The 102,993-nt window shown below is 57.0% G+C and overlaps 7 protein-coding genes and 1 long non-coding RNA gene across 17 annotated transcripts; 4 read left to right on the forward strand and 4 right to left on the reverse strand.

Annotated features, from left to right (window-relative positions):
- Positions 1-25,430: 25,430 nt before the first annotated feature.
- Positions 25,431-26,686, reverse strand: CRYBA4 (crystallin beta A4). The gene is made up of 5 exons (XM_072880282.1): positions 26,648-26,686; positions 26,404-26,522; positions 26,037-26,178; positions 25,751-25,893; positions 25,431-25,578 (listed from the first exon to the last, which is right to left on the reverse strand). The coding sequence occupies exons 1-5, from the start codon at positions 26,684-26,686 to the stop codon at positions 25,431-25,433; spliced, it is 591 nt and encodes a 196-aa protein (XP_072736383.1).
- A 5,117-nt stretch (positions 26,687-31,803) lies between these two features.
- On the forward strand, positions 31,804-35,693 carry CRYBB1 (crystallin beta B1). The gene is made up of 5 exons (XM_072879924.1): positions 31,804-31,944; positions 32,860-32,978; positions 34,760-34,892; positions 35,024-35,166; positions 35,446-35,693. Exons 1-5 carry the CDS (start codon positions 31,804-31,806, stop codon positions 35,624-35,626), a joined length of 717 nt encoding a protein of 238 aa, XP_072736025.1. The 3' UTR covers positions 35,627-35,693.
- Positions 35,694-49,575: 13,882 nt separating this feature from the next.
- On the forward strand, positions 49,576-56,262 carry TPST2 (tyrosylprotein sulfotransferase 2). Its single transcript, XM_072879923.1, has 5 exons — positions 49,576-50,411; positions 52,045-52,243; positions 53,568-53,618; positions 54,731-54,779; positions 55,808-56,262. Exons 1-4 carry the CDS (start codon positions 49,576-49,578, stop codon positions 54,758-54,760), a joined length of 1,116 nt encoding a protein of 371 aa, XP_072736024.1. The 3' UTR covers positions 54,761-54,779; positions 55,808-56,262.
- Positions 52,239-56,415, reverse strand: LOC140659811 (uncharacterized). Its single transcript, XR_012045231.1, has 3 exons — positions 56,268-56,415; positions 55,427-55,626; positions 52,239-55,137 (listed from the first exon to the last, which is right to left on the reverse strand). It is a non-coding gene; the product is annotated as an uncharacterized lncRNA (long non-coding RNA).
- A 113-nt stretch (positions 56,416-56,528) lies between these two features.
- Positions 56,529-65,447, forward strand: TFIP11 (tuftelin interacting protein 11). Its single transcript, XM_072880490.1, has 12 exons — positions 56,529-56,801; positions 57,240-57,393; positions 58,077-58,233; positions 58,769-58,896; positions 59,399-59,551; positions 60,383-60,892; positions 61,602-61,708; positions 61,937-62,105; positions 62,316-62,559; positions 63,219-63,361; positions 63,643-63,808; positions 65,004-65,447. The coding sequence occupies exons 1-12, from the start codon at positions 56,605-56,607 to the stop codon at positions 65,357-65,359; spliced, it is 2,484 nt and encodes an 827-aa protein (XP_072736591.1). The 5' UTR covers positions 56,529-56,604; the 3' UTR covers positions 65,360-65,447.
- Positions 65,448-66,227: 780 nt separating this feature from the next.
- SRRD (SRR1 domain containing) lies at positions 66,228-68,201 on the reverse strand. Its single transcript, XM_072880419.1, has 7 exons — positions 68,083-68,201; positions 67,967-68,007; positions 67,751-67,887; positions 67,562-67,660; positions 67,264-67,418; positions 66,968-67,013; positions 66,228-66,674 (listed from the first exon to the last, which is right to left on the reverse strand). Exons 1-7 carry the CDS (start codon positions 68,199-68,201, stop codon positions 66,450-66,452), a joined length of 822 nt encoding a protein of 273 aa, XP_072736520.1. The 3' UTR covers positions 66,228-66,449.
- HPS4 (HPS4 biogenesis of lysosomal organelles complex 3 subunit 2) lies at positions 68,192-87,063 on the forward strand. 5 transcript variants are annotated; one of them, XM_072880485.1, is made up of 13 exons: positions 68,192-68,768; positions 69,445-69,535; positions 70,074-70,217; positions 71,246-71,353; positions 71,738-71,854; positions 71,983-72,077; positions 73,752-73,824; positions 74,544-74,577; positions 75,218-75,314; positions 75,809-76,739; positions 79,877-80,009; positions 80,970-81,078; positions 82,656-87,063. In XM_072880485.1, the coding sequence occupies exons 1-13, from the start codon at positions 68,200-68,202 to the stop codon at positions 82,825-82,827; spliced, it is 2,673 nt and encodes an 890-aa protein (XP_072736586.1). In that variant the 5' UTR covers positions 68,192-68,199; the 3' UTR covers positions 82,828-87,063. The 5 variants fall into 5 exon arrangements, with proteins under 5 accessions (XP_072736586.1, XP_072736587.1, XP_072736589.1 ...); XM_072880488.1 differs by having other exon boundaries at positions 68,291-68,428; positions 70,015-70,217; XM_072880487.1 differs by having other exon boundaries at positions 68,297-68,428.
- On the reverse strand, positions 86,753-97,177 carry ASPHD2 (aspartate beta-hydroxylase domain containing 2). 6 transcript variants are annotated; one of them, XM_072880495.1, is made up of 5 exons: positions 97,010-97,177; positions 94,851-94,983; positions 92,539-93,656; positions 89,749-89,862; positions 86,763-88,523 (listed from the first exon to the last, which is right to left on the reverse strand). In XM_072880495.1, the coding sequence occupies exons 3-5, from the start codon at positions 93,422-93,424 to the stop codon at positions 88,414-88,416; spliced, it is 1,110 nt and encodes a 369-aa protein (XP_072736596.1). In that variant the 5' UTR covers positions 93,425-93,656; positions 94,851-94,983; positions 97,010-97,177; the 3' UTR covers positions 86,763-88,413. The 6 variants fall into 6 exon arrangements, 5 of the variants coding, with proteins under 5 accessions (XP_072736597.1, XP_072736596.1, XP_072736594.1 ...); XM_072880493.1 differs by lacking the exon at positions 97,010-97,177 and adding an exon at positions 96,032-96,985; XR_012045312.1 differs by lacking the exon at positions 94,851-94,983 and having other exon boundaries at positions 86,781-86,898; positions 88,134-88,523.
- Between the last annotated feature and the right edge of the window lie 5,816 nt (positions 97,178-102,993).

Raw genomic sequence — 102,993 nt, forward strand, 5'->3', positions numbered from 1 at the left:
CCCTCTCCCACCCCCCTGGGTGTTCGGTTTGGCAGCCCCACTGCTGCGTGCCCCCGGGGAGGCTCGGCGGGGGGGTCCCGCAGCCTGGCTGCAGCAGCCTCTCCTCCTCCCTCTGTGTTACGCTCAGTCGTCCCACAGAGGCAGAGGTGTCTCCGGGCTGCAGCCACCATTGCATTAGTGAAATGAGGTTTGGCGGGGGGGTCAAACCCCGGGACTGGAGCTGGGTCAGTCCCCTGACAACAATCAACATTAAAAATCTCATTAGGCTTTTATTAGAGGAAGAGAAAAGAAGGAAAGCACTTATAGCATCTTAAACATTGAGTATTAAGCAAAGCTTTCAATTAACAAACCATTTATTTCCTTTCCCCTTGGCAAGAGCCAGGCTTTAAAAAGGGGAAAACCAAAACCTTTCAGCCAGCAGTGGAGATGGTGACACCGTGCTTGGGGCATTAGCTGAGACTGGCTGGTGGTGCTGCTGCTGCTGTCGTTGGAGCTGATCTCGCTTCTTTGGAGACAAAATAAGAAAAACACACACAAAGGGGAGAAAAACAGCAAGGAGAGAAACTTCTGCTTTGGTTTGTGGCACCCAGCCCTGCTCGCTGCCTCGGCGGGCGCGGAGGGAGCAGCACAGGGCCCCCAGCCCAGGTCTGCCCCAGGAGGCAGCAGGGAGAGGAGCACGGGCGCAGGGTGGCAGGGGACGAGCCATAGCCGGGGAGCCATTGGACTGGTCCCCCAAGAGCCAGCCGTGCCAGCGAGGCATCCCCGGGGCATCCCTGCTCACAGGCATCCCTGCTCACAGGCATCCCCCTGGACAGGCATCCCTGCCCAAACCCCCCCCCTGCAGGAGCTGAGGTCTCTCTGGGGTCTCAAGGCGATGTGATGGCCGTGCCAGAGACCTGACAAGGAGGCTTCCCCGTACCGAGCCGTCATCCCCCGGCACAGCCCTCAGAACCAGCACAAAGTGCTGGAGCACACCCAGCAGCTGAGCCATTGAAGGTCTTCTCCATCGGAGGAGTCCCTGCCTTACTCCAGCCTTAACACCAGCCACCAAAGTCGTTTCTTGCTCCTCAACTCCCCACCAGGAACATTATTCCTTAATTGCTGCATTTATTCAGACTTATTCTGTATATCTAACAATAATGAGTATATTAGATATGTAATTATTACTGTCATAAATGTAATAGTGACAAAACAATAATTGAAATAGTGTCTATGAGGATAATTCACCATTGCAATTAATACTGCCCTGCTTAGTTAATATGTCACAGTTTAAAATAAATGCTGTCATTACTCCATTACTAATACTGTGTTATAATAATTATTGCGGTAATAATTAAGTGTCTATAGTGATCATGGATTGCCATAGATCGGAATAAAAATCACCGTAAATAACACAGGAGAAATAGCCACCAGAGGAGTTTTAGCAGAGAGCTTGACGTGGGGATGCTCTTTGTCTGCACCGGCGCGATGAAATTCATGAGCAGCGGCTCTGCTCGCTGACCCCTGCCCGCCCCGGCATGTCAGCCACCTCGCCGTGCCGCTCCAGCAATCCAGGCGCAGCCCAGCGCCTACCAGCATCATCCCCCAAAGTGCTTGAGCATCCTTGCGCGGCACGGTGCTGGGGAGAGGGGGATTTGCTGGGTGGGATGTGCATCCCCATGGGGGTTGTGCTGGGTGGGAGGATGCACGGGGGCTGTAGCATCACGGGAAAGCATCAGCCATCCAAAGCTAACGCTAACCCTTGCTAACTCCCCCCAGTCTACGCTGGATGGGGGTCCCTCTCCTCAGAGGGGTCACCCACAGCCAGATCTCTGCCATCTCCCTGCTGTTGCCAAAGCATCCGAGATGGGCACATTTCTCCAAGGAAATGTCACCCAAGCAACAGCTCTTGTGCAAAGGAGGGTCCTGCACTGCGGCTGAGCGTGTGAATAAGCCCTGTTGCAAAAGATGGGAGGATAAAAGACCACCAGCAACAGCAATAAAAGGCAGATCGCCTAAGTGCTGGCTAGCAGGAGCGAGGAGCAGATTCCCATGAGCATCTCCCTGCTGCAGCACTTATCCCATCCACCTGAGATGCTGGCGGGCAGCAGCAAGCCTCCGCAGGGATGCCCTGTCCATTGGGAAGAGCCGGGTGAGACTAGATTAGCTGCCAGCTTGGCAGGTTGCTCCCAACACCTGCAAGGAGGCCTTAAAGCACCCAGTCCTGCCAGCATCATCGGTTGCTCCACTTTGACTTTTTTGGTATGGAAACATTCGCAGGGCAAACTCTCCTGGCCGGTTTGCAGCAGGGCAGAGTTGCTGGAGCCCCGGAGCAGGGTCCCCTTCGCTGCTTTAGACCCCTGCCCACGCTTTCCTCCTGCACCTTTGTCAAGTGCATTTTCTGCCCAGCGCAGGTACTTCACGATAACTCAACTTTACTGGAGTTCAACTCAATTTTCTCAGATTAAATAAAATTTCAAAGTGTCACTCACTAGCAAACTATCAGTTGGAAGGTGGTTGATTTTTCTAACCCTATCTCTGGTCCAATTACAATTTTTAATCTATATGTAGATAATGGTGAACAAAACCCCTGTAGAAATGTCAAGAGTGAGGAGGTTATTAGCTTAGTTTTAATTACTGTCTATCATTCTTAGAAAACCGCAGTAACCTGATAAATTAGGTGACAGCTCTGGTTGTAGGAGTTTAGGTGGGCTTTAAAGGCAGATGATGTTTTTAACCAGAGGTATTTGGGGGTGGGATGTCCTTCCAGGCGGGCAGCATTCATGTTAGCAGATTTTGCCGGGTCTCCTGCCGCCTCCCCATCCTTCTGTAGCACCCTCCCCGCATGCAGCACCCAGCCCCAATGCCTGGGAAATTCCCTGTGTCTTCCTCTGGGAAGAGGCCGGCAAGGCAGCTTATTTGTTCAAACCATCATTTGAGGTGAGTTTTGTTTCTAAATGAGCAGGGGACGGCACCCAGAGCTCGTCTCATTGACAAACAGTGTGTCCATCGCTTTTAAAGAGACAAGCTGCCATTTCGCTCCCCTGAAAAGCACATAATATGACAGGTGAAATGTCAGAAATGAGACTAAAGGCTTGGGGAAAACATTCTTCAGCTGTGAAGTATTCCCGCTAGGAATGTTAAACTGTAGATTAAACGTAAATGTCTCTAAAAGCCTGGAACGCAGCACACTTCATCAGCTGCAGCTCCCGACGCGTACACACACACATCGCCATGCGTGCGCACGCGGGGCCAGTCGGAGTTGGACTCGGCGCCCGCTCCCAGCGGCTCCGGAGCTGCCGAGACGAGCCCTGGCCGAGGGCAGGGCAGGGGATGGGGCAGCGGCAGCAGCATCTGCCTCCACGCTGAGGGCAGGGGCAGGTTTCGGGCAGGACAGGGTAGCGTTAGGTTTACGGTTGGACTCGATGATCTTAAAGGTCTTTTCCAACCTATACGATTCTGTGATTCTGTGATATCCCCCCTCCACGGCCAGCACGCTGCCCCAGGATCTGCTCTGGAGGGTTTCCCAAGCCCTCGCCTCTGAAGGTGCCGGCGGGCACACTGCACGGCTGGGAGAGAGACCGGGCTGCTGGTGCTGCCGCGGGACGTCGGGGGGACGTTCCAGCCTTGGCGAGGGCCCCCTGCGCTCCCCTCCCCAGGCAGGGGCTCTGCGGGCTCGCGGGTCTGCGGGGATCGCCCTGCGTGACAGGGCTGTATCCATCAGCCAATAAACAGTTCATTGCACTGAAAGAATTATCTTTGCTGGCATTAAGGTCGGCTGTAACACAGACATTATTACTAGCGGGAGGCATATAAGTAGAGCCTGTGGCAGATAGCAGCCTGTAACTCTTTATTATTTATACTGAAGCTCCTGGGAGGCGGAGGCTCCCCCCGGAACCTGCAGGGATGGCTGCCTTCGCCCGGCGCTTTGTGGGGACACCCTGGCACGGGGCACAGGCACCAGCGAGCTGCGATGCCGGGTCCAGCCACAGCTCCTCCTGCGTGCTCCTGGTGATGGGGTCCTGCCCCTGGCCAGGTCCGTGCACCGCCTGGAGCCCTGCTTTATCCGTGAATAACGCGGGAGCGAATAGAACCTGGAAGACATTTAGGGAGCTGGTGGGGTTTCGGCCGCGCGCTCGGCTGCGCTGGCCACGTGTCAGTTCTGCTCGCCGCAGCCTGCTGCTCGCGGTGCTGCCGGTGCTGCCGCGCAGTGAAAAGCATCCCGGTGGCAAAGCACCCCGCTGGCAGCTCGGGCAGCCGGCACGGGCGGCTCGGCTCGTGCTCAGTGAGCCGAGAGCCCTTCAGGAATTCACTAGCTGCATCCTTCATGGCATTAAGCTCAATTTTTCTCTAAATAAAACTCCAAGGAACACGTGCACGCCTACCTGCAGCATGCTGCCCAGGCTCCGGCAGCTTCTGCAGAGCCCCGGGGTGATGTTAAATGCCCACACGGGTCAGAAAACCTCCACCTGACATTGTCATGGAAATCCTGACGCCCTTCCGCACTTTCCGAAATTAAAATGTGCCTCCGCTATAAGTTGTTATCAAAAATAGAAGCATTTTATCTATCTTTAGTACAGAACACAGATTGCATGGAGACATTCAATTTGGAGTCAATTTAAATTTCAATTGTCTGTGAAATCTAAATCAATAGGCTATAGTTCAATGGCGCTTTAATAAAACAGGACATAACAGAGAAATCATTAGGGATTACATATGATAAGAGATTGAAAACAGTGTCTGTGTAATGGTGGAGGAGCCATTAGAGAATTACCTCAAGCATTTGCAAGTAAACCAACAACCTCCTTCTCCTCCTGAGACTAACGAGAAGACTTAATTGTGCTGCAGCAGCTAAAAATACATCTCTGTCAGCCCTTGGATTGGTAGACGATTTACAGGGACATAAAACCATCAGGGTGCTCCGCGGCTCCTTGGCACGGGTCGGCCGGCTCTGCTCCCCGGCCACCTCTCGTCCCCCGCTGCCGTCCCTCGTCCCCCTGCCCGCCGCACTCCGGGAGCTGCTGTGGACGAGGGTGCGGCAGAGCCGCAGCTCCCCTTCACGTCCCCAGCAGTGCAATCACCATCCCCAGTTAACGGGAAGGTAATTGAGGGTCTGGGCAGCTCTGGACACACAGCCAGGTATTTAGAGGTGGTAACTACCTGCAGTGATATATTACCCTGGGTTAAACCTCCCCCTGATTTATGCGGATGGCGCAACTTAGAGCAGCTCCCAAAGAGCATTATTTAACTTTTATTTGCATTTAATAATAATTCACTTTTCCTTAGCTCATTGCAAATTATCACAATCAGACTGAAGATGAGATTGGATTTCATCAGCCTTGGTTTCCCACTCCTAGACGAGAGAGTCATCTGCATAGAAATGGCGTTCTTGGGGTGAGAGGAGAGGACGGCGATCACTCATCTGCTATGCGAGCAGCACTAGCCCTGACCCGGCTGTGCCATGTCTCCCGGCGAGGTGCGAGAGCAGGGACAGCCATCCCGGTACCACATGGGTGGGTGACCCTCAGGGGCATTGGCCGAGGGGCTGGCCGGGGAGAAAGAGCTAATGCTGAGCGCCGAGGAAGGGGCATGCCACAGCTGTGCCCATCTCAGCTGCTGTAAGAGAGGTGGAGGCAGCGAGGGGGGAGGAAGAGCAGATTAGATTAATAGATTAGATTAGATTAGATTAGATTAGATTAGATTAGATTAGATTAGATTAGACTGCCCAGCATTGCATCACATTGCACAGCATTGCACATCACTGCGTTGCACAGCGCAGCACTGCACTGCATTGCACGGCACTGCGTTGCACTGCATCGTGCAGCATCAGATGAGGTTGCACGCACTGCACCGGCAGCTGGAGGCGAGAGCGGCCCTTCCCCAGGCCGGAGGATCGTGTCCCTGCTGCTGGCAGGGGAATGCTCCAGAGCCGGTCCCCGGGCCGCTGTCCTGCCCGCTCGCTAGGGCTGGCCCTGTGCGTGGCTTTGCCAGGCAATGTCCCCATCTGCAATTAAACTAAAAGTAGTTTTCATTCCTGCAAATCCCATTTGCACCGGTCTAGGGAGGAATCAAGGCAACAGAAGACATTGACGTAACCACAAGAGTTTTGCTAGGTTGTCAGAAAAGCCTCAACAGCCAAAGCCAAAGCGTCCCCGGCCACGGCAGGGGGACACAGCCAGGGCAGAGAGGTGTGTGTGTGCGTGGGTGGATGTGTGGATGCACGGAGGAGTTTGCTAGACAGAAATTTAACACGGAAGTGCACGGGCTGAACTGACATGGCAATCTCCATCCCTTCTGGGCAGTGTGGAGCGGCTGCATGGCCCTGGCGCTGCCCGGGAAGGCACCGAGCTGCTGCTCGAGCCACTGCCGGGGGGCAGAAAGCTCCGCAGGGCCAGAGAAGGGTTGGTTTTGCCTATTTTATACCAGCATGATAGGGGAAAAAATCTAAACCCAAGATTAACAATTTCAATAACAAACCAAGCGAAGTTAAGGGCATTTGAAAAATGTTTTTACAACCTTTGGTTAACCTGCAGTAACAGCTGTTTGAGTGCGTATAAATAAGACTATTCTGTGGAGGAGACAGGAAAAATTGGTTTTATTTTAAAGGACACTGTTTGGCTCCCGCGGTGCAGTGGCATCTGAGGAAATATTGTGTAGCGGCGACTGCGCGTCATGTTTAATACTCAGAAATGCAGCCATGGAGAGCAATACATTTGCTGGCTCCTGACAGCTGGAAAGCTGGGGTGTATTTTAAAAGCAGCTTCTCTCTCGGAAGGAAAATTTTGAGAGGGATGCAGATGAAAAAAAACCTTCAAAATAGCCAGGATGCTTTCCAGCTGTGAGCCACCCGGCCCAGGGAGGCGAGGGTCATGGCTTGGGAATGCCTGGGGGGCACGGAGGAGGCTCGGCGGGGGCTGCCCGGCTCTGCCTTGCCGGCAGCGCTGCAGCTGTGTCCCCAGCACCTCCCTCCCACCCACGCCTCGGCTCGGGACCGAGGTGCCCCAGCCCTGGGTGCTGCCACCCACCCTCCTGGCACTGCAGGGACAGGGGCTGCCACCCGCCACGGCCCCGGGAAATACATCCCCTGGAATAACAGCCATAAAATACAAATAATCCCCACTGCCCCTTTTGTTAGAAAAAATCATGGCCTGGCTTGGAACCAGAGACATTCTTTTCTCCACCTGAAAATAAAAGTGTCACGCTGCTTGCCACTTCAAACCCCGCCAGAAAGGACTCGGGAGTCCACTAAAGAGTGAGACTTTAAGCCTCGCCATTAAGAATTACAAGAGATCCGCTGGGCAGCGTGGAAATACAAGAAATACTACAATGCCAGTGCTAAAACCTAATGAGAAATGGAACAAGCTGAGACAGAAGCTTAACAAGAAATACTGGACAAGTCCCCCAAGAAAAACTACAGGCAGCAGTGGAGAGGAGCTGCCAGCCAGCTCTGCAGCCGTATTGATCAGGGCCAGAGAAATAAGAGGAGGCCTTTGGAAAGTAGATAAACAGCGAGATATACAGCGGGAGAGGTTCAGAACTGATGAAAACAGGAGAAAATGCAGCTTAAATCAAAGGGCAAATACACAGAAAGAGAAAAGGTAATAGGATTTGTGTTTATGGCTAAAGAGGAGAGTTGTGGGGAGGTGATCAGCCACAGCGGTAATTGAAAAGAAATGGAAAAGGGAGCTCAGTATAAATATTTTCTTGGGAGAAAGTGGGCTGAAAACTTGAAATAAGCCATTTTTAATATCAGTTCTAGCCTGAATCTGGGAAGAATATTCAGGGAGGTTGGGGTGGGGGGTGGGCAAGGGATGGGGAGCAAAAGTAAGCAGTTACGGTGCAGAACGTCTACCTGCCCGAGGTGGCCCACCTCTAAGCCGCGCCGGGGGTCAGGTGAGGAAGGTCTCCTCTGGCTGGGCAGAAGACTGAGGATCCCCCCTCCTCGCCTGCTCAAAAGTCAGGGGCAATGCCCCACTGCCCCAGCCTGTGGCATACCCGGCCCCTCCTGCCTGCCCTGCAGCGAAGCGAAGCTGCTGCGGCTCTCGGGGCTGCTCCGTGCGGGAGTGGGGCTGCGATGAGCTCCTGGGGCAGGCACGGCGTAGGGCTGGGATGGTGTGGGGCAGGGATGGTGTGGGGCAGGGCTGCAGGGTCCTCTGCCCACTCTGGGGCAGGAGATGGGCATGCAGCATGGTCCATGACCCCTCTGCCCCCGTAGGAGGATGCTGCTGGCTCCTGGGGAAGCACGGCGTTAACCTGAGGTCACGGGGGTCCAGGGCTCAGGACCGAGAGGAGAGTCCCTGTCCCCTGCAGCCTCAGAGCGAGTGGGCCAGGACCCACGGCATGGCTGTGCGGGGCTGGGGGACCGTGCGCTGCCAGCTGCTGCCTGCCTCCACCTCCCAGACTCCAGTGCCATAAAGCAGGGAGCCGATACACAAATTCTCCGCCTCCTGCCTACTAAATCTCGCCTGTCTCTGACTTGCTACAAGACGCACTCACCAGCATGCAGAAAATACGTGCTGGGTGCGGGAATTTGTAGCTGCCTTCCTCGCTCCGTCAGCAGCAGGCAGGGGTGGGAGGCTTCCACGCTGGGGGGCTGGGGGGGCACGCTGGGGCCTCAGCCTCTTGCGTGAGCACCTTGCACACCCGGTGCCTTTCCCCGGGCGAGGGCAGGAGCAGCCACCTCTGCCCGCTGTCCAGAGGGGATGAGCCCCACTGCATGGGGGGAGCTGGGGCCAGCTCTCTGCATCCCACCCAGCTGCAGGGGGTCTGGATGCGTGCAGGGGGCCCTGAGCCCCAGGAGCAGTGAGGTCTGGAAGGGCTCTGGGTGATGGGGGGCCCATGGCATCCCACCAGGTCCAGCCTATCCATCCCTCTCCCAGAGGGGGATTTTGGGGGAGGCTTCACAGCCGCCCCAGCCGGGGGCTATTTCCAGGGAGGGATGCATCCCCCCTCGCAGCTCTCCAGCCGCTCTGCCGCGGTTGCCATGGCAATGAGAGAGGAAGGTTCCCCTTCGCCTCCCGTGATGCTCGGCGCCAGCGTTCCTCCTCATGGCCGTGGCCACGCTGCCGGGCTGCCGCTGAAATATTAATCAGAGCTAATTGCCAGCAAGCCACCCCCATCCTCCGTGCCGAGCGCAGCAGCTGCTGGCACAGCGTCGTCCCCAGCCCACGGCTTGCCCTCCACGGCACCGTGCCGTCCCTGGTGCTGTAGGGAGTCCTGGTGTCCCCAAACCTGGCCCAGACCAGGGCCAGCCATCCTTGCAGCGACAGAGCGTCATGGGGCTGGTCCCCTGCTCCTCCTAAAAGCTGCCAAACCTCCTCACACCGCACTGCCAGAAAGCCAATATATTTCCCACATCTAAAAAAAAGTAATTAAATGGAAAGGTTGTTCTTATTTATTCTTTTGTAATGCAAGCCCCAAGCTATCAAATAGTCAAATTAAGTCTTGGAAGTGTTTAATGAAGGATGGGGGCTGGAGGCAGGGGCTGGCGAGGAGCGGCATGGGGCTGCTCTGGGGCTGGGCAGATGCTGCGGAGACACATCCCAAGGTGAGGGGAGGGTGGGAGGGTGGGAGCCGGCAGCCCCGCAGCTCTCCCTGGCCGGGGGTTTAGCGGCGGCTGCTGCTCAGAAAGAAACTTGTGTCTTATCAGGAGACAGATTTGGGAAAAGCGAAGCAGGGGCAGCGGGCAGCGGGTGGGCTCCCAGGAAAACAGCACATTAGTTCAAACAGCCACTTGTGTTGCAAAGACATCCACGTACAACGACGGGGCTGCCCCAGTGACGGCACTGCGGGGTGCACCCTCGGTGCTGCACCCGGCGGGCACCAGCGCTGCTGGGCAGGGATGGGGCGGCAGCGGTGCCGCAGCCGCAGCCTGATGCATTACCCGCGCAAGAGCGCAATATTCGCAGGGGAAGAATTTTTTTAATAGGGCCCCATGGAGACATCAGAGCAATTTTCAAGGAGGTTTGAAGCCACCGGGAAGCTTATTAGATCCGTTCTGCAGAGTTAATTTGATGTTGGTAATCAGTGAGCAAGTTAAGCAGTTAAGGAGATAGTGGCTGCTGAATGGTTTGGCTGTTTAGCCTGCTTGTAAGCAGTGGTTACTAATGAGTGGTTCATGAATATGAATGAGAGATGATTACAGTGTGGAAAGGGCAGTCAGCAAACCATAAACTTAATTTTAATCTTTTTATTATCAAAGTCATGTTATTAATAATAGACTTTACATTAAGACCAAGCTTCATCAGCCAATTACTGTGCTCCCTTGCATCCCCCGGCAGCGCTCAGCACCAGGCTCCTCAGGGGCCCGAGGATGAGACCTGTCGCGCTGTGACATGCCCACCACCGGGGCATCTGGTCTCCTCCATTAGCGTGGGCCGGACCACCGGCAACCCTCACCCACCCCCCTGCCCAAGGGCCAATGCTCGTAGAGTGGTAGAAGGAGCCAGGCGCTGAGACCACCCCATCCCTCGTCCCTCTCCTCCTCTGGGAGCAGGGTAGCCCTGTCCCGCCAGCCACGACCACCCCGGTCACCACCACCGCCACGGGGGTGGCACATCGCAACTGAACACCGTCCCTCGCTCCCCGTAAAAGGATGGCCCTATTGTCTCCGTGTCTAATTAATTGTAATTATTTTCTTATGGCACTAGCGATATGGGCTGCTCGTGTAATGGGGCAGCAGTTCCTGTGTGAAATGCTGAAGCAAGGAATGTAGAACATGTTAAAAAATATTAATCTGCAAATGAAAATGATTTTAATTGGATTCTGCCTTTGGGGTCGGGTCACTGTTACATTTTCAATCAGAGTTGTCCAGTCAGCAAAGCGGCTGCACAGCCCTTTCAAATGGAAACGGCGAGTGGCTTGCAGAGGTTAATAGGAATGTTGGAAAATAAATAGGTTATTGATTGATAATAACAATAAGCTGACTCCAGTCCTACCTTGGTGACCTTCCCTCACCCAACTTAGAGAAAACTCAGTTAGCATCTAACGATCGCCTTACAATCCCACGTATTAATGAGAGCGCACGGCAGCCCCGGCCAGGAGCCCGCTCTCGGCAGAGGGGAGAGCCTGAGCACGGCTGGCCAGAGCAGCCACAGCCGCTCCAGAAGGCACCGTGGCCCAGGGAGATGGCCCAGGGGACCCCATAGCAGGGTGGACCTCAAGCCTGCTCACTAGAAATCGCCTCAAGCCCTTCCCCAGCCCTCCCTGCTGTGCCACAGGCACCACTGCTGCCGGGGCCACCCGTATCTGCTGGGCTGGTGGGAACTGGGGTTTTGTCTAGTGGGCTTCTCACTCAGGAATATCACCAGCACTGATCACCCGGCTGGGTGACCAAGAGGCTTTTCCTTTATAAAGCATCCCTGCCTGCCAGGAAGGCGAGTCCCCATGAGGTGCCGGGGGGTGACGCCGCCGGCACAGCCAAGGTGCGCTTTGCTCCAGGCAGGACTTAAATATTTACCCTGGTGCCCAAGCAAGTCACAGCCACTGCCTTGTTCTGCAGAGGTGGAAGAAGAAAGGATGGTGGCTTTGCACGCACGGAAGTTTGTAACTGATATTTTAATTGCTTCAAGATGTGCCAGGATCTCCTGTCTTAAGCTTCGGCTTTACTCATTATTCCACACATGGCTTTCGGCTCTGTTTGCTGCAAGATATGAAATAGTCATAACCATCTGGGAGACAAGTGGACTCCAGCCGGTCGGCATGGCTCTCGTGGAAGGAGGCTCTTCCTCACCCGGAGGCGAGCAGCTACGCCAGCCACCCGGGCCAGCAAGGCACCCACTTAAACCCTCCCCACGGGGAGATGCCATCGCTGCCTGCACAGCGCTGCCTGCATGGTGCTGCCTGCACAGCGGTGTGCGGCAGCAGCGTGATGCCTGCGGCTAACAACAGTTTTCCCATTTAAGGTGCATTGGCCCTTCCCTGCTTTTCCCTTGTTTCCAGGGGTATTTCAGTGCAGACCCTCCCAGGACGGTGGGCAGGGCGACCCGGCAGTCCCAGGCACAGCGTGTGGTGCACGGCTCCTCGCAGTGCATGGGTCCCTGCAGGGTTCACTCCGAAATGGGGCTTGGCAACGCAGGAGGCAGAGCATTAGCTGCCGCAGATGTGTTTCCCCAGCTGGCACCACCACAGCCCTGTGTGTAAATGCCATTAAAAGGCACCCAGAGAGTTCCTGAAACATGTTTCAATTTGCACTGCCCATCTTTTTATCATTTTCAAAATATTAACTCGGTGGAGCATTAGTTGTGGGAATGAGAAGTGGCCAGAAATAAATTAAACCAGGAGAGAAGCGCAGTTTGGGACTTCATGATTTTAATTACTATTACTTCCACCTTCCTAATGAGGTTAGGTCAAGAGGCCACGTGTGCAGCTGCATTTCAATCCACACCGCGACACTTGGGCCAAACACAGTCCCCCTGCGGTGTCCCTGCGAGGTGCTGGGGCAGCAAACATGCGGTGCTGCCCAGGACCTGGGGAAAAACCTCGCCAAGGATCAGTGTGACGGGTGCATTGCATGGCTACAGCCCTGGCACTGCCAGCTGCCTCCAGTGCCTGTGGGGTGAGCATGGCTCTGTTTGCCTCCTGGAGTAAAGGTAGGGAGGGGAAAAATGGAAAATTAGTATTCTTTTTAATGTCATTTTTGCAGCTCTGGGAACAGAGACCGTAAACGTCCCCACACAGCGGGGTGCAGCTGGGACTCGGGCAGAGCTGTGGGCAGCAGGATGATTCACAGCTCCTGAGCTACATCCACCCGCAGTGAGCATCCCGTGACCCCCCGGGCTCTCTGTGCACCCACTCAAGAGATCAGTGCCAGCACAGGCGAAGCCGGGCAGTGTGAGAGCCAGGGGAAGGGGGAGAGACTCGGGAGCGGGGGCATCTGGCCGGGCTGAGCCTCTCCTCGCAGCAGCAGCAGCCTCCTGCACTCGAGACTCCGGACACGGGTGTTTTGCCGTGTGCTGCCCCAGGACCCGCTCACCGGCCTGGCACCCTGCCCGCCTCCCCATGTCCCTTGGCAGCTCCACGGCCAGCCCTGGGGCGTTTGGGAAAGCTGGTGGTGCTCAGGGTTTTCCCAATGCCGCTGGCAAAGCCCTTCCCGTGGGGACTCTCCGCGACTCCCTGCGGAGTGGCAGAGGCACCCGCGCCACTCGCAGCCACTCACAGAAATGCCACGTATCGGTTTCACAGAATCGCTTCGCAATTTGATGCAAATGAACAACATTTTCTCTTGCTTGTACACATTTTCCGTCAACGTGTGTTTGAGAGACTTGCTGTGACATGTCAAAATGCTGCTTGCGGGGGGGGGGGGGGGAGGAATAAACACGGCGGTTTGGCTGCTGCCTTCCCGCACCGCCGGGAACGGCCGGGCAGGGGCCGGAGCCGGGGCTCCCCTCCCCGCAGCCACCGCAGCCGCCGGCTCTCCGGCCTCCCTGCCAGGAGAGGGCCGGGCAAGCGCCGCGCCCCCGCTCGCCGTGACCGTCGTGCCCCGGGCTGGAGCTGCCGCCGTGCCCAAAGCGCTTCCTCCAGAGCTGCGGGGTCCCGGTGCCGTGCCCCGGGCGGTGCAGGCTGCGGGCTGGCTGCTCTGCCGGCTCCGGCAGGTCCCTCCTGTGCTCCCCCGCCCGCTCCGGGAGGGTTCTACGCCAGGTCCCGGCGCGGATGGTCACGCAGCCGTTGCCGCAGACGCGGGTTTGGGCTCCCCCCACCCCCGTGCCCCCCAGCTCCCCACGCCGGGCAGGAGCCGGGAGAAGCTGCGGGCCGTTGGGCCCTTCCCCGGGAGGGCTGGGGTGCTCTGCAGCGCTCAGGCATCAGTGGCATCACCAGGCAGAGGGACCGGGCCAGACCGCCTCCGCCCTGGTCTGGTCCCTCTGCCCTCGCTTCTGCCGCCGGCTGCCGGTGCAGGGCTGCGGGCAGGGCTCCGCCGAGTTGCGGGCAGGACTGCGGGCAGGGCTGCGGGCAGGGCTCCGCCGAGTTGCGGGCAGGGCTTTCCTGGAACACGAGCTCCACCTGCCGCCGCCCTCCCGGGCCGGGCCGGGCCGGTACCGGCGGGCGCCCAGCGCCCCACGGGCAGGGCCGGGCAGGCCCGGCAGCACCCTGCACCCCGGGCCGGACCCCCACGCCCCCCGCGGCCGGGACACGTGGCCCCGCACGGGGGAGGCGCCCCCGCAGCCCCCGGCCCCTGCCCGCCCCGGCCCCGCGCTGCCTGCGGCTCCGCTCCGCCGAACCCCCCCGGGACCCCGGGCACGTCCCCGCCGCCGTGGGTCCCGGGTGTCGGAGCGGTTTGGGGACTGTGCCCGCCGGCGGCTCCGGCACCGCACCCCGCGCTGCCCGGGTGTGCTGCCTGCGCTGCCTGCGCTGCCTGCGCCGGGTGATGTCACTTCCCTGCTCCAGGGCCATCCTCCGGCAGTGCCCGGAGAGGTGACACCCCCGCTGCGCCCTCCCTGCCCCGGCTGCCGCGGGACGAAGCCCCTTCCCCGCGCCGGGCACCCAGGGACCGTGGCATTTCTGTCCCCTCCGGCCCTGACACCCCATCGGGTGGCCCTGGCTGCTCAGCGGGATGCTGAGATGGCCGCGGTGAGAACCGCCTGTCCTGGCCCCCACACGCCCCACACTGTGCCCCATGGCATGGTGCGCATGGGAGCTGGGGCACCCCCAGACCATCCTGGCCCGGCTCCCCCAGTCCCCCGCGCCCCACAAAGACACCAGACTGCAGGCTGTTTGCACACTTGCCATGTTCACAGCAGACATTACAGGCAGTAGGACATCCTCGGGGCCGTGGGGACCTGCGGGACTCCCGCTTGCACCACTGAGACAGCCCCAGGACCCCCTTCCCCAGAGCATCCTCGCCCCACACCAGTGCTCAGCCCCGCTCCTGTGCCCAGCCCCACCGTGGCCATGCCCGCTCCCACCGCGCTGGGTGTGGGGCAGCAGCAGGGTCCCGGCAGAGCAGGGGCAGCCCCGGCCAGCTCGGGCCAGCGTGCCCTGGGCAGGATGGTGCACCCCAGGGCCGGGCGCCATCCCCGGACCTCTGCCCACATCGCTGCTGGGGTGACCCAGCCCCACGCCTGCCATCGCTGCAGCTGGTAAAGTGGGATCTGCACATCACGTCCCGCTTGCGCTGCCGCCTCCCCTCTTCAGACAGCTCTGGGGGCACCAGCAAAGGGGGACAGACGGACAGACAGACAGACTGGCTCCTCTCCCAACCAAGAGAAATGGGGAGCAGGGGCAGGGAGCCCCGAGGTGCAGGGGCAGAGAAAAGGAGCAGCCTGGCTGTTCTGTGAAGCCTCTCTCACCCCCCAGCCCCTCTCTGCTCAGGAGTGGTGGTTCTGCACGGGGGAGCAGGCACCCGGCAGGCACTGGTGGCCTGTCCCCACCAAGGGGTCTGTGGGCCGCACGTGCTGCCTGTGCGGGGTCACACTTGCCCAGTGCATCCTCGGGGCCATCTGGGTGACTCGCGGTCCCATTGCTTCCCTCGGTGACCAGCCTGGGGAGGCCCCCCCTGGGCGCAGGGCTGGCTGGAAGGCTGCTCTGGAGCTGAAAGGGGGGTCTGTGGGGGCAGGGTGGGCAGCACCTTGTGACGGGTGGGCTCCGACACCAGCCCGATGCTCGTGGTGCTCCTGACCTGTGCAGGAACCCTGAACCTGCCTGCCCCAATGGGCACCCGCCTGCCCTGCGTCCATCCCACGTTGTCCTCCCACCCCCAGCTCCTTCCCATCCCCATGCCTCTGCTTGACGCTCTGCCTGCAGCAGGGCCCTGCCTCCCCCTTCAATCAAAACACAGGAGCATCAGCCCAAAAATCCCCCCTGGTCCCAGCCGTGCAGAGGAAAGGACGGTGTGTGGTTAGTGGGTTAAGGTGGAGGTCGGGCAGCCATGGAGCTGGGTGGGGAGGGGAGTCCCATCAGCGTGAGAGCCCAGCAAGACCCCCCAGCTGAAGGACCAGGCTGTGGTCGGTGCAGAGCGGAGATGCCAAGGGGAGGCGGGCAGTGTCACGGGATGAACCCAGCTGCCCAAGGGACCCCGCTCTGGCTCTGCCTTCCACCAGCAGGCAGGAGAGCTGCTGTCGGGTGAGACTGAAGCCAACCAGCAACACTGGGTTATCTGGGGAGGTCCTCACCATGGGGTTAGTGAGCACAAGCCAAAGCCAAGAGAGAGCAGCCAGAGCTGGATGCTGTCTGGATCTGTATGCCCCCCGGACAGAGCTGCCCTGAGCCTTGGCTGAGGCAGTCCCCCGCAAGCCGCCGCACTGCTGTGTCCCCCCAGCAGCCACGGTCTGGGATATCCTCATGAGCCAGCCCCTGTCCTGGGCAGCAGCACGGGGCCACCATCCTCTTGTGGTGCACAGGGCTTGGTTCTGCCCCGCTGGTCGTCGCAGCACTGCTGCTGGTACAGCCAGCACTTAATGCTGCCGGTGTCTTACCACAGATTGCTAGCCTGCACGCCAAACCCATACAGATGGGCCAGATCCTGAAACCTTAACCCCGGCAGAATCCCTGTGGAGGCAGGGGATATTGATCCACCTGACAGACAGAAAGCAAAGCACAGGCTGCACTCCTGTCCCAGCCTTGCAGTGCCCTGGCTCTGCCAGGCAGCTGGCAGCAGTCACCCTCCACCGCCCACTGCCCGCTCCTGCCTGTTCGGCTCGTGGCTGGGGGGACCCTGCAAGTACCAACCCAGCGGTTAGAGTTAGACACAGCCCTCGGCGCCGTGCGGTTAGTCAGGACCACGCTGCCGGCAATGGCTTCCACATGCATCAGGGTCACAAGATAAACTGTGGAGAGACAAAGGGAGTGAAGAGAGGAGCCCGGGAGTGCCCTGCAGCCGCCCCGGCGCCCGCGTGCCGATGCAGGGAACAGCACGAGACCATTCCCCATGACAGGTGAACTGGGGCCCCAGGAGAGCCCCAAGCTCAGGCTCTGGTGGGGCTCATGGCAACAGCATCGCTCTTTGGCTGAATCTCTCTGCAAACTGGGTTTGCTGGACCTTTACGGCCATTACGCATTGTCCTATTTCCACTCAGCCTCTTTTCTTCATTTAGCCACATGAAATTTCTTGGAAAACAGAAGGCCAATAGGGAAATTTTCAAAGCCCCCCCCAGCCTGAGCATCTTCCTTTCCATCGCACCGAATGGGAAACAAAGATGCTCAGCAGCATTGAAAATCAGGCTGCTGCAGGTTAATAACCAAGAGTCCAGGAGGAGGCCACTGTTCATTTGTCATGGCGAATAGCATCCGAGAGTTAAAGTGCAAAGAGTATTTGTTAGTAGCAATAGAGAAACAAGTCAGGAACTGAACAGAGAAACAAGTACAGGCAGTTAGTAACAGAAGCATGGCACAATCAGTCTGACTTAGAGGACATACATACTGGAAGAGAAATGAAGAGAAAAGCAGCAACGGTTAGTTTGTTTAATTCAGTTCAGGAATGTGTTAGTAACAGAGATCTACTGGCTTAAAAAGGAACTGAAAAGCTTCTGCTGATAAAACCGTTTTAGGCTCCTAGTCAGCAGCAGGCTCCACAGGCAGACCCGGACACGGCGAGCTGGGGAGAAACCCCCTCCTTGTGCCGGCGATGGCTGCCTGCGTGGGGCAGGGGCTGCCAGCTGCCTCTCCGGCCCGCTGCAGGGGCTCGGGTTGCTCGGCCCTGCCTGTGCAGCCTGTCACTGACACAGCAACACCCGGCACTTACAAACGTACTTACCCAGCTTTTCCGTTCCCCTTTAAAGACAGCGCTGGCTGCCCATGGTTAGTGGGAGGCGAGACAAGGCCAGTTAGTAGGGCATGCACTGGAGCCGGTTAGTGGGTTAGTCCATTTGCCAGGGGCTTCGGCACCCCTCGCAGAGGGGGCGGCAGGGGTCCCGGTGGGTTAGTAGGTTAATATTGGAGCACAGCGGCAGCATGCAGAGCCGGTCCCGGTTAGCCCCCCCGCCGGTGGAGGAGCGCTTTCCCGGGGAAGGGTCTGCTTGGCTCTCGCGGAAGCAGCAGGGCTCCAGCTTGTGAGAGCAGGAGGCGTTTTTGGGCTTTGCCACTGGATTGAGATTTGGGAAGGTGTTAGCGGAGGGTTTAGCCTGCATAATATAACCTACTTTCTGAATTAAATGCTTTGCAGGGATCTGCCCCATCATCCATGCTGGTGAGGTACAAAATGCCCCAAGCAGCATGTACCCCCACACAACACGTTTCCCAGCCCTGGTACCGGTGAAGACAAGAGTCGGGCTGCACAGAGGAGACAATCCCAGCAGTGCCGGACTGTGACTTGGCATTGCAAAGCTCCGGGGTAAGGACTCTAAAGGAGCTGAAAGAAGCAGAGAGAGGTAAGGGGTGAAAGCATCACTGGCAGTGCCTGGGGCAAGGCTATGGGCAGCTCTGCAAGAGGAGGGCTTCTGCCGAGACAGCGAAGGGTGCTCTGGGTCTCCACTGAGGTTCCACTGCCCACGGAGGGACGAGGAGGTCCAGCAGGGAAAACCATGACATGGAGCAGAGGAAAGGTGCCCAATAGCTTATTCCCTCCCCATCAGAAGCTGCCTCTCTGCGGGGCTGCCTGCAGTAGCGGGGGGCTGAGCAGTGCTGCCTGCTGCGGGGAGGCAGGAGCAGCGGCTCTGCACCGTGCCCTGAGAAATAAGGCTGGGAAGGGACACCCAGGGCACCCTCTGCCCCATGTTCCTCTGAGTCACCTCCTCCTGCAGCACTAGCTCCCTCTGGTCCCCACGAGGATGCTTCTCCATTTTGGACTTCAAGGGGCTGTAACGCCTGCCACGAGCCTGCCATGAGCTATGCCTGCCCTCAGCCCCCAGCCCGCTGCACGCCCAGTCCTCCCGCCTGCTCGGGGGACGCTTGCTGGAGCAGGCAGTGGGGCAGCGGTCGCACCCGCTTATGGGACCACTGTCAGCCCCACACAGCCCCACAGGCGCCATGCCACAGGCTTCTCGGGAGGAGGATGCACTGCCCGTGTCCTTCCCCGTGCTCCAGGCTGCTCCACAAACCAGGTGTTTTCTCAAAGCAGAGTAGAGGCAGGGTCCCACTGGGACATGGCACCAGCAGTGCAAGGCACTTCCAGAGCAGAAAGCACCGGGACTTTGCTGACAGACAGAGGGATGCGCAGAATCAGTGGGGACAACCAGGGTCCCTTTGGGCTCTGGCCATCATGTCTCCTTGAGGAGCTGGCACAGCTCTGCTCCCATCCCCTTCCCCTTCTCCCTCCTCCTACATTGCATTCAGTGAAGGGGACGGGTCTCATCCTGCCCATGTCCTGCCCATTGCTGGGGAGGCCACATGGGGAGACCCATGCACTGGGTCTGGCTGGGATGGAGCAGCAGGAGGGAAGGGGACCCCAGCGCCTTGCAGGAAAACCACGCGCACACGCAGACCCTTGTCCTCAGGTGTCACCACCACCATCTCTTCGGCAGTGTCCCCCGCAGCGGCCAGGCTCGTGGCTCCGGCCCATGGCAGCCGGCACCGGGTCGCTCTGCTGGGGCTGGCCCAGCTCTGGCATCCGTGCGTGGGCGGCAATGGCGGCTCCCAAGCCCCGGCTCCCCTCTGGGCACAGCCGGTCTGGCTGGGCAGGAGCTGGGGCTGTGCCCCTGGGGCTGGTGGTGCTGGGGAGCAGAGATGCTGTGAGACCCCGGGCAGTACGGTGGCCATCCCCTCCCCACCACTGGGCATGTGCAGGGGACGTGTTCCCTCTTGCAGGTGGCCCTGGGGATCGTGTGACCCCATGGACCGAGCTGGGGCCTGGGGAAATCCCACAAGGGGATGAGAGCCTGGGCAGGAAGACTGGCTCCCGGCTGCCCAGAGCCCTCCCGGGTCGCAAGGGGGGAGGAGAGCATGGGGCTGGCACCATCCACATCCCCCTCCCCGGGGTCCTACCTGTGGTCACCAGCTACGCGAGTGCCATGCAATGTCCCCCCGTTCTGTCTGGCTGCTCCGCCGCCGCGGCCGCGCAGGGGACTGTGTGTGAACAGACCTCAGGTCAGTCATTAGCAGCTGCAAAAGAAAGCAACCAACGCAGCAAAGGAGAGCAACGCGGCGCCGTCATCCCCGGGCAGGGCCGAGCCGAGCTGCTGGGGGATGCATCGTCCTGCTGGGAGGAGGGCCGGGCAGGGCAGGGCAGGCAGGAACACAGGCAGAGCCTCCCTTGGCTCCCCCACCATCCCTGCGGCTCCCCATCCCTGCAGGATTAAACCCCTTAGGCAACACCCTCTGCTCAGAACCCCACCGCTGCTGGCACTGCTCCTGGTCCTCGCAGGGTGGCTGGGCGCTGCCCAAAGCTGAGGGCAAAGGAAGGGCCAGATCCTTCGGGACTGGGATATAAGACCTCTGCAGGGGAGGTGCCATGCCAGCGGCTGAGCCTGCCCTGCATGGCTTCTCCCTCCCGCGCGCTGGGCTGCCCCGGGGAGCGGGGACCGGCCCAGGCATCCTCCCAGCTCAGGCAAACTAACACCCCTGTCCTGGCGCTGCCTAAGGGCAGCACGGCAATGCCCAGCTGCCTCCTGCAGCGGGTGCTCCCCGCGCCCCATAGGTGCCCACCAAACCCAGCACTGCCCCTCGGTGCCCGGGTGCTCACAGCAGCTTGCGTGGCTGCAGGCAGCTGGTGCTGACTCTGCTGCGGGCAGCAGCGGGGCAGAGGCAGGCAGGGCGGACGTGGGGGAGCTCCAGCCCACAGTCCCCGTGGGGACCTGCACTTGACCCCTGTGTGGGTCTGCTCGGCTGCCCGCCGCTTGCTCAGGGGCACCCAGTGCCCAGGGAAATGCCACCTCTCCCTCCTGTGCCTGTCCCCTTGCAGAGCAGGGGGGAGCCAGACCTGCCACCAGGCACTGGGGGCACTGGGAAGGACCACACCAGAAATGGTGGCAATGCCCCAAACTGCCTGTCCCTGTCTGCTGCTGGAACTCCCTGCATTGGGGGCAGGGACTGCCTGCCACTGCCGCTGCCTCTCCACTGCCTCTGCCACTGCTGCCTCTGCCACTGCCACTGTCACTGCTGCCACTGTCACTGCCACTGTCACTGCCACTGTCTCTGCCGCTGCTGCCTCTGCCTCTGCCCACTGGTTAAACCGGGTCATTCAATCCTGTGCATGCCGCAGGCGCTGGCTATAGTGGAGCAGCCGGCGGTCACAGCCACGCTGCCGTGGGCGCTGCTCCACCTCTGCAGGGATGTGGGTGCACGCAGCTGGCACCAGTAGCCAGCCTGTGCCCACAGCCGGCCTGCACTGCTTGCCCTCCTCCTGCCCTGCCCGTGTGGAAAAGCCACAGTGGCAACAGGTCCCAGGGGAGCTGGGCCATGATGACTCTGCAGTTCAGCTGCAGGGCTGCTATTGCTTCCCGCAGTTCATTGTCACCGTACGTTGCAGGCGCTGCCTGCAGGACCGTCCCTCCCGCAGGGGCAGCACGTCCAGGCAGCGTCCAGGCAGCATTTGCAAACCAGCTGCTGTGGGGCCGGGCAGCGGGAACCAGGCTCAGGCTCAGGCTCAGCGGGGGGCTGGGCAGTGGCAGGCACCGGAGATGCCATCGAGCATTTGGCAAATGGATTCCCTGCCTGTATCCAAGCGGGAGGTGCCTGTGGTGGGGCAGGCGGGACGTGTCTGCATGGGGTGACCACTGAAGGATGGTCTCTCTCACCCAGCAATGAAGCACATCCCAGGAGACAAGGGAGTGAAAACCAATTTTGTGCGAGCAGCACTTAACCAAACACTCGTCTTGTGCACGGCGGCTGTGAGCTCGAGCTGCCTCTTGCCATATGGGGTTGGTGGCAGGTACGGTGCCCCGGGGCTGAGCACCCAGGTGGAGCATTTGGGTTAAACAGGGGCTAAAAACCCCCTCAAGCAAAGAGGAGGCCGGAGGGGAGCACAAGCTCTGCCTCAGGCAAGAGCAGGAAGGTGAGGGCAGCAAGTGAGCTGCCCGCGCACAGCGGCACGCCACCACTGCGAGCTGCCCATGTGCTCCTGCCACGCCACGGGCACAGTGCTGCCTGCTCTGCTGCCCATGCCCGGACCTCCGAGATGCGGTGCCTGGGTACGCCCGATCCCCCAGCTCCCAGCAGGGAGGCCAACGCACCCCTGCCCTCGGCCCTGCCAGCGCTCCCCATCCCTCGCTGCCACCCGGCAGAGCCCAGGCTCCAGCACAGCCCAGGCTCCAGCACAGCCCAGGCTCCAGCACAGCCCAGGCTCTGGTGCTGCTGCAGCGGCACCGGGCGCTGCCTCCCTTTGTCTGCAGCTCTCGGGGCTGGGCAGCCTGGGCAGCCCTGGCAGAAGCAGGGGGAGAGAAAGGCTCCCTGCAAGCTCAGAAGCCTGAAAACCTGATTATTTCTGGGCCCCTCCTGGCTCGCCAGGGCAGGATGTAATTGCACACACAAAAGACGGTGAGACAATGAGGGAGAGAAAATGGCTCCCCAAAAGGAGCCCGGGTAGCATCTGTCAGGTTAACTCTTTGCAGGGGGAAGGGCTGTGCTGAAGTGCCCTGGAGGGGTGCTGGCCCCAGCCTCTCCTCTAACCCCTACCTAAGATCACCAGGTTTAGGAGAAAATGGTGGTTTCAAGACAAAGAAGTAAACCAGCATTTTGGCTACATTTCCTTCCAGGAGCATTGCAAATCAGGCAAGAATCCATTTACCTGTCTCGAGCCCTATTCTGGATGAAGTTTCTGAAAAAAAAATACAAACAAGCGGTGCATCAGTTAATATTAATTTTGGTACGGGGGCTGCAGACGGTGCCCAGCGGGAGCCAGGCTGCCCGGGTCTGTGGCCGGGAACACCCGCTGCTGCTCCTGCCCCTAACAAAGGCAGCGGGGCCCAGGCTGCCCCCAGCCTGGAACCCCTTGGGAGAAGTTGGTGGCTCCTGCCATTGCCTGTGGGTCCGCCCGGGAATCATTTATAACCAGGGAATAAGAATATACTGGGGGGGGAGGAGGCATTATTTTTTGGAGACCGAGCGGACGGAGCAGCAGCGCCCGCCGGCCCCGCAGCCCCCCGGCAGCGATGCCCGCAGGACCAGCCGTGCCCGGGGCAGCCCCTCTCCCGGCCCCGGTCCGTGCATCACGGCCCGGGCTGGGGGGCGCCCCCCGGGGCTCCGCCTGACGCCCCCAGCCCCCTGCCGTGTCCCCCCCCCCCCGCCCAGCGCCTGGAGAGGAGCCACATTTCCATCCGGAAAAGAGCAGAGAGAAATGCAAGCGCGGCTTTACCTGACTTCCAGGGAAGGGCTGGGCTCGGGGACCGCCGGGCTCCGCACGCTCCTGCCCGCCGTGCAGCTTCTTTGTGCTGGAGCTTTCCAGAGAGCATCCCTGAGGAAGAGACTGCCACGCAAACTCCTCCTCCCCGCAGCCCCCGCCGGGCCCGCCCGGCCCTACCTACGGCGCAGGAGGATGCTGCAACTCCCATTAAATGTTAATGCTGGAACTGCGGGCGAGTCGCCGTCCCCCCTCCCGCAGCCCGCCTGCCCGCGGCCCCTCGCCGCTCCCTCCGCGCTGCGGCACAGCCCGGGGGCACCCACCCACCCCTCCGCGGCCACCGGCCGCGGCCCCCGCTGCGAAGGCCACCGGCCACCCCCTGCCAGGACAGCGGCCCGCCGTGGTGGCACGGGCTCCCCGCAGGCGTCTGGGGGGGCATGGGCTGCCCACACCGGTGGGGCTGACGCAGGGGACGTGGCGTGGGTGGGGGACACGGGGCAGGGGGTGCTGGGCAGGCAAGCTTTTGCGGGCAAACCCCCTGGGGACGCGGCGCGCAGGATGCGGCCGTGCTGGGTGGGGAGGAAGGGACGGCAGAGAGCCCAGCCCAGCCTGGGGACGCGTCCGTGGCCGCGGTGCCGGCACACGGGGGGGGGGCGGGAGCGCCGCAGCCCGGCCCGGCCGTGCCCAGCGGGGCAGAGCCCCATCCCGGGGGCCGGAGGGCTGGGGCGGCCCCGCCGCAGCGCTTTGCAGCTGCTGGGCTCTTGCATTGTTCTCCAGGTCCCGGCCCGGGGCCCCGGGGACCCGCCGGTCCCACCGCCAGCTGCCCGCAGTGCCTGGCTGCGCCCTGCCCCGCTCCCGGCCCCCCGCGTCCCCCCGGGGCTCGGGGGCTGGGCAGGGCGGGGTGGGCTGGCCGGGACCGGGCTCCCCACCCGATGTGGCCGCGGAGGGGCCGGGAAGCTCCGCTCCTCCAGGTCTCGCTGGCTGGCGGCCCCAGACGTGTTTGTCCTGGGGCGGCAGGATGGTTTCACTCAGCCCATCCCAAAACTTTTTGTTTCTTCTTCTATTCTGCGTTTTTAATTATGATTTCCCGCGGAGAGAATCCCTTCCTGGGCAGCATTGTCTCCGATGGTGGTCCTTCTGCTGCAAATGTCAGGAATGGGACATTGTCATCACGTCAAACCTTTTCTCCAGAGCTCTTCTGAAATGAGAAATTTTTCCAGAGCAGCCTTTCCCTGTCACATTTTCAGCTCCAGTTAACCGCCACTTTCTCACGAGCTGAAGAAGATGGTTTGTCAGCAGGCCCTGACGGCTCCTTGCTGCCCCAGGTCTCCTGCAGGAGCAGGAGGGAGCAGGCCCTGCCTGTGCCCGCTGCGCTGCCGGGACAAACGCAGAGCCGCGAGCCCGCGGTGTCACCTCACTGCTCCAGGGCCAGCACACAGCTTAGCCTGGTCCTCTGCACCGCTGCGGGCGGAGGGGCTCGCCTGCCTCTGCCCCGGGCTCCCCACTCTGCTCTGGGCATGGGAGGTGCTGTGAGGCCGGCGGGTGCTGCAAGCTGGTGTGGGTGCAGGGGTGTGTGCATGGGTGCAGGGGTGTGCACGGTGTGCAGCTGCAGCTTGCTGGGTCCTGCAACTCCTTCCAGCTCCTGAGCAAGGCTGAGGCTCAGCAGTGGCCGCACGGTGTCCTCCTCAGCCTTGCTGGAGCTGCAGCATGGCCCCGGGCTGGTGCTGGCAGAGCCGATGGGGTCTGCGGGGCAGCGGGGATGTGTGGGTCCTGCAGAGCCCCTGAGCCAGCCCCCTGGGCCGGTGCAGGGATGGGACAGACAGACAGTCCTCGCCGGTGGGATGTGCAGCCCTGTGCAAGGGCTGCACTGCTGCTCCCGCTGGCTCAGCACCCAGCTCCTCACCCCTGCACGGGGCCTGACCACCGTGCCCCAGCCCCCAAGCCCCGCAGCTCCTCAGGGCCTGGCAGCGGGACTGAGGGCAGGCCATTGTACCGCATTGCTGCTCCATACGTGAGCTGGGCAGGAGCTTTGCCTGCCTGCAACGACGACATGTGGATGCCTGTGCTGGCTGTAGGGGCAGAAAAGGACGGTCGTCGTCCCCATCCCATCCTTGCCCCTACAGAGCCCCTGCCCTGCCCTCGGGCACGGCATCGTTCCCAAACATACACCCCCGTGGTACCCCCTCCCCAACTGCCAGCGTGTCGCCTTGGACAACTGAGCCTTTATTGAGCTTTGCCCCTGCCGCCCCGTGGCAGAGACGGTGCCCAGGGCACGCAGCCGGCAGCACAGCAGCTCCAGCGCCGGCGGTCACTGTTGGACCCTGCGAATGGACTGGACCTGGCCCGTCTGCGCGTGGGAGCCCCACTCCCGCACGTGCTTGTACTCGCCCGCGCGGCTGTCGCTCTCCAGGAGGTACTGGAAGCCCCGATATCCCGGGTACTGCGAGCAGACCCACCTGCGACAGAGCAGAGAGCGGCGGCGGCTCAGGGCTGGCAGCACCATGAGGCACCCTGTGCTGCGGGCGCTGGGCGGTGGGCAGGGTGCTGGCAGCTGCCAGAGCATCCTCAGCTCTGGTGTGTGCCCCTGGTGCCAGGTCCCGGCAGGGTGCAAGCCCCCGGGATACTCACGCGCCGGAGCGGACAAGGAAGGAGCCCACAGCGCTGCTGCCCCAGCCCAGGGCGGGCAGCGAGGGGCAGTCGTCGCTCAGCTCCCCCCGCCTGCCCTGGAAGTTCTCCTGCTCAAAGAGCATCAGCCTGCTGCGCCCATGGTCCTGCCGCCGAGAAGGGCACGGCGTCGGCACGGCTGCCCTGCCCAGCCCCCGAGCCGGCAGCCGGCAGCGGGCTCGGGGGACCAGCCCGGCGGTGGGCTCTGGGGGACGGCCCCGCGGCAGGGAGCCGGGGCAGGGGCACTCACGGCGCAGGCGATGGGGCGGAAGGAGCACATCCTCTCCACGTGGTAGGCGTTGCTGCCGCTCCACGCCTCCCAGCACGGGTACTCGCCACGCTCCAGCACAAACTGCTGTCCCTGGAAGCCGCAGTGCTCGAAGCCTGCCCACCTGCCGGGGGTGGAAGGGGGGGTGAGACCCCCGCGGCACCCACCACCCCCCTCACACCCTGGGCAGAGCCTGCTGCACTCCATGGGGACGAGGCCCTTCCCCAGAGGAGGCAGTGCTGTGGCTCAGGTGGCAAAAGGCACTGAACACCTCCATCATCCAACCCCCCCTCCATCCATGGGGTCCCACAGCACCGTGGGGTGGCAGCCCCCTGTGACCCCCACTCACGCCCCGCTCTCAATCTTGCAGGAGCGGACGGTGCTGAAGCCATGCTCTGGGGTGCTGTAGCAGTCAGTGGTGAACTCGTGCTTCTTGCCCTGGAAGAAAGCCTCATCCCACACCACGATCTGGGGAGGATGGAGTGGGTCAGGGGGCTCCATGGGTGCAGAGGCCCCAAGCAGACACCGCACCCCCGTGCCCGGGCATTCATGGGACTCAGGCTGCATTGCCAGTCCTCCCGAGGCTCCCGTACCTTCCAGAGCCCGGAGGATCTCCTGCAGCGGTGGGTCATGGTGGCTCTGCCAGGGCACAGGGGAATGGGACGGTTAAAGCCTGCCCCGGGGCTGGCGCATCACTGGCCCCTGCGAGCCTGGCCTTGCCGCTGCAGCCTGGCCAGACCCACCAGCCCTGCACGGGGGGCTTGGCGCTTCCCCGGGACCCCCACATCCCGGGACCAGGCTTCAGGCCATGTGTTGCATGGACAGCGCAGGCAGATGGAGGCAGGAGCCTGCAGCCACCTGCTCTGCTCTGTGGGGCTCGCTCCAGCCTTTGCCCAGATGAAACTGCCCTCGGGAGCCTGTGCACGTCCCCTCACCAGCGGCGTGGGAGGCAGCGATGGGGCTGCTCCACTCCAGAGCAGGCACAGAGCACAGCCCAGGGCTCTCCCAGCCACCCAGGGCTGCCGTCCGGGCCGTGCGGAGCAGCAGGTGTCTGGCAGGGCAGCCGCGGCCCTGGCAGCCGTCCTGGCAGCATGGCACAGCACCGCAGCGGGCTGAGCACACTGCCTGCCCATGCATGGGGCTGCCCACAGCTGCCCGTGCCCAGGGAGACGACTCCTCCTGCAAGCAGATCCCCGAGCCAAAGCCCCTGTGCAGGCAGCCCTGGTGCAGACAGCCCTGCCACAGGCAGCCCCAGGCAGGTCCCCAGGCGTGCTCACCATGCGCAGGCAGGGCCAGTGCCCGGGGCTGCAGCCAGGGCAGGACTGAGCCGGGAGCGCTGCAGAGGTGGCCGCATGCCCACGCTGAGCAGCAGCACCCTGCTCTGCTGCCATGGCCAGCGATGCCCCCTGGTCCCCCCGCCACTGCTCCCCGCGCCGAGGCGTGTGACAGCAGAGCAGTGCCACAGCCTGTCCCCCGCGGCTGCCCTTGTCTCGTGCCTTGGCTGCAGGACCCCGCAGCCCCCGGCCGGGTCGTGCCTGCAGACCAAGGTCCAGCCCCGGCTCTCGGATCCTCCTCCACACGTCCCTGCAACTGCTCTGCTCCCAGGACCCAGCCATGCGGGTCAGGGGCTGCTGCCGCCAGGCTCCCGTGCTTACCTGGGGTGAGGCGCTGGTGCCCAGGGAGGTGACATGTCCAGCAGCCCTCCGGCTGGGTTTTTATAGCCTCCAGATAGAGACAGAGTCCAGGAGAGCATTACTGAAACCCCTAACTCAGCACATGGCAGGGAGGAGGGACTGGGCAGAACAAAGGCGATGCTGCAGAGAAGCTGATGAGCTGGGACACCACGGCTCCCGCTCCCCCAGCCCACTGGGCATGGGCTCCGACCCCCAGCCCTGCAGCTCCGGATGCAGGGCATCGCCCCCGAGGTCTGCCTGCGCTCTTGCCACATGCCCTGCCCCAGCCTGCGGCTGGGCTGGGACCATGCTCCCCAGCTCTGGCAGCGCTCATCCTGCCCGCGGGCAGCACTGCCTGCCCCGTGCCTCGGCTGGGGGTGCGGGGAGGTTTTCTCACTCACATTTCTGGGAAGTAGGAGTAAAGACGCGTCTCCACTTGCGGCAGTGCTTGCTCTCCCTGCTAGGGCAGAGCAGCTCTTCCCGAAAGCTGGGGCAGCTCTTTTGCAGGTTGAGCACACAGTGACCATGGAGCATCGTAACTAGCGGGGAAGCAAGGGGCAGGTTTGCAAAGGCATTGGAAGGAGTAAAGATGCAGATCAAGACTTAGGGAGCGCTGCAGCAGTCTCCTGCCTCTGTGTGCAGGGACCTGTACGGAGCCCGCTGCATCCACATTTTGGGTACCTAAATACCTTTAAGGTTTGCTCACGGTGACCCCCCTACCAAATCGTCCCGGGGTTGTGCTGGGAGCACGCAGGGCTCTGAGGGCTGGGCACCTTGCAGAGGCACCCACACAGCCTGCCCATCGGAGCAGGGGGCCAGCAGCGAAAGGAGGCTGTTGGGCCGGGTGGCAAAATCCGTGTTCTCAGGTAGTGCTGTGTTTTGGGACAGCATTTGCCAGGAAACTGCCGGGTGGCTGAGCTGGAGCATCCTGCTTCGTGCAGCTGCAGCCCTGGCAGTCCCGAGCACCACGGCGGAGGCAGAGCAGGTGAGCACGGCAGCCCCGGCTGGCTCACAGGCAACCGGCTGCTCCTGGCCGCAGTGGGGCTGCACTGGCTGTCCCTGACATCTGCAGAGGTGCGTTTGGCACAAGTTGCCCCTGAGCTAAAGTCAGCTTGCTGCCAGCCACCAGCGCGGTGACCACAGCTCTCTCGCTCTCCGTGACGTGCCCTGGCACCGGGATGTGGTTGTGCGGAGCCCGGGCTGTGGCTGGGTGCACCCACGGTGCCGCTCAGCACTGGGCAGGGGACGCGGCAGCGGGAGCTCTGCGTGCAGCAGGACTCACCAGAGCAGAACAAACCCCTCGTGCTGGGCATGTGCCCGTGCCTGTGCCTGCCGGGGCCAAGCTGGGTCAGCTCCAGCCATCGGCACCGGGGGTGAGGCTTGGGCAACTCTTTGCTGTGTTTGAGCTGTGCATCCCACGTGCCCCTCCGTCTCAGGGTGGGATGGTGCAGCAAGGGGCCGGAGCAGGATGGGACAGTGCAGCGAGGGGCTTTCCAAAGCGCCTGCAGCCAGCGGCAGGGATGCTCAGTGGGGAGGGCAGAGATTTTGCGTCCAGGGGGCTCAGGAACCGCAGAGGACAGATCCCTGCCATCAGCCCTTCCACAGCACCGTCTCAGGGAAAAATCACTGGGCTGCCGAGTCCTCAGAGTAATGGCCAAAGCAGCGTGGAGCAGAGCTCGGTCTCTCCGAGCACGGTTTTCCAATGCCCAAGTCCAAAGGTGGTGGGAGCTGGGAGGGAAAGCGGAGCCAGGAGCAGGGCAGCAGAAGCTGGGGGGTGGGCGAAACCTGCTGATTAACGCCCAGGAGCCACAGGTGAGGCAGCGCGGTTAAAAAACCCACCCCAGCTCCAGGAGGAAGAGAATGCAGCTTAAAATAGAAATCTGTCTAACAAACATGAAAATGAATGCAAATTGAAAGCCACAAATCATAAAAAGCTGCGCAGCGTCAAGGTGAGAGACCAGACTGGGGGGAGTGCCCGGGGAAATGAGGCAGCAGCACAAGCACCCAGCCATGCACCACAGCCCGCCATAAAACTGTGGGAAAAGAAGAAGGGATCGATAAATGCTTTTTGTTCAGGATTTTGGGCAATAGCCCAGAGGGTGCAGCTGCATCCCACCGCTGCTGGTTGACTCTTCACACTTGAGGGCAACGAAAGATGACGGCAAAACTGAGGGCTCTGAGCTTTCTGAACGCGCAGCCATGGGTGATTTACTGGTGCCAGTGATGAAGAGTCAGCCCAGGAGTGCTGGTGCTGGATGCTGCGGGAGGCTGGGGGTATTGGAAAGGACCGGGAGGAAACAAGTGTGCAGGTATTTACACGATGAACAGGATCACAGCAGGCAAACAGGGAGAGCAGCTGATCGGAGGCTCGGTGGGAGTCAGGGGAAGGTTCCCCCAAGGTGCCTCCCAGCGTGGAGAGCGGCCGTGGGGTGCAGGAGACTCGGCACCGTAGGCTGAGCCACGGCAGGGACCGGTGCCCAGCGTGTCCCCGGCTGGCCACCCTGCGGCCCCCTCCACCTGCCATCAGTCAGAGCAGCACTGATGCACCGAAACCCCACGTGGGATCTGGTACCATGCAGTGTGGCGATGGCAAAACTAGGGATAGTATAGAATGAGCACTGCACAGGTTAAATGGGCTAAAAACCAGCTAACGTCCATGCCAGCGGACGCAGTGAGCAGGAACATCCTCAAAGAAGAACACAATTTTCAGGGACTGAGATGGTTTGGAAAGTGTCAGCTTTGATTACATGTCATTTGGGAAAAAGACCCAACTCTTGAAGCATTTCAAAACACTTAAGTCTTGCATCCTGGCATCTTCAGGGCAGCGCACTCAGGCGCTTGCGGGTATGGAGCGATGCTTAAAGCAAGAGGTTTAGTGTTTAGAGGGGAGAAATGAGCACAGTGCAGCCATAGGGCTGGGCACCATGCAGCCACGGGGCACGGGGCTGGTGCACCCTCCCCGGCTGCAGCAGCACTGGAGCTGGGTGCCCGTGTGGGTCCAGTGCCAGGGGCAGTGGGCAGGGGAGGGCAGCGTACGGGCGCCGGCTGGGCCATGCGAGGGCTATATATGCCCTGTCGGGGCGGCCGCACACGGGACAGCGGGTGCCGCTGTGTGCTGCAAAGTGGCACGGTCAGGTCTTCTGTTGTGCCGCGGGCACAAAGGAAAGTGCTGGGTTCAGCAGCTGGGCACGGGGCCGTGGAGAGGCTTCCAGCTCGCCCAGCGCTTTGCAGGATGTGATGACTGGGCGGCCGTGCAGACACTGATGAGCTGGCAGTTCCTTTGTGTGCCCGCCCGGGGGTCTGCCCTTGCCAGGCTATAAAGTGGGGGCCTCGCTGCGCCCTGAAACACAAGCCCGCTCACTCCAACAAGAAGCAGCAGCTGCTCAGGTAAGAGGACAAAGTCCCCAGGCACCGGGCTGCAGCCGGACCTGAAGGGGGGAGAGGGAAACGCAGGGTCTCAGCCGTGACCACCGCTGTGGCCACCCTGGGAGCACCCTGGTGCTCAGTATCCCGCTGTCCTCTGCTCCCCTGGCAGCCACTGGTGACACTCACCTGTGGGGCCACAGGCAGGGTGCCCACCGGAGGGCTTCGTGCAAACTGGGCTGTCCCCTTCCCACCCTGTCACACGCTGCCCTGGTGCCCAGCTGGGCTCCCAGGCACACCCTATGCAGGATGGCCCCAGCACCCGGTGCAGCGTCAGACCCCAGCCTGGCTGGGGAGAGCGGGGGCTGTCTGGGCACCAGTGTTTGGGGCTGCTCTGGGCACCCCTGCAGTGGTGGGACCGTGCTCAGGGCTCTCCTGATCACAGAAGGAGAGTGTGGGCACCGGGACCTCCCGTGGTCCTCCTGGTGAAGGCAGAACGCCGCTGCCTGTGCCTGCCTGGAGAACCTCCCGGCAGCTCCTCTCCCAGCCCCAGCTGCCCGCCCCATTGCTGAGCCCCCCATCCCAATCTGACCATCCCCAGAGCAGGGCGAGGGCCGGGGTGGGTGGTGGGTGCCCACGGCCATGCATCCCCTCTAACCTGCTGCTGGCATCTCCGCCTGGTGCCCTGTCCCAGACTTGAGACCAACACCGTGATGTCTGAGACCACAAAACCCGCTGCTCCCAGCCAGGCTGCAGAGGAGAGGGAGAAGGCAGCCCCAGCACCAACTCCATCCCTCGACCCTGCTCCCGTCGCAAACAGCAAGGGCGAGGAGCCCTCCACAGAAGCCTTCAGGGTAAGCCCTGCTGCTCCCCACACACAGGGATGTGGTCTGGGGGTGAGGGATGGGGGTGAGCATCTCTGGGGCAGTCAGCAGGAGGAGAGCACAGGCGGCCCAGGGGGAAGGACCCTCCTCCGAGAGCAGGAGGAGAGCGCAGACGATGCCGTCCCTCCCCGCTGTGTCTCTCCTGGGCAGCAGCTCTCTAGGTGCAGGATTTGGGTAGCTCCCTGCACGGCTGCTGCAGGAGGGATGCTCCGGGTGCCGCTTGGCTGGGACAGCTCATTGGGGACCGCAGGCTTTGGGAATGCTCTCCCCCGGGTTGTGGTGTCGGGGCTGGGTGTTGCCACCTGCTCCCTGTGGTCACCCTCCGTGTGCGGGGGTCCTGCGGTGCTGCGGGGGGATGGAGGAGGAGGCTGTGGGTGGCAGGGCCAGCATCGAAATGCCGCGGTGATGCCAGGGCAGCGTGCCATCGAGGTGCTGCAGCGGGGCTGGGGACAAGGGGCGAGCAATGTGAGGGCTCTGGTGACACTTCTGCACGTACCAGGCAATGAAGGCCACAGCGTGGGTGCAGCTCCTGGAAAAGCAGCTCCATCCCAGCCTGGCTGGGCCTGATGTGGGCACCGGCACAGGGAGACATGGCTTTGCAGCAGCAAAACTGGGGGCAGGATGAGGCTGTCTCACAGCAGGAATAGCTGTCAGGAGAGGACCTTCCTGTGCTCAGCCCATGTTGGGACAGGGCTGCTCATGCACAGAGCCCAGCTTAGCTTGCCCAGGCATCAGACCTGAAAAGCTGCAGGAAGCCTTGGAGAGCCGAGGGGGACACGTGGGGCAGTGGGCTCACGTGTACAGGGTCCATGCAGGGACACGCAGCACTGCCCTGCCCTCCCTGAGCATGCCTGTCCCCATCTGACCCTTTCCCTCTGCCCCCAGATCATTGTCTTCGAGCAGGAGAACTTCCAGGGCAGGCAGATGGAGTTCACCACCGAGTGCCCGAACCTGGGCGACCGCGGCTTTGACCGGGTGCGCAGCGTCATCGTCACCTCTGGACCGTAAGTGACCCCAGCCACGGAGGGGATCATGTCCCTGGGGATGTCCCAGGGAGGTGGGGACGTGGTCCTGGGAGCAGCCCCCAGTGCAGCATGACGTGCAGGGGCATTCCCCTGCAGCCCAGACAGAGAGCGGAGCAGGGCCAGCGCAGGAGCAGAGCTGGGGAACCCGGGTCTCCTTTGAGGAGGGCAGGATGGCCTGGGCGGGTGGGAAGTATGCCAGGGCCATTTGTAAAGCAAAGGGCACTAGGGGCAAAGCCGAAGGCCAAGGAAAGGTGTCCATCAGATCTGCTACCTGAAGCTGTCCATGCAATGCAAGAGACCTGTAAGTTTTAGAGAAGCCAAGGTGAAACGAGGCAGGTGCCTTGGATCGGGCTGGTGGCCAAGGCCACTGCAGAGACAAGGCTGGAGCAGGCAGGGGAGGGCAGGCAGGCAGCCCCACACGCCTGCCTGCACCCAGGCAGCTGAGCAGCGATAAAGGGGCTGGGAAGGTCCGAAAGCCATGGGAACAGTCGACACAGGCAGGGACAAAAATGATCGCCAAACTAGATGACAACCGCACAGACAAATTATCTTTGTGTGGAAAGAGCATCTCACCGCAGCCATGGCTGGCTGGAAACACCGTGCCCAGGAAGGCAGCCTGGCAGTGGTGGGACAGCTGGGGGGGCTGGCAGTGCTGTGGGGAGGATGCATGGGACATGCTTGCCTTGATGGCAGCCTTGAGGGACTCAGCAAGGTGACCTGTGGTCACCTTGAATGATACCATCTAGCACCAACGACAATTTTTTATTAGGAACCCAGAATATCCAACTCTTCTTGAAACAAAAGGGGGATGGAGAGGCCCCAAAGGAGCTCAGGCGTGACACCTGGGAAGCTGCACTAGATATAGAAAGGGTGAATCTTGGAGAACAGAGTATTTAAGTGTCATTGGGGTCCTAAATCCTCAGAGTCTTCTTGAGAGTCACTGGTGAGACACTGTGCTCAAAAATTTACTTAGGGAAAGACAAAAGCAAAATCAACCAAGCTTGGCCTTAGAAGTCAGTGTAAGGTCACACTGCCTGTGGCACTCGAACACGTCTCCTGCCATTAGGAAAATACCTGTTGGCATCTGCAGAAATAGCCCCATTTTGCAGGGAAACGGGAAGCAGCAAACGCAGGGCTGTTCTGGTGTCCAGGGCTTTTGGAGCCCTGAGCCTGTGACATTCACAGCACAGCAGCACCTTGTGGCATTGCTAAAGAGGTGACATTGCAGCTGAATAAACCCCGAGCGCCCACAGCCTGGTAAGGGGACGAATGCCAGAGCTGGCTGAAGCTGGTGCAGTGAAGCATGCAAGCGTGCCAGGATTAGACAGCCTGGGCAGCCCTGGCCCGGGCTCGGTGATGCAAGAGGGAAAACAGTCAAAGTCCTGAGATAACGCAAGGACGAGTCTCCGGTGTGCAGCGTGCGGGGCTTGCCAGCTGCCTCAGGGTCCCGCTGCTCCCCGAGCTGAGGAAGGGGAGCACTGCGAGCACGCTGGCGTCTGCCGCTGGCCTTGGATGAGTGCGCCAGCGAGCACCCAGCTGAGAGCCTGCGGGCTCAGTGCTCCGTGGTAGCTGCCAGCTCTGTGCATGCCATAGTGCCTGTGCTCTGAGAAAGGTGGGAGCAGGATGGTGGGGCCAGTCCTGACACCTGCAGACTTATTGGGTGCTGGGAGCCCGGCTCCAGTGCCCCACAGGCTGGCAGAGCAGGAGAGGAGCTGCTGGGTGGCATCTGACCTGCTGTCTTGTCCTACCCCTGTCCCCAGCTGGGTGGCCTACGAGCAGGCCAACATGCGCGGGGAGATGTTCATCCTGGAGAAGGGCGAGTACCCTCGCTGGGACACCTGGTCTAGCAGCTACCGGAGCGACTGCTTCATGTCCATGCGTCCCATCAAAATGGTGAGTGGCCCAGGAGCAGAAAGCACCCAGGTCTGGCCAGGGCCAGATCCGTGCTGCTCGATGATGCCTCGCTACAGCAAGCTCCAGGGCTTTGGCTGCGCGACCCAGCACCTTCCCTCTGTCTTCCCCAGGAGGCTGAGGACCACAAAATCTCCCTGTACGAGTCGGCTGACTTCAAGGGCAACAAGATGGAAATCCAGGAGGACGACGTGCCCAGCCTCTGGGCTTACGGCTTCTGCGACCGTGTGGGCAGTGTGCAGGTGCCCAGTGGAACGTAAGCTGGGCCGCGGCGGCGGCTGCCTCCTGCCAGGCTCCCCGTCCTCCCCCGCGCCCCGGCTCGCTGCCCACTGATCTGAGCACCCGCACGGGGCTCTTGGGCAGCCAGAAAGCGCCGCACAGCTGCTTTTGGTGGTGTAGCCCACCACCCAGGGGGTTGCACCCAGCGCACGGGACGCAGGGGGCTCTGCTGGCTTCCCAAGAGCGTGCCGGCCATGTCACTGCTGCCTGTAGCGGCCGACTCCACTCAGGTGCCCTCTGTTTGCTTTCCCTGCAGCTGGGTCGGGTACCAGTACCCTGGCTACAGAGGCTACCAGTACCTCTTTGAGACTGGAGACTTCCGACACTGGAACGAGTGGTCTGCCTTCCAGCCCCAGATCCAGTCCATCCGCCGCATCCGGGACATGCAGTGGGACCAGAAGGGCACCTTCGTCACCCCCGACGCGCCCTCCGACTGAGCGTGCCGCCTGCTAGCTACGAGTCCCGGGCCCCGTGGGGCCTCCCTTCGCGCTCGCCTGCTCAGCACTTTCCTTGTACATTGCACATTCTCTGGATGTACTCTACCTTGTGAGGCAAATTAAAAAAACCAGAAGACTAGAGCTGCTCGGGAGTCGGTGGTGTGTGAGCGTGGCCGTGGGACGCTCTGCGTCAGCTCTGCTTTTCCATCCTGCTCAAGCCTTGTGCTGGAAGCCGGGTGGGACATGGCGGAAGGTGATGTTCCCCGGGGAATCGCTCTCAGGCAGGACCCCCCCACACACCCCCCCGCCGGGGCTGCAGCCGGGACAAGGGGGACCCCGGTGAAAGCAGGAGCATGCACGGGAAAGGGGGTGGCAGGAGGCTCCTCCAGCCTGGCCTCACCAGCCCCTGCGGGGCCTCTCACGGCCTGGGGGGCTCAGGGCACCCCAGGAGCGGTCGGACCATGGGGGGCTCCCAGCTCCCTCCGTGCCTGCGGGGCGGGGGACAGCAGGGGCTCACAGGGCCGTGCCGGTGGCTACGCGCCAAGAAGCAGGTCTGCGAGCGGCATGCCGCGGGATTCCCCTGAGCGGTAAATAATTACCAGCAGCAATTGCAGTCCATCAAAGAGCAATTCACTTCCAGGGAGCTGTTTTTCCCCTCGGACGCTGTCCCTCCTCCCCAGGCGCTTCCCCTCTTTCCTCGGGCCTGGTTCTCCCTTCCCCATCCCCTCTCCCTCCCGGCCAGGCTCCTTCGGTGGCATTTTCCTGCGCTCCCGCGTCGCTAATTCGGGATCGCAGTGACTGCAGTGCTGCCGGGCGCTGCGCAAGCGGCACCCCGGGGCTTGCTGGCGGCCGGGGGCGATGGCTGCTGGCGCGGGCAGCCCGCCCCGGAGCACCCCCGCCCTGGGACCCGCAGGCAGCGGGGCCGCGGGGCGCTGCGCGGCTGCGCGGCCGTGTCCCGGGCTATGCCGCCCGCGGAGCGCACGCGTGTTCCGGGCACACGGCAGACACACGCATGCCCCGTGCACACGCGCCCCGCGCCCGCCTCCCCCCCCCGGTGCGGGCACACGCGTGTCGCGTGACGCCGCCGCCCCCGCGCACCCGGTGCCGCCCGCCGGCCGGGGGGGGGCGCATGCGCAGTGCGGCGGCGCGCGGCGCGGGGATCCCGGCCCCTCGTGCGCGTGACGTCGCCGCGTCTCGCGCCGCTCCGGGCCGGCGGCGGCGGCGGCCCCGGTGAGCGGGGGGGGATCGGCACAGCACGGCACGGCACGGCACGGCACGGCACGGGCTGCGTGTGCCGCCAGCGCCGCCCGGCACCGGCTCCGGCTCCGGCACGGTGCTCCCCCGCCGCGGCGCCGGCCGGCAGGTGACAGCGGCGGGTCTGCGCGGCGGGCGGCGCTCGGTAGCAGCGGGCGGTGGGAGCACGGCGGGCAGCGCTCGGGACTCGGTGCAAGGTGCGCGGCGAGCGGTGCACGGTGCAGAGCGGACGGCGCGCAGAGCGGCGTGGGATGCTCGGTGCGTGGGGGATGCAGGGTGCTCGGTGCGCCATGCACGGAGCGATGCAGGGTACACGGTGCACAGAGCGATGCAGGCTGCGTGCTGTGCAGCGCACGGTGCGCGGAGGCTAGCGCTTGGTGCGCGGTGCAGGGTGCACGCCGTGTGGTGCAGGGTGCTCGGGGCAGGGTGCTCCACGTACCTTTCTTCCCCTCCTTCCTGCCTGCCGGCACGCTCCCCTCGCCCCCGGTCTCCTTGGCGTCCCGTTGGGAGCCCAGCACCAGGCTGTGCCCTCCATCACCCCTGCATCGCCGTACAGGACAGCAGCGCAGAGAGCAGGCTCGGGCACGCTGCCTGTCAGGAGGCACCCGCGGGCCGGGGCTGTCCGTCTGTCCGTCTAGGCACCCGGGGCTGAGCCCGGAGGTCAGGGCTGCCCTCCTCCGCTGGGGCGAGCATGGCTACCTGTGTTGTGGTGGCCTGGGCAAGCGAGCACTGGGTGAGAGGCTGCGCCCACGGGTCTCGCTCGGCACCTCTGGGACAAAAGGTTTTGGCAGCAGCTGAGCTCTGGGCAGCTGCAGCTTCTGCTGGGCGGCCGCGGGGTGCGGGTCCCGTGGCGGGGGGGTGCAGACAGGTTCCTGAGGTTCCTGTGCCTCACAGCCCACCCAAAACATCGATGCTGTCTCCCTGCTCTGCCCATCTGTCACCGGGCCGCTGCCCTGCGGTGCTGCATGGTAGGGATGTGAGATCCACGCTATTTCCATAGCAAGCTCAAGTTCCTTGGGACTCGTGGCCAGAGTCACAGTCCCTGGTGCTGCTGGCAGCGTGTTCCCACTGCCGGCAGCATGAGCTGGGCCGCAATCTTCCATAGGAAGGGTATGGTTTGCATTGCGCGGGCCTTTGTTCTGTCCCTCACTGTGTTTGTTTGCATGCTTGGTCTCTGTCCAAAAAACATCTCGCAGCTTGAAACCCCTTCACACGTCTTCCTCTGCGAGTCAGAGCCCAGCCCCACCAGCTGCTTGTACTTAATGGACGGGCGGTGAGTCTCCCCTTTGCACAGCTGTGCTCCTCTCTCATGCTTGGGTACTGAGCAAGGGTGAGTGGAGAGATTAAAATGATTCGTGCTAACAGGTTTCCAAATTTGACGTTGCTTTTCTGGGAATACTGCAGCGTGCTCGTGGGGAGCTTGTCAAGTGCCAACGCAGGTTCAAATGTTTCCTCCAAGCGGGGTTTTGTAATAGCGTGCCTGCCTGTGGCTTGTGCTTGGTGCCTGCCTGCATGTGGCACCTGGTAGGAGCAGACATGCTGTGCTGCCCGCAGAGAGAGCCAAGGGTCTGCAGGGTGCTCACACAGGGGAGGCAGCCCCTGAAATTGGGGGGTGATATCCAGCGCTGACCTTCGTAACCGCCCCACGGTCTGCGTGTGAACCCGTGAGGGTGGAGTTTGAGGTAGGGGCTGGTGGATCTTGGTGGTGCACCGATGAACGCCCTCCCAGCAGCTTGGTGTTTTGGTCCAGAGCGCTGAGCTTTCTCCATTCCTGCAAGTTGCTTCTGTGCCGGTGTGTGTGCTCGGGGGGCAGTGCTGCTCTCCGGGGAAGCGGCGGCTGGCTGCTGCCCGCAGCTCCGCGTTTCCCGGAAGATCGGAGCATCGCTGCTAGGACCTGGCCATGAGAGCCAGTTTCCATGCCTTGATGTTTGGTGGCACATCAGCTGAGATGGGGCAGCCAGCACTGTGCTCTGAGCTCCCCTCTGCCAAGCTGAAAGCCCCTCGCTTGGGGTGAGCAGCACCGTGTCCCGTGGCAGTTGAGCCATGCATGGTGCCTCACAGGTCCTTCCTGGCATTGCCCAGAGCCAGTGCTGCAGCCAGCGTTGGGGGGCATTGCTGCAAGGAGATACAGGCAGAATTATGCCCTCCACCCTGATGCTGGCGAGATGTCCCAGGTTGGGGACACGGAGGCGGGAGCTGCTGTGGGTCTCTTTGGGACGTGGTTTGCTGGCGGGCTCACCAGAAGGACGGGCAGGCTCATGCCGCTGCCATTCTCGGCCTGTAGGTTTTGAAAATTGTATTAGTAATTTCTGTCGCTATTTTAGGGAGATACTTCCAAAGGCAGTTTGCATTACAGATATGCTGAGCCTTCAGGATGTGCGGGATGGCAGGAGCGCTATAAAATGCAGTGACTGTCAAGAGCATTTTTGGAGAGAGAAAACAAACACCCAGCAGGTGGTTTTATTTGGCACTGTACAGATGCATCTTCTGACGAATTTGTGATGTGTTTAGGAAGCCTCAGCCTCGTGCATCAGCAGAGCGTGTTTCACTTTGGATTTCGCAGCCCTCCGAGCGCAGACAGCGAGCGTGCGGGTCGGCGGGAGAAGCTTGCCGTGTTGTCGTCTGCCTGCTTTGTTGCATACCATTTTGCAAGCCTTTAGTCTGCACAGTTCTCTTAAACGCCGGTCTGCCTCCAGTATCGCAGTGATTCTCCTCAAAGAAATCCTATCTAAAGGTGAACGATGCTTTTTTTTTTTCCCCCTTTTCATCACCAGTCCATCCTTTTGTGCTGGCCTTGCGGTGTGGGTGCGGGCAGGAACGCAGCCTGGGCAATGCTGCCTGGGGCTGGCCCTGCCCGCAGGAGCCGTGCAGCGTGCAGGAGGTCCCGCCAAGGAGCCGCCCCGAGCCCCTCTCCGCCTTGCAGGTCTGCAAACAAGAACCACTGATAGCAGCAGAGGGTTGCTCAACCTGCAGCGCTCGGAAGTTAAGCAAGCGGCTGGTTCCCGTCGCGCCTTCCCAGGCGAGTGAGCCCAAACTGAGACTGGGGAATCCACAAGTGGCTGCGGCATCGAGGTGCTTCTCCATGGCAGAAGTGACCACTGGCTTATCAGCTCCAGAGCTGCTGCAGTTGCAGACTGCTGTAGTGGGGCAGGGAGAAGCAGCTGGGGTTTTTCCGGTGCTCCTGTTCCTGCTTGGTGCTGGGGGTGGATCCTGTGGCATGAGTGACCGTTTCTGGCAGTGGCTGTGCCCGGACATGCTGTAAGGGGTGTGAGAGAGCACCCGGCCCCCCCCCGCTCCCCCAGGCAGCTGTGCTCACAGCTGGCTGCGGGCCAGCGAGGCCGAGTGGCATGCAGAGGAAGGACAGCATGCAGAGGAAGGACAGCATGCAGAGGAAGGACAGCATGCAGAGGCAGCCCTTGGTGGCCCAGCATTTGCAAATGTAAATGGCAGCAGAGGACCCAGGGCTCACAGCTGGGCTTCTGAAGACAGGAACAGAGCCGTGAAGCACTCGGATGTGCTGTTCAGGGGAATTTGTCTTACGGGTCAGCCACGCCGCGCACGGAGCAGCACGTCTCAGAAGGACTCGTTTCATTTTATTCTGTCCACAGTTTCACAAGAAGAGCTTCTCCCGCGCCAGGGCTTGGTGGGAGGTCTTGCATGTCCTTGCTGGGGGCTGTGCAGGCACACAGGCTTTGTGCCGTATCGAGTGGGAGGCCACGTATTCACACATTGCCGAAGTCGGTGCTGGGCAGCACTCTGTGCCCTTCCCAAAATTACTGGCTTTGTGAAAATGCCAAACGCTCGCCCTTGTGGCAGGCGACACGTCGAGCGCGGCTGGGCCCCGGTGGAGATCCTGGGGCCAGTCTGTGCGGGGAGATGGGGCACCGCTGCCAAAGCGTGTCTGGCTGTGGCGTTTCTTCCTTGCCTTGCTGCCCGAGGGGTGTGCAGCGTGCCCCTGTCCACGTTACCCTCTCTTCAGTCAGCGCCTTCAGCTCTGGGGACGCCTGGTGTTGCTGCATGGGGAAATAAAATATTTTGATTTTGTTTCTTAAGCAAATTTGAGGTTTTGGGGTTTCTCTTGCAGAAACAACCTTCTATTTGCAAATCCTGATCTTTGTGCATGCAAGGATGGAGCTTGTTGAGACTTACGGTTTGGCATGTGGATTTGGAAAATATTTTTTTGAAGATACTTAGTATTTTTTCTAGCAGTTCCTTTGACTTCTTTTTCTCCCTGTTGTATGGCGGGCTCTGACCACCCACATCCACGTGGGGAATCTTTGTTCAGTTTTGGGAGGGAAGAGTCGTGTTGGCACTGAGCATAGTGAGTTAACGCGGAGGCTGCAAACTCCGGCTCCCCTCGCCCTGCAGCACTCCCTGTGCCCCTCTCCAGCGGGGTTCCCCGGGACCTACCCTGGGCCAGGGGTGGGAGTTGGAGGGACCGCGGTTGGAGGAACGGGGCAACAGCTCTGTCCTTCCCGAGAGCCCCTCGTCCAGCTCTGGGGCGGGGATCGGGACGACGGGGCCACTGGTCAAGGTGCAAAGGGAGCAAGCGTGGGATTGTGTTTGTCTGTCTGTCACTGTTCGTGCAGGTCCTGCAGTGGCACCCGCGCTGGCTTTCCCTTTGTCCCCCTGAGGCAGCAGCTGCAGAGTAATTAAGAAAAGGTAAAGGCCTGTGGATTGGAGCTGCGGGTTGATTAAAAGTCAGAGGCGTCCCTCCGAAGCGCAGAGCTCCTGTCCCGTTTTGGCACAAGCGCTTCCGAAGCAGAGACGGAGCCGATCTGCTGGGTGGCTCCATCCGTCGCTGGGGGGTCCCAGAGACCCCTCCTGCTCCGGTGCCCATCCCTCGTAGCCGGCGGCACGGGGTGGTGGGTGGGTCTCCCTTCCCTGCCTGTACCCCCTCATTCGGCTCGGTCCTTCCAGCGGCACCTGTGCCTCCCGACCCTGCTGCTTGAGCCAAGAGGGGGACGTGGCGAGCCCCTTCCCTCCTGGCTTTGCCAGAGCTTTGCTGGGGTGCAGTGGGTACGGTGGCTTGTGCCAGGTCACTGGGGTGGGTGCCTCCATTGCCGCCTTCTGCCAGCAGCTTTCACTTTGGGCGTTTCATAATTAATAAGCCAGTTTGAGAGAAAGGCTGTTGCCTTACGGAGAGCTTGGCAGAAGTGGATACTGTGGTTTCCATTGCCGGACGATAAAATGCCATTGCTGTGCTTGGAATGAGAGGCAGGCAGAGTGAAGATGCTGTAAATTGGTGGGATTTTTATTATTTTGGGAACGTTGTAGCATTGAGCAGGATAATAAAATGTTTTTCTAATCATAACAGCCTCGAGGCAATAAACAAACAGTATATTTGTGCTGTGAAATGTCTGTCGATTCTTTGTTGATGTGATTTAGAGCCTGTTAAAGCAGGCTGGCATGCTGTGCATGCATCCCGGCCAGGCTCTCCTGGGATGGTGTGCTGGGGTGCTCGGCTGGGAACGCGCTGTGTGGCTCAGGGCTTCCACCTCGTAGGATTTCCTGAGCGAGAAAGCTGGTATTTGAAGCTGCTGCACGCTGCCTTAATCCTCAGGGCATCAGATTCTGCTAGATTATTTTTCTAGGTACTCAGCAGTGAGAATAAATTCCCCTGTGTCCCCCCTAGAGGAGAGCTTTGTGGTTTGGGAGAGAAATGGTCTTTTGTGAAACCCCCTTGCCCCTGCGGGTCCAAGCCAGTGACCTCCAGGCTGCAGGAATGGGGTAGCTGTGGTGGTGCCGGGAAGCGGGAGCTGCGCCACAGTGGTGGGCTGTGCTGCCGGACCCTCGTGCCCAGCTGCTGGGGTGGCCTCAGCATCTGAGCAGAGCTGCCAGAGCGACAGCGAGCACCTTTCGCAGTGGAAGGCAGAGGGGATGTTCAGGAGCCGGCGTCGTTGCAGGGACTCTGGCTGGTGCGTCGTGTTGAGTGCGCTCAACAGAGAGGAAACGGGGCAGGACCTGTAAGCGCGGCAGCGGCAGCGTGCCCTGTGGCTGTTGTGGAGGCGAGCTGAGCCGCCTGGGTGCTAAGATGCGAGGTTAAACACCCTCATTGTGGTTTGGGTGCTAAGACATACGCTTAAACACCTATTCTTGCAGTCTTTTGACTATTTCTTCCAGTTTTACTTGGGATGATGTCAGCAGTGCAAATGCAAACCACAGTGCTGTTTGTTCTATTTGGCTTCTCAAAGGGACACATAACCCTGAAGTGCTCTAAAATCCATGTATTTTTACTAGCATTGGCTTCTGATTCCTGTAGATACATCTGGGTTTGTGGCCTGCAGTGCATCTTTAGCTTTAATAAGCAAAAAACGTTCTGTTGTCGATGTTGCTGTTCTCGCCACTTGGTGGCCTGAAAGCAACTTCTTCTTTTTTTTTTTTTTTTTTTTTGAGTGCTGTAGGTGCCAGTTACAGCTTAATTTCATGCACATAGAAGTGGGCTCTTCTCTTACCGCCTGGAGCCTCAGGCCGTTGCTGACCTCCAGCAAAGGTTTGTACAAAGCTCCTGCTCTGCTGCAAGCGGCTGCAGTATCGATTGCGGTGGGCAGCAAACCACAGTGTAGGTTGGACCCTGCTCCCGCAGGCTGGCCACTCTGTGGGGATTGATCCTTGCTGTGCTGGGGGCGGACGAGCATGAGCCATGGGTTGTGCAACCGGGCTGACGCTGCATTTGGGTGAACCTCAGCCTCTGCCGTCCCCTCGGCTGCCTCCGAGGGCACGTAACAGCAAGCAGAGATCGGTGCTTGCTCCGTGCTTGCTGCTTTCCAGGGCTGCTCATTGACCTCTTGGTGAATGTTTTAAAATTTGTTGATCAGCTTTCATTTGGGCTGCTTTGAAACTGAGATGGAGAAACACCCTGCGCGTCTGCGTGCCAGCAGCCTGTCCCTTCCCGCTCCTCGCCCTCAGCCCCCGCCAGCTCTTCCTGGCTTTCCTCTCCTGGGGCTTGTTTGACCCCTCTCCTGTTTGCTGCTGCCTCCTCAGGACGTGAGCATCTCTGTCCTGCTAAGGCAGATGCCTTGGAGTCATCGGGTGTTTTGAAATGTGCGTTACGAGTTGTCACCAGGAGAGACCAGGAGAAGCACCCTGCCTTCGGTGGTGAGAGCTCTTCTGGGCGCGTCGTTTATCTGAGCTCAGGTTGGGACAGCAGCGTTCGCCCTCAGGCAAGCTGTGTTTATTTTTGTGTTGCATGCCGCGTGTGAATTAACTGGAGTCTATCAATTAAGTGATTAAATTTTGCTGATTTGTAAAGATGCGAGCTAGATATATTAGGATATTTCTTGCTGACCACAGCTTCTGCTGCTGTTTCGTCACAAAGACATCTGCAGTTCCTCATCCTTTTATTAAGCACCAACGATTTGAGCTAAAATTTTCCAGGCCACACCTATGTCTTTTGGGGAAGTTGCAGTGAATAGTAATAATTTCTGGGAATGGTTTAAAGAAAAATGCATTTTTTGATGATACTGAGCTTCTCATAGAAACTGGTTTTGTAATTTGTAACACTTTGCTGCTTTCAAAAATGGATTTGAGACATTGCTTCATCACTACAGATGGTGCACAGCTCCCTCGCTCTGGCGGCCCCGGCTGCACCGACACTGCGCTGTGCCGGCACGCAGGGCTGCTCTCTGGCAGTGGCGGTGGTTTGCCCGTTTCACAACAGCAGGTGAAGCAGGACGTGGAGGCTGCAGCCGGTTGGTGCTCGCTGTTGGTGCTCGCTCAGCCGTGGTGTCCGCCTGGCCGGCACAGCAGCCGCGCGGTGGCAGGCTGCATGGCCCCGCGCTGCGGTGGGAGACGTCAGGAAGGAAGTCTGCAAGCGTGTGTGTGTCTGTGTGTCTGTCTGTGTGTGCACGAGCAAGAGCTGGAGCCGTTTCTGGAGCAGGGTGTCTCGGGGCTGGGCTCTTAAACCACTGCCGCTCTGTGCACCAGATCATTCACGGCACTGCAGAAGCGCATCCAGGGATGCAGCTGCTGCTCCGTGGACCTGCAGCCTTGTCTGGGCCTGAAATTCCGTGGTCAATGGAGGCCAGGCCAGGGTGGAGCAGAAAGCCTTGCAGGGAAGGAGGGCATTGCGTGCACTGCGGATAAGCTCTTGCAAAGTTCGTGCTGGGTGGAGTTTCCCTCTGGTTTCTAATTAGTGCTGAAGTGGAGGGGCGGTGTGATGTTCAATGGCAGCTGGGCAGGAGAGGAGGAGACTCTTGGGTGGCTGGAATAACAATTAGTGTCTGTACTTGAAATGTTCTCAAAAACATCCTCCGAGGCTGGGATGCCATCATGCATCAAGGGGGAGCTGGCTGTGGGAAGGGCCCAGCTGCGGCGGCCCCACGACGAGAAATTTGTGGTCCTGTGCACACTCTGTGAGCCTTGGAGCGGAGTGCCATCCTGCCTGCCCACCGGGTCCTGGCCCCTCGGGGTGCTTCGCTACAGCACGGCCCCCTGGACGGCAGCTTAGCTTGGAATGCTACAGCCCTACGGGGATGGGTCCCCCCTGCTGCTGCCTTCACGTGCCTGGAGGAGGGTGTCCTGCAGGGACACGGCTGCCATACCGGCAGCAGAACGCAGGCAGGACCCCTGCACAGGCATGCTGTCACCGGGGTGCTCTGCGCTTGCAGGACAGCTTCAGCCAAGGCGGTGCGGGCAGCTGCCGGGCTCCCCGGGATGGGTGCAGTCCTTGTGCGCGCAGGTGTTGCGTCCTTGTGGGAAACCTGGCTTTTGGGCCGACGTGCAGGTTTTGGTTCCCTACCTGGTGGGGTGTGCGTGCTGCGAGGGGCTGGCGCTGCTGCCTCGGCGGGTGGTGAGGCTGGAGAGAGATTTGTTCCTTGGACTGGAGCTGGGGAGATCCTGGCAGCGTGGGCAGCTCCTAGTGCAGAGGTTGGCATCCCCATGATCCCACCTGGAGGCACAAGCGTGACCTGCCAGACGTGGGGAGTCCTCTGGGCCCCATCTCCTTTTGCTGCTACTGCTTTGGGGACTCTGACTGTAGTCTGACTTGTGCCTGATTACAGCATTTGTACCAAAGCCTGCAGCAGGCGAGTCTGGAGCTGCTTCCTCTGGGACGGGCTGTTGCATCGGTTGCTTGTGTGCAATGGAAGCATGCCATATTCGGACTCTCATCCCCTGGGTTTTAAACATCCCAGCTGCTCCTGTCCCCCAGAGGCTTCTCCCTTCCAGGAGGCTTCATTTCCTAAAAGAGCAGCCGCCTTCCCGCTTCCCTCGGTTTCTCCTTCTGGCTCAGCCCTGTGAATGCTGCCGTGGTGCCGGTGCCTCGGGTTGGATGGCCGAGTCACAGGTGTGCCACATCTGGCTGCCAGCGCTGACCGTGAGCTGGGACCACCTTTCCCCTGGGCTCGGAGGGAGGCTGTGGGCAGGAGGGGTGTGTGCGGCATGGGAAGTTGCCAAGGAGGAGAGCATTGCTCGTAACCGTGCATGCAAACGTCTGTGATAGATAAACAAATCGACATTGTGGCTTTTCTTTCCCATTAGGTATTTTTGCAGCCACCTGTGTTTCAGCATGAAGCTCGGCTAGCAGCAAAATGAACTTACCGGGGGAAGGTAAGTACATACAGATGGCAGTGCCAGAGCAGTTGATTCCCCTGTGACGCTGGGTGTGGGCTGGTGAATATTTCATATGTCTGTACGCACTGCCGCTGATGCCCTGTTAATATTGTATTGCCTTCACAAGCTGAGAAGAAACGGTTTAAGCTTTGTTTATACTAATGTCCAATCAGCATGCAAAATAAGGAAGACTCTCTGTCTGTAGGACATCTTGTGTCCTTGTTTGTCACTGCTCTGCTGTCACTTCCCCACCAGCTCCCATCCTCCCCCACGCTCTCTGCTCTTGGTACCAGCCTTGCCCTGATAGCAGTTGGGGACAGAGTCCCTGGCTGTGGGTCACAGCCTGTCCCTGTCCTGCAGTGTCCGAGCTGCACTCAGGGGCTTCATCCCGGGGTCGGCTGCTGGCACTTTGATTTCTGCTCCTCGTCACCAGCTGCAGTGGTTTTCAGTCCCTGCTGTGATGTGCCAGAGAAGCCCCAGAGAGCTCCCCAATTCCTGCTGGAGTGGAAAGCTCTCAGAGCCAGCTTGGGCATCTGAAGGACTAGAAGGTCATCTCTGATCAGACAGCCGTGCTGCCTAATTATGCCATGATGTTTTCCACCAGGTATCTGCTGTGGAGGAAATTATTCATCCCTGTTCTCTCACAGACTGATAAGCCCCATAAATTTTGGGGAATTCTTAGTGGAAGATTGCACAAAAGAGTTGAAAATAAGCTGGGATTGTTTGCGGTTGCTCAGCAGACCGCTGCCAAGCACGCTCGTGGATGCTTGTTCAGCCCGCCCGGGTACACTGGGGTAATCCCGCCAGAGAAGTTCGTTTTGCTTCAGCCCTCCCGGTGCCCGTGGCACCCGTGTAGGAGGCAGAGTCGGGCTGTTCTGCTGGCGGGAACAGCGGTGTGCTGCAGCAGCGGGGAGAGTCCAGAGCACAGCAGGAAGGGAGAAGCCGTGCTCCGCAACGGCAGCCTTCGGCACCTGCCTCTCTGCCTTTCCTGTTGCCCCGCAGCGGAGCGAGAGCTTCCCCATGCTGGTGGCATTGGATGGGCAGCAGTGGGGGCTGTGTGTCTGCCCTGGCCGGGGCAGTAGCATGATCCCCAGGGACGCGGCACTTTGTCCCACCGAGTGCTGCCGGAGCAGGGCCCGTACCACAGGCTCCCAGCCAGCCTCCTGCTTCGCACAGCAAAATGAGTGAGTCCCTTTGTTCCTCTCTGGCGGCGCTCGGACTGGAGCTGCTGGGAGCATCTCGGTGGGAAACTCTTACTGTAAGCTGTTTTTGCAAAGAACAGAGCACTTCTGTGCTCCCAGCCTCCTTTTTAAACTGCAGGTCTTTCCTGCTAATTAGCCTGTCTTGGTCTGCATAGCCATGATTATTCCAATTGGCCTTAAATCCTGACTGCTCCAGCTACAATGCATTGAAATGGGTCTTGCGGCATTTGCAATTATTTTTAGGGTGAACATTTGAATATATTTACATGACTGAAACAGATCAAGATAGCAGGATGGAGCAGATGAGCGCTTGTCTTTTTAATGGGTCTGACTCTGGCTTGGTGCTGCATAAATGCCAGAGCTGTTTGTTGTTCTGTCTGATTTACATCTAAACAAATGGACCAGCATTTGACTTTCTGACTTTCATATAGTATATGGGCATGCATTTGAAACTGTTTAACCTTGGTATGTTAACCAAGCAGTTGGCCAGAATATTAACCATGGTGCTAAAGAGCCACAGAAATAATTTTGGTGGTGATGTTACTTTGCTGCTGGGATGGGAAAACGCACGCCTGGGTGGGCAGAGAGGCACAGCCTCTTCGTGTCGTGGTAATCCGATGGTTTGAGCAGAAGTGGATAAAAGCAGAGCGGGTGGATGGTGAGCAGCTGACCGCTTCAGCAGTGCGGGTAGGTGGAGCGGGATGTCAGGGGTTGGAAAGGGAACGGAGCGAGTCCTCAAGCCGTTCTGGGGCCGCCTGTGCTGGCAGATAGGGCAGGGGCAGGGAGGCTGCCTGGCTCTGGGATGGCTTTCCTGCCCGCTCCCCGCTGCAAAGGGGCTTTGCACGGGCCACTGCTAAATGTGCTCTTTCATGGAGAGAGTCGAGAGGAGAAAACGTTTTTCTGAAGCAGTTCTTTGGATTGTCAGCAAAACAAAACACATGGCCGTCCTGTTCCTTCCACTCCATTCAGCTCCCGCCCCAGCCACATAATCGCGAAGAACTTGAAATCCCTGGGTGAGCCCAGGGGAGGATTGCAAAACCTGTGCTCACAAATGGAGCAGAAGAGGGGAGGGTGTGGGAAGCGGTGCCAGCGTTTCCAGGAGTCCCTCCCGGGTAGGCAGCAGAGCAGGGGACTTGCAGAAACTGCAGGCTTCCCACTGGATATCCTACCGAGACGCAGAAAACCCAAAAAGCCTTAATGCCAGATGAAGTCTTCAAGGATTTTTATGTAAGGTTAGTCTCTGGTGGAAGGGCACTTAACGCTGACTCTCTGTGTTGCTGTTAGCCTTCAGATGTTTTAATTTCTCAAAGTGTTTCATTCTAATGGGTAACTGCTTCTCCTGACTCAGACCCTTAAAATTTGCATGAGATGCTTTTGTTTTTCTCTTATTTCAGCTTTCCCCCTCCCCTGTGACAGCACATTGAAACTAAAGAAACTGTAGGAAGGAGACAGGTGGCTAAGAGAAGTGAGAAGATGGTGGTATGCTGAGCTCAGTTTTGGAAGGAAGGAGAACTGCAGGGAGAGTTTGGGCTTCACCTGGGATGGAACAGACACTCTGTAAAGATTTTTTTAAGGACTGACTGGGTACACGTGGCCCCTCCTCTCCGAAATGTTCCTGGAGCTTTGCTTCAGCTGTAAACCTGTGATTCTGGGTACACAAACAGTCCAGAAATAATCTCTTTGGGTGTGCTCTGAGGCAGATTTTAATTACCTCCTGGGTAGAAGGCACCTAGCCTGGAAGTTGCTGATAAGTGAAAGAGATGATGAAAGCCTGGGATGGTGTCAGTGTCCTGAAGGAGCTGGGCTGGACGCTGAGGTGCTGCCGGGCTGGATTGCGGCTCCTGCTCTGACCATGCTGTGTTTCTCTTGCAGATGCCTGTTGGGTTGAATACTTGCTAGCTGAAAGCTGAAGCGTGGTCACCAGCCTGTGCGGAGAACAGGATGCGGGTCACCATGAGGAGGGTGTTGCTGGTGGTGGGGTCGGTGGTCGCCCTGATGGTGACTCTGCACCTTGGCCAGCAGGTCCTGGAGTGCCAGCAGGTCCTGAGCGAGAGGAGGCACAGGCTGATGAGACCCGAGAATGAGGAGCTGGTCATGATGGACTCCAACCACGTTGAGTACCGTTACAGCAAGGAGATGCCCCTGATATTCATTGGTGGGGTCCCACGGAGCGGCACGACACTGATGAGGGCCATGCTCGATGCCCACCCTGAGGTGCGCTGTGGAGAGGAGACCCGCATCATCCCCCGCGTGCTGGCGATGCGGCAGGCCTGGTCCAAATCAGGGCGAGAGAAGATGCGCCTGGATGAAGCGGGGGTGACGGACCAAGTTTTGGACGCTGCTATGCAAGCCTTTATACTGGAAGTCATTGCCAAGCACGGTGAGCCAGCAAGGTATTTGTGTAACAAGGACCCCTTCACGCTGAAGTCCTCTGTCTACCTGTCCAGGCTGTTCCCCAATTCCAAATTCCTCCTGATGGTTCGAGATGGCCGGGCTTCGGTCCACTCCATGATCACGCGGAAAGTGACGATTGCGGGCTTCGACCTGAACAGCTACCGAGACTGCCTGACCAAGTGGAACAAAGCCATCGAGGTGATGTACTCCCAGTGCTTGGAGATCGGGCGGTCCCGGTGCCTGCCCGTCTACTACGAGCAGCTGGTGCTGCACCCCGAGCAGTCCATGCACACCATCATGAAGTTCCTGGACATCTCCTGGAGCGACACGGTGCTGCACCACGAGGAGCTGATAGGGAAGCCCGGTGGGGTGTCACTTTCCAAGTGAGTGTCTCGGTTCCTGCCTCGGCTTTTTGAGGAGCATTTTCATTACATGAAGCAGGTCAAGACTAAAACTGGGAGCAAAGACGTGTTGCTTGTGTTTATGCATGCTTTTTCAGGGGCAGAAGTTGCAGAACATCCAGTTTTGCTGCAATAGGTTTTGCGTTTCTAAGTAGAAGACAGCTTGAATACTAGCAATCTGTTGTACCCAACAGAGCAGCTTGTCAGGCGAGGATTTTAGGAGCAGGTGACTGCTTTATACATCTGTCTTGACAGTGCAGAAATTATTTTGGTCTCTAATTTGAAAAGAACTGCTTGCTCTGAAACGTGAGCTTTTTAATGCCTCTTTTCTCCACCTGTCCTCAAACACCTCCTTACCGCAATTAGTTTTGCTGCTAATGAATGGCTTTCAGCAGTGAGCAGCAATTCTTGCCAGGTTTGGTGCTGGTATTGCAGAATAAAAGAAATACCTGCTCTGTGGAGACACACCCCAGCACTCCCTCCTTGCTGGCTGGCTGTCTCTGGGTGCCAGGGGGGTGCTTGCCTTCTCCCACATTCTTCTCCTCTTTTAATGCTCTTTATTTCCTAAATGGAGGCTTAAGTCGAACTTAGCAAAATTTAATCAGTGGTGTAAGGGAACTATACAAGCAGTCTTTGTATAAATTGCTCATGCCCGAGTGGTGAGGGCAGCTGTGGACACGCAGCTGCTCTGTTTCTCAGGGACGGATGTGGGTGTGCGGCCGGGCTCCGCTTTCCTCCACCATGAGATGCTCTTCCAGACGAGGCTGTGCAGCATTGCCTGTGCCTTAGCAGTTGCTAACTGGGACGCTGTCATGAGGCTCTGGATCTGCAGCCTCTGTGCACATTCATCCCTTAGGACGCCGCATCGCCTGTGCCACATGGGATGTGGTTTCCTTTGGCTGGAGTCGAGCAGGCGGCTGCTCGCCCCAGGCCAGTGTCCCACCAAGCACAGGGTGCAGAAGGGGGGCTGTACCTGCGAGGGGCTCGCTCCTCGGGGTTTGGAGGGCAGGGAGCATGGCTGGTGGGGAGCACGTCCTGGTGCCCTTACCCCAGGTGGACCAGGAAGGCAGCTGTGGTGTGGGATAGAGAGATGCAGGCACCTTTGATGGCTGAAGCGATGATTTCTCCAGGGCTTTCGTCACTTTACGCTCAGAATAAATTTTGCTGAGGTTGGTTAAACAGATAAGTTTTTGGATTTTCAGTGGCATCGTGTGGCATATCTGTGCTACAGACCATACATCTTTCATTATTTTCCTGTAATAATGAGAGGTGTCCTGATAACACCCCAACCCCGGTGCAGGATGGATCCCCCCATACAGGGGGACCCAGCCTCTGGGGCTGTGGAAATCCCTGCCAGGATCCGCTCCCCGAGAGCAGGGCTGTGAGCGGGAAGCAGCTGCTCCAGGGCTGCCCCGCTGTGCCTAACGCCGGCTGTGCCACAGGCAGACCTGGCAGGCGATGAGCGTTTGTGCTGCACCGCGTGTCTTGGGCATTGGAAGCAAAATGTTGAAGTGGCAGTGAACCTAGCCGAAGGCTCTTCTGTCTGAGCCCAGTACGTGTGTGAAATCCAATTTTAGAGTCTTGTTTTGGTTTTTTTGTTATTATTTTTCCCCAGGATAGAAAGATCAACAGACCAGGTTATCAAGCCGGTGAACATGGAGGCGTTATCTAAGTGGATCGGGCACATCCCGGGGGATGTGCTGCAGGACATGGCCCACATCGCACCAATGCTTGCCAGGCTCGGCTATGACCCCTACGCCAACCCACCCAACTATGGCCACCCCGACCCCTTAGTTGTCAACAACACGCACAGAGTGAGTGTCGCTGCCATCTGCCTGCGGCGCTGCCGGGGGGTCACGGGGAGGGAGTGCTGATGTGGGGCCGTGGGTCTCTGCACCCACAGAGCCCTCTGGAGCAGAAGAGGCTGCTGAACCGAATCAGAAGAGCAGTGGAGAAACAAACGCTCTCTTCCTTTTGGGAGACTGGGAACGACAGACACACAGTTACACTGAGATGATTTCAAAACAGATGTGTGTGGTAGATTGAGTCTGGCGTGGCTCAAACTGATGATGTTCCCTATGATTTTGTGGTGGTGTTTGTTTCTTCTGTTGTGGGAGATGCTGACTTGTCCCTCCCTGACCCAGCCTGGCTCTCAAACCCAGGCGTGGGAGTTGCTGGTGTGTGCTGATGTTATCTAGGTGCACAGCTGTAGGCACTAGACACACCGGTCTGGCCCCAGGAGGATGCGCAGACTGCTGTGTCCGTGTGTAGCTCACCAGCCACTCCTGCGGTCCCGTGGGGAAAGCGAGTGGAGGCTTGTAATGCGTTTGGGCAAAACCAGATTTTTTTTTAGAATATTGACTCATGTCCCTGGAACAGAACTGGAAGGAAGAAGCTGCAGAGCCACAGACAGCAGTTACTAAACAGAGGGAGTTTCTCGTGCTTTGGGGTGGACCAGTTCTTCCCCAGCCTGAGGCTGGACTCTGCAGCCCCCCCAGCTTTGCACGTACTCCCTGTGACAGTGCCTTTGGACGAGGTGTCCTTTGTCACACTGGTGGGACCAGGGGAACGCCTGCGGGTGGGACCGGTCCCTGTGGTACTCTGTGCAGATTGTGGGCAGGCAGGCAAGTAGCATCACTGACCTGGAAGGCTGGAAGAGCTTCCCTGGAGCTGGTCCATGCTCTGAGTGCGCTGGTCTCTTACAGCTCCTCCTTGCTCTCTTTGCTTGCTGAGAGCTGTTCGAGGTGATTTGGGTGAACGTCTGCCCTGGGCAGGGTTAGGGACTCTGGGTCTCTGACGTGGACCTTTCTGTACTTCTTGGGATGAATTTGGAGAACTGGCATGATGGTAAAGACCGAAATACTCTCCCCTCCCAGGCTAAGGGGGGAATCAGAGAATTGCTTGTGTCAGTTCCCCGCCCCAGCAGGATGCCGTTCCCTGTCTTTGCTTACAGTCATGAAGGAGGAAACCTCCCACTATTGCCCCAATGTAGCACCTCGATGTAGAACAAATGCCCATCAGGGTATTTCTGCTGATTCAGGTATACTGGGACGTAGGATGCAGGTAATGAGGTGGACTTGCCGATGTTCACAGAGCCACTACCCCAGAAGGGTCACTCCAATTTTCTCTTTTCCATAGGTTTTAAAGGGGGATTATAAAACGCCAGCCAATTTGAAAGGTCATCTGCAGGTAAGAGTCTGATGTCCCTTCTGAGGGCTTTGCCCTGTTTGGTTGATCCTGGGTGCCTGGTCCCTTGCTCCCTCTTACGGGCATTTGCAGGCCAGGCAGCCAGCTGCGGGAAACATCCCTGCTCCGTTGCCTCGATCCATGGGGACCATGTGCCTGTCCTTCCTGCTGTGCGCCACTCCCACCCTCCACACTTTTTTGTGGTTGATGTCCTGTGTGTTCTGTGCTCCTCAGACCCTACTCATTCATCTCTGTCACCTCCTTCTGTGACAGAGATCTCTGTCACCTCTCTGTCACGTCTGCTTGTGCGTATGGGTTTGTGCTGTGGAGTTCTGTGTTCACTCATCAGAAACTTATGCTCTTCATTCTCTGACTTTAAGACACTTCCCACTTTGCTCTCTGTTCCAAAACTCTTAAAGTTTTTGTTGCCATGGGTCTTGCCTGCCTTAGGGAAGGGTGGCTTGTCTGATTTGCAGGTTACAGATAGGTCTTCTAGTTCTTGTACTTGGGTGATTGTGTTCAGGTGTCAAAAATACACTGTGGGGCTCCCTCCCTAAAGAGCAGTACTTGAAAACAATTGATAACCATCTTTTGTAATGCAGAGCAGTCCAACAGCCATTGCACATACAGACTTAAAAAAAAAAAAAAAGACTTCTTGACTCTCTGGAAAGTGCTACCTGCACAGGATGGAGGTGCAGTAGGTTGGTGTTGATGTTTTGATCCAAGGTGCCAGGTTTTACCTGCTCAACGTGTGGCCTCCTAAAGAAAGCAGGGGGATTGAGCTGCATCGCTGGTGTCAGGCGAGAAGATGCAGAGCCCGGTCCCGGACTGAGGAAGCAGGGCTGCTGGTGAAGCGAGTGTGTAGTGGCTTTCACTGCGAGAAGTGTCACTGGCGATTGCCGGATGGCCGCCCAGGGCGCTTCGTGTTGGGTGAATGGTAGCGAAGCGAGAGGCTGCAGTCTCGTGGCAGCGTCTCTTGGCTGCTGGTTCTCTGCCCTTGTGCTGCTTTCTGTGTCCTAAACATTTCCTTTTCTTGCTTCTGGGAACACAGCGGGAATGTTTTGAGTTGCAGATGGTGGCTTAAAGCTGACCCTTCTGTTTCCGGGTTATTCTAGGTGACTCAGAACACATCATCTTCTCACTAAGAAAATTAATGATTTCCAGGTAAGACCTTCTACTTCGTTTTGGGACTCGGGCAAATCTGCCTGCATTGCTCCAGGGTTAGCATTTTGCTTGTGTAATTTCTTGTGCCTGTGGATTAGCCGGGCTGCTCCAGGCACGCTCGTTACGTGAATGATCCCCTTCACAGTGGCTGTAGGTTTTCAGAACAATACTGTTATGTGAGACGATTTGTCAGAAATTATTTTTCTGAGCTCTGGAAACAGGCTTACTTCAGCAAAATCGAAATCAGCCACTTGAGAGTTATTACTGACTGTCCCCGCAGGGAGCATTGAAATGGGAAGTGGAAATGTGTAGATGAGCTGAGCTGCTCCCCAGCTGTCTTCTAGGACGTGCCGTGGACCTGTGGAAGGGAAGATAAAGCAGTCGCATCTTCTGTCAGTTTGGAAAAACAAAGCTGCTGCCCTTACCCTAGGTTTCTGCTCCAGATACAACTGTTGATATGTTGGATGTTTTTCCGTCTCTCTTTTCAGCTAGCCTCTACGCTAAAACATAAAATGTCGTTTTTCTTACTAAAAATGACCCTTTAAAAACTACTTTCTATGTAAAAGCAGTATATTGTAACCAAGCAGCAATGGTTTTAAATTAAGGGAGGGCAGATTTAGACTGGATTTAAGGAAGAAATTTTTTACCATGAGGGTGGTGAGGCACTGGAGCAGGTTTCCCGGAGAGGTAGTGGAGGCTGGAGGCCCCATCCCTGGAAACATCCAAGGTCAGGTTGGACGGGGCTCTGAGCAGCCTGATCCAGTTAAAGATGTCCCTGCTCTTGCAGGGGGGTTGGACGAGATGACCTGGACAGGTCCCTGCCAATCCAAAGCGTTCTATGATTGTGCTAAAAAAAAAATAATCAGAAGCATTGAGTGAAAATAGAAGCTGTGTGCCCCCAGTCCTGAGCTGGGACTTGGTTTCTTTCTAACCATTTTTTGTATTGCAGCTGCTTTAAAACCATTAGTCGGGCACCTGCTGTGCTGGCCTGACCAGATCCTGCTCCTGAGTCTGTGTTTCTCTTCCAGAATGCTGCAAATGGCCTTTTGTTGTCCAACAAAGAAGAGTTTGCAATGGCACCAGTTGGAAATCGGTTATCCAAGCATATTGCTTGCTAATAGTATTGCCAAAATGACTGCTATACGAGGAATGTATTTGCATTTATTTGCAAAGGCCAAACATTTTACCCGTCGTCTGCCTTTTCCGAACGCTCCGTGGTGACAGCATCTGTGGAAATTCATACTCAACGGGGATGTCAGCGTGCCATCGAGAAGAGATTTTGTATGCCGTGGCTGGAGGACTTGTTAAATCGCGTTTAAGTGTCTTGTAACGCTGTTCTCTAATTCACGGGTCAGAAATAGGTGTCCTGGCCTCGTAACGCCTTTGTCGTGCGAGTGACACCCCCCCCCCCCAGCCCTTCACCTTACAGAGGCTATTGCAGAGTTAATATATGAGCCCACCCCCCCGCCTCCTCCCTTTGTTACACACCATTAAAGTATTGTTTTAATACACAGGCTCTGCCCTCCCTCTCTGCTCCCGGGGGCCCAGCCTCGGCCCCGCCATCGCTGTGGCGGTGCAGGGCGCCTGGGGCCGGGCCGCCAAACCATAGAGGAGGCGGTGAGAGGCCCTAGCGTGGCCGCTCCATCCGGCTCTATGGTTGTGGGCGTGGCTCAAGCGGCGCTCGGAGTGCGTCACCGGAAGGAGACGGTTCAGTTCCGGGCGGCGGCGGCGCAGTCGGGAGCGGCGGGAGGAGCGGAGCGGGGCCGGGGCGGGGGCCGCGGCCGCGGGGTGTCCCGGTGTGGGCCGGGGCGTGTCGGCAGGCGCCATGTCGATGTCGCACCTGTACGGCACGGACGGGGAGGATGGCGTGGAGATGGAGAACTTCGAGGTGTCGGACTGGGACCTGCAGAACGAGTTCAACCCCCACCGGCAGCGCCACCGGCAGAGCAAGGAGGAGGCCACCTACGGCGTGTGGGCCGAGCGCGACTCGGACGAGGAGCGGCCCAGCTTCGGCGGCAAACGGTACGGGCCGGGGGCGGGGGGGAAGCCGGCCCCGCTCGCCCGGGGCCCCGCTCGCCCGGGGCCCCGCTCGGTGCGTGGGCAGGGCTCGGGTGGCTGCCCCCGCTCGGTGGGTCTGCAGGGCTCGGGGGCTGCCCCGTTTCGAGGCGGTTTTCAGGCCGTACACGTCCTCCTGAACAGCCCAGCCTGGGACAGGGGCAGCCCTCAGGGCAGCTGTGGGGCGCACAGAACAGCCTGTGGGGACTTTGCCTGTGCAAGCCTGTCCCTGCTGCCCGGGGGAAAGAACGGTTATTTCCTAGCACAACCGGCGTTAAACTGCTCGTCAGTTTTTAATATTTCATTTTAAAGGGGGGTCTAAGGCGTAGTAGTCCCTAGGCTTCTGTAGGAGTGCGCGCTGGTCCGCTGGAACAGCATTCGCTCACAGGTCTCGTTTTGGTGTAGCTCCAGGGATTACTCGGCCCCCGTGAACTTCATCAGCGCCGGGCTGAAAAAGTCAGCGGCTGAGGATATGTCAGAAGAAGACTCTGATGAAGATGAAAAGCCTGTTAAGCAGGAAGAAATTCCTAAAGAGTTTGTGCCGAAGAAGTTAAAAACAGTGAGTTATCCAGGAAGTTTTGAATTGTGTGTAATGTCTTTATGAAACTTAGCCTGTAGTCAAAGGCACTGAAATAATAATAGAGCACTAAAGAAAGAGAGAAATAATTAAAACCAGAGAACCACATGTGACAGTGTGCCATTAAGGGAGGTATTTTCTCTATCTTTGGTAGCTATTCTGATGTATGGCTGTGTGTCCTTGGGAACATCAGTCCTTTTAGGCCCTTTTATCTGCCTTAATGTTCCCTTTGGTCAACTGAGGTTAAAATCAAAGAATGCCCGTGATTTACTGCCTTTCAAAGACTTTTTTTTATCTTATAGAACAGTATGACAAATCTAGGCATGTTATAGATTAAAAATCAAACTCTTATTTTCAGTTACCAAACACAGAAAGAATCAGGAATCAGCTTCAGCTAAAGTCGGTGGTAGGGCCTAATAACTGGTAGCTTGTCAGTCTAAGCTTGTCGGGACTTTCCCTTTCCATCTAAGGAATTTCAGGAAACTCCTTAGATGGCAAGGAGCGTACATGGACGCACAAGTCATGACATAGTGAGCTGTGCAGTGTGGTGACAACTGAATCGCTTCTGGGAAGAACCTTCCTTTTGAGTGAAATTATACAGAGCTTGGTTATTACGGTGCTTTAAGGTTGTGTGGGTTTGTTTGTTTGTTTATTTGTTTTAACAGGGTGGTAATTTCAAGCCTAGTCAGAAAGGCTTTGTAGGGGGGACAAAATCTTTTGTGGATTTTGGCAGCTGGGAGAGACACACTAAGGGAATTGGGCAGAAGCTTCTCCAGAAGATGGGTTATGTCCCCGGAAGAGGTCTCGGGAAGAATGCTCAAGGTACTGTGATTGTGTGTTTGGTTGTTTATTGTTAACTAGTAATTTGGAGAAGAGATTCGATTCTTTAAAGATCTGCCATCTCCAGGTGGCTTACAACTTAATTCTTGTTTTCTTGCATCTCTTGCAAGTGGTCTGGGTCCTCATGATAAAATTCAATTGTGTTTAAATTACCATAGGCCAATTTTATGCCCTTGTTATTTTGCAAGAGAAGAAGAGAAATAAAAAAGGGAGATAAATTCCAAAGGTAGTCAGCTCACAGGAAAGGAGATGTTATTTTATGTGATAGAATAAAAAAGCAGTGAAATGCAGATGTGAATAATACTCTGCTTTGGTTTCTCTGGTGTGTGCTGGAATTAAGTGATTTTTATAGCCACTAGAAATTAGTGAAGTGGTAGAAGATACCATAGCGATAGAGGCAGAATATCAGGCTGGATGTTTGTGCTGATTTTGTAACTTAGGGTACTGTAGGAAGAACACTCGCTGTTCTCTCTCAGTAAATAAACTGTTCTTTCTGATCTAACTCTTGTCCTCTTAGGTATTATCAATCCAATTGAGGCCAAACAAAGAAAAGGCAAAGGAGCTGTGGGAGCATACGGCTCTGAAAGAACCAGCCAGTCTTTGCAAGACTTTCCTGTTGTGGACTCAGAAGAAGAAGCTGAGGAGGTATTTGTATGATTCTTGGTACATCTGTTTTCCCTGTTGTGTTGCATGTACAAAATTCAGTTCTGCTATCAGTTTCTGTGTCAGAGAAAACTGTTTGGGCTCATTTTAGATAAGATGCTAAAGGCATAGCACATGAATTTCATTTAGATATATTTTTCTTGTCACTGTAATGTTCTTCATTGTTTCTGGCTCACTTTATTCCAGTAGTCTTGCTAGAACCCCACCTTCAAAGGGTCCCCAGAGGTAAATAGTCTTTATCTTTTGTTTAAATTAAAAAAAAAAATTTAAAAAAATCAGAAACGTACTGCTAGCATTGTGAACAGGGTGGTTGACTGGACCACAGCATCTGAGCTGGTTTGTCACTGAGCTTTACTGCTTTCCCAAGTATTTTGCTGTACAGCATTCTTCTTCCTTGATCTGATGTTTATTTTCCTGTAGAAAGTAGAGGCAAATTTGAGGCATGAAAGAGAGCAGCAACCATAACTCCTTTGTTCTTGTTTAGGAATTTCAAAAAGAGCTCAGTCAGTGGCGGAAGGATCCTAATGGAGGCAAGAAAAAGCCCAAATACAGCTATAAGACAGTAGAAGAACTGAAAGCCAAGGGTAGGATCAACAAGCAGCTTTCAACCCCTCAGAAGGAGCTGTCTCAAGTCAAGGTAGGGTTGATAACACAAGAGGTGGCACCTCTGTGAAATGGTTTGTCCACTTTGGTATTGTGAGTGCTTTTTAGCCATCAGTAGCCTTAATAGAAGCCAGTTCTAAGAACTGGCTGTCTGCAGCCTCATGAAAATCAAGGCCCTGGACTCATCACTGAATCATGTAATAGACCACTGTGTCACCTAGGACATTGGATTTGTTTTTAAGCAAGTTCTTTGGCCTCAGAAAAATGCATATTAGCTTAAAGGTGGTTGTGTGTTTGTTTTTTTTTTTAATTGCAAGTTAAGTTTAATTGTTTCACATTTGTCGTAGATAAATGTTCGTCCACTTCTGAAAGCACAGTTGTCCTTATTGGGATTGTGCAACTAAACGCATAGTTTGAACCATCTTCTACCTAAAAGGGACAGTAAGGGATTTGTCTTATATGCGCTTAATAAAATTATTCATCTAAAATTAACATGTCTTTAAAAAAAAGTATAAAAGTACCTAAGACTTCTGTGCAATAATGAATAGTATACTACTTGCATCATCACTGCTTGTAGAATTACTCAGCGAAATGGTAAAACTGAGATCAGAAGAGGAGATTCTTCCAGCTCTGATTCCAAATTGTTTCCTTCTTCATTCTAACTCTTCATGTCTGGAGTAGGCCTTCTTGGAGACAATCCCCAGTTGCTTCATTCAGAATACCAGTGTGTATTAGTAGCCTGCCAGAGTAATTTAGGTGCTTGGAAATCTCCAGTTTTCAATTTGGAGTAAGGGATTTCCTCCTTTTTTAAATGCGATATACAATTTATTTTTTTTGAGACATGTTTGTTCTTGTTTGTTGGAAGGTTATAGACATGACGGGCCGGGAACAAAAGGTTTATTACAGCTACAGTCAAATTAGCCACAAGCACAATATCCCAGATGACAGTCCTCAGCAGCCACTGGGCAAAGACTCCAAACCCCAGGGATTTGCCTTGCCTGAGCTGGAGCACAACTTGCAACTTCTCATTGACATCACGGAGCAGGAGATCATCCAGAACGACCGGCAGTTGCAGTACGAGAGAGACATGGTTGTCAACCTGACCCATGAGATACAGAAGATGTCTGAAGTTCTCTCGCACGAGGAGACGGCAATTAGCAATCTCAGCAAGGTGCTGGAGATGGTGGAAGAGTGCGAGAGACGGATGCAGCCCAGTTGTGAAAATCCCTTAACCTTGGATGAGTGTGCAAAGATTTTTGAGACACTTCAAGACAAGTACTACGAAGAGTACAGAATGTCTGACCGGGTAGACCTGGCAGTAGCAATAGTCTATCCACTCATGAAAGATTACTTCAAGAACTGGGATCCCCTCAAGGTGTGTGTTAGTTTGATTTATCTGCAGTTCTTACTTGATGGCTTAAGTAGTCTTTATTATCTTGACTCCCCCCTACTCCTTGTCGCAAATTCCTATCAGTTTGGAGAGAAAGAGGATGAAAAAGTGCCTTCCTCTTGCCTCGCAAGGCAGAGGAAGGTTCCAGAGAAAACTCGCAGTGTTCATGGCAGAGTGAAATAAACGTGTGCAAAAAGATGGACCCACTCTGCACCCACTCTCAGACACTTGCTATGACTGAAGGCTACTGTTCTGTAAAGTGGCTAACAATTTAGGAGCTTGAAGGTTAAAATCAATCCTTTTCATGGGTGTTGGGAAGAAAAAGTAGACGAAAGCTAAGTCTCTAGTCCTTGTTTTTTAGCAAAAGCAGGAGAGGTCTGTCTTTCAAGTAGTCAGATATATGCTGTCTATTCTTAATGCCATTTCATCTGTGACAGGTAAGAGTCTGAATTCTCTCTGTACACCTGAAAAAGTTCAGACTATCTTCTTTCCCCCCCCCGGAGGCATGCTAAATCCATAAAGTGGGATTTTCCTCTTGTGGGGCTTCACTAATCACAGCTGTGAGCTCCAACCTTGGCTTTTGAGTGGGTGAGAAAGCTGTCTGTAGCTGAGCGTACCATCAGCCTGCTCTTTGTATATACCAGCTGAAATTAATGAAAAAGGATAAAGGCCGCTCATGCCTTATCATTTCCAGGACTGTACGTATGGCACAGAGATCATAGCCAAGTGGAAGAGTCTTTTGGAAAACGATCAGCTGTTATCACACAGTGGGCAGGACCTGTCAACAGATGCTTTTCACAGGTAAAGAGCAAATGAGTTGTACTTTGTCCAGCATCTTCAAGTGCTGCTTCCTCAGGGATGGAAAAAACAAGCATGCTTTCCAGATGATTCTCTTGATGTGTGTGTTAAAATCCAGCTGTCAGCTATATAAAAAGAAGTAGCTTTTAAATAACAGTTACCATTTAGTTTATTTAGGCCTGGGGCTATAGCTTTAAGCTTAGCTTTGATTTATTTATTATTTTTTTCCAGACTGATGTGGGAAATCTGGATGCCATATGTCAGAAACATAGTGGCACAGTGGCAACCGAGGAACTGTGGATCGATGGTGGATTTCTTGGATAGCTGGGTAAATGTTGTTCCTGTCTGGATACTGGATAACATTCTGGATCAGCTCATCTTCCCCAAGCTACAGAAGGAGGTAAGACGAGAGGGCTATGACGGGGTTAGAATGAAGCTGTGCTCTGAACCAGTATTTGAATTTCAGTCAACTGGAACTTCTAAAATACCAGTTTGCTCCCTCTGCCACTGCATTTAGGAGTTAGGGGTTTGCATTATGGCTCTCTTTGCATCTGGCAAGACTTACTGCTAATGGATGGACTTATTTTAATCTTTTCTGTTTTACCTCAAGGTCGAAAGCTGGAATCCGTTGACAGACACGGTCCCAATCCATTCGTGGATCCATCCCTGGCTTCCGCTGATGCAGGCACGATTAGAGCCGCTGTATTCTCCCATCCGAAACAAGCTGGCGAATGCACTGCAGAAGTGGCATCCCAGTGACTCCTCCGCCAAACTTATCCTTCAGCCCTGGAAAGATGTGTTCACACCTGGGTCATGGGAGGCTTTCATGGTCAAAAACATCGTGCCTAAACTAGGTGAGAAAAGCCAAACAGCGCTGAATTTCTGGAATCTGCTGGTTGCCACCTTCCCCCTTACCCCTAGAAAAGATACGTGGTTGCCAGTGTTGCTTCAAAGAATATTATTAGTAAGTTTAGGCCAAGCTTGCATACTCTTTTCTGCCACTAGTGCCGTGCATTTTTTTCAGAGGCAGACATTTTAGAAAATATGGGGAAGTGCTCTGATTATTCTCAATGTTTTCTGTCTTATTTTTTCTAAATCATCTGATTCCTCTGTTCTTCAGCTGACAGGAATATCTGATAGCTGTCAGATAGTACCAAGCTATAAAATGTCTCTCTGTTACTTCTGTATTCTTCGGTCTATGCTAATGCTTTCACCATGAGATTTTGTAATTCACCGTTCAGCTATGCAAACTGGCTAAAAGGCTCTGTAGTCTAAAAAGCAGTTGAACATTTTAAGTTGTTCAGTTCTGGCAGCAAATTGTAATCACTGAAAATGGAAGCGCACTGTTTTGGTGGCAGGGATCAGCCAAACAGCTTAAAGATTCCGAATGTCCCTTAGGGTAATATGCAGTACAGGTTCTCCTCAAATCATGTGTGTTGCTAGTGAAATAGGTCAGGGCACGGATAAACCTGTGAGTCAAGTTCTTTTCTAACTCTTCTCCCCCTTTTCCCAGGGATGTGTTTGAACGAACTCATCATAAACCCTCACCAGCAGCACATGGATGCCTTCTACTGGGTGATTGACTGGGAGGGGATGATTTCTGTCTCCAGTCTTGTTGGGCTGCTGGAGAAACACTTCTTCCCAAAGTGGCTGCAGGTGAGAAACTATCAAGGCTGAGTAAACAGGCTTGATTCACTGTGAAGTGTTCTAGTGACTCCTGCCTAGAAATTGCTGCCCCAGTGCTGAAATGGTTTAACTACCAAATGGGGTGATTTCCACTCATAGCTCCATACACATCAGAACAGACTGTTTCCTAATACTGTCACAGTCCTTTTTTTTACCGAAAGCTCAGTAATAAACAGGTTAAGTGATAATAAGGACTCTCTTCCATAAATGTACCTGTCCTGCTGCATTTGATCTGTCATGTTGTTTTGCAGGTGCTGTGCTCTTGGCTTAGTAACAGCCCCAATTATGAAGAGATTACAAAGTGGTACTTGGGTTGGAAGTCCATGTTCTCAGACCAAGTGTTAGCACATCCATCGATCAAAGACAAATTTAATGAAGCTCTTGACATCATGAACCGAGCTGTCTCTTCCAGTGTCGGTAGGTGGCTTATGGTGATGGTTCCGCTTACTGTGATGGCAGTACAGCAACGTTTGGTTCTTGTGAGTCTGTATTTAGGCATGGCCCTGCTAATCAGCATTGTAGTAGCTCCCACGAGCAGTGGAATTCAAAGTGTGTTTTACCTTGCTGTGTCCATAAATAACACCTGTAAGGTGCTTCTTAATAATTGTCCATGCTTCACTGAAGCAGAAACAGATTTTTGGTGACTGTCTGCCTGTGCCATTAAGCAACTGATACTCTTTCAGCCTTGCCTGATTGTAGTGTATTTTATGTCAGTCACTGAGAGACCATCACTTAAAGATGTTTCCTTCCAAAGCTATAATTTGTTGGCGTGTTTTTTCTTTACGGTGAGATACTGGTTCTCCTTAGCTTTAGAGCAGTGCCTCTGCCTTCCACATGACTCTCCCTGTGACCTAGAAGAGATTGTTAGGAATTTGATGGTAATTAAACTGTGTAAAAGAGAAGGCCGTGCTTGAGGGAGCAGCACCTGAGATTTGCCCTGTCCTCCAAGACTGAGAACTCCTTTCCTGCATTCCTCTTGCCTGCTTGCTGTACAGTGTGATGGAGAATCTGCATCAGAAACATGGAGGATTCCTTGAGGTCTATTTTAAGTGTTATGTTTATTTCTGTGGTAAAATGATAACAAGTACAGGTAAGCGTTGCACCACGAGGAATTCACCTGTTCTGGCATGGTACTCGTGGAGCCACAAAGTGAACTGGGGCTGATAGTGAAAGCACTCCTGATGCAATGCTGCTTCCTGCAACATGGTACTGCTCCATCCTTAACCTGATTTTGCAGTAGTCGGTGTTTGTAACCCAGCAGTGACACGTGGAGACCACAGGCCAGGTTTTGTCTTTGAGGAGTATTTTGTTGTTGTTGTTCACAGTTTCCCTTTGCCAGTAGCAGTGCAGCGTCCTCCTCTCCTGTGCATGCTCAGACACAGTGCGGGGTTGCATCAAATCCTGTTGCTTCTGCTGCAGTTCTCAAATTTACCTAGCTAGTCTACATTGTATTGGTGTTAACAGTATAAAACTTAATCAATTAGAATGTGTAAAGGAGGATTCAGAACATATGGATTGACTTTACTGTGTCCTGGACTGGAGTTTACCCATAGACCTTCCACCAGAAACGTACTGGGACCTTGTTTTCACATGTTTTGTCTCTCCCAAACAGGTGGCTACATGCAGCCGGGCGCTCGAGAGAACATCGCCTACCTTACTCACACCGAGCGGAGGAAAGACTTTCAGTACGAAGCCATGCAGGAGCGTCGGGAGGCTGAGAACATGGCCCAGCGTGGCATCGGCATGGCCGCCAGCTCCGTGCCAATGAACTTTAAGGACCTAATTCAGACAAAAGCAGAGGAGCACAACATTGTTTTCATGCCTGTGATTGGAAAGCGGCACGAAGGGAAACAGTTGTATACGTTTGGACGGATTGTCATTTACATTGACAGAGGTGTTGTGTTTGTACAAGGAGAAAAGACTTGGGTGCCAACCTCGCTCCAGAGTCTCATTGACATGGCTAAGTGAGGCCCCCGCTTTGAACTGTGAAGACCATCTTGCTGATATTTTTAGTCTAACTGTCTTAGAATAAAGAAACTGTGGATTTGTAAATAGAGTGAAACTGTATGCCAGGGATTTTTTTCTTAGAAGAGCTGTTCAGGCACCGTCAAGAGATGAAATTACATGTGGAAGTCAGTGCTAAGGGAGAACAAGCAGTTCCAATGCTTGTGTAATTGCCACCTGTGACAGAGGTTTATCAGCAGGGTAGAAGGGACCACAGGAGGTGATTCTCTGCTCCCACAGCAGATGAGCGAGGGCTGGTCTAGCAGAGTCCTGAAGGTCTCCAGTGACAGAGATGTCACAGCTTCTCCTTGCCTGCTGCGCTGCTCTGGCAGTGAGTTACTGTCCCCACAATGTCCCTCAGGCAGCGGGCTCCTCTCTACGGCGCACAGCCAGGACTCATCCCACCTCTGTCTGGGTGTGCTGGTGGCTCCTTCAGCCTGCTGCCTGCCTGCAGGCCATCAGCTGCTCCGGGTGCCCTCTGTCCTGTCAACGCAGAGCTGGAAGGAGGGGGATTTTTTCCAGCTAATTCACAGAACGTGTGCTGTGAGACCACAGCAGTTCAGGGCACAGAGGTGAGGGAGGGAAATAAGGCTTTTTTTCCCTAGAGGGAAATGACCTGATTCTTCACAGAACAGATGAAGTGCTGAAGGCCGCGGCCTGTGAGGAAGCTTTTCTAAGCCTGCATTTGGAACTAGACACCAATACCTTCAACTATAAACCCCTCTCAAATAACTTCCCCTCCTGATGCTTCAAAATGTGTGTAGTACATGCAAAAGCTTTGATTTGTTCATGGAAGGGGAGGGGATCAAAAGAGTAATCATTATGCAGTACAGATAGCTTAAAAAGCAGATTTTAGTTAAATTTGTTCACTGTAGTCAAAGCACAGCTTTATCTTTTATTAAATAATTAAGATACAAAAATGTCCCATCACGCTCAGTGTTTGAGTGCTGCCACTTTTGGCAGAGCACGACGACACTGTCGGTGCTTGAGCTTCATCGCGCAGCTGCCGTGGGAAGAGACGCAGCCCCAAGGCCCCCCACGCCGTAGAGAGGGGTCAGGACTCCGCAGCAGCGGGACTGTGCCGGCCAGCTCTGTCCTCCTTTCTGATGATCTCCAAGTCGTCACAGTCTTGGTATGTCGGCTCCTCCACGAAGTCCCAGACCTCAGGGGAGAGTTCCTTCAGTTTTTGCAAAGGAAACCAGTGGACGGAGGTGTCGTTAAAGGTGTCCAGGTACCGAGGATGAGCAGGGAGCGCCACTTCCTCTGTCCCTTTCAAGACCTAAAGAGCATTTGGGGAAAAAGTTATGTACGACACAGAACTTTTCTGCAAAGTTCAGTCAAGTATGGGTGAAGATGAGGATGGTGTTAGGTTAACCCAACCGCTGTGTGCAACGTGTTCTGCCGATAATGTAGAATGATCCTAAAGTGATTCATTTTTATATTGCAGCGGCCAGGAAAAAGTGTTTTAAAAATAACCACCCTCTTCTTTCCAACTGCAATTAATTTCCTTTCTCATTAAAAGGTGCTTTGTCAGTACAAAACAAAAATGTTTCAAAAACTAGCGAGTCATACCTTTGCTATGTACGAATAATCTCTCTCCAATATTCTTGACAACAATCTAGAATAACACAAGGTAACCAGCATTAGACATGCGACACTCCTGTGAAATTCAGACAACTTTTCTCAACACGTGAGTGGGGTGGAAAAGGTAAGAGATGGCTGATGACTGCACACAGGACAGCAAGTTGAAAATGAGCAAAATCTGGAAATTGTTGTCAGAAGCAATACAAAAGAAGGAATAAAGGAAGCAAGGAGAGGGAAAGGCTGCTGGAGGCACCAGACCCTCTCCCCGCGGGGGCTGCACGCACCTTTCCTCAATTCCTTTAAAGCTGTTCCCGATGATGACCATTTTGGACAGTGCCCCTGGGGACCAGTTCCTCCACAGGAGGTTGTTGTACAAGGCTTTCCCGCAGTGCACCATGTAGAACAGCGTGCCCGATCCCTCGACGCCGTGTTTCCCCTCCTGCACGTAAACGTTCCCCGTTACAGCCGCTCTCCGAGCCCCTGCAGCGGAGGCAGGACGGTGCCCCCCGGATCCCGGGGCGGTCTGGCTCCGGGAGCCCCGCAGCCCCGGGGATCGGGCTCCAGCCCTGCGGGCCGGCTCACCTCGTTGTCCGGGAGCAGCCGCAGCCCCAGCTGCCCCAGCGCGGCCGTCTCCTGGGCGGAGAACGCGGGGTCGAAGAGGGAGCACCGGCCGGGCGGCACCTGCGGGGAGAGGGGCGGCCATGGGCGGGGGCCGGGGCGGCGGCCCCCCCCGCCCCGGTTCCCTCCCCCCCGGTTCCTCCCCGTCCTCACCCCCAGCTCCTCCAGCAGCAGCAGCAGGAAGGCCAGCTGGTGCCGGGCGGCCGGGCAGCCGCCGAACCGGCCCAGGCCGTAGCAGACGCAGCGGGCGGGCGGCTCCGCGCTGCTGCCCAGCGGGGCCCGCACGGCTCCTGCGGGCACGGAGAGAGGCGTCAGGCCCGGCGGGGGCAGCCCGTTCTCCCCCCCCCGCTCCCCGCTCCCCGCACGCACCGGCGCTCGCCGCCCAGAAGCCGGAGCTCAGCAGATCGTCCCTGCGGGGAGAGCGCGGCGTCAGCGGGGCCCGGCAGCCGGGGCCGGGGGACACGGGCCGGGGCCGGGCCACTCACCGCGCCTCCCGCAGCCGCCGCAGCACCCCGTCGCCGTCCTCCGCCGCCTCCCCGCCCGCCCGGCCCTGCCGCCGCCGCCGCCCGCCCGCCGGCCGCCACCCGCCCGCCGCCGCCGCCATGCGCCGCCCGCCCGGCCGCCGTAGCGCGGGCGGTCACGTGCCGCTGTCATGGGACCGGCGGGCCGCCTCCCGGAAGCGGCGGCAAGAGGCCGGGCCGCTCAGCCCGGTGGCGGCGGGCCCCGCCGGAGGGACAGCCCCTCTCTCGGCCCGGCCCGGCCCGGCGCGGCCGCCGGGAGCCCGGCACCGATGGCCCGCCCCGCCGCGCCGGAGCCCGGCTCGGCGCCATGGTGAGCCCCTTCCCCCGGGCCTGCGGCCGCGGGGCTCTCCCGGTCCGTGCCCCCGCCGCTGGCTCGTCGGTATCGAGGTGACACCGGCGCTGCGCCTGCCCGGCCGGGGCTGCGGCGCGGGCGTGGGCCGGGCGGTCACGCGTGGCGGGTGTCCGGCCGCGCCGCTGCCCCGCGAACGGGCCGTGTCCCTTTTGGGGCCGGGCCGGGCCGCGCCGCCTCCCCCCGGTCGCAGCTGGAGCCCTGGGGCAGCGAGCGCCTGGCAGGGCTCTGGCAAAGGCGGGAGCAGGACCCGGATCTCCTGGAAGCCAACGCAGGGTCTCAACAGCTTCGTCTCTCTCCGGTGAATCGTTCCGGGAGCGCGGAGAGACGGTCTAAGGCCGAATCCAGCCTTTTCGTCTTGGCCAGACAGTAACTTGTGTTCTTGAGTTTCGCCTTTTGAGTTGCCTTTTGCTTTTGTTCCAGGCTTCATCAGTTTCTGCTGGAAAGCTCTTGTGTGCAGAGCTTGTAACTAGCTACTTAGTAGTAGGAGTGGACAAAAAGGGTTATTAAATACGTACATCCTTGAAATTATGAGCTGAATAATATTACGGTGTAGGCCATCTTCTGTAGGAAGCCTTCATCTTGCGCTCCTTGAGGCCTGTCATGTACAGTCGGCAATTAAATTAAAAGCAGCAGGTTGTGGGAACTGTTTGGACAGCACGTGGTTAATGCTTGATGATAATTATTCCATGTGCTCAGGGTAGGAGAATATCTCACAAGTCCACATCGCCTTCCTCATGTCTCAGCTGCAGAGTTACACAATCTATCTTAAATCCACAAAAGTGGTCAAGTGTAACAGCATGGAACCCTTTTAGTGCTGCTTTCACATCTAAACTTGGTGTCATTATGTAAGAACCACGTCTCTCTTCATTTGTAATAACCTTTTTGTTGCTTTACCTGAAATAATAGAAAGGAGTGGGAGAAGCGTAACGGTTTTCAAACATACAGTAATTTCTGTTAATGCTTTGCTTTTTTAGGTGGAATTACTTTTTCCTTTATGATGGTTCAAAGGTTAAGGAAGAAGGAGATCCTACAAGTGCTGGGATTTGTTATTTTTATCCTTCTCAGGTAATGTCTGTTTTTATTTCAGTGCCTGTGTTGTAAGTCAGTGCTGATAATTTGGGTTCAGGAACGGTCGGGCTTCCAGGTGGAGCTTTGGATTAATTCTTGTTTAGTATTCACAAAAGTCTTAAGAAAACTCATGCAACTAGAACCAGCTGGGGTGGTGCTCCACCGGACTCGGTGCACACAAGTCCTCGGGCTTCTGAGGCTGGGCACGGTGGTGTTGCACTCTGCTCCCTCGCTGTGGGTTCTGGTCAGTGGGGTCCTCCAGCAGAGTCCAGGTCTGTTCTGGTGATGTGAATAAATACACACGAGGGGTGTAAGTGCCCCTAAATAAGCTCTAGGCCCTTGCGCTGAAAAAAAAGCAGTCCAGTTATTTTTTTCCCCAGAAATTTGCCTGTGCTACTGCATTTGATTTATAATTGAATTGAACTTATAATTCATTTTTATTTATACCTGAATACAGTAGTGATTTGTTTTCCAAGTCTTTCTAAAAGGAAAAAAAAAAACCAAAAGAAGTCTTTCAACCTGCGTTCCTCGACAGACTCTCCCCGACCAGCAGGAACTGCTGTGTGGACAGATTGCTGGAGTGGTGCACTGCATGACTGAGATTTCTGGAGTTCCTCCAAGTCTCATTCGCCTGAGGAAGCTCAAGTTTGCAGTTGTAGTGGATGGAGACTATCTGTGGGTGAGTTCAAGAGATCTGGAGGCAGTTGCGGAGCTAAAACTGTGAGATGAACTACCTTATCAAACAAAGAGGGCTTAGGGCTTTTTTTTTTTTTTCCCCACTGTCTGGGCTGCACACAGATAGACCTGGGGACAGCTAGGGTGCGAACTTGTAATGCACAACTTTTAATTGCAAGGTAACTTAAATTTTGTTTACCACAGCCTACTAGCGTGTGTCGTGGCAGTCACTTCAGCTGTTCTGTAAAAATCTTCACGTACCTCATTTGTGTGTCCATACCCAATGTGTTTTCTTAAGACGTGCCTGGCAATGGCTGTAAAGCATTGAGCTCTGCATTGTTATGTGCATCCGTGGGTTACTGGCAATGACTGGAACCAGGATTCCGTGTGCTGCAGTTTATAATAAGGACTCAGTCTCCCTATTTGGTAGTCTGACCGCTCTTTGCTTCTAACCCTCAGCATTCCCTGCTGCAGAACTTTGTCAGTGACAACAGACATTTAGTATATAAAGAGCAGTGTGCGGCAGAGTTGTGACAGAAATGCCCTAAACCATCCCCTGGAAACTGGGCTTAGACCGGTCAGACCTATTTAATTGGCAGTGCTGTTCAGGCTCACTGGGCTCTCTCTGAGGCAGAAGGCCTGGCGCTTCTTTTTCTCTTGGTAACTCAAAAACTAAATGAAGCATCTTCATTGCTGTAAATAACAAGTTAATTTGAATATTTTAAAGTACTTAGTTTCAGGAAAATGTTCTCAACTATTAGAGCACTGAGCTAGGTCATCTAACATGGGAAGGGAGTGTGTCTAAAACGCTGATTTCTGATATAATTTATTTATCCTGTCTGTGCCAGGGCTCCTCTGTGGGTATTTTTGAATTTCCTTTTCATCTGACTTGTGAATCCAGGGGATGTTTGCCTGCCACAGAACTGCTTGTACACCTTTGATACTCATTTGAAAGCGATAAGAGTCGTTCTCATCTGCTGTGCCTGGGTTTTGTCAGTAAACATTCTTCATTCATGGCTTTCTGTATTAAAGGTTCTGGGCTGTGCTGTTGAGCTCCCTGATGTCAGCTGTAGACGGTTTCTGGAGCAGCTGATCACCCTCTTCACCTTCTACAATGGACCTGTGCACCGTGCGTACATGGTAATTAAAGATCAGCAGCCCTGATGCTTCTGCCTAGGAAGAGGTCTTAAACTCTACCTATATTGGCCGAGCTCTCCCCAGGCACTTACGTGCTGTCATGTTCTCTTATGTTGTCTTCTTGCTAGCAAGGGTCAGAGCAAGCTCACATATCAAAGAACTGGGACCTGGAAAAGTGTACAGGCCCATCTTCCTATTGCACTGAGGGCGTCTACTAAAAGTTTCCTAGATGTTCAGTCTAAAGCAGTTTCCTCTCGGTACCATCTTCCTCCTTATCCTCACAAGATTTGTCACTTACAGGTACTGTCCCAGATTGATTGTGTCTAACCATCCTGAATGCATTAAGGCCTGTGCAGTGACAGCCGTGTGGATTTTTGTTGTCCGCAGGCATTTTCTCAGGAGGAGCTGAGCAGGCAGTGGGACAGATATATTGAACATATCCAAAAAAACACCAGTGACCTCCACAAGATTTTCAATTCTCTCTGGAATCTGGACAAAACCAAGGTAAAAGCCTGTCCTCTGCAGTGTCTGGCTCTAGAGCTGCCTTAGTGCCAATGCTTTTGTGTTTATTTGCTGCTTTGAGCATTTCCCAGGATTCTCTGGCCTAACTTCTTGTGGTTCTTCTTGTCTAGGTGGACCCCCTGCTTTTACTGAAAGCAGCTCTCATCTTGCAAACTTGCCAGCGGTCTCCCCATGTCTTGGCAGGCTGCATTCTTTACAAAGGCTTGTAAGTAACCAGGCATTACCCAAAGGGTTAACCTGCACCTTAAATCTGCCCCTTCCCAGGGCTGTGATCCTGGAGTGCATCCAGGGAGCAGAGCAAGGGCACTAGGTGTACACACAGGGCTGCTGTTTGTTATTGACAGGAACATTAATGCTTCAGGCAAGGTAATGCCTGTCTGCTGGTGTATTTCAAAGAGGATAAATGGTTGTTTGTGTTTGTCAGTAGAAGAAATAGAAGCATGAAGAAATTCAAGGTTTGGGGTTTAGTAGTAATCTGCTGTCTTTGATAGTCAGCAGGATGTGAAGACTGAACTTCTTGGGCTTTTTAGGTGGAAGTGACCACGAAAAAGAAAGATGTGTGAATATTATTCTTTCCCCTTAGTGTTCTCTTTGCAGTCTTGCAAATGCAGTGCACGTGCACGTGCATGTCTGTATGTATGTATTTTTGACTAACTTGTTGGCCAGGACCACTGTCTATACTGGCAGAACGTGCGCAGAAGAATGAGCCAGAATTTCCCATGAGAAATGCTGGCTTCCTTCAACTGAGGATTAATCATAGTTGAAGATGTTGCAGGTGTGGCATGGAACAACATCAAGGAAAGCCTCAAAGGTGGCCTTGAAAGACAGGAGGTGGGGGATTCTGAGAATTTCTTGGCAATAACATTCAAGCACCTTTTTCCTTTGGCATAGACTGTTCCTGTAGCACCTTTTACAAGCACTGGAAATATGCCACAATGTGTGCATCTTTCCAGGTCTGACAGAGGCAGGCCAGGCATTTTTAAGGGAATGATCTCATACGTGCAAGCAGGACACTGAACGTGAGTCACTGCAGCACCTTAAAGCTGGCAGCATGTTGCAGTGGAAGCGGGCGTCTGACTTGAGAATGGAGTCCTGCCCTGTGTCTGCCCATCACCAGTGTGTGTGTCTTCTTGTATCGCTGGTCTGTCTGGTAGAGATTTTTTTTTCACCAAATGTCATCAGAGTTCTCTGAACTCTGAATCTTACTACAAAACACTGCAAAGGGCTTTGTACTTGCGTTAAACTTCCCCTTCTGTAGAGTCTTTTGGAGAATCTCTAGAATGTGGATCTCAACAAGATGTAAATGGAAGGACTGAGAATACCTTTGGAAGCCCTGTTCGAGGAACCTGTGTTGCAGTACTTTGAGTGCTAGTCTTTCTGAATCTTCTCCACTGCCTACAGCTCTTCATGGGGTGGAAGGAAGCCTGTATGGATCAGTCTGTCTTAGGTCTTGACTCAGCAAAACCAGATTTGTTGGCCCAAAGTAAATGCCAGCAGGCGGTTTTCCTGAGTTTAGAGTGGAACTGACCCAAAGAAAAGAAGGAAACAAGAGTCCTGATGGTCACCTAGCTTGTGTTCCTGTTGTGTGGCAATGTGTTAGCTCCAGCCCATGTCTGGGGCTGGCCCTTCAACCCTTGCAGAGTACCTGGCAGGACCGGGAGAGGTGGGTGCAGTGGAACCTTAGAGACTCCCCCAGAGATCACCCAGCTGTGAAATGGGGCCCTGCAGCACCGCCAGTTTTGCTCAGAGTACAAGTAAAAGTCTAGGGTGAGCATTACTGCTGCCTCTGCCTGTCCTGATGCACTGAGCGATGGGAGTCTATGGCTGAGCTTCAGGAAATGACACTCTGTTCATGGATGACTTTGTTTTGTCCTTTTAGGATTGTGAGCACCCAGCTGCCACCTCCTCTCACTGCCAAAGTTCTCCTCCAAGGCAATGAGTCTCCAGGCCAGGTATGTTGCTAAACACGTTCCCTGCATGCAGATACCCACTTTTGTAAGGATGCAGTGTGGGAGCTCTTGTCACATAGATCTTACATGTGCCATTACTGGGAAGGACAAATATTGATGCTGATGCTAAAAGCTTTTATTAGTTAAGGTCGAGTAAGGTTTCAAGACGTCTGCACTAGGAATTTGCTTTTTTTTTGGTCTTTAAGTTACTGAATTAATGAGTTCTCATCTATGTGATGTTTTAATTAGCTTTTTACCCAAGTTTAGGTATTTAGAGCTAAATATACACACAATGAATGTCTGAAAGTGACAAATAGATCAATTTTTGTTTGCATTAAAACTTGTCAAAAGTAATTATTTATGTGGTTCAAGATCTTCTACAAAAAAGCCATCAAGATCCAGATATGAAGAAGGACTCTGCTCTTACTCCGGTTGAGTGAACCAAGTTTTTGTGCCCTGATCAGGCAGTAATGGCAAATTGTGGTATTTGTCCTTGCTTTCAGGTGTATTTTGGTTCTTGGGAAGTCCCCTTGACTTTGAGGGCTACCTAAGGAACAAATCACTGCCCAGCATGGTAAATCAGTCACAGTATTTGCTGAAGGGGATGGTCTGGGGTCTGCTGTAGTCACAGGGAGGCTGAGGAGGCTGGAAGAGATGTCCTGGTGGCACTGATGGCAAGTGTTGAGTCATGCCACAGAGCTGATTCTTGGCTTTTCTTTCAGAGTGAGCCTGGAGGTGAGGAGCAGCGGGAGCCTGGTGAGCATCCAGCTGCAGAGTACTGGTTGCCAAGTGCACAGCAGCAGCATATGGGCAACCCTCTGGGGCTGCATTTTCTGCAGTGAGAGCATGAGCTGGTTCTCTGGGATTCATGTCAAAGCTCTTGCTGGATGCAGGAGTATATCCCTGAGGATGTTGCTGCCACTAGTCAGCATGTGCCAGTGGGTGTTGTGTAATCAGAACTAGCTCCTTCCTTTGGCTGAGCAAAGGAGTTTGCTCTTTTGGGTTTAATTGTCAGTTCTGCAGATTCCCAACATGCCTGCTTTAATTCTAGTTACCCATGTGCCTACTTGGCCACTGACGGAGCCCTGAAAACAGATGGCTGATGCTTTCAGTCCAAACCTTCAGTCATCGTTTTTGAGCATCAGTTTATAGATATTCTTCCAGGATGGTTAGGAAGAAAACACTAAGGGAAAATTTAACTGTGTCAGGCATTAAGTGTATGAGGAGGATGGGAAGATGCTGCCTAGTCAGATGTGGTCAGTTTGTTGTCACCCAGGATACGGGATGATAGCATGCCTTCTCCTCCTGCAAAAGCCTTTGGGCTGATGGAGTCTGGCTTCTGTTCTTTATGCTGGGGCATGTTAATTTAATCCTCAAACCTCCATTGCTCTTGCAGATTCTCCATTGCCGCAGGGCGTCCGTATCATCCCCGTGTTCCTAACAGAAGATGAAGTCTCAGTGCTCCGAGACTTTCCAGTGGAGTGGATGACTAGGTAGGAAATCAATCTGATGCATAGAGAGGCTTTTGCAGCAAGGGAGCTAACAAGTGGCGCTGCGTCCTCGCTAGCTATTGTTACCGTTTTCTCTGATACTAACTCAGACTCTGTCATCTGGCTGTTAAAGCTGTCTGAGGTCTTTCAGGGTGGACAGAATTTGCATTGTCCATATCTCTGTTGTGAAGCAGCCTAAAGCAGAACCATTTCCCAAGACCAACTGCAGTGTTCTGTTGTTTCTCAGCTCTGCTGAGCTCTGCTGCCTTTGTGCTTTGTAAGTAAGGGTGTGACATTCCCAGGAGTCTGCAGTGTAAGAGGCCTGTGCTTTTCACCTGTGTTAGAACTTAGCCCATCCTTTTCCGAGGTAGATGCTCTTTGTAGCAGAGAATAGATCAGCTATTGAACACTGCCAGGAGGTGATAGTGTTACTAGGTATGTTATAACTCCAAACAGATCCTACTCAGTAGTTTAATCAACTTGTCATCTCCCGCTAGGTCATCCGTGTCCCCAGCAAGCCCTAGAGGAGAGAAGAATGCTCTCTGCTCCCAGGCAGTTTCAGAATCAACAGGAGTTCATGAAAACCAAGACCTGAACAATATCTCTGTGCAGGAGTCCCCTGAGCAAGCTTCAAGCACAGCTGCACCAGAAGATGCTGTGCAATCAGGCAGGCTTGCAAACACGGGTCCTTTGAAGGGCTTCCCTGAAATGGAAGCCAGTACAAAGAATTCTCCAACTGCAAAACTGAGCAGCCCAGACAGCAAAAGTTCAGAGCTCAGTAGAAAAGCATCCTTCCCATTAGAGAGAGACACGAAGCAGCTGCCAAGCCCTTCCACACTCCGTACTGCTGAATGTGCTCAAACTACAGGTCCATATGTGGAAGGCTTTTCCTTTCCAAACCCTTATGCCCAGGAGCAGGAGAGTCAGAGCATGGGGAAATCCCTTGTGGACTCTCATGTTGAGCAGCGCAGTTTCCAAAGTTATCCTGCAACCAGTGGCAGTCCAGCTATTTCCTCTCCTGCCCAAGAGTTGAGCAGAAGGAACTCAAGTGAACAAGATGAGCAAGGGACCATGAGCCAAAACAGTGTCTCTGGAGAAAGCAGCGGTGCAGCTGGTGGCAATGTATGGGGTTTGGATTGTCCAGCCCCTGCTGTACAACCAGAGCTCCAAAGCAGGAGTCAGCTGCCAGCTGTAGAGGTTCAGGAGAGTCTGCCCAGTGACCCAGCTGAGAACACGCACTGTCCCAGGAGCGGGGAGAGTGGCTGGCCGCCTCAGGTGGACAGTCTGGGAGCCCAGGCTGGTGTGGAGTCAGGCAAACAGTGCAAACTGGTTAAAATGAGCTTGTATGTTCACTGTATTAAGGGGCTTGTGCTCTCCCTGCTGGCTGAAGATCACCTGCAAGAGGACCAGAGCTCCATTGAAGATGTGGTAAGTGGCAAAGCTCCTTCACACCTGCAGATACTCTCACTGCTGCTTGTCTGGTGATGGGGACAGGGGTTACAACTGAAAGAGCAAGCGTTGGATTGTGCTTCCTATCTTTTTTCCTCACCTGCTCTGTGTTGTGCAAGGCAAAGCCATTCGGCTTAGGGTTCGTCACCACAACCAAAGCTACGTGGGAGGTTGTTCACAAACGTCAGGCAGCGAGCCTGAGAGGTGAGAGTGTTGTCTCACAGGCGACTCCTGTTGCCTGTTGTTCTATGTCGGTGCTAGTGCCGGAGCAGAACGTGTAGGTGTGGCTGTCAGACAGCCCCGCGGGCTGCCAAAGGCCTGTGCTGGATTTGGGATTTGTTGGGAAACCCCGTCAGTTTTGTAGTGCTTTTTGGAAAGCAAGGTTTGTTCTTTGTTTAACCTCCACTTTGGATGTCACAGCTTCTCACTCTGGAAGCACCAGGGAGACACGTCTGGCAGCAAGTCCCCAAAGCGTTTCCTTTCTACGTGAAAGTCTGGCTGCCTGTGTCCCCAGCCTGCTTCTCCCTGGCACTGCTCTCTGGGTGCCAGAGCAAAGGATGCCATTTGGGTGCTGCACATAGGTGCTGTACCAGAGCAATCCCAATTTACTGTGCTGTGGGATTTGCTTTGGTGTGCAGGCTTCCCTGCCAAGCATTGCGGTGCAGCTAATGGGGCTGCGGGGGAAGGACGTGCTGGCCCCCGGCGTTTCCTGGTGAAGCATTAGTCTGCAGAGCTGCCGCCTGGCCTCTGCTTCCCTACCAGGGAGCTGAGTCAAAGCTGCAGAGGCCTGTTTGATATGCCAGTTGCCATAGGAACAACCTAATTTCTTTAACCGTCAGACTGGAAGGTGGAGGGAAGCTCAGACTAACGCTTGCTCCCAGCGTTAGCAGAGCCTCAAGGTTACTCCTTTTTCTTCCAAGCTCTGGGAATCAGAGGCTGTGGCTGTGACCCCCCTGTAAGCAGGGGGATGCCACCTCTGCACAGCATGTGAGGATTGGCGTGCCCAGGAAGGGATTGCTGCAAAATCAGCAGAGGCCAGGAGGTGCAGCCTTGGCCTTTTGCACTAGACATGGCACATTGCTCTGTCCCCTTTCTGCTCATTTCAAACAAGCAGCTGCACAACGGCTCCCACTCTGCCATGTCTTCTCTGGTTGTGGGGAGAGAGGAGGATGCAGGCAGGTAGGAACTGACGCTCTCGAGAGCTGAAGGTCGTCCTCATTGCACAGGTACCCTCAGCTTCTCTGGGTTTCCTCCGGTTGCAGCTCTGGTCTGGCTGGCTGGCAGTGTAGCTCTGCTGTGCTCGGAGGCGGTGCGGGTCCCAGCAGCCTGTGTGGGACCCCGTGGCTGGAAACCAGCCTCCGCTCTGCTTTATGTCTGACCTGCCATGAGAAGGAGTGTCTGACAGATGTAGCTAGCGTGTGAAATGCCTTGTTAGGAGGTTAGCTCTGCTAGTGACACATTGCACAGCCTCCTCCCATCAAATGCCTGGGCAAGGCCAGCAGTGGGCCCAGCCTGGCTCAATTTGTCATTCAGTTCATCAAGTCTCAAGATCAACTGCCTGACACTGGTGCACCTCATTTCAGTTGATCTTCCTTTATGTATTGCCCCAGGGTTGACAAAGCCCTGTTCCATTCAGGTTCCTCTCTTCCCAAACATGCTGCTTCCATCTCACATACTCTTGCTTTGGATCTCATCTTAGCAAAACTGTACTTCCGCACAGCTTGGATTTTGACTGTGATTGGGTTCTTCTGACTACGCCCTTCCTCTGGGTGCAGGTGTTTGTTATCTCTTAGGAGAGATGCACTGTATGTCCCATCATCCCAGGAGAAAGAGTATTGTTCAAGGAGGTAGAGCCGGGCTCTGCTGCTGGCATCATGGTGGATTTGAGGCGTTAACCTCAGCTTGTCTGTTCCTTTGTTTATCTGTAGATTAAAAATGACCCTCAGTTCTTGGGGATGTCAAAGCTTAGCTATAATTAATGTTTGTCGCATGCTTTGAGGCCCCTGAATGACACCAAAGAAGGGTAAAATATGCTACTTGTGCAGCTGAGAAGAGCAGGCAGGACTGATCATCCCTCTGGGAGGGCGGTTTCCAATACAGGCTTTCCCTCAGAGCAGGAGGCTTTGGAGGCTTTCAGGCTCGCTTCCTGCCTGTATTTAGGTCTTATCCCTTCATTTCACTTCACAGAAAAGAAAATCTGGTCCATGACCAGGGGGGTCAAGGGTAGGCCAGGCACTGCCGTCCTGCTGAATGGAGTCTCGATCCTCTCTGTGGCGGAGGAAAGCACATGGGCAGGCTGGAGGATTATGGAGTTAATCTTCCCATCACGGCTGGAGGGCCCCTCAGCCCTGCCTGAGCCCTGCCTGCTGCCTGGGAGCCTCAGCATGGCCAGGGCAGCTGGGCTGCTGGAAATCCAGTTGGGAAAAGCAGCTTGGCTTTCATGTTAGTACATTGTTATGCGAATCCATTGCTCCGTGCTGGGCCTGTCATTACCCCACAGGTGAGGCTGTTTCCTTGGCTTCCCCCCCCCCCTCCTTTTGGTGATAGCCCAGTGCCTGCAGTCTGCAGCTGGCCAGAAGCTCAGCATGGAGGCTGGGTGCCCATTAGAAGATTTACTCATGTGTTGAGAGGGTGCTGTGGGAAACACTGCAGGCAATTAAATCCAGCCCAAGCGTGTAAAGCTGCATCCTGTGTTGTACTGTCTGTCTGGTGTACTAAGGACTGGTAAACAAAGGAATGTTCCTTGCTGCGGCTGAAAGTCATGGCCAGGATGTGAAAATGAGCCCTGGAGAGTAATGTTTGATGGTAAATTAATGGAGTCTTGCATTTTGCTGTAATTAATAGCATCAGGTGGTTTAATGGCTTATTTTCAGGTTGGAGTGCCCTTTTCTGAGTCCCCATCTCACTGCCCTGTAAGCTGCGAGACTTGTCTGCTTTCCTCTGTGCCCAAGTTTCCCAGCTCTTCCTGGGAATTACCTGGGCAGCAGAGCATGGAGGGGTCCAGTCCCTTCGTCATCAACCTTGGTCGCCGAAGCTCCCTCTGGTACCTCCTTGGAAGTCTAGGCAAAGCTGAGTATCTACTCTTAACACTTGCCCTTTTTTTGCCCTGTCCGCAGTACCACAGCAGTCTGGCTTCTCTAAACGGTCTCGAGGTTCACCTGAGGGAGACACTGCCCAAAGACTCCTCTTCCTCAGTCAAGACAACCTACAGCTTCACTCATTATGATTGCATTCAGAACGTACTCACGGGTAAGCCTTCATCTTCTGGAACAGCAGCCGCTTCGGAGGAGGGAATAAGGAGGAGAACAAGGTTTATGGTAACCTTTTCTCATGCTTCAGACAATTTCTCAGAAACATTACTTGCTATAACTCTTACCAAATAGCCTGCATATAAGGCCTTATTGAGGAAGCTTTGTCCTTTGTGAGTTTATAATCTGCTGGAGGCTTGTTGATCGCTTTGTCTGGATGAGAGCCAGAGGCCACTGGGAGATGGAGAGGAGATGGAGATGGAGAGATGGAGATGGAGAGGCTGCCACTGGCAGTTCGCTCAGAAAGATGTTGCTTGGGGTTCTGCTAAGGGCTAGGTCCGAGGACAGGACTCAACATCCTCTTCAAACCTGCCCTCCCTCCGTCCCCCTGACTTCATTTGTCGCTGGTGTGATGCTTTTTGTCCTGCTGTACAACAGAGCGTTTGTCAGTCGTTTCTGGCTACGAGAAGCAGGAACTGGGAACAGGTAGTTCCCAGTACAGGTGGGAACAGGTAGTTCAGAGACTGCTGCCCTGGATCGATAGGTAGACCATCGACATGCAGAAAGCCCCATGCGCGTATTGCTCCAGTTCATTCCAATGTTTCCCTTTTTCTGGCAGCCTCACAGGCAGTGTCACACCTCTCTCCAGCTTGGAAGTGCTTTAGGGAAAGAGAGAAACTCCAGTGATTCTAGGTAACCTGCGTCTCAGGCCTTGTCACCCCTCTGATGTGTGAGGTGGAAAGGTGCACTGGGCTTTTTGTTTGTGCATGGCTGAGCACGGTGCAAGCCGCTGACTAATTTCATTGAGGTCACACTGGGGCTTAGGGTGTCACCCAGTCTCTGTTCTGTAGATATCCAGGGTCTGTGGGAGAGCTCCACAGCCTTTTCTTGCTCAGTAAATGGGGGCATGCTTCTCTACAGAGTGGGCTTTTAACACACACCCCTTACTCCTATTCTGCAGCCAACCTGCCCCATACACCTGGTCCTCTGGATCGGCACTTCCTGAGAGCTGCTACGCTGATCCACTCTGACTTCAATCAGCTTCCGACTGCTTCAGAAATTATAATTAGGTGAGGTGTGCTTATAACTCCCTCCTCTGCCAGGCACAGGAGTGCTGTGTGGCACACAGAATAGGCAGAAGGGGGGAAACCATTTTCTACGGCTGGCTGAGGTTTGGTGCATGTTGTAATCACGCCAGTGTCTCCTGCCAGGGGTCAGTCATGTCGCCATATTCCCTGAAGTTTGCTCTTTACGTGTGGGCTACTTAATATTCTGCCTGCAGTGTGATCTGGGTGTTGAGAGGCTAGGATGGCACCAAGGCTACTGAACTGAAGGCACAGCTGAGTTGTGCCACGGGTTTGGATTAAGATATAATGCTAGAATATTGCCAGTTCCTGGCACCATAAGGTTCTAAGACACAATTTTAAATATAGCTGTTCCTAATAAATTTCTGTCTCGGCTGGGAGCCAAAGGCACCCAGAATTGGCAACCTAGATTTTGTTTTCTTGCACGGCTTGTTGGGTTGGAAACACACTGTAATGTGCGTGGCAAACTCAATTGTAATGCGCCAGGCAAGATGGTCTTATCACAGCCAGAGCCCTTCCACACAGCCGTGGCTAAAGCTGATCTTGTGCTACAGCACTTCCCCTGTTCCTGTAGCTGATCGCAGGGAGGATGGTTATGTTGTGAGCGCAGAGAGATTCTGCTTGCCTGGCCGTGCTTGTTTGTGCAAAACATGATGAAATAAAGATGCTTCTGGGAATTACACTGTTTCACTTCTCTGACACAGCTTGCCAAGGGAATGTGAATCATACACTTCAGTGCTGGAGAACTCCTTGTTTAGCATTAGTTTGACTGGCTCCTTAAATCCTGTACTGGCTAAGCTGGCATATTCTGTGTTGCCCCAAAAAAAGCAACTCCATGTGTGAATCAGACTGAGTAACAACATGACTAAAACTGCTTTCTTTTATGGAGAGTTGTCACAGAAGGGTGTCAGCAAACATACCAGTTGCTGCTTTCCTCCGTCAAGGAGGATTGCGGAGTCCTTTGCTTTGCTCCCTGCCAGCCCTCTTGCAGGTAAATACTGAGTGGTGGTTTTTAATCAACGACTTGAGCTTTCGTGGTTACGGTATCTGACTATTGTCTGAGCTTCGTCACACGTGTGACTAAACACCTCGTATGGTTCCTGCTGCAAGGGTGCTGTGCTGGGATTTGCTTATGGACAGCAGCAGTGAGATAGGTTCCTCCAGGAAAGAAGGGGTGTTAGACACGAGGAGTATTTAACTACCAGCTCTTGATGTACTGGGCTGGTCTGCCAGCAAGGGAAATACGGAGAAGGTGGCTACGTCCCTGTGTGTTAATGCTGCTGAGTAGGTCCCAGAGGGTGTGACATACGATGCTTTCTCTTTTAGGATGCCAGGACCCTTGAGAAAGAGGGTCCGGTTCCCTGTGGCCTTCTGGTAATACACTGCAGGGTTTTGGTGCCCGTTTTAGCTCTGTGTTCCTTTGCTCTGCTGAGACCTAAAAGTCCCTCTCAGTAGCTGGGAGTCCAGTGCCACAAGCATCCCAATGCCCAGCCTGGTGAGTTGCAAGGGATCTTGCATAAAGCTGTAAACCCTGACCACTGCTTTCTCTCCTGCCCTGCTAGGAACGCCTCCACAGCCGTGTACGCCTGCCGGAATCCCGTCCAGGAAACCTACTTCCAGCAGCTGGGTGCTCCGCTCCGCAACTCGGGTGTTCCCAACCCTCACGACAGTGCATTCAGCTTGCCGAGCAAGGCCAAGCAAAAGCTGCTGAAGCATGGAGTGAACCTGCTTTGAACTGCTGCACTGAGGCAACGTGTCTCAGCCCGTGCTGAAAGTTAGTTCATCTCCAATAAGTAAAATCTCAAAGCCATTTATTCTGTAGGAGGCATGAGGCTCTGTGCTGCATCTGTGGGGTCTCCAGCCTGCCTTGCCCTGAGGAAGGGGCACTCTTACTGCCCTGTTCCTGCAGCACGTTTTGTGCTAGTGCAGACTATCGTTGACGTTAGCTCTTACCAAAGACTGCAGAGAGAAAATAGCTGTGTTGGGGTGCTTGGTTTACATTGACCCTAGGACTGTTCATGGTGCTCTGCTGCCACAGGCAGAGACTCCTGGAGTGCCTTGACCTAAAGTAAAACCTCTTCTTGCTCTAAGTTATACAGACGTCAGGCTTCTGGGCAGTACTGGCTTTCAGAGATGTCAGTCAGACACTGCATCTGCCTGGAGTTCTGTGCCTACGCTTGCCCTGGTCAGACTTGGGCTTTATTTATATGTCTTAATCTATAGAAATGATCCCCTGCCATGATGTAATGCCTTACCTTGATTAACAGAGCCTGCATGTCCTCAGACTAACTGGAATAGAACAAGTGCTGCAAAACTCCTAATCCTCCTATAGGTGCTGTCAGGAGGTTTTTATACTGTAGCTGAATCTGGGAGATCCTTGTCCCTCCACGTGTGCCTGATCGCTGATTGTGCAGCACAGCGCTGCCTTCCCCGCTGCCCACCAACGCAGCTGTAACCTGCCAGCCTCTCAAGGGGCTGTGGTGATGGTGGTGGTGTGAATGCACTACACCTCCTGCCAGCTCCTCAGCCTTCTGCTCCCTCCCCTCCCTCCTGTTGGAGGACCTTGTTTCACCTCCTTGCTCTTGCTGCTCAATTTGTCTATGCTCTGTTGACAGAAAAGGCAAGTGGGAGCCCCTTAAGCTAATGGGACCAAAGAGGTTTTGTAGCTCCTCGGCGGCTGTTCTTTTGCTGCTCAGGCAGACGGCGTGTACCCTGTGAGCAGCTGGGGGGGGGGGATTGGCGGTGACGGCTGCTTAGACCTGAGTGATGGATACCCGCGTCTGACTGGGCTGTATGTTTCAAAGCCTGCTGCTGTTACATACGCACACATCACTGTGACTGTGAAAATAAAAGAGAGTCTCCAAGACTCCTCCCAGCGCTATGTGTCAGTGGACAGAGTCCCACTTACTGCTTGGTCATCGTGTTTGTGATTCCTGGTGTGAGGGTTTGGGGTTGGCTGACCCGTTACCCCTAGTTAGCTCCCTGCCGAGGGCGAGTTCCTGCACTGGTGGGGTTGAACAGGCAGTGCCTGTTGCTTCGATCACTCCTGCAAAGTAGCTGCTTGTCAGGGCCTTAGAAGATTGCTAAAGGTAGATGTGTTACTGGCTTTACCGTGAAATGGTGAGCAGACTTGTGTCCACGTTAGCAGGGCACTCCCAGGAGCTGGACACGGTAAAGTCACAATTGTCACAGCTTCTCGTTCTGCTCTGATGGCAGACAGTTCCCGAGGTAGCTCTGCCATTGCAGGGCTCCTCTGCAGACCTTGGCTGGGAAATTCAGTGGACTCCAGAGGAAGAGCCAGCTGCTGGCCCAGGGGGTGGCTGGGCAGGGATTGCCATCTGGCTTCCAGCTCTGGCAGCTGAGGAGGGCTTTCAGCAGCAGGAGAGCTGTGTGGCACTGCTCCCTGCTCCTGCTGCCCTCCTCGTGGGGACTATAGGAGTGGAACTGCTCTGCACTATCGGTTGCCTGTTGGCTAATGGCAGTGTAGATGTGAAACCTCATTGGAAAGCCTGAGCTACAGCCATCCAGGAGAACTGCCTTGGTGGTACCCATGCAGAAGCGGGCACAGAGTAAGGCACTGCTTCCCTGAGTTATGGACAAGCTGCTTTGGTTCTGGAGTGCAGTGCGGAGAGGGACCATGCAGGTGAGGGATGAGGTGGTGGAGAAGGCAGGAGGAAAGACGGTTGTGTGCTCCAGCGCTCTTGCGATGCTCTGGGCTCTCTGACTTGCTGAGCCAAGAGGGTCCCTCTGTTAGATACTGCTCTGTCTGTCCCCTCTTTGCACGCTCAGCAGCCCTGGTCCAGGTTCTCTCTGCAATGCTCAGGAGGCAAGGAAGCCTCACACTGCCAGAAGCAGCAAGGAGACAGCAGGCAGGGCTGCGAGGCAGCTCCAGACTGCTCTGCTTCCCTGAGGGAGATCCTGCTGTCTCCTAGCTGGGTGTTTTGGGAAGTGGTTGTGTGCTCTATCAGGAAACACGAAAAAGTTGAAGGAAAAGCCTGAGAGGGACAGGAGGGAGTTTTGGCACAGCAGCAAAGCACAAAATAGATGCTTTTGCCTGCTGTCGTCAGGAATCTTCTGCTACAATCTGCTGTGCCGTCTGTCGGCAGTGGAACAGCTGGGGCGACTTCATTCCCTGTTGCTTCTTGGACTGCATCTGGCCACCAAGACCTCTTTCTGTCCTTTGATCGTTAAGAGGAAAGTTGTCTTGGGGTAGTGTTGTCTCACAAATGGTGTTTGTTACCCAGTGTGCGACACCCAATACGCACGCAGAGCAGAGATACCGATTTATTTCTGGTTTTGTGCAAAACCGGGTGCTAGGTGGTAATTCCACAAAGCTAGCACACCGCTTGTTCATGCAGGTACAATATTTATACAGTCTAGTTATATGCATAAGTATGCAAAGCAGTTTTCTATTGGTCTCTATTTTCTTGTCTTACTCTTAAAGCTACAGTACTACTTCAATATTCTGCGCATGCTCAAAGGTGAGGGGTCTCTGCTCGGGCCGGGTTCCCAGCTCAAGGGTTGTGATTTTTAGTATTATAATGAGGATAGTTCACGTGAGGGTGCTACACTTCTACTAGTAGTTTCAGATTGTTCCCAAAACATCTTAATTAGCTTACATATTTCTCCAGGATGTGTTTCACTCCTAAGGACAATAATTTTTGATTAGACGTTCCACATCCCAGTCTGAATCCCCCTTATCAACTTTATGTAAGTCCTGGCCTTCCACCAGCTCTAGTATACTTCTCACATCTAAAAATTTAGATCAGACCGACCTTCCACGTAAACCTGTATAACACTGAATCTGATTGACTACAGTAGTACAGCAAAGACCCCCAGGCCCTTGACTTAATGGTTGCATTGTAGAGAGGATATTTAAAAATTGGTCATTTCAAGTCTAACAAGATGAGGAGCAGCTGCTGCAGTGTCTGAGCGTGTGAGAGTGTTGCTAGGGAGGGCCAAGGGCCGCATGCTGAGTGATTTCTTGAGTTGCCAAACTGGCCCTGTGCTCAGGGCCATGTCAGGCACTGGCTTTCAGGCAGCTGGGCAGGAATCGAGTGGTAGCCCAGCACCCTCCAGCTGAGAGCTGCTCCCGATGAAGCTGCCTGCTGCCTTTGATGCGTCAGCGCAGGCAGCTGGAAGTATTTTCTTTGAAGACTCTCCAGCAGGCTCTGGCCCCGCTGCGGAGCCTGGAGAGCGTGCTGAGCTGGGGGGCCGGCGGGTCCGCGGCCATTTGCGTTGCCGACTGGTGACAGTCTCTGCCGCCTTGGGCACCGGCAGCGCCGCTGTAACCTGGGGGCTGCGCAGGCTGCCTGGCTCTGCAGTGCCTGGGCCGGAGGCGTATGGTAGATGCAGGGAGGTGCAAAGCAGCGGCTCCCTGTGCTCCTTGGCAGCGTGTGAAATCTGGGCCAGGGAGGCTGTAACTGGTCAGGACAGAAGCACCACGGGGCTGGGTATTTTAAAGCAATACCCTTGCTCGCCGTATCGCTTGCAAACTCAGCCTGGGCCCATCCCCTCCTCCCACCCTGCAGCTCCTGCTTTTCCAGTGTGTTTCTCCCCACCAGTAGCTGGCTGAGCTGCTGGGGTAAGCAGGACCCAACCCCCTCGGTGTTTTGCTTGACCCTGGAATAGCTACAGCAGCAGGCAGAGCCCGTTCTGTTTTTCAGCACAATTGTTTATTGATAATCTTTGCTTATCCACTGTATGAATGTTACCAAACTGTAAGACAGTTACCAAGCCAGCCTGCTTCCTCAGGGTCTGGTTCCAGGTAGTCAATGCGTGTAGAAATCATGCACTTCAGATATTCTGTAACAAGACAGGTGTAAAAAATATCTCGGATGTATTTGAAATCTCTGCCTTATCTTGCAATCTAATCACTGAAAAATCCATAAAGAAATCGTAGGGGAGCGGGGCTGCGTTCCCTCCCGGGCAGGGCGCAGAGGCGAGTGGTCCCCAGAGCCGTGCCGAGGCCACCGAGCCCGGCGCAGCCGCTTCCCAACCAGAGGCGCAAGGACAGCGGTGAGCATCCACGACATGCTGTGCTTCACGTGTAGCATGTTATAAACCGTACGGTAGCTCTGTACCCAAAACCCCCAAACCCCTGGATGCTGGGCGACTTCAGGAAAAGCGCATTGGTTGCTGGGCGGGCAGGACTCCCGGGGGGTGGAGGGCTCGTTCCTTGGGCTGCAGAATTAAACACCCCTTGCCTTTGGAAACCTTGCCTTTGCTGTCAGGTATGCATGAGCTGCCTCTGTACGCTCGCCCTGGCTCCAGGAAAGAAGATGGAGCAGCAGAAGGAAGCATGACCTCCTTTATTCCCTGGCCTTTGTCTACGGACAAACAAAAGCCCTGCGCTGCATTCCCAAACAGTGTCCCTGCCCCTGTGGGGGCTTCCCAGCTTGAGCTGTGAAAACCAAAGGTTGCAGATAAAGCAAGGAGGGGATTTAGGCAATTGATAACGCCCTTGGTCAGATTAGAGAGCAGGGCTTGATGTGTGCTGTCCCCTCGACAGGGTGTATGTCGGGGTGCTCCTGGGCTTGCTGCCTTGCTGGGGCTGGGGGCACCTGCAGCTGCGAGGGGAGCCGGTGTCGTGCTCTTCTCCCTGCCCGTGTGGCGAAAAGGTTTCTCAAGGCAGGAGGGCCGGGGAGCCGCGTGCTGGGGCACTGCTGGCATGCGAGGGAGGAAGCAGGAGCCCCTGGGCTTGTGGTGCAAGAGTTCTTGGCGGGCAGAACATTGCCCTGCCTGCGCTGCTCTGCCTGCCCCAGCCCGAGCACCCCTGCCCAGGGGGTGCGTTGTGCCCGCTGCAGCCCCCAGCATCCGTCTGTCCATCCAGGGACTGCAATGGGGACAGGGGCAGGCTGAGCTCAGCGCTGGGCTGTTTGGCTGGTTTGCTGGTTGGGGGGGGAGGGGGGAAGATGTGCGTGTGTGTTGTTCTTTTGATGACCACAAGAAGTTTTACATTATTACATTCAAACAAACACCCTTGGTTTTGTTACTCTACTTCTGAACACTGCAAAACACAGTAGCAACATAACACGTACGAGAGTGGTGCTGCAGCTAACCACGGAGGGAAGGCAATGCGCTGTCATGTTGGAAAATAATCCCTGAAGCCAACGATGGAAGGAAAGAGATGGGCGTTGATACACGTCGCAGTTTCCATTTACAAGAGCCCCCGGGAGGGAGGACCCCGAGGCCGTGTGCTGGGAGGAAGCTTCCAGTGTGGCAGGCGTCTGCGCGCGGCGCTGGACCCACGGCAGAGCCGAGCCGGCACGGCCCCCCACCCGCCGGCTGCCCTCGAACCCACAACACCGGGCAGCGCCGTCATCGTCCCGGGGCGAAGATAAAGTCGAGGGCTTGGCGCTCCGCGGCAGCGACATTGGGATGCCACAGGTCCACCATGAAGACCACGCGAGGACCCTCCTCTGGGGGACCTGGGTGGGATGCAAGCATGGGGTGAGGCTGCGCTCCTGCCCTGCTCGAGAGGCCAGTACTCGCCCCAGCACGTGGGTGACAGGCTCCAACCCAGGAGGCTGCCTGCGCCCCAGGCAGAGCGTGCGCCCAGCAGCAGGGCCAGCCTGCAGCTGCACCAGGCAGCGGGGAGGCATCGGCCCAGTGCGGCCCCAGTAAACAACACCTGCTTACTGGGAGCCCAGTGCCTCCAGCAGCCGGCATGGTCCTCCCTGCCAGGTCTCTGGTTTTGCTTTGGGCAATCAGACCCAAAGGTTTCCCGTTGCAGGGCAGCAGGCACGATGCTGAGCTTGCCCTCCTTGCAGCTGCGTCTCAGAGCTGTGCAGGGAGCTGCTGCTGCTGCGCTATTCCAGCCTTCCCGGCCCCGCAGCTCTGCGCTGAGCTGCGCTTCCCAGCTCCACAGCAGGGTTGATGTGGGAGCAACAGCTTTTGTTCTCCCACTCTCTTCACAAGCTCCCCTGTGTAAAACAGCTCATGCTTTTATGCTATCGGCGACTAATGCCAGTTAATCCGTGAGAGCTGAAGCGGAACAGCCTCCGTCAGCGGTCAAGAAAGGCAACAAAACAGGCCGGCATGAAGCTTTTCTCCCTGCACGGGACACAAAGGGGCTGCTGGCACGTCAGCGCTGAGCTGCTGCCTTGCAACAGGGCCGCTGCAGCCGGCAGCACTGCCGCGAGCAAGGGCAAGAGGATGCTGAGGCTGTCAGCATCGGAGCCTGCGCCGCCCTGCAAAGCTCTGGGGGACAAGGGAAGCCTTTCTGTGCCGGCTGCCGTGGCAGGGAGAGGATCACTGGGCCCCGTGCCGGGCTGGCAGTGCTGCAGCAGCACTGCAGGGCTGCAAGCAAGTCAGGATGGGAGTGAGCCCTGGGGCAGGCTGAGGAGGGGGCTCCAGGGGCTGCACTGGGCAAGGGGCACTGGGATGCTCCATCACCCTGCAGCAGCAGGGAGCATGCGTGATGAGCAAGCCCCCCCGTGCCAGGAACGGGGCTACTGCCCTCTCCGGTGCAAACCAAGGGCAGCAGCGGTGTAACCCCCACGGGATGCGGGTGCCTCCAGCCCCGCAGATGCCTTGGCAGGAGAAGGCACTGGGTGCAGTCGCCCTGCCTGCCGCTCCTTCCCAGGCCCCGGTGCTGGCGTCAGCGCAAGATGAGGCTGCGAGGCCCTGCAAGCTTACCCCCGTTGTGCTTACCTTCGTGAAACGCCGTGTGCAGGAAGGAGTCGTCGAAGAGCAGGCAGCGGCCCTCAGCCCAGCACTGAGGCTCGCCCCCCACCACCAGCTCGCAGTTGCTGGGCGTCTTCAGACCTTCGGGCACAAAGAGAGAGGACAGGGAGGGTCAGGCAGTCCTGCGCTCCCTGGGACAAGGGAGCAGCCCCGAAATGCGAACAGTGAGCTCCACGCAAGCTCCACGCTGCTGCCAAGGGGTTGCCTCCCTCCAGAGAGCAGCAGCAGCAGCACACGCTGCGCTGAATTCAGCGCATGGCAAAGTCCAGGGATGAAAACATGCACAAAGCTGACACTGCATTTGCAAGCTGAACTCCGAGCCTGATGCAGCTCAGCCCCTGCCTGCTCCCCTGCCCGCTCCCTTGGGCCCCTCTCGTCCCGGGCTGCTGCAGTCCCCCCTGCAGTTGCTCACTGTACCCCAACGAGCTCAGCGTCGCGGGCACTCTCTTTTGCACCTGGAACGGCCATCAGGTCCCCGGAGCCCACGAACACAGGGTGTACGTAGGAAGCCAGCTTCCTGGTGCATTTTCTAGCTTCAGGACCAAAGGCAGAGCCTGCCCTCTCCTTCCTCCAGCTCTGCTGCAATTACCCTCCCCACTGCAAGGCTGGGGTAGGAGGAAATGCTGCACTGGGACTCGAGAAATGGGCTCAATTCCTGGCTCCGCCACAAGCTCCCCATTTGACCTTTCATCACTCAGCATCTGCCTTGTCACTGAGTCCCCCACCCGAGATGCTGCCACTTGGTCCCCCACCAGGCAGCGGTAAAGACAGAAATTCAGGGGAGGGTCGCAAAACCCTCCTAAGGGATGAGGCTCTGTGAAGGCCACACGAAGAAGGACAATCCTAGAAATAAACCGTGTCTTTTCCTAAAATACCAGCGCAAGTCAGGCCAGTTTGATGAGGGTTGATCCCATCACCCCCTGCATCAGGAATGTCACCGCCCGCAGTGCCGGATCACTGGAGCTGGTGCAGAGTCAACCTGCCCCGAGGATGCAGCCACCGTGGAGAAAGGGGTCAGGGCTCACGTGGCTTGCAAACGGTAATGATGCAGCAAACGAGCAGGAATGGATTTCACATCGATGCCAAAACCAAGCGAGCACAGCAGGGACTCCCAGCTGCCCAGGAGAGCTGGGAGCGCAAAAAGCCGCTCTGCTTTTCTAACGGATGTTTCAAAGCCTACAAAACCCAAAGCCATTTCCCTGCACAACGGCCTCAGCTGGAGACGTTCCAGCTGGAAAGGGGGAGCTGAGCAGCCGGGGGAGGCAGGGAGGAGGCGGCCAGCAATGCGCAGCCTTTCCATCGCACCCGCACCCCGGGGAACCCTGCCTTGTCCCTCGGAGGGGCAGAGCTGGTGCCTGTGCTTGGCCCTGTGTGTTTGCCAGAGCAGGGTTGGTGTAAATCCTAGAGAGCGACTCAGCTACACTGACGGCGGTTCTGGCTTTTCAGAGCAAGCTGACCTGAAAGGGCTGGTTGTCTCTTACACGCATCCGTGCCCCGCGCACAGCGAGAACCGAGTCCCCAGCACCGAGGTGGGAATGTCGGTGCGTGCACGAGCAGCCCGTTGGCATGCCCCGGGCACGGTGCTGTGTCCTGGCTGGAGGGCCAGCAGCCACGGAGCAGATGGAGCTGGAAAATGTGGAAGGACAAGGGAACGACCCGCATGGCTCATCTCCCCGGGGCGTGCGTGCTCCAGCTGGATGGCTGGCCCCAGCTCCACACTGCCGGGGCACGGCGCGTTCGTCTGAGCCAGCCTGGACCTTGCCGCACTGGCCCCCTCCCAGGAACCGCTCTTGGCCCCTTGCAAGCAGAACGCATCTCCCCAGCGCCCCAGAGAGAGGGGAGAGCCGGCGGTCGGGCGGTGGGCTGCCTCCTGGCACCAGCAAGAGCAGGTCCCGGCTCCCCAGCAGCTCCCCAGGCCTGGAGAGCTCCTCAGATGAGCTCTGGAGACTGATTCCCATTCTAAATAAATGGCCAGTCACCGCCTGAGTGTGTTTACCCAAGAGAAGTTGGCTGAACAAGCGTGTTCGGTGTTTGCCAGCAGGGCCCGTGCAGTGCCTCCCCCGGCGCGATCTGCGCCGCTTCCAGCGCAGCAGAGTCCCGACCATCTGTGCCGCGTGGGCTCTCCCCATCCCGGGCACCCGCAGGGCGGGGAGCACTGTGCCACCAGCCCAGCGCTCTCCCTGCCGGAGGGGATACCCCAGGACCCCCCACCCCTGATTTGGGCCAAAGCAGCATCTTTGCTCACATCTGCCTGTGTCACGTGCAGAACACCCGAAATCCCAGGAGAGGGGGAGCTGCTGGAGAGGCAGCGCTGGGAGAGAGCTTGGTCCCCGGAGCAGCACCCCAGACTGCCCCGCAGCCCGCGATGGGAGGTGGGGGTGCCTGCAGAGCAGGGGTCGTTCAAAGACCCCTGCACAAAATCAGCCCTGTATCTCGCGCCGGCGGGAGCCCACACCTCCAGGTCTGTAGGATGAGGAGGTGAAACGCTCCTGCTGCTGAGCTGGGGACCTTGGGGAGATCGCACACCCGGGGGGGACTGAGGACCGTCCTCTCCTGGGGAGGCTGCTGCTGCCAAAGGCCCCAAACCTCCCTCACACCATGAGCCGGCCCCAGGGCTGCAATTAGCAGCTGAACTCGGAGAGCGCAGGGTGCAAGAAGCCTTTTCCGGGCTTCTGCACCCAGGTGTGGCTGCAGCCCGCCCGCACCGCCCATGGCAGGGATGCCCAGCCAGGATGAACCACCCCGCCGGGCACTTACCTAGATGGCAGCGGATGCGGATGTTGGTGGGTCCGTAGTGCTCGGCGATGACGGTGCCCGGGCTCAGCACGGAGATGCACGCGTTCCCAAAGACATTGTTGCCAATGCAGGTGCGAAGGCTCCCGAGCAAGCGGTACGTCCGTGGGCATCTCCTGCAGTTCCTGGGCACGCACATGCCCTGGTTCACCAGGTAGAAGGTGAACCACTCCCCGCTGGGCGTGCTGTTCATTTTCCATCCTTGTGGGAGGCTGCAGTTTGAGAAAGCTTTGTAGAGGGTCTCAAACTCGCACAGGATGGTCTGGAAGTTGCGTTCCAGCAACTCCACATCATGCTTTTGAGCGTCCCGGGAGAAATAGGGCATGGTCGGCAAGTCTGGCAAGAAGAAGACTTCTGGCTTCTGGATGGACGGCCGGCTGTTGAGGTAGCGGCCCTGCTCACGGATGCCCTTGTGGATCCTGCCCATGCCGGACCAGGAGTAGCGCTTGGCGTACTCCTGCAGGTTGTGGTAGAGTTTCTGATTGAGCCCGTCGTGGTGCGTGCAGCGCACGCACTCGGGCGAGTGGCAGTAGACGTACCCGTTCTGCACGCCGTTGGCCTCGGCGCTCTGCATCAGGGCGTTGACGGTGGCGTAGGCGCGGGGCTGCTCCCGCCCCACGTGGTAGCAGTACCACACGAAGAGGACCAGGAGGCAGGCGACGGCGGCGAGGGCGGTGGCGTCGCAGTCCCGGAAAGACTGGATGCCGGTGGCGATGAAATCCCGGAGTCCGTCCAGAGACCAGCTCCAGTCCATCAGCCACTCCAAAGACATGGTGGTGCAGCGGGTGGTGGGTGCACGCAGGGGGGCCCGGCGGTCAGTCCTCGTGGTCCTCAGAGGCACCCAAACCATGCAGCTCAGCCAGGGTGTGGGGGGAAGAGGCTGCCATGGGGAAGCAGAGCTGCAGCTCTCTCCAGCAAGCCCGGGGGCTCTGCATTGGCAGCAGCAGCCAGCAGCTCCCGGGAAGGCGGGCGGCCAAGCTGCCTGGGGGTCCCAGTGCCCAGGGAGTCAGCAGCAATGTGCCCGGAGGGTCCCGGTCGCCGCTCCTGGGCTGATCATCCTGAAAGGCAGCGCTGGAGGGAGGCTGTGGGGAAAGAAACCCGGAGGTGTTAGGGAGGCAGTTTCCCCTTGGGCACAGTGCACAGGGTGCAGCCGGGGCCGCATGCCGGGGCTGCGCAGGGCACCAGATCCTCATAGGGGGGGTGATGGATGAGGACCCCTCCTCTCTGCCCAGGAGCCCAACATCATCCCGTGCTGAGAAAAACCCCCACCCCTCCCAACAGCATCTTCCACAAATACCCAAATGGAAGGTAAGGGGGGAGAGCCAGGCCCCTCAGCTCCCACTGCCCCGGGGCGACCGTCTCCCCTCCTGCTCTTCCCCCCATTTCTCTCCTCCATAGCTGCCTTATCATGTCTGAAATCTGGCTGATAAGGCAGCAGGGAAAAGCTGGGAATAGACACTTAAGAGCCCTATCTTGCAGCACATCAGTTTGTCCCCTCTATCTAAATGCTCTGAAATGACTGTCCCTCCAGGGACTGAGCTGACAGCCCCGAGCCCGCCCTGTGGAGCTGACAGCCCCGAGCCCGCCCTGCGGCTCTGCCCTCCCGGGACACGGGAGCCCAGCGCTCGGCTTGGCCAGCCTGGCAAAGGCATGGCAGCGATGGTGGCACGTCGGGGTTGCCTTGCTTGATTTCACCAATTACAGGTTACCAGCTCGCAGGTCACAGGAGCTGAACGGCTCCCAGCACCGCCGCAACACCCTGCACGCCTGACCCGAAAATCAGAGCCTGTCCTCGCTCCCTGGGCAGGGGACAAGTCTGCTACACAACCAGTGGCCGCTGTCCGTCCCTTCTTCAATGACCTCGGGGCAGCTCTGTCCTGCCTCACCATCACAGCTCTTGGGAAAGCAGCTCGGAAAAAGAGAAGATGCTCCAGTTCCTCATAACCACGAGCAATGTTTGCTCACCCAAAACTCCATCCCTGGGCACCTCCGAGCAGCAGGCAGCGGGGGCAGAGGGGCAGGCACGGCAACGGGTGAGAAATGAAGGGGAAACACAAACCAGGTTGGGAAGCACGCTGAGAGCTACCCCTGCCCACGGCACGCTGCCAGCACCAAAGGAGAGCCTTGTAATTACTGACGTGTGGCATTTAAAGCACTGAACAGGAGTGTCCGCGGGTCAGGTCTCCACACCAAGCAGATGCTCAGGCTGGGCACGTGTGGAGGGTCACAGCCCGCCCCGGAGCACCGAAAGCAGAGTGAAGGATACTGGCTCTCACCCGGTTCATCTGTGCTAGCGCTGCGCCCAGACTGCACCTCCTGGACGTGTCAACTGCTGCACAGCCGCGGGCAGGGCAGGACAGGACAGGGGGATGCAGGCTGGCAGGAGCTGCAGGGCAAACAGCTCTCCATCTGGGAGGAGGGAAACAGGGATGATAGAGGTAAGGGGGGGGGGGGAAGATGCCCTGGGAGCTCATCAGTAAGAGCATTGACCTGAAGGAGCAGGATGAGTTTATTAGCTAGGGAAGCCTTCCAAGCCCTCCCAGCCAAGGTCCTGCAGCCTGTTAATGAATGTGCATTTCCTTATTGATTGCAATGGTGATGTGCTTCACCTGGTGGAGCTTTGGCTGGGACCTAACCCTGCAGCTGTGGACCTTGTGCAGGGCTGGGGACACAGGCTTCAGGCAGTTTTACACCCCAGGGAGGGACACTCGCACAGCTGACCTCCCTCCCTCCTACTTCCTTGTAGCACGCTGCCTGCGTGCCCCGTCCCGGGATCTGCAATCCACGTGGCATATCACAGCCTCCTGGGAATTTTAAGATAACTTCCCTCCATCCCCACCGGCTAGCTTTCCTCCAGACACACCAACTTCTCCAGCTCAGGCCTCAGCTCCCAGGGCGCAGCCACAGAGCCGGTCCCAGCGGTGTTCCCCAAGGCCGGCACAATCCCCCCATGCTCCTCTGCGGTGCTGGAGCGTGCCCGGGAAGGCAGGCAGAGCCCTGGCATGATCTGTATTCAGGGTGGCTCTCACCCTGACAGGCGAGCAGGGAGCCGCCTCAGCACAGCAGCCAGGCTCGTTCAGAAGCCGACTGACAAAGCGAGTGCACAGGGTGGGCAGAGCTGGGGGGTCTGACAGCCTCGGGGTCCCTGAGCCGGAGTCGCTCACACCCCTGAGGGGGCGGCACAGGTCAAACACAGCTCCACTGCTGCCCCGGGGCTGCTGTCAACACCTCAAAGGGGGAAAATCATGGGGGAACCGTCAGAGCAGTAAGAGATCAAAGCCCCCACGCCCACGTGCAGCCTGCCGGGCCCCAGAGCCTCGCAGCCAGGGAGCCATCGGGCTGCTGAGCCCTGGGCTGCGCAGGGGGGCTTCGGGCAGAGCCTCCCGCGGGGATCCAGCCCAGCAGCTGCCTCCTGTGCCGGTACAGGCAGCCCCGATGCAAACCTGCCCAAACCCACCTTCTGCAGGGGTTGTGCCGGCGGCAGTGGAGCAAGGCCCCAAACGCCAGCACCGCTCCCGGCGGACGCTGCGTGGCCGGGACCTGCTGCTGGGCCGGTTGGTGCCGTCACCCTTCCAGCCTGGCTGTACGCAGCACCGCGGCCCTGCACCGAGATGGGTAGTCACATAAAGCACCCCTGGCCTGAGATCCAAGAACAGGCTCGTCAGCTAATAATAAAGGGCAGAGCCAGTCCAGAAGAGTGGAAATCAATTCCACATTGCACTGAAGTTGTGCAGGACGTGGAGGCGAGCACCGTGCCAGGCAGCAGCGGCGTTACATAATGAAGGCAGAGAGGCTTCGATGCAGCAGAAAGTTGCATCTTGGCGGCTCCGTGGGGGCCCCGGCATCTCCCGGAGGAAATGGGTTGCGCTCAGCCTGGCCGGGATCCTCAGGCCGTGGGCCCCGCGGTGACGAGGACGTGTGGCGGGGCTGTCCTCGGCTCGGCACAACCAGCGTCGCCTTCGGGAGCGGCGTGAGGAGCCTCCTCTGGGTGCAGGAGCGTTGGGGTGAGGCAGGGTGCCGGCTGCTACTACGGAGCTGGAGCACGGCCAGGCAGCCACGGGCGCTCGCTTCGCCCTTTCCTCCGGCGTGCCACCCCGGCGGTGTCACCCGGCGCGCTGGTCTCACCCAGTGTGACGGTGTCACCCGGCGTGGCGGCGTCAGCTGGTGTCACCGGTGTGGCTGCACCACCCGGTGTGGCAGCGCTGCCCGCCGTGCTGGTGTCACGTCACCCAGCGTGGCGGTGGCACCTGCCGCCGTGGTGTCACCCGGCGCGGCCGTGTCGCCCGCCCGATGCCGAGCCCCGCTGCCCCGGCCGGGCGGAGCCGGGCTGCGCTCCCCGCCGAGGGCACCGCTCCCCGCCCCGCGGCCCCGCCCGCGCCCCCCGCGATGATGCGGTGCGGTGCGGTGCGGTGCGATGCGACGCGGCGGTACCGACCTGCTGCCCGGGCCGGGCCGGGCCGTGCGGGGCCGCCGCTCCGCTCCGCTCCGCTCCGCTCCGTTCCGCTCGCCGCCGCCGCGGACCACAACTCCCAGCAGCCCGGGCAGGAGGGGCCCGCACCGCCCCCGCCGGGACCGCGCCGGGGCGGCAGCCTGCGGGCCCCGGGCGAGGCACCGCCCGCCCGCCCGCCCTCCGCTGCGGGCCGGCCCCCGCCCCCGCGCCCGCCCCTCGCCGCGGCCTCGGGGCGGCGCGTCGCGCCCCCGCACCGCGCAGCCGGGCGGGAGCAGCGGGGTTGCGGCACCCGGGTGGGGGTCCTGGGGACGGAGCGGGTGGGAGGCGGGGGTGCTGGTCCCCGAGGGAGCATCCGTCCCGGCTGCGGGCACCCCGGGGTGGGGGGACGCAGGCGTCAGCAGCCGGGGTGCGGGGGGGTGCAGAGGCACCGGGGGGTGCAGGAGGGCATGCAGGGGCTACTGGCTCCACGGGTACAGGCACTGGGGGCTGCAGCAGTCAGGATGCAGGGGATGGTGGCCGCGGGGGACGCTGGCCCCAGGGGTGGGAGCACGCAGGGATGCAGGCACCCAGGAGACAGATGCAGGCTCCAGGGACATCGACTATTAGGGATGCAGCAGTTGGGATGTGCGGGATGCTGGCTCCAGGGATGCAGGTGCCCAGGGAGGGAGGGAGTGCTGGCTGCAGGGATACAGGCACCTGGGGATGCAGCACCCAGGTTGCAGGGGTTGCTGGTCCTCGAGGATGCATGTGTCTGGTATACAGGGGACAGGAGCACCCAGAGAGGCAATGCCTGAGATGCAGGCAGCCAGAGATGCCTCAGCAAGGATGTGAGGGTGTGCTGCAGCACCTGGGGTGGGGGGAGGCTGTTCCCAGGGGTGCTGGCTGCCAGGATGCAGGAGATGCTGGCCTGGGGGCACCTGGGATGCAGCACCATGGATGCAGCCGCCTGGGGAGGCAGCCCCCGGGGATGTGGGCATTCCCAGGGGGTGGCAGAAGTGTGTGAGCCCCCCCCACACTCACAGCCAGTTCCTTCCCCTCCAGTTAGGAGGGTCCCTCAGTTGATAAATGACAACCTGTCTGCTGGCGTCTCCTGTTCCCATTCCTGCTGCTCTGAGGCGCTCCCTCCCTCTGTGTCGGGGCTGAGGTTCCTAGGCCGTGGCAGCTTCAGCTCCTGGGAGTTCCCTTTGAGAGCCTGTAGGCAGCGGGTGCGGGAGCTGCAGAGCCCCAGCAGACCACGGCCATGTCTAACAGCAGCAGCTCAGCACTGGGAGCAGACAGACTGCAAGTGCAGCCTCCCCACACACACTTGGCTCCAGCTAGTTCAGCCAGCCCAAGGGGGCTGACAAAACATTCCCTTTCGAAGCTGGCCTTGCATGCATCCAGGCTTTGGCCCTATAGAAAAGAGAAGACCAGCTTTGCAGGTTGGCTGTAGAGGAAGTAAAATTTTTGGCAGTTTGGAGTGTCTTAACCACTCTTAAGTGCTGATGGAGAAACAGTTTGTCGTGACCCTTTCTGCTTCCTGCTTGCTTGCTTTTTTCCTCCCCACCCCATTTCCCATTCACCTAAGCAAATACCGTCAAATCCAGGGGACCCAGGAGCCCCAATGGTCCAGCCCTCCCTCCCCTAGTGCCAGATAAACTCCTGGGCCGAGCTGAATGCAGGCAGAGCCCGGGTGCAGGCAGAGCCTGGGTGCAGGCAGAGCCCTGGCAGCGCTGCCCTGCCCTGTGGCAGAGTGCCATGTGGAGCTGTGGGACACGTGTCACCGCTCCCAGCGCGGGGGAAGCCCTGCCTTGTTTCGCAGGTTTTGCCATCCGGTGCCTGCACGCTGCAGGTAGCCAGCCTGCGCATCCTCCCCCTGTCACGGCTCAAGCTTGGTTTTAGAAGTGAAATAAGGGCTGCTCTGCTCAACCCCTCAGGTGTGTGTGCTTGCACCGGAGCAACCTCGTCCCTGGCTACTGCAGACCTAAGCTGCACCTTGTTTTCTAACCCAGCACATTTTTGCCTCCTATCTGCTCCTGCTGTTCCCCTATGCTCCCAGGAGCACGTTCCCCCCCCCAGCCTCCCCCCCACCCAGTTTGCTCCTGCAAGGCCCTGGCAGCGTGGTGTGTTGCAGGGTGAAAGGAGAGTGAGTTTATTCCTTCCTGCTCTTTCCCAGGCCCCTCTCAGCCTCAGCCCGCACCTCCTGCCTGCTTTTGGCAGACAGCGCATCCTTCTGTCGGCAGTCACAGAGTCTGCTGGCTCTCGGTGCTGGGCTCTGGACTCTCTCATCCTTTCTCCCCTCTGTCTGCCTTCTGCTCTCTGCTCCCCGTTGGGCCCCTCCAGGCCCTGCTCCTCAGCTCTGCCCCTCATCTCTTTGTGGGACGAGCTGCCCCTCTCTTTCCTCTGCCTTTAGGATGTCACCTGGTGCTCTTCACCCTCCAGTGCAGCAACCCCCTTCTCAACACTGCACCCGCTCCAGCAACCCGTCTGCTGTGCAGCTTTCCCACAGCTCTGGGGAGAGCAGGGGGAAATTGGAGATCTGAAGGACTAGGGTCTCATCCTGCCTCCCTGGTGTGCATTTCCCCAATAATACTAAGCCCACAGCATGCAGCACAGAGGTTTCTTGCAATACGTCCCGCACCACCCATGCCTGCCCCACGCTGAAGCTGCAGGGACCCGATGCCTCTGCCCTGTGCTCTTCCGAGGGGCTGGCAGGGATGCCGCGAGAGTTAATCCTGCTGCCAGCCTCCTCTTGGGTTTGTGCTCCGCAGGTCCCTCCTCCGCTCTATCAACTCCTCTCCTCTCCTTTGGCCTGGGTGATTCACCCAGCCGGGGGAGCTCAGGGGAGAAGTCATTCCTGTGAGTCAGGCGGGCAGGTCCCTGGGCTGGGATGGCTCAGCTGGGGTCCCCTGGAGCGCTGCAGGCACAACCCCAGCCTGCGGGGAGCACCCCGAGCACCCACCCTGCAGCCCTGCCTGTGCAGCCTGGTGCCTACAGCCGTGGGGTGCTGCAGGACGGAGGTGTGAGCCCAGCCCCGCTGCCAGCGCCTGCACACCAGGAAGGGTCACTGGGCTCGAGGCAGGGACAGCAAGGGTCTGGCAGGGGCCAAGCGGGCAGCAAGAGCAGGCACAGGAACCGTCCCACGGCAGAAGGGCTGGGAACAGCGCTGGGGTGTGCTTGGCCTGGCTCTGCCAGCGACAGGAGCCCTGTCTGTGTGGCAGTCTCCTGGCTCCAGCGGTTCCTTCTCCCTTTTCCTGAGATGTACTCCCGGGGCAGACACCACCCAGTGTCCTCCCCTGAGCCGCTGCCAGGACGCAGCTGCAGCCAAAACTGCGCCTTGTGTTCTGCCAGGGCCAGGATTTCCTGGAGTGTTTAGGCTGGGGCTGGGACAGTGCTCCCAGAGGGGCCCTCCCTGTGCTCCCCGAGCCAAGGAGACCCGCACCGCGCCAGCTCCTGTTCCGTGAGTCCCCGCCAGATCAGCTTGTGCCCAGGCAACGTGCAGGATCCTCCGAGCATGGCTTTATCACTCAGCCCTGCATCCCTCCCTCAGCATTTCTGCCCCCGGGTGCTGCTCTGCTGCCGGCTGCCAGCCCCCTCTGCCAGCCCAGCCCTGAGCCCCCCGCTCTTTGCTCTTTAAGCATATTTCACCCTGCTGCTGTTTCCTGGCTCTGCACTGAAGGATGCCAGCACTGGCCCCAGGGCTCTGTCAGCGCTGACACCGGTGACCGTGGGCACCCCGCGTCCAGTTCCTGCCTCCCGGTGCTGAGCAAAGCCCTTAGCGGAGCTGGGGTCTGGGGGCCAGCCGCTGCCCCAGCCCTCCATCCTCTGCATGGCTCCCCCCAAACCGCTTTTGGCTCCTGCTGAGAAATAACCCCACGATAGGGGAAGGTGCAGGAATGTGGCCAGTGACCGGCTGTGTGAAATCCTGCTGGGGAGCTCGAGCCCCTGTGCCGGGGCAGAGCATCCCTGGGGCTGGGCAGGGATGCTCTGCCTCGCTGCCCTACGATGCGGCTGGAAAGGAGGCGAGGGATCCCTGCTGCTCCATCCCTGAGCTCAGGGGGGTGGGCACGGGGGTCCCTTGGCTACGTGACTGTCGGGGGATGAGCACGCTGAGTCCTCCCGCTCACGCCCGCCGCAGGGGAGAGGCGGGTAATGGCTGTGGCTGCTGCGCCCAGACAAAGCTTAATCCGCGGCACAAAGCGCAAGGCCAGAGATTGGCTCCTGCGTTACGTCACCAAGGAGGAACGGCAGCATCAAGATTTTTTTTCCCCCTTCATTTTAATTCTCTTGCAATCTCTGTCCAAAAATAACCCAAGCTTCCTCCCCCGGGAATGCTCCACATCAGAGCCTTGGCTCCTTCGCCCCCCTGTGCATTAGCGTGACAGCTGCTAAACGAAGCTATTATCTTATGTCACATCATAACCTTTTTTAAAAGCACATTTTCAGAGTGCAGGATTATTTTATTGTTTCATGTGGGGAGGTGCAGGGATGCACAGGAGACCCTGGGTTTCCTGGCAGGGCGGCGGATGCTCCAGGAAAGGGCATTTCCCAGGGCACTGGGTGGGCTGTGCGTCCCCGTTTCTCCCTACCAGCCATTGCCACTGCCAGGGACACCTGGCACTCTGCAGGCATCGGGAAATGATTTTTGCCCTGGGACTTCCCAGCGCCTGCAGCACGTTGCCTGCCCTGGTCCCACTCCTTGGTGGGGTGGTGACACCCGCCATCCCGCCACCACGCTCCCGGAGCGGGGCCATGCTCGGGGCCATCCCAAGGGCACCCAGGGGTCCCCCCAGGCAGGACCATGCCCTGCACGCTCCTGATGCTTTTTATACTCCCCGCTCCCCAGGGATGTGGCAGGGCCTGGCCGGCTCCCGGAGGGCTGCTCGGGGGGAAACCTTCTGCGGGTGGGGGGCAGGAGGCAGAGATGAGCCCCTGCTGGAGCAGCTCAGCCCAGAGAGGCTCCCAGGGAGCAGTGAGGGGATTTTTCCCAACCAACCTTGAGGTCTTCCCCAAGCCGAGCCGTGCTTGTCTGCTGCGCATTGCAGCAGTGCAGGATGCAGCCAGTGCGGAGCCATATGGGGGGCAGGTGAGGCAGGGCCGCCCCCATGTTCTCCCTGTGGTTTTGGGGAGCTGCCCTGCCCAGCTGGCACGTGTCCCTTGGGAGCTGTTGGGTGATGGCCATGGGTCATCGGGCAGCCCGCGCTGCAGGGCGAGCAGGGCACGGGCAGGATGGGTCCCCAAAGGCCCCCTGCCCTGTGGGACTGTGCTAGTGGGGCTCCCCCAAACCTTCTGCACATCCTCCATGACACGGCCACAGGTCTCCAGCGGGGTCCCAGTGCCTCGGGGCAGGACCCAGACCCCCACCCACCCCGCAAGGCATCGCTGCGGCTGGGCTGGCACAGGCGATGCTCGGGGAAGGGGTGAGGCTGGGTTTGGGAGGGTGCGGGAGAAACCGGCACTGGCTCCTGTAGAGCATCCCATGGAGGAGAGATGTCCGCGGGGCCGTGCCAGCTCACCCCACGTCCCAGCAGGGCTTGGCCAGCTCCATCCCACAGGAGCAGGGGGACACCGTGGGGCTGCAGCAGGGCAGGATCTGGCCCCTGGAAACTGCGCTCAGAGCTGAGCCAGAGGCACGGGGCCACCATCCGTCCTGCAGCGAGGTGTGCGACGTGCTCAGTGCTGACCCTCGTTTGCACCGCTGCAGCCCCCGCACCTGTGCAGCAGGCCAGACCTGCAGTCCAAGTCTCTGCAAACTTATTTCAGATATTTAAAAATACAGAACAATTTGTATCGAGGTTATACTGAACGCTAGAGCTTCCCACGGAAGTACTTCATCATGTTCAAAAATATTTAATCCCAGCAATTTTCACATTGTTCTTATAAAAACAGACATGTATGAAGGGAAATGAAATGCTTAGTACATTTTTGGCACATTTTTTCTTTTTTTTCTGTTTTTTTTTTTTAACCTTTACAAATTACAAACACACATT

The sequence above is a fragment of the Ciconia boyciana genome, chromosome 15 (genome assembly GCF_034638445.1).
Source record: "Ciconia boyciana chromosome 15, ASM3463844v1, whole genome shotgun sequence".
Taxonomy (NCBI): domain Eukaryota; kingdom Metazoa; phylum Chordata; class Aves; order Ciconiiformes; family Ciconiidae; genus Ciconia; species Ciconia boyciana.

Bases quoted from the DNA above. Each gene is read 5' to 3' on its own strand.
- CRYBA4 (XM_072880282.1), bottom strand. From the start codon at position 26,686: ATGACCCACCGCTGCAGGAGATCCTCCGGGCTCTGGAAG. The intron at 25,894-26,036 runs GTGAGTGCCCCT...TCTCGGCGGCAG, and splicing joins TCCGCCCCATCGCCTGCGCC to GACCATGGGCGCAGCAGGCT. The intron at 25,579-25,750 runs GTGAGTATCCCG...GCTCTGTCGCAG, and splicing joins TTCCTTGTCCGCTCCGGCGC to GTGGGTCTGCTCGCAGTACC.
- CRYBB1 (XM_072879924.1), top strand. From the start codon at position 31,804: ATGTCTGAGACCACAAAACCCGCTGCTCCCAGCCAGGCTGCAGAGGAG. The intron at 34,893-35,023 runs GTGAGTGGCCCA...TGTCTTCCCCAG, and splicing joins CCATGCGTCCCATCAAAATG to GAGGCTGAGGACCACAAAAT. The intron at 35,167-35,445 runs GTAAGCTGGGCC...CTTTCCCTGCAG, and splicing joins GTGCAGGTGCCCAGTGGAAC to CTGGGTCGGGTACCAGTACC.
- TPST2 (XM_072879923.1), top strand. From the start codon at position 49,576: ATGCGGGTCACCATGAGGAGGGTGTTGCTGGTGGTGGGGTCGGTGGTC. The intron at 52,244-53,567 runs GTGAGTGTCGCT...TCTTTTCCATAG, and splicing joins TTGTCAACAACACGCACAGA to GTTTTAAAGGGGGATTATAA. The intron at 53,619-54,730 runs GTAAGAGTCTGA...GGGTTATTCTAG, and splicing joins ATTTGAAAGGTCATCTGCAG to GTGACTCAGAACACATCATC.
- TFIP11 (XM_072880490.1), top strand. From the start codon at position 56,605: ATGTCGATGTCGCACCTGTACGGCACGGACGGGGAGGATGGCGTGGAG. The intron at 60,893-61,601 runs GTGTGTGTTAGT...TATCATTTCCAG, and splicing joins AGAACTGGGATCCCCTCAAG to GACTGTACGTATGGCACAGA. The intron at 63,362-63,642 runs GTGAGAAACTAT...GTTGTTTTGCAG, and splicing joins TCTTCCCAAAGTGGCTGCAG to GTGCTGTGCTCTTGGCTTAG.
- HPS4 (XM_072880485.1), top strand. From the start codon at position 68,200: ATGCGCCGCCCGCCCGGCCGCCGTAGCGCGGGCGGTCACGTGCCGCTG. The intron at 76,740-79,876 runs GTAAGTGGCAAA...CCCTGTCCGCAG, and splicing joins AGAGCTCCATTGAAGATGTG to TACCACAGCAGTCTGGCTTC. The intron at 81,079-82,655 runs GTGAGGTGTGCT...CTGCCCTGCTAG, and splicing joins GCTTCAGAAATTATAATTAG to GAACGCCTCCACAGCCGTGT.
- SRRD (XM_072880419.1), bottom strand. From the start codon at position 68,201: ATGGCGGCGGCGGCGGGCGGGTGGCGGCCGGCGGGCGGGCGGCGGCGG. The intron at 67,888-67,966 runs GTGCGTGCGGGG...CCGTGCCCGCAG, and splicing joins CTTCTGGGCGGCGAGCGCCG to GAGCCGTGCGGGCCCCGCTG. The intron at 67,661-67,750 runs GTGAGGACGGGG...CTCTCCCCGCAG, and splicing joins TGCTGCTGGAGGAGCTGGGG to GTGCCGCCCGGCCGGTGCTC.
- ASPHD2 (XM_072880491.1), bottom strand. From the start codon at position 93,424: ATGGTTTGGGTGCCTCTGAGGACCACGAGGACTGACCGCCGGGCCCCC. The intron at 89,863-92,538 runs GTAAGTGCCCGG...TTGTGCCCGAAG, and splicing joins CCGCATCCGCTGCCATCTAG to GTCTGAAGACGCCCAGCAAC. The intron at 88,524-89,748 runs GTAAGCACAACG...CATCCCACCCAG, and splicing joins GCACACGGCGTTTCACGAAG to GTCCCCCAGAGGAGGGTCCT.